The 139,496-nt window shown below is 42.0% G+C and overlaps 6 protein-coding genes, 1 long non-coding RNA gene and 1 pseudogene across 12 annotated transcripts; 2 read left to right on the plus strand and 6 right to left on the minus strand.

Annotated features, from left to right (window-relative positions):
• Positions 1 to 2,562: 2,562 nt before the first annotated feature.
• LOC131313625 (protease Do-like 9) lies at positions 2,563 to 15,563 on the minus strand. The gene is made up of 10 exons (XM_058342031.1): positions 15,169 to 15,563; positions 14,797 to 15,031; positions 11,324 to 11,523; positions 9,818 to 9,983; positions 7,790 to 7,981; positions 7,462 to 7,694; positions 7,237 to 7,320; positions 3,324 to 3,380; positions 3,110 to 3,217; positions 2,563 to 2,853 (listed from the first exon to the last, which is right to left on the minus strand). The coding sequence occupies exons 1-10, from the start codon at positions 15,484 to 15,486 to the stop codon at positions 2,731 to 2,733; spliced, it is 1,716 nt and encodes a 571-aa protein (XP_058198014.1). The 5' UTR covers positions 15,487 to 15,563; the 3' UTR covers positions 2,563 to 2,730.
• A 2,396-nt stretch (positions 15,564 to 17,959) lies between these two features.
• On the minus strand, positions 17,960 to 19,528 carry LOC131313632 (protease Do-like 9). Of its 2 annotated transcripts, XR_009196251.1 has the most exons (6): positions 19,394 to 19,528; positions 19,176 to 19,262; positions 18,915 to 18,971; positions 18,699 to 18,806; positions 18,327 to 18,472; positions 17,960 to 18,209 (listed from the first exon to the last, which is right to left on the minus strand). XR_009196251.1 is itself a non-coding variant. In XM_058342047.1 (5 exons), exons 1-5 carry the CDS (start codon positions 19,463 to 19,465, stop codon positions 18,383 to 18,385), a joined length of 414 nt encoding a protein of 137 aa, XP_058198030.1. In that variant the 5' UTR covers positions 19,466 to 19,528; the 3' UTR covers positions 17,960 to 18,382. The 2 variants fall into 2 exon arrangements, 1 of the variants encoding a protein (XP_058198030.1); XM_058342047.1 differs by having other exon boundaries at positions 17,960 to 18,472.
• Positions 19,489 to 30,858, minus strand: LOC131313629 (protease Do-like 9). Of its 2 annotated transcripts, none has more exons than XM_058342040.1 (6): positions 30,418 to 30,858; positions 29,294 to 29,528; positions 24,523 to 24,722; positions 23,135 to 23,300; positions 19,850 to 20,041; positions 19,489 to 19,633 (listed from the first exon to the last, which is right to left on the minus strand). In XM_058342040.1, the coding sequence occupies exons 1-6, from the start codon at positions 30,724 to 30,726 to the stop codon at positions 19,548 to 19,550; spliced, it is 1,188 nt and encodes a 395-aa protein (XP_058198023.1). In that variant the 5' UTR covers positions 30,727 to 30,858; the 3' UTR covers positions 19,489 to 19,547. The 2 variants fall into 2 exon arrangements, with proteins under 2 accessions (XP_058198023.1, XP_058198024.1); XM_058342041.1 differs by having other exon boundaries at positions 29,294 to 29,518; positions 30,418 to 30,552.
• A 2,989-nt stretch (positions 30,859 to 33,847) lies between these two features.
• On the plus strand, positions 33,848 to 39,271 carry LOC131313419 (protein NPGR2). Its single transcript, XM_058341710.1, has 6 exons — positions 33,848 to 34,246; positions 34,941 to 35,222; positions 35,331 to 35,583; positions 36,123 to 37,339; positions 38,135 to 38,288; positions 38,838 to 39,271. Exons 2-6 carry the CDS (start codon positions 34,965 to 34,967, stop codon positions 39,152 to 39,154), a joined length of 2,199 nt encoding a protein of 732 aa, XP_058197693.1. The 5' UTR covers positions 33,848 to 34,246; positions 34,941 to 34,964; the 3' UTR covers positions 39,155 to 39,271.
• A 484-nt stretch (positions 39,272 to 39,755) lies between these two features.
• Positions 39,756 to 54,796, minus strand: LOC131313709 (phospholipid--sterol O-acyltransferase). Of its 3 annotated transcripts, XM_058342162.1 has the most exons (17): positions 54,366 to 54,796; positions 51,528 to 51,663; positions 50,351 to 50,495; positions 49,607 to 49,776; positions 49,437 to 49,513; positions 48,413 to 48,626; positions 48,157 to 48,331; positions 47,512 to 47,611; positions 44,993 to 45,087; positions 44,059 to 44,110; positions 43,872 to 43,943; positions 42,537 to 42,705; positions 41,086 to 41,190; positions 40,933 to 41,017; positions 40,764 to 40,853; positions 40,142 to 40,226; positions 39,756 to 40,007 (listed from the first exon to the last, which is right to left on the minus strand). In XM_058342162.1, the coding sequence occupies exons 1-15, from the start codon at positions 54,591 to 54,593 to the stop codon at positions 40,772 to 40,774; spliced, it is 1,905 nt and encodes a 634-aa protein (XP_058198145.1). In that variant the 5' UTR covers positions 54,594 to 54,796; the 3' UTR covers positions 39,756 to 40,007; positions 40,142 to 40,226; positions 40,764 to 40,771. The 3 variants fall into 3 exon arrangements, with proteins under 3 accessions (XP_058198145.1, XP_058198144.1, XP_058198143.1); XM_058342161.1 differs by having other exon boundaries at positions 40,769 to 40,853; positions 48,157 to 48,626; XM_058342160.1 differs by having other exon boundaries at positions 48,157 to 48,626.
• A 442-nt stretch (positions 54,797 to 55,238) lies between these two features.
• LOC131313706 (beta-galactosidase 8-like) lies at positions 55,239 to 62,497 on the plus strand (annotated as a pseudogene).
• Positions 62,498 to 72,449: 9,952 nt separating this feature from the next.
• LOC131314462 (uncharacterized) lies at positions 72,450 to 78,324 on the minus strand. 2 transcript variants are annotated; one of them, XR_009196406.1, is made up of 4 exons: positions 77,482 to 78,324; positions 75,528 to 77,357; positions 74,437 to 75,220; positions 72,450 to 73,229 (listed from the first exon to the last, which is right to left on the minus strand). It is a non-coding gene; the product is annotated as an uncharacterized LOC131314462 (long non-coding RNA). The 2 variants fall into 2 exon arrangements; XR_009196407.1 differs by lacking the exon at positions 72,450 to 73,229 and having other exon boundaries at positions 74,401 to 75,220; positions 77,774 to 78,324.
• Positions 78,325 to 128,997: 50,673 nt separating this feature from the next.
• LOC131313200 (uncharacterized) lies at positions 128,998 to 133,119 on the minus strand. Its single transcript, XM_058341376.1, has 6 exons — positions 131,983 to 133,119; positions 130,686 to 131,327; positions 130,407 to 130,574; positions 129,778 to 130,317; positions 129,546 to 129,680; positions 128,998 to 129,431 (listed from the first exon to the last, which is right to left on the minus strand). The coding sequence occupies exons 1-6, from the start codon at positions 133,117 to 133,119 to the stop codon at positions 129,057 to 129,059; spliced, it is 2,997 nt and encodes a 998-aa protein (XP_058197359.1). The 3' UTR covers positions 128,998 to 129,056.
• Positions 133,120 to 139,496: the final 6,377 nt, after the last annotated feature.

Here is a 139,496-nt window from a genome sequence, read left to right on the forward strand (position 1 = left end):
CAGGCCTGAATTTAACAGATCTGTTTCGGTGAAAGAGAGAGAAATGAAGTAATTTTCACTACTCCAACTAAAAATTTATCCCTACCAAACTTTTTTCTTTTTGGGTTAGCATAGAAAGATTATTGACCCAGTATCATACTCTCTCCATCCCCGGTTATTATACTAATTTATACTAATATTTTATATGATTTCAAAAATATTATCTTATAGAAATAATTTGGATTTATATTAAATACTATAAACTTAATTAGGCCCATTTGATTGATGTCCCTATAGAACAAAGATGATTAAACCGAAAATCCAAAAAAGCTAGCAAAAGAGTAAAGCTATATAAAGTCAACGAAGAGTGAAGATAAGGAGTGAAGGATTGATTACCTTTCGGATGTCTAACCCAAAAAGTGATGGTCAGCATGTAATGTGATTTGTTTCGGCCCGATATTGGGCCTGAGCAACACTGGTTTTTTTTTTCTTTTTCCAGCAGATAATGTAATGTAAATCAAGTTGGGTTTAAAACAGGGGGGATTCAGTTTCAGTGGGGCTTTGGGGTAAATTATTCCCAAGTCATGGAGTGGTTTTTTGGAATTCATCCAAACATGAAACGGAGGGAGAATAATTCCGAATACATGGGAAGGGCCATGTTAAATGACTATTACGCCCCTTAGCCAACCCTCCTCACCTCTCCCTCTATCTTTACTCTCTCTCTCTCTCTGCTAGTCTGTTTCTCAACCCCCAACCCATCACTGTCGCCCACCACATCCACCATTGCCGTTGCCACCCATCACCACCACATTGCCCAGCTCAACAACCTCATTATTCCCAAAACAAATGGCTCAATCTTCATCGATCACCACTTCATTTGTCCCCAACACCCTCCTGATGGACGCTATTTTCACCTCTTCACCAACGTGGCAAACCTGCACATCTCTGGCGACAACCTCTGCGATCGAGAAGAAACCCACATCCCCCATATTAGGGTTTCTCTCTCCACAAATCACCATTCTCCTGACCAGATCGATCTTCATTTGGGTTTTCCCACCAATTACGCCCTAATAATGTCGACAACTGTGGTTGGGTTTCAATTTTGAATTTCAAGTTTATTGGATGTGGGCCTGGAGGAATTCATTCAGTGACTGAGTTGCCCCCTAAGTTGCCCCGTGTATAACTTAAGTTGTCCCGTATATGAACATAAATTGTCCCGTGTATGAACCTAAGTTACCCTCTAAGTTCAAGACAAGAGGGGTATTTTTGTCTTCAACACTATTACTTGGGAATTATTGTTTTCCTTCCCATGAAGGGATAATTCCGAAAAACCACTCCATGACTTAGGAATAATTTGGCCCAAGGGCCACTGAAACCGAATTCCCCCTTTTAAATATAGCCCTTAATGTTGTTACACAAAATTTTCTTTTGAGCTCATATGCTGGGTACATAAAATAGTTGGAGCCCTTTTTCTATTCTCTCTTTTCTTTCTTTCCATTTTTTTGGTGGTCTTAAAGGCGGCCCGTCTCCTGATTCTACGCTCAGGGCTGGCCCTAACTCCACTGTATGTCAATCTATACTCCTAAAAATATTTGTCTATTGGGAAGGGTAGGATAGCATTCCTCGATGCTGACTATGCAAACTAGAAAGAAAAAGACCCGTCTTTGTCTACCCACCGTAGCCAAGGACCATCCTTGAATCAGCTCTACCATTAAACCTAAGAAAACCCACAACATGTCCCACCATATATACAAGCACCGCAAAGCTCCCTCACGACAATGAGCCACTAATTCTTCCTCAGTTAAGCACATGCACCATCGATCAACAATAACCTTTCTAATTCGAATAAGATTGTTCACGGTAAGAATCTTCTTTTTAGCCGCACATCATACAAAGAGAGCAATATTGGTTGGAGCACGAGTACACCAAATGACTTTCCATCACGTGTCGGTACCACCGACCAAGTACTCTATTTGCTTAAATGAGAAAAATAAACATGGATACGGCTTGTTTGGAGTTGGGAAAAGAGAACATAAGGGTGGGGTGGTATGGTGGTTTGGCATAAGGTTAATTGAGGTAGGCTCTTAGCTGATTTACTAACCATTCGTCTAACCACGTGGCTCAAAAAGATAATCTCAAATAATATAGTAGCTGGTCGGAACCCTTTATATTCCATTTTATCTTTCCATAATTCCTCGATGTGGGACTGTTGTCCAATTCTTGGGCTCTCACACTCTTATCCGGTGTTTGATTGCTCCGTACTACTCGGATTGCTTATCTCATCCCAACCCCCATTATTAGCTTATCCAAGTGTGAATAATTACTCGTGTGCCCCAAAAAAACCTCCAAATCCTTTTTAGATCCTTTTTGTATTCGGTAAGAATGCTCTCAGGGAATAGATGCTCTCGTATCTGAGAGAATGTACAATGATATTCCAATGAACAAAGGGGGTGAAGAAGATATTTTAGAAGTTTATAGGGGATGTTATTGTAAGTGGACAAAGTTGAAGTTTTCTACTCTACTGTTTACTCCCTAGGAAAATTCCGAGGATCCAACTCAAACCAAGGATCAACACAAACCACATTAAGCAGTGCAACGGTTAGTACCTAAAAAACTCTATTCCTTTTCGACTTAAAAAGGGGAAAAGACTTGAACAATATTTAACAAAAAATCTGACTAACACAAAAACAATAAAAACCAAAAATCTGACTAACACAAAAACAATGTAAACCCAAGTAAATATATAGAACTTTATTTGCCTCGAGGTAGCTTCACTAATTCTTTCAGATCATCAGACATAGCACAACTTACGGAATGTGCTTTAAGGATATTCGGATTTCTTGATTTTGCAATATTTGTCGGCAACACCAGAGTCTGCACAAAAAATGACCAATATAAACTTGCAAACATTAACAGGATGGTTAGATCAAGATCAATAGCTAGTCATGGATATAGTAATTTTAGGGTTGTCACAGGAACACCAAAATTGTAAGGAGAACGACACATAAAACAATCCCTCTGGTTTCTTGATCCCACCAAAAGAACAAAAAACTCCAAAAGATGTAAAATTGAGAATACAATTAGGAGGCCTTCGCTGAAAACTCAGAACCAAAATGGAAAGGCATCTCACCTTGTGGTTTCCAAAAGAGAACTTCAGGAATTCCTCATTACAAATCTTTACCATACTGACCAAGCTCTTTAGCCCCTCAACAGGCTTATTATTAAAAGTGACAAGAACCTACATTGCGATGAGCAAAAGTGGTCTTTGTAAGCAAATTAGGCATCAGAGGATCTATTCATACATAATAGGACATTTGTATTGAAAGTGGCACAAATTTCCAAACCTGATTCTGCACTAAGCGCTCTGTGTCACACCCAGCATTAATGTCATCTTTAAGAACCTAACAAACACATTCACACCCCAAAATAAACACAACTCAAGAGACCAACATATTCATATTCATGCTTGCTTACCTGAAGACATAGATTTTTGCCAAAAATTAAGGATGAGCAAATATACAGCTTAGCACCACTGTGCCACTATGGCCACCAAATAAAATATCAATAATTAGCTAAAGAAGCATGGACACTTCAAAGAAGGCGACGTGTCCATGTCCGACACGTCTCAAATATCGACACTTCTCAGACACTCTACCACGTGATGTGCCCATTTAATTTAACTAATGTTTCGAGGGGAGAAGGTGGAGACATGGGAAGGACACGACATAGGTTAAATATGTTGAGTTTGGACACCGCAAACTAATTCTCTTCTAATGAACTCTCACTTGTACACAATACATGTAACGACCCGCGCCAGCTTATATGCTAACCATTCGCCTAACCACGTGGCTCAAAAGGTTAACCTTAAGTTAATAGTAGCTGATGGGCGAATCCTTATATTTCACAACAATTTCTCCCATTTCCCCAATGTGGGACAATGGGTTCTCACAATCTCCCCATCTTGGCTGCAACGTCTCCATTGCACCACATGGTCCATCACTTCCACTCACCAAGCGTTGTGTGACAAGTCCCGCCCAAGTACGACAAGCACCTCAAGCTCCTCACTTGTTGGGCCCACCCAAGCATGTTTTCTCGCGGGACCTGCCTCACACTTCCGGTTGATGCAAGCTTTGATACCAACTGTAACGCCCGCACCAGCTGACCTGTTAACCATTGACCTAACCACGTGGCTCAAAAGGTTAACCTCAAGTTAATAGTAGCTAGTGGGCAAATCCTTATATTTCACAACAATTTCTCCCATTTCCCCAATGTGGTACAATGGGTTCTCACAGTACAAGGTTACACGAGCACACACTCATGCACAAAACACCTCTCACTTGCAGCATTCACACATACTTACACTCACTCACACCTTGAGTGTTTCTCGCTTGCATTCTAACCAAATGAGCTCTCATCTCTTAGTTATTGGGAGTGTAGGAAGTTTTAAGACAAGAACATCTCTAGACTAGTTTTAGAAGTTTTCAGAGAAATCCGGAAGACTCAAGCACAATTTATAGGGTTCTAAGAAGATTAGGGAAGGTTCCAGCATGCCCTGGAACACTCCGGAGAAGTCCGGAAGGTTTTGGAAGAGTTTGAAATATTCCGGTGGATTGTAGAGAAACCCGGAATATTACAGAGACTTCCAGAGAGTTGGCGCTGACTCTCAAACACAATATGCAATTTTTTAATTTTTAATTTTTTGGTTAGATGTGTATTACTTCAAATATTATGGATTAAAAGTGTAACATGATGTGTATATGAAGTATATATGATGCTTGTTCATACTTCATGCTTCTACATATAATTATGTTTCCACGGGTATAAATAATTATTGTTTATTTATTTATTTTCTTCGTGTCCCCTGCTGTGTTTGTATCACCATTTTTTTAGAAATCCCGTGTCCCATGTAAGTGTCCATGTCCATATCCCTGCTACATAGGTTAGCAATATCTACTTCAACGTGTATGTGTCCTACGTTTTAGAGTAAGAACGTATCCACATGTCCATGTCTGTATCCATGCTTTTTAGATAATTAGAGTCCCAAATATCATATTTCATAGTTCTAACTACTGCTTGATTCCGTGACAATATTATCTTTTTGACCATTTACAAACGATTGTTGATTATGTAGGAAAAGATGATAATTGCAAATATATCATCCAAATTATGAACAAAGTTGTCAGCACATAACCCATATGGTTTGCATGATGGGTTAGTAAGAAATTGGTAGCTACAAACCATTGGGCTGGACTTTACAATCTCATGGCCAAAGGGAATGTCGAAACTGAGGGATATTCATAATCGGCTGGAACCAAACCATGAAATTTCCTTTAGAAACTAAAAGATGGCAACTTATAATATGGGGCAATAGAGTTTGTGCAAAAATTTGTACCAGATCTAACAAAAACGAAGAAGCAAGAGGGGAAAAAAGTTCCTAAGAAACTTTGTAAGCATTTGGTTTTGTAACATCTAGTCATTATATGGTACGTATCTACCCATGGGAAGCTAAACTTTCTGACGGGATGTTGGATGAAACATCATGTTTCGTAGTAACTAATTTTGAACTTTTTATATAATTCTTGAATGCATGGTTCAATCCATTAAACCATGCATTCTTGCCCCATTTTACATGGTCCAATAATTTTTTTATATGAATCCAATCAATTTTTTACATGATTTTAAATTACTGATCAAATGTTTTGCCATACCATGCAACTTTAATTTCTAAGTACTAAGTATCTTTTGTGATTTAGTTCTCTAAGACTAAAGATGTATATAATTTTTGGGTCTTGAACATTAAGATGAGAAAGAGAGAATATTGATTTATTAAATAGAATCAATAAAGATATCTTCCATGGTAATAAAGATTGATTTTCACACTAATGTGAGGAGTCAGAAAAACTAAAGATAAGTAATATCGAAGCATGATTTTGAATTCTGAAACTTCAATCACTTTAATTTGATCAGGTTCGTTCCTTCACTCAACCTATTTAACTTAAACAAAAGATCGCACTTTTGTTATCTCTATATCTTCATTTTAGAGGACCGAAATAATGTATTTTATTAAACAGTGTTTTTGGAGCATTAGATATTCAACCTAGGGCTACAAATGAGCCGAGCCGAGCCGAGCTTTATTGTGTTCAAGCTTGTTTATTAAGTTTTTAACGAACACGAGCTCGAGCTCAGTGAAAACTTAACGAGTCGAGCTCGAGCCGAGCGGGCCTTGGCTTGACTCGAGCTCGAGCTTGTTCACGAGCCTAAACGGACCAACCAAAAATGTATATATATCCTCGCATAGGCCTAATACAACCAAAAATATTTTGATTGTGAAGGTATATATCTTTCATTTTCCTATGAAGCAGGGGTATACTTGTGTGCGTGTGCTCTCGCCTCTCTTGGTTGCCTGGAAACTGAAAACGAAAAGAACAAATTATGAAATAACAATAAAAATTCTAAACTTATGTGTATATACCCCGGCTCGCGAGCCGACTCGAGCCGAGCTTATCCTAGCTCGAGCTCGGCTCGTTTACAAAACGAGCTGAAAAATCAACACGAGCTTGTTCGTCTAACTTCCGAGCCGAGCTTGAACGAGCCACTAACGAGCCGAGCTGCTAGCTGCTCGAGAGCGGCTAGGTTCGTTTGCAGCCCTAATTCAACCCAACTCCAACCCACTACTTTCAAAAAACATACTTCTTATCTCAACCATTCAATACTTTTCCTCCCGAATTCAAATTAAATTTTTTTAACACTATAATTAAACATATCCAATATTGAGCTTATATAAAAGGTATTGCAATTTTCTTTTGAATGATACTAATTTTATGAAGCATAAATATGCATATACATATTTGATGAGCCATTTTTTCCTATACTCCATATCGCCTCCTCCAAAATGAAGGAAAAAATAGAGGGTGGGTTGGAGTTCAAAATGGAGTAATAGAGGGAAACTTGAAGGCATAGAGTATGGGGTGGAACTGCTTTTAGAATCTAATCACTTTAGAATTACCATGTTTTACTACAAAACGGAAGTCCTTGTGGGTTCTGCCTATCTTTGGCGCAACGGTAAAGTTAGACCTGGAGGTCACGGGTTCGAGTGGCGGAAACAGCCTCTCTGCTTGTAGAGGTAAGGCTGCATACATCAACCCTTCCACAGACTCCGCAATGGCGGGAGCCTCGTGCACTGGATTTGCCCTTTTTTATTAAAATTTCACAACACTAACCCATGAGAATAATATTATGAACTGAACGGAAGGTCACCTGACATAGCACAACACGATCTTCGTACAAAGCTTGGGAGAAAAGCTCATCTTCGTCTGGTGTCTTATAATCGTACCTACCATCCTAGGGTAAGAAGTTTAATAGATACAAGAAAAGAAAGCACAATGGTTAGGAACATACCATACAAAAAAACCAAAAGAAAATAATACAACAATTTGTCTCAATTTCATCAAAAGAGCTACCATGAAATATTGAACTACTCACCATAAATTGAATATATGGAATAGAAAGAGTTGTGAAAACAAATCCTCCAATAATGTAATACCGAAGAGGCCTCCCATTTATGTTGGCTCGGATAAATTGTTTGTGTGTTGCGAATTCTGTGATGAATTCATGTATATCTGACCCTCGGCGCACTTTAATAACAATCTTATCGCCATTATATTTTTTACCAATAAGATAACTGAATTCTATTCGCCGTCCTCTTAAAAATGGAACTGAAAATTAATTGCCAAGTAGAGCATAAATTTAGAGATGTTTGAGGATTAAATGCTGCATATAGTAAAAGGAGAAAAAAGAACTAAAGATTTACCCGTTCCATCATTATTAATGTTAATCCCATCAATACTGAGAATAACATCGTATGGTTTTACAATCACAGATGCTGGGTAGTTAGGCTTGACTTCTGTAACAAGGACACCTTGTTGATCATGTTCCATCTTCATCAACTCACGTAAATAAGGACTTTCCATCTTTTGCCACTTGATGCCGAGTAGTGGCAATCCTGTCATTTGAAGATACGAATAGGATGCTTAGATTGTCAAGAATTCAAAAACCTAAACACGTAATTTCAGTGAATTAAATAAAAATAAGGTGTGGCAGGCGCTGATGTTAGGTACAATTAGAAAGATGGGATCAATAAATTCTTAGTATTAGTATATAAAAGGTAGACATTAGCATGGAGGCCGCACCCGCAAGACCAGAAGCAGCTATATCAGCCCCGGTAAAGCCGCTTATCGAGAGAGTCAAGCCAGACATGGGAGCTATCTTGACACCATCCTCCCAGTAAGCTCAAGAGAAAGCAAATCCAATCCATCACATTCTAATTGATAAGGTGCCTGGGATGAGCCCTAATGGAATTTATCATTCTAGATATATGAATCGTTCACAATATAAAATATCATTGATGAAAAATGAAAGGGTTTATAAAGACAATAAACCCATTGTTACCTTTCCACGTCATAATGAAGTACATAATTTGCATTTATCATGTAATAGAACACCATAATTCATTATAGAATAAATTGAAAATGCAAAGGGGGAAGCAGAGTTGAAAGTCAAATGCTAATCAGAGAGATGGAGTGACTCGACTTTTAAGGCGAGGAGAGAAGCTTGTGAAGGCAAGGAGAGCGGATAGGGAGATAGGAAAGAAAAGGATTTTTGTTTAAAGAAGAAACTAAATCGGCTTCCAGATGGGGTTGGTCCATGGATTTTCAATCCTGTTGCCGCATTTCACTCAAAGTGGTTTCTCAAAAAGCAAGGGCCATCTTGATGATCTTCCCTAGGGATCCCAGATGAGGGACCTTCAAAGAGCCACTGACTCCAACTACCATCCGTGTAAACGCCATACAAACAATAGACCTGTTCAATTGAAGAGAATTTTTTCAATGATCAATCCAAATCATGTTGTACATGAGTAGTCTCCCTAAGATCCAGTACTATAAGTGAAATAGATAAAGGTGTATCTATTACACTTATTTAATTTAAGCTTTAACAATATTTCCTGAACCCAATCTAATATGAATTCAAAAATTCATATGTTTATTCAAAAATTCATATGTTTCTTACATTTTTTAGCTTCCATGTCGCCAAGAATTCATTTTTGTCGAACCGGCTGGTCTCGTTTGTTTACTCTGCAGCACGGTCTCGTTTTAAGATTCAGCGCCAAAACACTTTCGGTTGAAAACCAAGAAAGAGAGTATCGCAACCTGTCTGAGAGTGAGCAGGAACAAAAAATGCTTTTGCCGCATTTATACTTAACTGCATTAGTGGTTCCTCCAGTTTATTCAATTGAAGTTTTATTCAACCCTCTAGATTTAAGAGCTTTTTTGTTTTGATTGAAGAGTTCTTTAAAGGTTAAACTATATATCTCAAAATTACTATATGGCTAATAAATTTCCAATTATCTACATTTAATTACGTACAACTTATCAAGGCCATACAGACTCGAACCATAGACCTGTCTTTTCTGGGTGAAAACACTCCGCATCTTCATATGCATAACTATTTCACCGAGCCAATCTCCGAGACAAGTGCCCAAAAATGTATACAAGAATACATGAGTTACATGGTTCGGTGATGTGGGATGGTCCCTGCAATTATTTGACTACGATGACAGAGAGAATACATTGGGGTCTCCCTATCCTACATTCTATAACTAGGATAAGAAGTTTGTGAAAAATACAAAAAGCACCAATATGCAGGGCTTACAATGAAGCTTTAGGCTCCCTAAAGTAGATCTTACTATTTAAGAGGCTTATGTAAAAACATTAATTAGAACAATCGACAAAAACAGTAGGAGCATTAAGATATTACGAGAAATTGCAAAATCAAAGCATACCAGTATATGCTCCATTCTTGTCATAGTCTTGAATGAAGTGCTTAATAACTTCCACAGGCATAACATCACTTCTGTTGCCTTCGGACTGAAATTCCATTCCTACGCATTTGCCTATTTCATCAAAAACTGGTCCATCACAAATTGCTCCATTCCTGGCTACCTTGACCTGTTAAAGGTGAACCAAAAAAAGACCGGTACATCATTACAAATACCAGGGCAGTCACTTTGGGCTCAAAAAATTTTGACCAAAAAATGTGGGTCCCACTTAGGCATAACCCTTATCCATGACAAAATAGTAACATATCATTTCTCTGGGCCCTATCAAGTTTACAAAAACCTACTTACTGTTTACAGTAGATAGTATTTAACCATCAACCAGTGGCTAGAAATTCATTCCTCAATTTGAAGTAATTCATTCCTCAATTTGAAGTCAATGATCCTTATCATAGCTTATCATAACAAAGATCCTTTATTTTCCGCTTGACCGAAAAAAAAAAAAATTAACAAAGATCCTTTGATTTTATGGCTTTCAATTTTTGTGTAGCCCAAAAAGTTTAGGGTCATCCCGATAGAATAGGTAAATTTGGTTTGACATGTTTGATATGAGTCCTAGCTAATACCAGAATATGTATAATTGAGTATCAATCAAACGTGTTGCCAATTAAATATACTTGAACTCAATTTTTTTGAACAGCAAATATACTTGAACATAACTCCTCAATGTATTGACAATGATCGATAACATAAATGTATATTGATATTTATAAAGGTGCTTGTCGCAAGCTGAACTTATGGTAAAGTTGCTGAATGAAAAGCAGAATTTTCGTTTAAAATCAGCCTTTCCATCTTTTTTAAAAGATATTTTTGACACAAAAGCATAAAGAGACCTTTCAACCAGAATTGAATTGTGACATCGTAATTCTGTCACAAATGTATTAAATATAACTACAACAGACATTAAGATGCAGTTATACAAATTACTTATCTTGCTTGTTGTTTATAATTTGTTATTGAAAGACATTCTTTAAATGCAGTTGTTCAGTTCCCAACCTAGAATTCCCAAGTTTTTGGTGGGTTGGGATGACGATCGTTTGGAGGACTTGGAGGATGAGTTAATTGAGTACGATTAGCGAAGCTCTCAAATACTATTTTTTTAAATGATCAAAAAATACCTAACAAAGACTCTAGACATGAATTCCTTTTGGTACTCTCTAGACACATATTCATAGACTCAAGGACCCTACTAAAACTAGAAAATGCTAAAATAGCAAAATAGAGGCTCTAAATTTACTACATTAAAATTCCACATCAAATAAGCACCTAACAAGCGAGGCTTTCTTGTTCTATGATAGCCAATCCTATAACTAACAAACTATTGCAAATTCTCTTATGTAATCGACCCGGTGGAAAAAGGAGATTTCTAAAATTGAACTCCTGAAAACGGGACTTGCCCAGATGATAAATAGTACTACGAAGAAAATTGCGGACACTTTTACTTTAATGTACCTGAAAAGCCAGAAGTTTGTTGCCCCAAAACGAATTGCGTGTCATGCCCAATCTCGACACACGAGCAGTCATCAGAGACAAATCATAGCTATCATTTCGATAGCCAGTAATAATCACTTTCTCCCCGGGAGATGGCATATCCCCAAATTCCACTGGCTTTACTCCTTTCCAGAATTCATCATCATGGACTGCTAGCATTGCTGCAAGCAAAGTCACCCCATATAATATCACCCAATTGTTTTAATAGAAAAATTGGTCAAAAGTCCATGAATAGGGAATATTATCCAGCCTATCTTTATTATTTGTTAGCAAAGAATGCTTGTGGTTTAAAAGTCCCTTTGCTTTTCAAAGAGCTGCTTCCTCTTTTTTGAAGAACTTGCCCTTGTTTGCTGCAAACATGGAGATATAATATCTAGTATTGTGCAAGATTCTAGCAGTCCAAACAAAATCATCAAACAGTAACAACCACAAGACCATATAGATTATTTGACAGTTTACTTTTTCTGAATGGGTAAATTCTACAACCTTTTTTTCCCCTCATTTGGGTAGAGACTGTATACAAGAATCATGATAACCAACATAATAAACTTGAGAATCAAATATGTAAGAATTAAGAAAGTATATAACCACAAATCAAACACATATAACAAACAAACCACTCGAGAAAGTCCATACCTGGAGATGCGTAATCAAATCCCTGCCTTAGAAAAATTTGACCCTCTAACCTCCTACTCGCTAATACACAAAGCAGAATTAACCAAGTTGTTCACATTACCTATCCAATAGGGATTTTTAAAACACAGGGGTATAAGTGCAAAGTAGATGGATATAGAAGAGGCAGAGGATCTAATCAAGGGCTAGAAGAGTCAAATTGATTTAAATACCTATTGGCATGAGTATTTTTTGGAAATGAAACTATCTTTTAATCAGTTCAAAATGCTCCGGTTAAATTCTTATTAGGTGGACTATTTAAACCAAACAAAAACAAACCGTGCCCTAATTTCCAATCAATTAGGGTCGCCTGCGTGAATATGTTTTTTTTTGGGAAAAAAACCGAAATGGTCCCTGTAGTTAAATGTTTGTGTCAACTTGGTCCCTGTAGTTGTAATTGACTCGATTTATACTCTGTACTTTCCATTTTGTTCCAATTTGGTCCAATTGTTAACTGCCGTTAGTTCGCCGTTAGTCCCTTTAAATAAAGAAGACAAAAATAAGCCAATAAAGACAAAAATAAGCCAATAAGCCAATTTTTTCTTCTTTATTCAAAAAAAATTGAATTTCGATGGTAATTTTTTACTTTTTAGGTTCCTCTCGTCATGACGAAGCAATAATCTCCGAAAAATTAACAAAAAACTAACAAATGCGAAGAAAAAAAATTTGAATAACGACAACAACAAAAAAAAAAGCCACTTTTGCTTACCCGTTCGGCTAAAAAAGCCATTTTGGCTTATTTTTTGTCCTTATTCAAATTTTTTTCGTATCACTTGGCTTATCATCAATTTTTTGGGGATTATTGCTTCGTCATGACGAGAGGAATCTAAAAAGTAAAAAATTCCGATCAAAACCTAATTTTTTTGAATAAAGACAAAAAATAAGCCAATAAGCCAATTTTTTCGTCTTTATTCAAAAAAAATTAGATTTCGGTCAATTTTTTTTACTTTTTAGATTCCTCCTGTCGTGAGGATGTAATAATCCCCAAAAAATTGACAATAAGCCAAGTGATACGAAAAAAAATTGAATAAGGACAAAAAATAAGCCACTTTGGCTTATTTGTCCGAACACCCTTAGCCGAACAACTCTTGAGTTTATGTAATATTTTGACTTTTAGACATGGTTCTTTCTCATGTTGTGACTTTTGGATCTATATCATGTTGTGACTTTTGGACATGGTTCAATATGCATTTTCAGCATTATGCAGAAAAATAAGGCATCTCAGTATTTGTCCATAAGTTGAACAGGTAGACAATACCTGTGGTTATGTTGCCTCATGGCTGATCATGAAAATGCCGAATTGGAGGGCAACTTTTTGCAGAAAACTATAACCAAATTTCTTCTCAGGTGCTTCAATATCAATGAAGAATGGAAGAATGAGCTGTATTTTGGTTCAGATGTATATTAGGTAGGCTTGTGCAAAAAGTCCGCCCACCCGCGGACCCGACCCGAAGGGTCTTGGGGGGTCGAACATGTGGTTCGGACGGGTACGGGTTCATTTTCTGTTAAAAATCAAATTTCGGTTCCGAGTTGGTGTGTTTCTTACCCGACCCGACTCAATCAATTCATAAAGATTAATTTAGTTTTTTGGTCGGACCCAACCCGACGTAAAGAATCGGGCTCGCGGACAGTTCTTATTCCTTTTCGGTTCGGTTTGCGGGCCTAAAATATTTGTTACCTGACATGTCAGGCCGGGTTCGGGGGTCAAACCTGACCCGTGCACACCCCTAATATTAGGGCAAGAGGGGAATGAGAGAATTACTGTTTTAACCCCAAAAAAGGGGGCCATTTGATTTTGCTGTTAAAAGGATTAACGGTGGACTAACGGCGGTTAGTAATTGGACCAAGTTGGAACAAAATGGAAAGTACAGAGTGTAAATCGAGCCAATTACAACTACATGGACCAAATTGACACAAACACTTAACTATAGGGACCATTTCAGTTTTTTTCCCTTTTTTTTTTTTCCTTTGACATCTGTCAAGGGCATCACGGTCCATTATATCCAACAAACTTAGAACCTTAGATCTACCACCTCTAAGGTCCATTTTGGGCTTAGCGCCCCCAATTACCGTAACCATATCTCTCCTAACTACTGCATTAACCAGTAATCGGTCAACTGTAAACATGTCCAAACTACCTCAATCTATCTTCTCCCAACTTATCTTTTATGGATGTTATGTACTACTGTACCATTCAACGGAGGTTTTAGTTTCTAATTTTATCTCGCAAGAGCTCTCCACACATCCATCTTAACATTGTCATTTGACTCATTTCAGCTACACTCATCTTACTCCCATGTTTTATAGTAGTCAATGTTTGTATAAGTTGGTTCATCTAATAGTAGTACGGTAAAATTTCCCCTCAACTTTAGGGTATCCTTCAATCACACAACACTCCGTAGCAGTCCGTCCATTATTCCATTTACGCCATCTACACTCTCTCCATCCTTACTAGTTACTACCAAATCAGCCAAGGTGCTTAATACACTCATTTCTTGGTAATTCTTGATTTTGTAGCGTCACTCTGTCAACACTAGAACTTTTACTACCACTAAAATTACACTCTTTGCATTCCGATCCAATGTCCTTTTCAAATCAGGTGGACTACTTGTTATGAAAAACATAAATCAAGGACTTTCAATGTCTCCTTGTTTACCTTAACACTTATAGGTTTAAAAAAAAAAAAACTAATCTTTGCCTAAACCTCATACTTTATCAATACAAAAAGTAGTGCATTAAAGAGAGAGAAAAATAAACCATACCAAGGTCACACTCAGGTGCTATAGCAAGCATTGTAGCATTATACCGTGTATCACAGTTGCGTTTCTTGAGTGTCACTAGTGTGTGGTGATCGACTGAACGAGCTGTAGTTAACACTCTTCTCCCACTCACAATTAACCCAGTACCATAAGACACTTGTTGTTCCCTTTCCCATGGGGATGAGAAATCTGGTTCCGGCTTAATGCAAAGTACCTCGACGACTGCATATAATTGTAGCTGCAAAAAGAATCCAATACTTAGCATACCCTTACAAACTAGACAAAAATAAAATATTCCATCTCTTTTTCATCTCCTTTATTTATTTATTTATTTTTGTCACCATTCAAAAAGGGCAATAAAATAATCATGCTTACGATATTCTCTCGCTCGTGTTCACCATCATCATCAGCTTCAAGGTCTTCAGCCCAATCCAACAATCTCTCTCCCAGCGAAGAGATCGCGTCCCTGACAGAGGCGCGAGAGGAGAAATACCTAATACTTGCAGAAGTATTCTGGAGTAGCGTACAATGGTTATCACATGATGATGAAATTGAGAGGAACGCTTGAAAACTTTTATTGGTCACTGGGAAGTTGGAGGCAGAAGAAGAAGAAGAAACAAGGGACGACGGCCAACGGATGGATTTACAAAAGAGATGATTAGCGATCGGAGAAGAAGGAGTAGTAGCCAACATCTCGTTGGGATGAAGAAAAGACGGACGGCCAAACTGAGTGACAAACTGTACTTGTTACTAGAAGGGAGAGAGAGAAGCGAAACACGCACGTTTTATATGCTCTTTTTTAAAGTCGTATGTAGCCCTAAAAGTAATGACGTTGTTGGTTTGGTAACTTAGGCTTTGGTCGAGTTTTGATAATGGGTAGAGGAGGAAATATGATAATAATTAATGAGAGGTGTAATGATTGGAGAGAGATAGATAGAGATGAAAAAGTAATAATTGAAAAAATAAAATAATAATTTGAGTAAAAATAAGGTAATGATTGAAAAATTAAATTAAAATATAAACCGAACACAGCATGTGTATTTTAATTTTGATAGTGGATAGAGAGAGAAATAGGATAATGATTCGAGCGATGGGCAATGACCGGAGAGATATAGAGAGAAAAATGAAATTAATAATTGAATAAATAAGGTAATGATTGAAAAAAAAAATATAGGGTAATGATTGAAAAACAAAGTTAAAACAAAGTAAATTTGGAAATGAACAAGACCAATATTGTGTCTGATTGCGAGAGCGTGAAAGCGTCTTTCTAAACTCAACCAAACAATTAGAATTTGCGAGTATGAAAATTAAGAGCGCGAACGCAAAACGAAAATGAGTACGAGAGCGGATGTCATTTCGAAAAATTACCATGTGACTAAGTGTAGCCCTAATCATTTGGGCAAGCGAACTAGTTGGTTCCGAACCGAACTACTTCTTGTTTACTAGTCTGCTGTTTGATGAACTAGTTCCAGTTCAAAAAGAAAAGGAAAGGGAAGGAAAATTTCATTGACACTCCATGAGGTTTGCCTTAATGACAAATACCTCCGACACATATGATAAACAACAATGAACAGCTTGTGATTTCTATGTGTGCTTCACACCTTCACCATTACTTCCAATGGATAGTTATCTGTCCAAACAAGTGATGGAATGAAACAAAAGTGACCTATATCTAAAACTCACTTTTTTAAGTAAAATAAAATCAACTCACACTTATTTCGTAGTCCAAGGTGGTTTGGCATCTGTGCTGCTCCGCGAAGTAACAGGGGCTAGTTTCCCAGGAGACGGCGGTGGCAGGGACGCAACTTCTTTCTGACAACAGGGGATGTTAGGGTTGTTGGGAGCTGTTAGGGCTGTTTTGTTTGGACTGATTGTAATATCTAAGTTTTTTAGGCCCATTGGGGTTTGGGGTCTGGCCCTTTTAGGCGGGTTTCGACCCAAAGGATGTCCTTGATTGGCTTCTTGTCAATCGTAGGTTTTGGGTTTCGGATTAGACAAATTATTATTTTTTGAGCATGATGTTATTTTATTTCTCCTATTAGTTTTGTAACAATTTCAAGATTAATAAAAAAAATTGTTGTTGAAAAAATGATTTTTTATTCATTAGAGAATCTGTTTGGATAAAAAGTATAAATTTTTTTTAATAAATATTTACCTTTTACTACACAAAAGAACCCCTTTTTTTGTTCAGAAGCACAAATTTATCAGTTTTGGGCTACAAATTTAGAATTCAGAGATTTTTATTATTATTCTACTATTAAATAGGGTAAATTTGTCAATCTAAGATAATTTTGTCTAATTCAATCACTTGTTTGGTCGAACACAGGTTAGTATGATGTCAGTGAAATTAACATTGAAGTTACAGGGGTTAATAGTCATTTTTTTACTTGAGGGGTATATATATCATTAAGGCAAACCTCACAGGGTGACGATGAAATTTTCCCAACAAAAATAAGAAGAACTAGTTTGGGTGCCCACTGCCCATAGGGTCTGTTTGTTTTAAGGGATTGGTAAGCATGTATAAGCTCCCATGCATGAGATTAGATAAAGAAGCACCAAGTTATTTCTACCATTTTAACGAAAAACATAACTCTGTTAGGAATTTCTATTATGAATTTGACTGATTTAGACAATAGAAATCTATTTGGATAACAGAAGAGAAGTTTAGGTGAAAATTTGAGAGTCTATTAGACATTGAGGTAAAAATTTGGAGGATATTTTGAATTTTTTCCTATTGGGCGTTGGATCGAAATGGTAGTAAGATAATCTGAAAGTTAGCTTAGTCCTGTGATTATTAATACTAGTAGGAGATGGGATATAATAATGAGTCATATCATATGAAGGATTATTGGCCCCAATTAGTCCCAACCAAATCCCTTTTGGCCCCAATTAGTCCCGACTATAACCAAACCAAATCCCACCCTGCTTGTTTGTTTAATGTTTACCCATGGGATCAGGGGACAATCCCTTGCAAAGTGGTTCCAATGTATTTTCTCCTAATCCAATCTCATCCTCAATCCTCCCAAACAAACAAGCATGTATGCAAATGTGATACTCTTAGCCAATGACAAAATATTTAAAAAATAAATTCTAACAAAAATTCAAAACAGAAGTACTGGAAAAATAAAAACAAATTAACCCCGAATGAATGTGTAGCAAAGGAGGGTTTGGAACAAAATAAGTTCCCTTTAATCATGGTAAAAATCACGAAGATCCCATCATCTATTTACTGAAATCACTTGTAATCCCTTATCTGTCTACCCCTTTTTCCTACCTGCCTTAAAACATTTGCCTTTGTCAGTTACATCCTTTATGTTAGGAATCCATAGCGGAGTAAGATTTTAGCAATTGTGGCATCCAGCAGGCGTAGTAGAGGCACTAAACCAAGTAGCGATATGTACACTATGAACAAAAACCTGAAACAACATTAAACGTTGCAGCAGCTATTAACTGAAAAAACTCTATTCCTTTTCTTCCATACAATTTGGGAAGAGAAAGTTTAAAACACGAAATAGAAATTCTGGCTCACTCACATCCATTCAGAATTTCACATGACCTATGAGACTTTCTTTCCCTCGAGTCAACTTCATTAGTCCAAAGACATAGCACAAGGTATGCAGTGTGCTTTAAGAATATACGGAGTTCTTGCTCTGGCAATATTCGTCCGCAGTACCAAAATCTGTACCAACATGACAAAGAATCTATTAATCGGAGGATTTCTGAATATGAACATTCGCGCGTGATAATAAAATAAAATTGTAAGAAGAATGATGCCGGAAATACCCTCCTGTTTTCTTGACCTACCAGAAGAATACAATAACTTCCGGGAGAGGGGGAGGGGGGGGGGGGGGGAGGGGAGAGACTTGCAAAAAACCCCAAAAAAAAAAAAATGGAGAGGGACTCACATTGTTGTTTTCAAGAGTGAATTTCAAGAATTCCTCATCACAACTGTCTACCATACTAACCAAGCTCTTTAACCCCTTAACAGGTTTATCATTAAAAGTCACAATAACCTACATCACAATAAGCAAACAAATAAGGAGTTATTGTAAGCAAATTACCCAGTGAGGTCTATTTTATTTATACCTTATAACGTTATGAGTGTAACATATTGAACAGACCTGATTTTGCACTGAGTCCACCCCGTCGTACCCAATTGTAATGTCAGCTTTAAGCACCTGACCAACATATTCGAAGGGAAATAAACAGAGACCAACATATTCATGCTCGCATAATCAAAAAGTTAATTCACTCCAAAACCGTAGAAACAATTTACGATTTGAAAATATTCTAGCACCTATGTACCACAAAGACTACCACAACAGAGAAATGTCATGAAATGGAAGGAAAAACATTGGGAAATTCCTTTATCACAAGGTCACCTGACAAAGCACAACACGCTCTTCGTAAAATGCCTGGGAGAAAACCTTGTCTTCATCTGGAATTTTATATCCGTCATACCTTCCATCCTAGGATTAGGAATTTGATAATAAATGAAATGAAAACACGAGGGTTAGGTGGATAACACAGATAATACTTACCAATATACATTGTTATCATAACGAATAAAGACCTAACCTATCTAAGTGAATTTACTCACCACAGCTAGCAAATATGGGATGGAAAGAGTTGTGAAAACAAATCCTCCGATAATGTAATACCGAGGAGGCATCCCAGTAACGTTGGCTGGAACAAATTGTTTGTGTGTTGGGAGTTGAGTGGTCAATTCATGTATCTTTGAATCACGGAGAACTCTAATAAGTAATAACAATCTTATCGCCTTTGTATTTTTGAGCAATAAGGTAACTGAACTCTATTCGTTGCCCTTCTTGAAATGGAACTGGAATTAATTGCAACATAGAGCATAAATTCAAGGAACAACATTTACTTGATCATAGAAAACTGAGAAAAATAATGGGACATTTCAAGCTACTGCAAATTATGTAATAGAATTTACTTTCTCGCTCATACAGTAAATGAAGAGACGACAGAAGAAGAAAGTTGGCTTGAGGAATAGAACTTGCATGAAAAAAGAGGACAAACAAAAAAGATTTACCTGTTCCATCGTTGTTAATGCTAATCCCATCAATGCTGAGAATAATATCGTATGGTTTCAGAATCTCAAATTCTGGGTAGTTGGGCATAACTTCTGTTATAAGAACACCTTGTTGATAATGTCCCATCTTCATGAACAATTGGAAACTAGAACTTTCCATCTTCTGCCACTTGATGCCGAGTATTGGGAGTCCTGTTGTTTCAATATATGTAGCATATGGTTAGATTCTTAGTTATTTACGGATCCCGACCACATGATCTAAGGGAGACGAAAGTAGAAAATCACAAAAATTATTCCTCTTTAACAGAGAAAATCATAAAAAGTCAAAAGACAAATACATAAGAATACTAGAGTTGCATGGTTCACCTAGCATGTCAACGAAAACAGCTGTGGAAGCTGTTTCACTATGACAAAGAAGAATGCAAAACTAATTGGGGTTTCCCTTTAGCCACAATATAGACCTAGGATAACAGTTTTCTAAAAATACTATAAGTAACTTTGTTCATGGCTTAGAGCATCTTTACCAGATACCTTGAGATTTAGCATCAAAACTGTACTTTGCTAACATCCTTCAAAATTTAAAGGGTGAGTTTATGTTCCAACGAACCCTTCTCCATCCTATAGAGACTGTCATTTTTACTATTCACACATTTAAAAAAAAAAAAAAACCTACTCCCTCCATCCCAAAACAATAGTTCCCTACGAAAAGACGTGCAATTTTTGAATAAAGAAAAGAACTTTCGTGCATGATTTTTTGAGTTTCTTAGCACCAAATTAAAGATCCCGATAAAATCTTTAATTTGGTGAAAAGAAATTCAAAAAATATGAACGAAAGTACTTTAATTTGTTTATCTCTTTTCGTAGGGGACTATCAAAATGGGACGGAGGGGGTATATTATATTGTTTGTAAAGTTATTAATGACTTTAAAAACGTTGTTGAGTAAAACTAAGTGATAATAACAAATAAGATCTACATTGCATAAAAAAAAATTATGAAGTAAAAATATAGGCAATTTTATGAAAGGCATGAATAGTGAAAATGAACATTCTTTATGGGAAAGGATGGAGTGTAATATTTTACTCCCGCCATCCTACAAAAATTGTCCATTTTGACTATTCAAATCTCTTAGAAAAAAGTCCATATTTTGTTTTCCCTACTGTAATTGGGAATTCACTTGTTTTCCCTACTATAATTGGGAATTCACTTGTTTCCCCTACTGGTGAACTAATAGTAGTGACGTCACCTTCACACACATCTCTAACCACATATCGATTTTTGTCACTACCTTTCGTTCCAAAACCCATGGTATGATATCCTTTGGCACCCGATCATAGGCTTTTGTTAAGTCCATAAAAATCAGATGAAAATCCCTCTTCTTTTTCCTATATTTTTCTACCAACCTACTTAACAAATAAATTGCTTCCATGCTCGATCTCCCCGGCAAATACAAATTGCTTGTCTGACACCGTTGTCACCATTCTCAAGCGATGCTCAATAACTATTTCCCATAAGTCCATTGTATGGCTCACCAACTTAATGCCTCTATAGTTGTTGCAATGCCTCTATAGTTGTTACAACTTTGAATATCTCCTTAATTCTTAAATACAATCTTATTGAATAACTTTGTGAACCAAGACACCCCCATTGCAACTAGGCTTTTCTACACTTCAATAGAAATACCACCTAGCCCTAAGGCCTTACCCAGTCTCATCCTCTTCAAAGCATTGGCCACTTCAAGCTTTTGTATCCAATGATAGAACTCATATTCTAGACTCTCACCAGGGCCACCAAATTCCTCATCACCGAGGCCATCCAAGAGTTTCTTATTCAACAGCTTCTTGAAATACATCTTTTATTTATCCCTAATCTCCTCATCTTTCACCAACCACCTTGAATCATCACTTTTTATACACTTAACTTGAGAGAAGTCTCTAGTTTTTTTCCTCTCACCTTGGTGAGTTTATAAATGTTATTCTCTCCATCTTTACTATCTAATCTAGCATAAAAGTCATCATAAGCTCCTAGCTTAGCATCCCTAACGACTCTCTCAGCTTCCTTGTAGGCTTGTTTATAGCTCCTATAAGTATCCTCGTTCCAATCCTTTTGCCACTTTTTAAAGCATTCCTTCTTTGTTTTTACTATAGTTTGAACATTGTCATTCCACCACTAGGTTTCTCTAGATATAGGAGGTTTCCCCTTTGACTCTCCAAGAACCTCTTTCGATACCCTTTTAATAGTGCCAACCATTGTATTCTACATTTTTTTTTTTTTTTGATAGCCAAGGAACAGCCCTACAGCCGAGCCACAATTGGACCCGACTGCGCAACCCAAACCTCAGGGGGGAACTAGCGCGACCACAAGGTACTCACCCGGTGGGGAATCGAACCCCTGACCAAAAGGAATACTCCCAAAATCAGTCATTCGCCCTTAACACTGGGGCAACTCCTGGGTGTGTATTGTATTCTACATATTATTACCATCATCAATCAAAGCCCACCCTCCTTGTTGAAACATCTACCCTTGAACATCTCTAGTTTCTCTCCTCTTAGAAACAACCATCTAGTTCGTAGGCTTTTAGCCTCCTTCCTTGTTCTATGTTGCCATTTCATGCCAATATTTAACACCATAAGTCTACGTTGTGACGCTAGACACTCTCCAGGAATAATCTTCCATCTTTACATAACAAGCATTCAATGCCTCTAACAAAAAAGTAGTCTATTTGACTTCTATTGGTCCCGCTTATAAAAGTAATTAGGTGTTGCCCTTGCTTCTTGAAGAAAGTGTTCACAAGTATAAAATCAAAAGCCACTACAAAATCCAAGAAACTTCTACCAGCTTCATTTTGGTTGCCAAACCCAAAACCACCATGGACTTTCTCATTCCATTGCCTATTAACTCCTACATGACTGTTGAAAAAAATAAACAATAAAATACGTTTGTTTATATATTGTTTTGGGCAACATGGTAAAATTGTACAAGTTTGGTATTTGAGGAGTGAGGGGTATTCTCTAAATTTGAAGAAAGACAAAGGAAATTTGAAGGATGACTTCATTATTTAGTTGATCACGTTTTAAAAAATATTTCATGCTTGATCCCTCAAATTTTCTGACATTTGATGTTTGAGTGATCTGCTGGAGATGCTCTTAGTACTATCAAGCCTTACACCCCATAATATAGAATTCTACTATTTAAAAAGAATAGCCAAAAACAAGGATTGCATAAATCAAAAGTAACTAAAATAGTAAGATTCGGTTACTCCCTCAGATTGAGAAATCCAAACACACCAGTGTATGCTCCATTCTTGTCAAAATCTTGAATGAAGTGCTTAATACTCTCTGCAGGCACAACACCAACTTTGTCATCTTGATGTTGGAGTATCATTCCCACACATTTGCCTCTTCCATTAAAAACGGGACCACCAACTTTCCCTAGGTTCCAAGGCACCTTTACCTGATAAAAGATAAAATAAACTGGACTTCTAATATGGTAAACAAAAAACAGACTGACTTAACATTGCAGCGCAGGGCGTAAAGGCAAGCAAGCACTATAGTCACTATGGGCTCCCACATTTTAACCAAAAAAATAGTGAGCCTATTTTAGCTCCAATTGGATTTAACTTGGCCACAATCTACTCATGGTTTCAAGCAAAAATAAGTTAACAACTTGGGGTATGAAGCCGGACGATCAAAGAAAAAGATAAACCCTTAGAAATCTACACTAAAAAAAGCCTAAAACCACATCTAGGGATTGTAATGGCATCCACATCAATATTGAAAAGAAATCAATTCTGTTTCATAAACTAAATCAAATGATATTAGAGACAAAGTCTCTTTTAGCTAAACAAAAATATGTTGACAGCTAAAACAAACAACAATATGGAGTAATTTGCTCGCAGACCAAAATAGGACCTTATGAGTCCACAGAAAAGAAACCCTAGAAATACACATGGGGGGGGGGGGGGGGGGGGGGGGTGTGTATGTGTGAGTCCTTTGAATAGCCTCCATCAAATCATAACAATACTTTACAGCCCCTTTGGATTGAGTTTATTTGGTGAGAAAAGAAAAGAAAGAATTAGAGTCTCTATCCAAATCACTCATTTGGATTGAATAATTTGGTGGGAAATGGAAAGAAAAGTACCAAAACAAATTTTTTTGAATGGCCCCTTCCCTTCTTTTTGGTGAGATTTGGAAAATGGTAAGTTTTGGTGAGAAAAGGCTCGCCTTTCTTATATCATTGTTTCTGACAATCCAAAGGGGTCCTTAAGGATGAGGACTAAACTAATAATCTTCCAAAACTTTCAATCTTCGATACGAGGTTGAGAATTCGATTCCCCCTTCCACCAAAGTTCAGTAACGGGGGATGAAAAACCAGTTGAAGTGATCATTTATTCAAAAATAAACAGCAATAATGGTGGTTTACCAAATATGGTAATTACAGTCTTTTTTGGAGTATGCCAAGAATATTCCCTCCCCCCTCTGGAAGAACTTTTTCCCCACAGAAGCATAGGAGATACTGTTTGTAATCGACGCATATGAACATGCTGCTCTTATGCAGTCGACAGGAATGAAAAAGGAGATTTTAATCATATTAAGGACCTTAAAAATAAAAGGACTCGATAAGATAATAAACAATACTAGGAAAGAAAAAATGATTGAGACTTTCTTGGGACTACCTCAAAAGCCGGAAGATTGGCCTCTGAAATCGCATAACGTTTCATGCCCACTCCTGAAACACATCCCTTAATCACAGATACATAGTCTGCCCCGTGTGGATAGCCAGTAACAGTTATCTTCTCTCCAGGTGCTGGCATGTCCCCAAACTCCAGTGGCTTAACTCCTTTCCAAAACTTGTCATCGTTCACTGTCAAAATTGCTGCATGCAACATCATTCCACGAAATATCATCAAAACTACCAAAGAACAGCAAGTTAACCAAATAGTATCACTCAAAAATTTGGTCAAAAGTCTATTACTAGAAAACTTCCTGAAATGAGTCTATCTTAATAAATTGCAATCCATATATCCCGCATTTTAAAGGTTCTCTAAGTACGCGTCCTATCTTCTTGAATTATTTTTCTATTGATGAAATATATCATAATGCAACACTGCTAGAGATCAGCAATCTCCAACATCACAAGACAGTTCACTTTGAACACAAGTTGCATCAAATTGGAAAATCAACTACATAAGATAGTCCAGTATATGATCACAAGTAAATAAGAAGAAGCCCTGTAATGAGACAGAAACCAACCATTTGAAAGCCCAAAAAGGGATATAATTTTTAAATAAGTGACCTTGAAAGGATCACCCATCTGACTTCCCCATACGGCCAATTGATTTATATAACCTTTTCCAATTCAAACTTTTATATGTAAGGTCAAACAAATACAAAATCAATGAGGAAAATCCCTTAAGACACTTGGGTCAACCTCTTATCAAGTATCAAGTTGGTAATGGGGAGAGTACCTTTTTATGGTTGGCCAATTGGCACCCACTTTGGCCTTTGTATGTTAGATTTGGAGAAAGGGTCGTGAATAATGTAAGCAGATCTCTAAGGGCCAGGGTTGACTCAATAATTGCACAAGGTGCTTGGAAATGGCCCAGATTAAGGAATCCTTTCATTCAGGCTATCATTGCTCAAACTCCTCCAAGTCTGAGACCAAATCCTGATGTGGAAGATTCTGTTCTTTGGTTGCCGCACCCAAGTGGTACTTTCACTGCAAAGTCCGCTTGGGAAGCCATAAGGGAGAGGCACCAAACCCAACCCAGGCACAAGATCATTTAGAGGGGACAACATGTGCCTAGATGGTCATTTTTCCTATGGCTGGCTGCTTTTCAAAGACTTAGTACTAACAACAAAGGATAGGTTGAAGAGTTGGGATGTGCAACTTGATTGTGTTTGTTGTCAATGCAGTTCTGCAGAAGAATGACATCGGCAACATCTTTTTTGAATGCTCCTATTCTGCAGTTGTTTGGAGGCTTTGGTGATCAAGAACAGGGTGCAGTGGATGCCTAGCAAGTTGGGGGAGGTGCTTGATTGGTTCTGCACTAATGTGACTGGACAAGCTTTCAGATGCACTGGTCTTAAATGTACTTTGGCTGCTACTGTGTATGGTTTGTAGCAGGAGAGAAATAGTCAAATTTTAAGGGAGTAACAGGCATGACCAGGTGGCTGCAGGGAGAGTAACTGGCACAAGGGACTTTCTTAGCTCAAGGAGAAATGTGAAACACTCTTTACACAATAAAGCCCTCTGTGAGAATTGGGGGTGTCTGAAAGGTATAGATAGGATTTTGCAATTTGTTGCTGTATCATTTTCCTGTTGTATTGTTGTTTCTTGTAAGGGGTTTTCATCACTGAACCTTGTTTCCTTGGTTGAGCTTAATAATATCTTGCACTTATCAAAAATAATAAAAAATTTATGTCCATAAGGAAACTAGAAAATCCACCAAGGTCTAAAAATCCCCAGTTGCTTTTATTCCAAAATGGTGGAGAATTCATGGAAATGAAAGTCTCTTTTACTTAGTTTGGACTTCTCTTCTTAAATTCTTAGGAGGACTAACTGTAACAGAGTATTTAATTGATGACTTTCGGCTAAAAGGGTAATTTTCAAAAAAATCCCTCCATCTACCACGAAAAATCAACAACCCCCTCCATCTACCAATTGAAACAAGGACCCTCCTCCATCTTTTTCACTTTGCAATGTCCCACATTTTAACAGATTTGGTTAATGGAAAACGTAAAAGGTGCATATTACCCTCATTAACCCTAAAAGGTCATAAAAGGTCCAAAAATCCTTGGGCGGGAAAACTCCCCCCTCTGGCCTCTGCCATTTTTGCAGCTCCCACACCCCTCTTGACTCTTGTCAGCCAGCCATGTGCCTCCATTATATTACTTCCTCTCCAATTCACCTCCACTCTCCTAATACAACCCCCTCTTCAATCCGAAAATTTCTACACACCAACACCCCCACCCCCACTGAAAAATCAGTGGGAAAGAAAGAAAAAGGAGAGAAGCTCCAAGGTCCTCCAATGGAGTTTTAGAGAGAGTGAAAACGGGTTTCTCACCTACACTACCTCACCATCCGAATTGAAGCTTCCAACCTTCTAGCACGACCTTGAGCATCTCATAACCGTTCCCCACTCACCCCGAGCCATCCCCGAAGTCTCCCGTTCCGGTCGTCTTCTCCGATTGCCGAAAATTTACCTAAACCGTTCACCGTAATTTCTGATTGAATTCAAGGTAGAATAATCCTTATCCTACCATTCCCGAAGTATATTTAGTCCCTAGCATGTTGTTTAATGTTTAGAATAGTAAAAAATCAAACCCCATGCATCAAGAACCAAACTACCGTAGCTAACCCCTGTTTTTCGGTTTTGGTCGTGACTGGACATGAAAACAGTTGCATGTAGAGTGTTTTATTATAGTTTAGTTGCATGTAGAGTGCTTTTTCGGTTTTGGACTTATGCATCAAAATCCATCCAACCAAACCCATACTCTATTTTCGGTTTACCTGGTTCGGACCGGAGTTGGCGTGGCCCAGACGAGTGTGTTTGGAAATGAAACAGATTGCAATAGAAGACGTGGGGGAGGGGGAGAGACGTGGAGGAAGAAGATGGGGAGGAAGAAGACTGTGATATGTAGATATATGAGAATAGATATATTTCATTTGCCCAAAAAAGAATAATGGGGGAGAGGGGCATTTAAGGGAGTTAAAATGTGAAATATTCTTTTCCCGTTAATTTTGTTAACAGAATTGTTAAAATGTGGGACATTGCAAATTGAAAAAAGATGGAGGAGGGTCCTTGTTTCAATTGGTAGATGGAGCAGGGTCCTTGTTTCAATTGGTAGATGGAGGAGGGTCGTTGTTTCAATTGGTAGATGGAGGGGGGTCCTTGATTTTTGATTTTTGGTGGTAGATGGAGGGGGGTTTTTGAAAATTACCCCGGCTAAAATCCCCTAGTTCAAATAACAAATCCACTATTGTGAAAGATGTCTATAGGTCTTACAGGCCTCTTTTACGCTAAAATACTCATACTAAAGAGTAACTGCTCTCTTGATCTTTCACAAACAAGTTGAACAAATTACACCCCAAGGCACCCAAAAATTTAAATCCTCACATCAGCCTAAACCTCAAGATTAAAGTAACCTACAATATGAAAAATGGTAAAACAGAGTTGTCATGCAATACTCTTCATACCGTCATTGCTAATATTATTATAATCATATTATACAACATCAATTTCACTTGCAATGTGAGGGCATTTCTAACTCAACTTGTTTCTTCATACCCAAAAAAAAAAAAAAAATTCAAATAAAATTAGACCTTGCTTTATATCTAGGACCTAGGTATACCTCGACACCCACAACTTGTTGCTAAGTTGCTTTTTCTTTCACTCAAACTTTTCAAGGACGAGATCAACAAATTAGATACAAAAGAACAAAACTTTTTGTTGGATGGGAAGAATGATTTTTGCTTTTATTAGCGAGGTTTGTGGTAATATTGCCTTGACTCCAACAGGAGGTACACCATATGTCCTCAATTTTGTCCGATCTTCTATTTCTACAGGTCCCATAATACATTTTCATGTTGTTGACAAATCAAAGAGAAGCTTCTGAAAGAGTTATTTTTTCCCTTTAATCTTTAGAAGCCAAGCAATAGCTCCCCACCATAAATCAAAAGGACACAATTTGGCAATTTGGACTATTACAATATAACGATGGTGTCTTCCTAAGTAATTGGATTTCCAGAATCCAATTTTAGTATTCTACTTTTCGAGCTATTCAATTTTGGTCCTACTACCTTGAGTTTTTCAATAGAATTCCTCGTTGCATTTCTTCTGTGGAGGAAAACATTGCTTAGCTACACACGAACTGAAACTTTTTTGCTGAAATTTGACATTTTCTAGGCTTCTAATGCAAAATTTTGCCACAGATAAAGGGTTTTCACTTAGTAATATCCTGATGATATACTAATTTGTCAGTAAACTTAGTTCAACAAAGTCATGTTTTCATATCTCACACAGATGTTGTAGTAACTGGATTTGAGGTTATTGTGTGAAAAATGAATCTGGGTAAAATATCCCGGGCAGCGAGCTGCCCAAGAAGCAAGCTACTACATCGAGCAGCTGGAGCAGTAGGATAGAAGATTTATTTTGGGTCAAATTCTAGTTAATCAATACCACAATAGAACACCCCATTATAAGATTCCCTCAAATCATAAGCAATGTGTTATGTGCATAAGCAATCATATGTGCGGTTGTTACTGTTAGAAACCCTATCTTCAAGTTACCTTGCATGACATTCTGATTTTCCGTTAGTTTACAAGGTATTAGCGATATATATAAAAAACAAAAGGAGAACAAATATCTGCCTAATATCATAGATTGTAACCAAATTAAATTTCATAAAAAGTACTATGCATGGAGATGGCAAAGTATTTTGTACCTAGATCAGTATCAAATGCCACAGAAAGCACTGTAGCAGTGTACCACACATCGCAGTTGCCTTTTTTAAGCTTCACTTCCTGGTGGAGATCAACAGCGCCAGCACTAGTGAGCACTTTTCTCCCACTGACAATAAAACCACTCCGGCAGCCCTCTTCTTGTTCCATTTTCCATGGGAAAGCGAAATTTGGTTCTACTCTACCACAAATTACCTTGACAATTGCGTCTACAAATGACTGACAAAAAATTAATATCATTAACATTTTTTCATTTTGTGGTATACATATTCCACACGCGTGATTACCTCAAAAGAGTAAACATTTACAGTATAATGTACCCAAACAAAAAGCTTCCAATGAAACAGAAACAGCAAAAAATAGTGATCTCCCTTGACAACTTTACTTTATGTGAAACTTTTATCATACTTCTTTTTTTTTTGGTCAAACAGAAACGATAGCTTTTATCGTACTTCAGTTGGTACTTTTCTTTTGATTTTCTTTCCATTAAGTTTTCTATGTTTAACTTTTTAAGAACTTAAACTGTGAGTATCAGACATCATGGAGATAACTATCACCAGCTAAGAAAAACACATGAAAAAAAGGGAAACACCAAGTTGAAGTTGTGCTCCCCTTAATATACTATAGAGTATATAGATATTGAGGAATATATGAAACATGTTTCTCCTAGCTTCTCTGTTTGGTTACGGGACAGCAACCATTGAGCGTAATGTGTAACCCCAAAGGGTATTTAACCCCGAGGGGTTGGCTTGGTCGTCTTGGCCTGGGACCTAGAGTTTGCTCCCATATAAGGTCTCAGGTTCAATTCTCCTCGCCAGCAGCAACTCTTGGGGCCACCCCACCCCATGCGTTAGGGTGTGAAGAGGCTGTGGGAGGAGTTGTAGGGATTAGTCTAACGTGCATGTTACGTGCGGGAAAAGGCTGTGGGAGGGTCTGTAGGATTAACACCCGCCTTAAAAAAAACCACCACCCCAAAGGGTATTTCAATTTTCTTTTTCTTGAGTAAATTCATAAAATGATTAGGAAAATAATCGCACTCAGAAGAGAAACCAAACAGACACCGTGCACTTGTCAAATTTCAAAATGCAAACGCAAATAGTAGACTTACAGTCATGGAAGCCTCTTCTTCCTCCTCCTCCTCATCATTCCCATGAGAGTCGCAGTCTTTAGCCCAATCTACAATTGTATGACCTAGCGAAGAAACCAAATCTCGGACAGAGCTCGACTTAGATAAAGTTATCGGTGAAGATCGAGACAATGAGCACAAGACCATACGATTGGGGAATTTCGCGGCGGAAGGTTTGGGTTTGTTGGTATCATTAATAAATTCATCAATGATCGACAACTTGTTAGACTTGCAGAGGAAGGAGGGAATAATATCACTACTACTACTCTTGATGATCAGGGAAGAAGACATGGTTCCGACGCTCGGATGGAAACCTAGCGGCCCCAGCCCCCCATTTTTGTACTACTTTATTGAGTTTTGTTGGGGCATTCATTAGGAATTTGGGATGGGAGCTGCTCTGTTAAGCAACAACAATTTGGGCCCAAAATGTCAAGATCCCCCGTAGGTGAGTTGAGTTTTGTTCATCCTCCACTTAAGAGGGTGAATATTACCCTCCTTTCTATTGGTTGAAATGATGTGGACCCTACCTCAAAGTGATGTCATGCTTACCAAAAAGTGCATTGCATGGTAAGCATGACATCACTTTGTAGTGGGATCCATACTATAGTGGGATCCATACTATTTCAACCAATGAGAGAGAGGGTAATGTTCACCCTCTATTAAGGAGGGTGAACAAAATTGCACTCCCCGTAGGTGTATTTATTTCGGTTTGGTTCGGCCCGGTTACGATTCATAAGTATTTTTAGGTACTCAAGATCGAACAGAAATTAAAATTTCGAACTCTTCAATAAAACGAAACTGACCGGGACCAAACCTAGACCGACCGAACCTATATTTTTGGGTCCATTCTGTTTTCTTGGTTATATTTTCTAAAGGATCATTTAAAGGAGACAAGTAAGTTCGAAAGTATGTAACCAGTAATCTGGGCCCAAAGACAATGCAACTTGATCATGGGAAAAGAGACTAGCCTGTACACAAATAAATCACATATAATTAAATACAAGACATTTTTCCCTTCGACTCTCGAATAACTTCTTTCGATATTCTTCCAATACTGCTGGCCATTGAATTGAACAAACTATCACTATCGCCTTCCATTCTCCTTCGTACTTCTCGAAACATACTAGTCCTGAGCACCTCTAATTTCTCTCCTCTTAGTAACCACCAAGGACAGAGCCAGAATTTTATCCCTAGCATTGCGCGAAATGCTAAAGATTAGGAGATGCTGTTGGCAAACGGGGGTGTTTGGCAGCAGTGCTGAGCGCCCGATCTGACCATTCATCTCGGCACAAACGGCTCAAATCTAATCCGAGCGCAAAAATGGCCGGATTGGCCTCTTGACACCGTTGCTAAGCACCCCCGGTTGGCAATATCTCCGGATCCCTGAAATTTATACTAAAAAAATAAAAAGATACATTGCAAAAAGAATAGTCATCGACTATAGAAAAAATTAAAATAACATAATAAAAACTATAGAAAATGATGTTGGTCATTTGCATATGTAATACGAAAGAGACTAATTTAGTTTTGGAATAATATTTTGGGTCTCCGTTCTTCAAAAAAAATAGAGGATTTAGGACTACTATATAACAAAAAATAAGGAAAAAAATCTAGCAGTGACGAGTCTATATAAGTTGGCGATAAATTTTTTTTTTTACATACAATAATTGTATTTTCTAAAATTTTTGCCGTGACGGCCGCTCCTGCTAGACCCCGGGCTCCATCCTTGGACTAACCACCATATAGTATGTGGACTTCTAGATTCCTTTCTCATTTTAAGTTTCCCCTCAGACAAGTATCTATCTAACACCAAAAAAATTATGTTGTGCCACTTGGCACTCACCGGAGATGAATAAACATATATATATTCTCGGCAAAATGAACTTAAAGTCCACTGCCATTTCTGTTTAAGTATGGACATGGATATGAGAGGAAAAACCAGAAGAGATAAATTTTACAGGAGGGAAGTGCAATTCAATACTTGACCCAATAAAAATAAAATTGCAATTCAATAAACTACTTAGACCAAGGCCCCGTTCCACAAAAGGAAATGAGTACTTTTTTTTTGAATTGAAAGTGATTATTATGATAGAGTAACTTATCTCGTAAAGTGAGAATATGTACTTAAAAAATAAATCTTAGGAGAACGGTGCTCAAAGTGTTTTCTATTGTCTAATTCTTGTTTATAGTACCTCGTTTTACTTTTGATGTGGCAAAAATAAAAACAGAGAGAGAAGAGAGGAAGAATTACAGAAATTTATCAAAGAAAACAAAATGAAAATGTAAGGGAAAATAACGGTTCGTGATGTATTTTGATAATTAATACCCGTCAAGGACATACTGAGAACATTTGTTAATGCTGAAAATGTCATTAGCGAGTATTAATTATCAAACACGTCCTTGGTCATTATTTTCCCAAAATGTAATAACTGGATCCACTCCGATCCTTTAGAATGGACTGCACCATATAGGCCGAAACCATTTTTAGATACAATAATTCTAAAACCAGTGTATTTGGGCGTGTAAAGTGAGGGTGGTTGTAGCATTGTTGTTTTAGAAACTTCTCGGTCCCATTTCAATAATAGCAACCATTGACTTGTTTCGACCTTCAATAACATGAGTCGCGCTAATCATATTTATATAAAATATCGTTTAGCACGTGGATGTAAAACATGTATTTTTAGAAAAACACGAAATTCAAAAACAAAGCGATACTAGATCGAAGCATAAATTTTCAGCATAAATATATTCTTCTTATAAATACATATCAAACTCAACATAATTTTTGACATGTCCAATATTCATCACATTGTCGTAGATCCTCAAAATAATGAGTTCTAAAAGAATCCCACAATAGGTCATACTGGACCGCATGTAGAGGATCCAGTCTCTTTAGAATAATGTCTGTTTTAAAAGCCAGCAAATTGTCCCGAAACGCAAATCCATCCAAGTGGCAGGAAATTTGTTGATTGAGACCCAGATGTACACCTGGTGTACACCAAATGTATATCAGATTATAAGAATTCATTTTAGAGTACCATACAAAAATTTGAATCCGTTTAATTTGTTTAAAACGTTTATTATTTTGAGGGTCTCTATGTAAAATCAGTTCATTCAAATGTCGATAAGTTCTTAACAAATTCATTCAATATTTTCCCTGTGATTTCAAGAACAAAAGTCGATCGGGCTTTTATGGAATCTTTTCGAAATTCGAATGAGCTAATTTGATAAACAAACTCTTAAAAGCATGTTTTTAAGTAAATTGAACGGTTCCGATTATTTGTATGAGATTTTGAAGTGAGTTTCACAGAACCTGGTATATATTTCGGTATACACCAAATCGTGTACCCATAATTTTTTTGGTTTATTATTTAATGACCCAGATGAATAGTACTAAATTCCAAACGGCCCCCCCAAACGGAATTCTCCTTTTTTTCCAAATCCCACACAATTCTTTGCTAAATTTAACAATAAAATCTGCAAATGATAATTTGATTATGCGCTTCTTTATGTGATTCCCAAGCTTCTCTCCCACGATTCAAGTCAACTTCCATCCACACAAACACAACAAAAATCAGAGTATTCCATAAACCCTTTATTGGGCCAACAAATAAGAAAAAGAGAAAGGGTTGAAAAAAAAAGAGAGGGAAAGAACATGGAGAAGTTATGTTGAAGGTTGGTTGGATTCTTAATTGATGAAAAGGGTTTTCTAATGAAGCTTTGATTAGAGAGAAATAATAGGAGATGGGTATTGCTTGGGTTGGCGTTTTGTGGATTCTTTACCTCTCTCGTCCCTGTCGTAACTGTAAAAGGTGAGGAACCTTCTTTTCTTTTCCAATTGAATTGATTGGTGTAATGCGTCTCCTTTCCCTATCAGTTTCTAGGGTTTACGTGTGTCATGTTTTTGTTTCGTTCATGAGTTTTCTGGGTTGTCTGGTGTAGTTTTGGGTTTTGGCTGGTGGAGGTGATATTTTTTTTGTAAATTTTGTTTCCTAATGTTTGAGGGTGGAATTCTGGTGAAAAATATTTATTCCTGAAATGGGTTTATGAATACTGATTGAGTTATCCATTTGTACCAATTGTTTGGAATTCCGACTGGCTACATCATTGTTGATGGGTTCCCAACTGCTTTTAATGTTTTTGTTTATTTTATGCGATCATTTCGTGTGGTTTTTGTCAAAGTTGCAGTGTGGTGTTCTTAGTCTATCACCACGTTGCTAGAGATTTTGGATTGCTATAGATTAAGTGGCACTTTTACAGTTTTATATAGATGGTACAAAATACAAATGCTGTAATATGTTGGGCTAGAGTTTTCCATTGACTTTGAGGGCTGACGTTGTCGGGCTATGTGTTGAGTAAGATCACTATTCACTAGAACTTTCCTTTTGGTAGTTTATATTTATATGATTCCAGTCCAGTGCCTGTCATATTTTGTCTTGTAAAGATCCGCATTCTGTTATTGTTGTTCATGAACATTGTTGTCATTTTACTTTTTGGTGGTTGACGCAAGGAGAGTGAGGTGAAGCAATATGAAGACTAAGAATTGGATCAAAGAGCAAAGGAGGGCTCGGGTAAAACGGAGGTTAGGAAAGATCATGAAGTGCCTCAGCTCGGGAGAGCAATTAATAGTTGATGAAATTGTTCCTTCGCCTGCGTCCCTTGCAACAAAAGATTATGCAGTTGGTGCGTATTCACCTCATGCTGGCGAAATTGACCAGAAGCCAGATATTGGCAATATTGAAGAAGCTGAGTCCTCTCTGCGGGAGAGTGGTTATTTGAATTACGAGGTTAGTTTTTTCATCTCATAAGTTCTCATGCGGTTTAGATTGGTTTACTTAATTAAAGGCTGAAACAATGTTTTTTCATCTTGTATAATGGGTTTTGCGTATTTGCAGGAAGCAAGAGCACTGCTGGGAAGATATGAATATCAAAAGGGAAACACAGAAGCGGCGTTGCATGTATTTGAAGGCATAGATATTGCTGCAGTGACTCCAAAGATGAGACTCACTCTTTCACGAAGAGTAGAACGTCCTAAGAGATTTTCACAAAGTGATGCTGCCCCACCGATGTCTATACATGCCGTTAGTTTACTCCTGGAAGCTGTTTATCTCAAAGCAAAGTCATTACAGGCTCTAGGGAGGTATAAAGGTACTCTCTTACCACTTGATGTTAGTTTTTCTTTTCTTTGTTAGTATATACACGCGTTGTTTTTAGTCCCTTTTTCCTTCATTCAGTGTTGTGCTTATGCAGTTTTCCAGTTTTGAATTCCTTCACCCAGTTTAAGGTTTGAAAGTCGTGTCCTCGAAGTTCCTGTGTAGTACCACCTTCCTTTCTTTAAATGGTTAGGTGGTACGCTAAACTAACTTGATTCTTAAAAGCTGCGGTAGGTCGTGTTTGTTACTTGGAGGCAAGCAACAACGTTTTATCTCAGCACATGTTGGTTGAAAATAAATACGTTGTGTCCTTTCGTTTTGTTATTGCACATCTTATGAGGACTAATTATGTTAGGATCATGTTTCCAAAACAATGAACCAAGAGCAAACTTGGGGTAGAAATTTGGCAAATTTCTCCCGACAGATAATTATTTGTATGTGTATATGGATATAGAGCTAGACCAATATGTATCTAAGCGCATACTTGTTGAAGCTAGTGTTTTGGCTAATATGTGTTTGGATTTATGTTTGCAGAAGCTGCTCAATCATGCAAAGTTATTCTGGACATTGTTGAATCTTCATTACCAGAGGGCTTGCCTGAAAACTTTGGTGCTGAATGTAAATTGCAGGAGACTCTAAACAAGGCGGTTGAGCTGCTTCCTGAATTATGGAAATTAGCTGATTCTCCTCATGAAGCAATCTTATCATACCGGCAGGCCCTTCTCTATCATTGGAACCTTGAAGAAGAAACCACAGCGAAGATTCAAAAAGAGTTTGCCATTTTTCTTTTGTACAGTGGAAGTGAAGCAAGCCCCCCAAACCTCCGTTCCCAAATGGACAGTTCATTTGTACCCAGAAATAACATAGAAGAAGCTATTATCCTTTTGATGATTCTAACAAGAAAAGTGTCCCTCAAAAGAATTGACTGGGACCCATCAGTTATGGATCACCTTTCATATGCTTTATCTGTCTCGGGGGAACTAAGGGCATTAGCTAATCAAGTGGAGGGATTGCTTCCCGGACTTATAGATAGGAAAGAAACTTATCTCACTCTAGCTAACTGTTATTACGGAGAGACTGAAGACTTAACTGCTTTGAATTTGCTGAGGAAATTGCTACATAATAAGGAGGATCCACATTGTATTCCGGGTTTACTAATGGCTTCAAAGATTTGTGGTGAAAACCCTGAGTACTCAGAAGAAGGGATAAATTTTGCCCAAAGAGCCCTTGAAGACTTGGTGGGAAGATGCGATGAGATGGTCGGTGTTGCTCATTGTTTATTAGGAATCTCACTCTCAGCCCATTCGAGATTTGTTATTGTTGATGATGAGAAGGTCAAGAGACAATCAGAGGCACTTCAATCCCTAGAAAATGCTGGGAAAATGACGAGAATGAGGGACCCCAACATCGTTTACCATCTTAGCCTAGAAAATGCCGTGCAGAGGAAATTGGATGCTGCACTTCATTATGCTAAGTGCTTACTGAAATTGGAAGGTGGGTCGAATCTAAAAGGATGGATACTGTTGGCTAGGGTTTTTTCTGCCCAAAAACGGTTTTTGGACGCCGAAAATATTGTAGATGCTGCTCTAGATCAGACTGGGAAATGGGATCAGGGCGAATTGTTGAGACTTAAAGCTAAAATCCAAATTGCTCAGGGCCAGTTAAAGAATGCCATTGAAACTTATGCTCAGATTCTTGCTGTTCTTCAAGTCCAGAATAAAAGCTTTGGATCTGGGAAGAAGCATTTGAAGGTATATCAATTGGGAGGTTTTCGCTTCATTTTCTGAGTTACAGTTAGTTCTACTATGAAATTGCTCAATTATTTTTTACATTATCAAGGTTTTGTTTTTTTCCAAATGGAATTTCTAGCATTTAAAACACTTTGTCTGCAATTTCAGCTCTAGTGAACTAGACTGACTGAAATTTATCTTGGTGAGTTATGATGTGGGAAGATCTTGCAATCATGAGAAGATAAGGCTTCTATATCGTATAACTCGCTCCATATGAGTATGTGGTCTACTTTTTGTAGATCCAAAAGCAGCCTAGCAAAATATGTTCTCTCTTAGACCTATTACTCTCCATGAGAAACCAACAGGAAAGATATGAGCCCTTGCTTTTGAATTTGTCTCTGTTACTTTATCTCTCCAGAGCAGCCGTGCTGTTGTCAAGTGTGGGTGTCACCATCAATCTGTAGTATTGGTAGGATCGGTCTGGAGATAGCACACACCAACCTTTGGCTTAACTTTGCAAAGTAGATGCCCTCTGACTCGAATGCATTTCTTGCATTTAACCTCAGCTTTCATTATTCTGTAAGAAAATGGGCCGATGTGTGGAGCTACCACTGTCTCCAGAAAATGTAGATTTATATAGAAGCAATTGCATCATATAAGAGACAGGATTAGTATCGAAACATACGTGCACATCACAAAGGTGGTTTTATTTCCTAGAACCCAGCTGTTTCTTTATCAGTTTTTCCCATTAAAACGTTGTCTTTAATCTGGAAAGTTGTTTGGCCTGTTTACCCTTGCTTTTGTAAATTTTGACAGCACAATGGGAACCATGGTAGAACTTTGGAATTGGAAACGTGGCATGATCTGGCTTCTGTCTACATAAGCTTGTCGCAATGGGACGATGCTGAGATTTGTCTTTCCAAATCAGAGGCCATCAGTCATCACTCTGCTTCTAGATGGCATGTCCGCGGTACAAATGAACATACCTCTCCTCAGATAACATGTCACTTCCATCTGCAATTTTCGTTGGTGTGAGTTGTGATTATTTCATCCTATAATATTGCTTCCAACCACCCGCCCAAAAGAAGAAGGAACACGACGCCAGGAGATCATGTGCAGTTGAATTGCTGAATAAGAGAATTTACCAAAACATATTGGCTTGTTTATGACAGCATTGCAATTTGTTCTTCTTCTCTTTCTTAAATGAATTCTAATGCAAGAGGCGTCTAATGAGAAGAGTGTGGAATAATGATGATGATGCTCAAGTACGTTGATTGGCCGAGGGTACATCACACCAAGAGCTGTTTGAAGAGTAATCATAAAACTTTGTTCTAAGGGCTGCCCTTTTTTTTTTTTTTGGAGGAAACTAGGAAGCAAGGAAACTTCTCTTAAAATGTTGTGCTGGGTCGGAAACAGACAACACATGTTATAGGGATACATACATTGTGTGACTTGTGTCCTTGAATATCTTAGTAGTCTTAATTCGATTTAAAACTTCCTTTTCTTCTCTGTTTTGCAGGTTTGCTTCATCAAGCAAAGGGCCTCAACAAAGAAGCTCTTAAAGCCTTTAGGCAAGCTTTAGATGTTGAACCCACCCATGTTCCGAGTCTGGTCTCCATTGCAGTGGTTCTCAGAAATCTAGGAAGCCGCTCTCCGGCTGTTGTCAGAAGCTTTCTGACAGAAGCGATACGGCTTGACAGAATGAATGCTTCTGCTTGGTATAATCTGGGTCTGCTTTACAAAGACGAAGGTGTTGCATTGGCAGTGGAGGCTGCAGAGTGTTTTGAGGCTGCTGCAATTCTTGAAGAGACTTCTCCTCTTGAACCCTTAAGATGACTGGTTCAGTTCACCCATCAAGCTTGTACTTGAATTCCCTCTAATGTATTTTGATCACATATATATATTGGTTCAATGGAAAAGCAATGGAATAAAAGTTATAGCTGTTGTTGTCGACTTTGGTTTTCGAGCCTATGTTTTAATTTCCGGTTGTTGGTATAAAGGGAAAAAGGACAGAGACTAACACTTTATTTGGTTTACATCTTAGAAAGTTATTTTTATGTAATGAGTGGTAATAAGGAAGGAGAGAGAGAGAGAGAGAGAGAGAGAGAGAGAGAGAGAGAGAGAAATTTATTGAAAATTGTGCAGAGATTAAAAAGGTACTCCCAAAAATGGGAACCAAGCGGAGTGCTACAATAATCGGATAATTGTTATGTACAGAATTATTCCACACATGATGCTTTTCCTGAAGATTTGTAATCACGGTAACAACTAAGCAATGGTGAAGTTAGGGGGGTGTCAAGTGATGGCAGCGGTCAACGCAACAATTTATAGTACAACTGTATATATTTACTACCAAACTCCAGATTTATACTTCTAAATTATGAGGTGAAGTATCGAAAGACAGAGAATTTAAAAAATTGAGAAAAGAGAACTATAGTAGCTGCAACGAATAAATAAAGCTTGAAATCCGACATTCAATATACAACATTATACTCTTTGTTCAAAATGCTCACAAGAATATACTGCTGGATTATTTTTCACGGGAATAGTGGAATACTATACTTCTCTACTTCATACTAAAAATAGAGTTACAATTTTCGTTCATCGCCATTTTCACAATGTAAACTCTACCTACAGGTTGGGGGATTACTTCCGAGTCCTTCATAGCCATTTGCTCCCAGTCTTTTCACTGCAATACCAGCCAAAGATTGCCATTAAACAGCCTCTAATACGTTATACTTGTGCAAAAGAACCAGTAGAGAAGAAAACAAGGGAGTCTATGCCAAAATATATATCAAAATCTGGATTAGTGAGAGGCTTTACTTGTAAATTCGTGGTACATGGAGGCACCGATGGAAATACTGCACAGTGAGATGCCTGACTCTTGAAGAAACACATCAAAAGAGTCCTGACAAAGAAGAAACAAAGGAAGGATCAATATCCAATCAAATACATTTTCTACTTTTAGGAATCACAAATCAAACATTACTGGAACTAACTTACAAGTTTTGAGGGAGGTTCCTTAAAGGGTCTTCAAAAGATACGGAAAAAAACTCCATACAGTACACTCAAAAGTCACAGTTGAGGATCCCAACTCTTAGACAACAATACACAACTCATGACCTCATTGACTAACTTACTGGGTCTGCTAAGCACATAAAGCATTCTAGACACATGATAGCATATTTTACCCATGCTCAGTCCTTCGAACTCTTTCCCTTAAAATATTAGGTTGTTTCAAAATTTCATAGATTGATCACATTCAACTATCGTTTTCATACACCTCACAAACACGATCCAAGGACAACTATCCTCTACTACATGTAAAATTCTTCTTAACATTCAAGCTTGTGCGGACTTTTCTTCTCTTTCACTCCTTTTTTGGGCTTTGACCACTCAAAATTCTTATAAAAATCCATCAGGGAAGCAACAGAAGGAAAGTTACCTCACATATTACAAATAATGCAAGAGGAGATCAGCTGAAGAATTCTTTAGCCTACAGCTCTGCCCGAGGTGAACATCTCCAAAGACATATCTGTACATTATGCAGCAAGTGAAACAGATAGCCATAGAATCCCAAGGAACACAGAAGTTCAAAAAGGAAGAATAAGTACCTATATTCGCAATGCTCTGGCCATGCACAACGAGCTTTACCATAGTCCCAGTAACAGTCCTCATACCTCAGAGGACCACGCTTAGCTGTTCTATGTAAAGCTTAAGAGGTGTACTAAAATTTAATAAACACGAAGAATAAGGACTAGATCTACCTTTCATAACAAATTTTGATTTTGCATCAGGATGGATGTCGTGCCACATCTCAAGCCATAATTCCCGCATTAGTACTGGAGCTTTAACAATGTTCCTGTGATTTGCTACAAGAAAGCAGACAATGAAGTTAGATATAAAAAATACAAGAGAGAGAGAGAGAGAGAGAGAGAGAGAGAGAACAAAACTGGGTCCATCTCCTTAGGTTCTTTCCTAAGTCTCCAAGTTGCAAGGCTGTATGGACTGTGTTTTTTTTATTTATCATAGGCTGTATGGACTGTGTTGATCTTCCATTCTGTTGCTTAGAAGGAACTGCTATGGAGCACGGGTACCGGTACGCGGTACGGGTACGGGTACGGGAAACGGCAAAACCCCAAAAAAGTAGGGTACGGGTACGGCGGGGGTACGGCGAATAGATATATAATTTTTTTCTATTTTTTATTGCTTTAAATGAAATGTAAACCCATTTTACCAACAAAAAGTAACATAGATAAAAGTTCGAAGTTCATACATCAAGTTCAACGTGCCTAGATCAAAGCTAGACGAGTTCCTTGTTCCTTACATACCAACAGTACTTACAAACATTGACATGTGTATATAAAAGAGAGAGAACTTACGTCTTCTGTTCCGATTTGGAGCCCTAGACTCAGTGTATGTGTATGTAAAAGACAAAAAAATTACACAATAAGCCCATATTTTATAATTATTTACAAAAAAATCCCTGAAATTTTGAAAAAAAAATCATTTTGGGCTAAAACGTACCCATGCCGTACCCATGCCGTACCCAAGCCGTACCCTTGCCGTACCCATGCCGTACCCAAAATTATCAAAAGTACCCGATCAAATTTTGCCGTACCCGGTACGTTTTTGCCGTACCGGCGCCGTACCCGTACCCGTACCCGGTACGGGTACAGCGACATTTCTGAAGTACCCGTGCTTCATAGGAAGGAAGGTAGAGAAGCTTTCATAACATCTTTCTATGACGCTAAGGGAACATGAGCATTAATAATGCCTCATGGTCTAGTGGGCTTTAGCTGCAAGAACGCATATATGGCACTTTGGGATGCATCATTTCCATCTCTTATTAAACTTTGACGTTAAATGCAAGTGTTGTGCTTAGAAGTTGACAAAGTGAATCCACGAGAAAGATGAATATTGGGAACCAAAGTTTTGCGATTACCTTTGCTCGCCGACGAGCAAAAAAATAACTAGTTGGTGTAGACTTATTTTCATCCAAGGCTTTTGGCAGCATCAGCAACATGTATATCATGACAGCGTTTTAACTTTAAAGCATATCATCAAGAATCATCATGACTCGTGCTCAGCCAAAATAGTTCCATGTTAAGCATTTTTTTTCATGCCAAGTATATACAGAGCCTTGAATCCTTGAGGCCATAGGTCCCCCAAAATTGCATACAACTGTTTCATGTGCATGATAAGACATGTCACGTACCCTTGTCAAGTTCCCAAACAGCTGTCCTTCTCCCAGGAAGACTCTCAGAATCTTCATAATAGGTTATGTACTTCACCCTAGGTGACCTTGTCATGCTGGGAACTATATCCTCTTCATGATGATGTTCTACATTAAGGTGCACTTGTACGTCTGACCCATCATGCTCTGACTGAAATCATTAACAACCATAAGGTCATTTCTCAATAAGAAATGCTAGAACTCTCAGATAGTTTGGTAGTGAAGGTGAAAATGAGGCCTCAGTTCCCAATACATCAGTGCATATTTCGTGGCTCCTTATTTCCACAAATAGGACAGATTAGAGGAGAGAATATGCAAAGTGAGATTATGGAAAAGAAATTAATTTAAAAAGCCATCAAATTTGAAGTGCTAAATGATGCCGTGAGATATTATCAATTTCCGAGTCTTTGCTCATCTAGTCAATGGAGAAAATAGTGGGACAGAATAGATTGCATTATTTCTTCCCTAGGATTAGAAGCCATCAAGAACTGCTGTCATGGGGTTTTTTTTTCCTCCAAATTTTAGCAGTAATTGAGGGTGTTAAATGATTTTCGACTCTCACAGTATTTGAGAATTTTAGAGACGGATGACGGGTAAATGCTGCTGCCATAAACTTTTTCTGCGTTATTAACATCTCCTTGCCCACGTAAGTCCCAAGTTAAAGCATAATGTGGTATATGGTGTTAAAAATAAAAATGATTACAAACATTCATATGAAGCATTTCTATTTTGAGGCATCAAGCCACACAAATGCTTTCTGTTCTATCCATTCAGTCCCATGTGATTGGAGAATCTTTAGCCTATGTGAAAGATGAGCCATTAAAGCATATGTTGTTGTCACATGTTGAAAACATACAAGTTAAAAAAACTTTCCTCAAAGGGTACCTGCCCTGACAGTAGAGTTCCAATCATGCCCCAACTAAGTATCCTTAGGGATGGGGATGGGGTCGTCCTCAATCTGTGCTAACTGCCAACTGCCAAGACCAAGAAAGGGGTTCCCTGTGACTCTCCGAAACTCACCTATTCTCATTTGGCCACCATCTTATTTTCTTGTTTGAAGCAAACAAAATGGTTTGGCAAAGCAACATGCTTTTTTTTATTATTTTTTACCATCAGTCCATCACCCATAACAGTAAGTAAATAAGCTAGTGCGGTAACCAACCAACCTAGCTTATTTTGTGTTTCGTCTATTTGTTTACTTCAGGTTACCAAACGAGCCATTCCTAAGTATGATATTGGAAGAAACTTGTTTTAATGTGAGATCTAATTTTGGGAGCAAGTAATAGTTCGTTATGTGCACTTGAAGGAATATGGTACCTGAGGTGCCCTTGTGATGTTCACTTTCGGTCCCAGCCAATTCTTGCACCAAGAAAGGGAATGGTACGGTACCTGTTCACGAATCTCCCTTTATCATCTAAGCTAAACAACAGACTACTTCAAAGTGGAGATATTGAAAGCCGCGACTTATCAAACATCCTATACTAGAATTTTGATTCATATTTACCGTCTCATCCCCACTAGCAACTCCTGGGTTCCCTTCAACCAGATTACCTGACCTACAAGAATGGGAACAGAAGTTGAATGGGAACAGAAGTTGAATGGGAACTTTTAATGTGAACTTTGAAACATTTAAAGGATAGTAGCCTGCTACCAGCATAAACTGCTATGAACACAAGACATTGAGTGTTTCACTTGCTGCTGTTATTATATCCATACTTTTTAATGTGTTGAAGGTGGCCAGAATGAGGGAGGAGGAGCTTGAAGAACACTATTGAAACGATCCTCAGATAGTACGATCCACAATCTCTTATTCACTAAATATGCCAACATTCTAAAGTTAAACTGAAGGAAGAGGATTCCTAGTGCCGATGAGATGAAGAAGACGATAAGGCCCTGTAGATAGAATGATCGATATTTTGTCAATCAGTTTCGACACGGTTATCCTATGGAGAGAGAGAGAGAGAGAGAGAGAGAGAGAGAGAGAGAGAGAGAGAGAGAGAGAGAGAGAGAGATATCTGCCTTTTTGGTTCTTGACATCTTGTTATGCAGGATTTACCCATGAAATACATCATAAATGGAGTCAATACCGCTTGCCAAGAGGAAGTACTTACAGCTAAAGCATCTTACCTGCTGTCTCAACCAGGTTTCCATGTAAATTAAATGCCGAAGAGTGAAAATATACAGGAACTAGTAAGTACAGCGTGGTCGACAGAACATCAATAAAACTGAGGTGGACTGCAGTTGGTATTTGGTAGCATTTCTTCTTGCTGATCTCACTAGTAACTTGTTTCTATTCAGAAATTTTACCATGTCACAATATTTAACATAAGCAAAACTCAACTTCTTAGAAGTCCAATACAAGTACATACCAGTTAAAAAGTTAAAAAATAACATGTTAAATGTCCAGTATGATCACTGATCAGGGAAATGACAGCTACCTGGAGTACAAAGATCCTTCAAACTCATATATGACATCAGTAATGATCCAGTTATCAGGATAAGGCTTGCCGCTTGGTGCAAAATAGTAACCGACCTGTTTTGCCATTTAAAGACACCCAATCGATCATCCATGGCAACATGGTTAAACGGTAAACATAGAACAGCCTGTACAAAACAGTTGTGTGTGTGGGATTGAAGAGAAGGTAATCTTCTATAGACCCGTCCGTACTTGAGACTTCATAGAGCACTTTAAAACTTATGGCTGTGTATGCCCTTTAGAGTTTGGACAAGTCGCCAGGGAGACAAGTGTAAATTGGCAAAGGGTGAAAGTCAGATAGTGTTTATCTTTGTCAGGGCGTTATTTTTCTCCAACTTGCAAGAGGCAAACCCAATTATTTTCCCAGCAACCACTGATCACAATGACTATGTACCCTACATGGGAGATTCCACACTTACTGATAAATCACCAGCACTTTCACTAGTGCAAATGATTGGGGCATTTATACCTAATTACCAACCACGTCATCTTTCTTCACTAGCTAGCGGTTGGACCGTTGGGACAGAATTAGATAACCCCTGCTCATATTGATGTCAGGACACCAAGGTTCTGAATACCGTATCGGTTAGGGTACCGGTTTTCTTATTGGAACGGTATGTACCGGTACCGGACAAATACCAGGTACCGTTTTGGATTTAGCGCTATTGCTATTACATATAGTCATAAATCGATTTTTTTTCCCATGCCTTGCAATTCATCATAAAATAAACTTTTATTAGACAACAAAAACTACACTCTCATTATATAAACCTCTTCTAATTAAAAAAAGAAAAAGATAAAAGCTCACAATTTTAAGTTCACAAAATAAATAAATAAAAATCATTCTCCAGTCAACTCCTCTCCCAAATAAGGCCCAGGCCAGTCTTTTTCCTTTTTTTCTTTTGAACAAATACGTACTATCTAGAGACACATCACACATGTAATAACCCTTTAAAAAAAAGAATGAAAGGGTAATTGGGCCTTGTCTCATTTAGGGTTTCCAAATTTTTATCCCTCCACCAGCAGCTTTCGTTCTACTCGGGCGTGACCTGCCATTGAGCCTCTCTCTCTCTCCAACCAGCCATGGCAAAACAGCACGGTATAGCTCTCTCTCTCTCTCTGTGATCGCGATCTGATTCTGACCGGGATGCGTCTCTCTCTCTCCTCCTCTCTTTGATCGCGATCTGATTCTGACCAGGATGCATTTGATCGCGATCTGATCTGGTTCTGAACGGTACCGGCAGAAATTTCTGGTACCTGCTTCTTGGCTGGAATTTCCCGAAATTGCCGGTATTCTCTGGTGAGCACCAGTTTTGAGAGCGGAACAAAATATGGGGTTCAAGGTACCGGATTCTGTCTAAAACGGTACATACCGGCCGGTATGGAATGGTATTGATAACCTTGCAGGACACACAAAACACCAACAGTTTTCTAACAACCGTCAACATTAGTTCTCATCGAAACAAAGAAAGGACAAGAATGTTTTCAATGTCAAGACTGCTTGGCATGCCATTAGGGTGAAATACCCAAGTAAACCACGGTTCAAGATAATCAGGGGAAGACATAATGTGCCTAGATGGTCGTTCATTCTATGGCTATCTGCTCTCCAAAGATTGAGCACTAAAGATAGGTTGCGAAGTTGGGGCATGCAAGTGGATGGGATTTGCTGCCTGTGTACTCTTGAAGAATCACCCACACATTCTTTGAATGTTCATTTTCTTCAGCAGTATTGCAGCATTTGATAACCAAGAATAGAGTGCAGGGGACACCTATGAAGTTAGGGGAAGTTCTTGACTGGTTCCATTCAAATGGAGGTGGTAATAGCAATGGTCTTAAGTTCATCAGTCTTTAAAGCACCGTGGCTGCTACTGTATATGGGTTATGGCAGGAATGAAACTCTCGAATTTTTCGAGTGGCGAAGGGACATGCACAGGTGCTTGATGGAATTGCAAATGCAATAAGGGACTTCCATAGCTCAAGAAGGAATGTGAAGCTCTCCACACAAAATAAAGACATTTGTGCGATCTGGGGTTTGTCTGAAAGAATTTTGCAAGCTGTATAGATAGGTTTTCTGTTTAAAAGTTTCATTTGAGTTGTTTTGCTGATTTATTGTTGCTTCTTGTAAAGGGATTTCATCCCTAGAAAATTGTTTCCTGGTTTGAGCTTAATAATATTCTGCACTCATCAAAAGAAAAAAAAAAGAAAAAAAAGAAATGACAAGAAGTCAAGCGAAACAAAAGTACTGTAAAATCGAACGGATACCAATGTGTTATTATTTCCAAGTGGCAGAAAACTGATGCACCAGCTCATAAAGTATGCGAATTTCTGGCTAAAATTAGTTTCTGTTAGAATTTAGTACCATAATGTTCCAAATAGTTACAAACCAAAAAGATGGAAGGCAGTTTGAGGTGAAGGATTCACTGGTATTGATACAAAGAACCAAAATTTTACGGCCATGAAGCAAGGAAAACATGAATATACCTCAGTTTTCGCATCTATTCCATATATACAGAATATGTTCTTTAAAGGTGGTCTATCCCAAGGCGCCAATGGATTCAGAACCGGATCACCATGATATGTCCTGAAACATAGTTGAAAGCAAAGTCCGAAAGTTTTTCTATCACTGATGCCAATCAATTCAAGAACATAATCAAGGAAAAAAGCACAAGTTTTTCTTTCCTAATATCAGTACAAAAAAACAAGCCTGCATCCAAGGACAAGCCCATTCACAAAAGAAAATTATGGGAGGCAAAAAAGATGCAGGAAACTTCAACAAAGATGACAATAATACAGATAATAGCTATAGCAGTATATACGGGCAGATCTCATATTGTGCTTCCCTCAATGTTACCATTAGAGAAATAGCCGACCCCAAGTAATTGCCACAAATGCTTATTGCAACATCACAAGAGATTTGAGTAGAGTTGTGATCGGGAGACGTGATAATCCAGGAAGTTCATGATGATACATAGATTCATGCCTCAAGCAAAAGAAGCAGGAGTTTCAGACAGTTAACGAGTAGTTTCAACAGTAAGTTGGCATGCTTGCACCGAACTGTTAATGCATTTTGTAGTATTAGGAAGCTTCCAAATGAAAGTGTTAATTGAACATACGAAGCACACTCACTTGTATAACTGGTATAAGAGTCTTTTGCTTTCAGGATCATAATCTTCTATAGCTTTGAAAAAGGTCCCATCTGATACTTCACGAGCCGAAAAGGACAACTGAGTTGGTAATCCACATTCCATAATAGACATGTTTGCCTGAGCTACTTCGAATATGGATGGATAAGTATCAACTCCTGACAATGTAAAACAACAAAAAGAACCATCTAAGCATGGTAAAACCAATGTGGCCAAAACGCACCTCATGGAAGTTTTACCTTGTATTGATGGGATTTCAATATTGACTACATTTGTGGGCCATCCAGAAAAGTTCAACTGGTATTCATGTGCATCACACTGATAAGTGTGATGATTTTTTCTGCTCCCGCTATTGAAATGCTTCCAGTATATGTTATCGGTCCTACAATACTTTGAGAATGGCATCATCCACATAGAAGAGCCAAATGAATTGTACAACAACCGAGCTGTTCCCTGGATGGAAAACCGAAGGTAAACATACTAACAAAGGCATCTATAGAAAAATGGTACCAGTATCACATCATGAAGCACTCCAACAACCCTACTCAAATTTGGAAGATGAAAATGCAAGTTCACTCCCTCACATCCAGATTTCAGAGTTGCATAAGCATTCATCTGTTCCTCTGGAAATGTAACAAGGTAGTAAACACATTTTATTGCCTAATTGGAGGTCTAAACATACTATATTTGGTTCTCAAGAAACTCAGAGCAATTGTAGGCTTCTCGGTCATTCGCTGTTCTTAATAAGAGGGATTAAAAGTTGAATCAGCATTTTCTTACAATGTAATCACTGAAAATAGTGGAGAAAGTTGTATCATGTATGTGTCATATGTGTTAACACATCCAACTCAAAAGTCAAAACCAATTGGCTATAAGTGGAGAGGCCGTCCAGACTTATATATTGGTTTTGGAGGTTATATTTAACAAATGTGGGACAAGCTCCAACACTCCAACACTCCCCGCACATGTGACCCTTGACTCGCACTTGGTGAGGTAAAACACATGGTTCAACGCATAAGACAACAATCAACTATTAACAATAGACAAAGGGGGAAACGCCTCTGAAAATCTAGCTCTGATACCATGTTAAAGCATCCAACTCAAACCAATTGGTTATGAGTGAAGAGGCTGCCCAGACTCGTATACTGGTTTTGGATGTTATATTTAACTAATATGGGACAAGCTCCAACAATATGAACGTTTTCTACCAAAAATGAGTACAAACGAGAACTATAATCAAGTTACATAGAGAAATAATGGAACCTCAGGTACAGGAAGACCAAATGTGCTTCCGGAAAGTGTTGCTTTTATGGTCTCAACTGAACCAAGATTAGGGGATCCTGATATCAAATAAAATAACAAGTTCAATAGAATGCATGCCTAGATTTGTCTGTACTGAAAAGTAACAAGAGTTCTAAAGTAGTGCGCCATACCAACAGCAAAATATGCATGAATGTGATCATCTAGCCACTGGACATATTTTTTGGGTGCTATTTCCAGCTTCAACCACTCCAAAAAGTAGCGGAAAACATTGTTGCCCAATGAATGGGCAAAAACAATTGAGGGGCCACCACGAAGTTTAAGGGCAGTTTCAAATGTAAGCCTGCAATGATAACCGAAGTAAGAAAAGGCTCAAGTGAAGAGCAATACTCTCTGAGGAAACTCATCAGATCCCCAAGTGAAGGTAAGCAGAGAAAAAAAAAAGCAGACAGAAAGTCCTCTACAGATAAGAAAACAAACCATATAATGTCTGTGATTGCCGATCAATTTTAATTTCATCATTTTTCCAAGTCCAAAGAGGGATAGGAGGTAATTTATAATTCACGATGTAACTAGTGCAGATGACAGTCTACATTACAAGTCTCGGTTAAATATTTATGAGATATCAATGATCAGGCCTCCTGATCCAACTCTTCAAATTGTTAGAAAAAGAATACGAAAACAGTTGTGGAACCTAACTGTAGTGCAAACAGATCACATTTGATTAGGCTATCAAACTTTTTGGTAGTAAAGGTACAATGCAAAGCACAGAGCAGTATGCATGTAAACTATATCTTGCAGCCTTACTACAGAGTGGCTCTGAAAAAGTTCAAGTACTAAAAAAACTATATATTAAAAAATGTGCATCAGAGCCAGTAAAACAAGAGTGCAAGAAATAATGTAAGATATATACAAACTTTAGTTTGTGAAAGTAGATATCTCGCTCCTCAAGCTTTGATGGCGACAATCTCCAGTCGTAGGGAACAGCAATGATTGCATTAGCCTCAATACCAAATTCAATGCACCATTTGACCCAGTCTTTCCACACTGACGAAAGAGGACCTGAAGACCATGTATTACTTTTCAGGGGAAGAAGAAATCAAGTTATTTATAGCATCCAGTATAGGCAGATAGACATCTTATATATTTTATGGAACTTGTTGTGGTGGAGATAAACATTTGCCTATACTTGTTGCAGTATAGGCAGACAGACATCTCGCATATCTTAAGGAACTTGTTGCAGTGGAGATCAACATTTTGTGTTTTTTAAAAATGAGAAGAAGGATATAATTCTGAGGAAAATAATGTAACAGAATTATCGTAAGTATGCATGACTGGAACTTCCAAATACATCTTCTTTACAGGGTCAGATACATGACCAGATGAAAGAAGTTCTGGTCACTGGAGACAGATGTTCATTTAATTCACTAGTGTTACAGCAGGCCATCTGTAGTAAAAAATTTCTGCCTTCTACAACAAAGGAAAATAAATTGGTACAGGGTAAAGTTTGGGTGATGAGTTCAGTATGAGTGATAAGTTGACAGTTTATGCCAATAAGTGTATAATTTTATATCATGAATTCAATTTAGAGTTTGAGTGAACATATGGCCCTTGACAGAGCTCAATGGAGAAAAATGATTCATGTAGCCGACCCAATTGATTGGGACATAAGGCTCGGTTTGCTTTGGAACTTAATTTAGAGTATTTACATGCAATGCAACCTATTCATCACCAGTACTGCAATTCAGTATTTACATGAAGTGATGAAACCTACAATTCAGTTTGTAAGACTTCAACGCTGAATTTTCCTCACCAGGGATTATTGTCTTCTGCGTAAACTTCAGTCATTTAAAAGAGTAAATTAGAAGGTGACAGATGACGAAAAACCCAACTGATTAGTTCTGATAAGGCATTTGTAGTAACTATTTTTCCAAATATTCTGCAACCATAGTACAAACTTTCACGCAGTCTTAAGCATTAGTATAAATGAACTGACCTCAATCAAGTATCATACATCAGGAAACTACAAAACTGAGGGTCATAACCAAGCAAAAATGCTGAAGAGAGATAAAGCAAGAACGTAATGTAGAATACCTGTTATGTAACCTGGGTCAAGTTCTGTGATTGCAGAAAGACCACTATCAGGGCGAGACTTGCATTCTGGATGATCTGTTTCATTGTAAGGATCAAGAATAATGCACTTTATCCAGCAGTTGACAGCAGAAAGAAGCTGCATGACAGGCACAATATTCTTTGATCATCCACGATAGTAGGTATCGACAAAACAGAAGTTGTAACAATGCCCTATTTCCATAAAAACAAGTTTTGAAATGCGTCAATACAACAATTTTTCCTGCAAATTACTGTGAAATACTAATTCTTATTAGGGAACATAAAATAGTTATGCACGTCAATGATCACTTGCTGGGAGCCTGGCAAGTGGCAACATATGAAGTAGTGAAATTATATTTGGATGAAAAGGTTGAAATGAAACCACTGCCCAGTGTCATTTTCTTTCTAGCTTGTCAACCCAACAATACAAAATTTAAATATATCACAGAAATAACATCGGCAGGAAACCTCACAAGGCACGAGGAAAAATCACACATCACAAGGGGTCATAAACTAGCCAAACGAGCCAAGAAAGTGGTTGATCAACCTTGATTTGAAAATTTAACGAACTTCAAAATATGTTCAAGCTCAACTTGTTTATAATACAATCCGATCTCAAACAAACTTTAATTGAGCCGAGCACAAGTAGCTTGCATTTCTTATGCCCCATAAGCCGAACGAATAGCTTGTTCAAGTTAGAAATTTTATGCTTTGTTTGGAACTTGTGGAAAGGAAGGGAAAAGAAAAGAAAGTTTAAAATTTTTCCCTTCCTTTGTTTGATTTGAGAGAGAAGAGGAAAGAAAATGGCAAAATAGTGTCAGAATAGTAAAATTTTCCCCTTTCTTATCTCCCATTTTCCTTCTTAATTATTTTCCCTTCTCTTCCCTCACTTTCCACAAGTTCCAAATAGAGCATTAATAAGCTACAAAAAATATTCGGCTTATTTACGGAACCAACTTATCTTGAACAAGCTTTTGTTGAGTGAACATGAGCTTAAACGCTGTTAGCAGCCCTAAAAGTTACTCGGCAGTCGGCAAAGGTAGGTCTCCAAATTACAAAATCCAACGTCATTTAGAGAAGCACTATGATCCGATCTCAAACGAACTTTAATTGAGCCGAACACAAGTAGCTTGCATTTCTTATGCACCATAAGCCGAACAAATAGCTTGTCAACCTAGAGACTTTAACGAGCTACAAAAATATTCGGCTTATCAACGGAACAAACTTATGACGAATGAGCTTTTATGGGGGTGTTTGGGAGCCAACTTTTTGACTTTTCATTTTCCACTTTTTGCCTTTTTGACTTTTGGGATTATGATCAGAATGTATTTTGTATTTGATAGAGTGTTTGGATGATATGTGCAGAATGCATTTTGCAATAGGAGTACTGTTTGGAAGATATGGAATGAAAATGAATTATGGATTGAATTTTTACTATATTGCCCCCGGTTATTAATAATAGTGTATAATGTATATAAATAATGTTTTAATCAATTTTTTTAAAATGTACTTCCGAAATTGGTTATGTACATGAACTGAAAAGTGTCCCCCCTTTATTTTACTTATATTTTTATTATTTCAATTATTGTTTGTTGTTACTTTTCCATAAAAATGTTTTTGAATTATAAATTAAATTAATGATGAAGTTTAAACCAAAGTAATGAGAAAACCAAACAATACAAGAAGCGATGAAATTTATAATCTAAACATTAAGAAAGTACAACACAAAATATTACTTAAATCCGGATTAAACCAAATTACAGAAATTATACAGGCATACTAGAAAATACATTACAACAGCAAATATTACAGAAAATCGGATTAAAAAAAATTACTCCAATTGAACAAACATACTACAACAGCGAAGAACTCATCTAACGGATACGATTAGCGACAATCCAATCTCGAATTGAAGCCCTTACATTGATCATCGTCAACAAACACGTTTCCATGTTTTTGAAAGGGCTTATACCTAAAAAGATAGATCCACTAGATTTCAAACCTATACAGGCATAATGTAAACACAAGTTGAATGGTGGAAACACTAAAACACAGATGGTTTTGGAGCACCTACTTTTGTTATCATTAGAAGGAAAATAGTTACTCCGAAAAAAAAAAAAAACTGTCAGTTCCAACTATAAAATATGCATTGTCAATTTCAAGTTTTCTGTGAGAGCTCAGTTTCCCCAAACCATGCAAGTGCTTCCAGACCTAAACGAGGGCAAATTGGAGATTATTCCAAAAGGGGAGGGTAGGGTAGACTTTTTGGCAAGCCAGGATTCCAAAATGGGAAAATGACAATTGAAAAAGCTCCTCTCACCTCATTCTCCATTTTATTTTAGAAACCTGAAAACCCAAAACCCATTTTCCTCAAAACCCATTTTCCCTCTTCCTGCCAAACACCCAAAACCCAAAAATTAGAATTGGAAAATGTAAAAATGGCCCATCCAAACACCGAGTCTCAAAAACTCATTTTCTGAAACTTTAACGAGCCACAACGATTCTTCGGAACAAACTAATCTTAAATGACCATTTATCATCAAGCAGACATGAGCTCAAATTCGGATAGCTTGGTTTGTTTACCAGCCCTAAAACAAGTTACTCAGCAGTTGGCAAAGGTAGCAATTAATATTTATGTTTACATAAGCAGACAAATATAAATGAATGCAAACAAAGAACGAGACAAACGGAAAAAGAAAAGAAAAGAAAAAAACTGAGTACATCGAGTCGTGGACCAATAATTGATATTGGACGATCAGATACTAATAAATCCAACAAGTCAAAGAATGAATGTTGGAGAGAGAGAGAGAGTAATAGTACTTTGGTAGTGTCGAGCCAGACCAAATCGAGGGGATTGAAATTGAGAGGGGAGTAGGGGCAGTCCAATATCGACCAGGCTCTGAGCTGAGTGGAGGCGAAGCCAGGGATGATGATGCCGGAGAGCTTGGAGTAGTCGCCGGAGAACTCGCCGCCATCGACGGGGTTTATACGCAGAGCTCCGATGACAAGTATCGACACAATCAGGGAGTATGTGCTTGGCCCTCTCATTCATTCACTCGCAGAGAGGAAGAGGGAGAGTATCCTGGCGGATTGACTGGTCGTTGGGAGTTGGAAAGGACACGGAAACTAGGGGCATAGTGCCCGCACTCTCAACGTTAGGGTTGTAGACGTGTGTAATGCGACATTGAAGCCGTCTCAGACCCGGTTCCTTTCTTCCAAAACCTATTTCAAATTCAAATATAACGAAAATAAAAAAATAATTTTTTAATTTTTTTTACACCGTTTAAAATATTTCAATGAGATTTATCAAATAAAATTTATAATGATAGAAAAATTATTTGTATCAATACATGATTTTTGACCTTGAAATTACCTTCTCTTTTCCCAAAATCTTGTTTTTCTAAAAATAGAACGCCACCTCAAAGTATTGTCAATGATTCAAAGCTCAAACAAAATCCTACACATAAAAAAGGGAAATTTTTTCATAAATTTACTATAGTACTTTTTAAATCTATTTAGTCCACTTTTAAATTTTATATAACTGATACTAATAATTTTAATAACAAAAATATTTCATCTAAAAAACAAGGGCCTCCCGGCACATGCATCCACTAGCTTATCCTACCTTATCTAAAGCTTTGAAACTAAAAGAAAGCAATTGGAACGTTTGCCATATTTTGTCCGATTTTTCCAATTGTGCCCCTCAATTGGGGAGCCACTGGTTTGGGCACCGAGGATGTTTTCGTCTATTCACCTCTTGTGAAGAACGTGGGCTAGATGAAGCCACGTTTCCGCTTTTGCCTTTACCTTTCCTTCGTCTGGTTTGGAGCAGATGGAAGAGAGAGAGAGAGAGAGGAGACAGTGTTGGACGTAAGAAGGAGAAGCCTAGGCAACGAATGGTGAGGAGACAGTGCTTAGATCGACGGCTCCTGCATGTGCTTCTAAGGTTTGACTTGATTTTTGTGATTTTTTCGATTTATTTTCTTCACTGTGATTTGGGGGTTTTTTTGTTCCACCATTGCAGTTGCCAAATGGTGTTTCCTGCGGTTTATTGGTGAACAATCAAAGGTTTCGGTGGTGAAATTAGTGGTTGTTGGTCGTTCCGTCAGGTTCGGTTCTTGTTTCTTGGATTTCTCTGTTCTGTGTCGATTTATGGACGTGTTGTGCGTTTCAGTTTGCTTCATTTCGTTGCTTTGTTGTTTGCTTAGATCGACAGCTCCTGCATGTTCTTCTAAGGTTTGGCTTGATTTTTTTGATTTTTTCAATTTATTTTCTTCACTGTGATTGAGGGTTTTTTCGTTTCACCATTGCACTTGCCAAATGGTGTTTCCTGTGGTTTATTGGTGAACAATCAAAGGTTTCGGTGGTTATGGGTTAATTATTTGAGTCATGAGCATAACTTTTTGGGTGGTTGTTTTTGTGTTTGAGGAAAGTTACGGTGTGCTAGCTTCCTTTTATTGGTTACGTCAGTGTGGCTGGACTTGTGATGCGCGTGTAATTTTTTTTTTTTGGACAGAATTTGCCAAATTCTACCCACGTACTGTGTGATCGAATTTTTACAAATTTTTGTCAAAATTCGACTTGCACGCGCAACACAAACAACACAAACAATTTTTGCCTAAATCTCTCCCTACTTTTTCTAATATTTGCTATGAGAAAAAGTGAAAAAAATCTTTGAGAGTGACTTTAGGAGTACATGAATTTTTTTTACCTTAAATGCACTGTTTTCATACATTGCTCAGCTTATCTAAGATTAGTTAGACTATTTATTTCTTCACTCACCACAACATGTCCGTGTTTTGTCACCAAATGTTCTTTTTTCAATTCCTGCTTTATAGCTTATGAATTATGGTGGAGTATTGCATGTCTTAAAACATGTGTCCTATTTCAGGCAAGTGTATATAAAACAGGCTCGGGATTGTGTGCTGCTTTTCTGGCCAATATTGGTACCCAATCAGATGCAACTATGAATTTCAATGACAATTCTTATCAGTTACCCCCATGGTCTGTGAGCATCTTACCTGACTGCAAAAATGTAGTGCTTAACACCGCAAAGGTTGGCCTCGTCTTCTTTGATTTAGAGCTTATACTTACAGCGCAAGAACTCTGTTACAACTACATTTTGTGAGTGGGGCTCGTTCATACCTTCTGAAGCAGTCCAATTAAGTATTTTTGCTCCATTTCATTTGAGATCACCTCAATTTGGATGTTATTGTGTCTCATGAAGGCGGGGCCCCAAAATATGAAGAACTCTTTTTTCCAATATCAATGTGTTAGATTTCTTGGAGGGTTCCAACCTAAAACCAATTGGCAATAGGTGGAGTAACCTCTAGAATATATTAACCAAGTTTGGATGGCTTAAATGAGCGATGTGGGATTAAGTCTAACACTCCCCCTCACGTGCAGCCCGGATGCACGTAGAGGTACGAATTGAAGAAATAAGATATTTGACTCGGGCGACCCCTCATGTGCAGCCCGGATGCACGTGGAGGTATGAATTAATGAGATAAGGTGATTGACTTGGGCGATAGAGACTTGACCATGCGAGGTGAGGCCACCCAAGACCTAGCTTTGATACCATGTTAAATTTCTTGGAGGGTTCCAACCTAAAACCAATTGGCAATAGGTGGAGTAACCTCTAGTATATATTAACCAAGTTTGGATGGCTTAAATAAGCGATGTGGGATTAAGTCTAACACAATGCAAGCCACTTTTGATATTTTTCCATGACAGATTAATTCTCCAACTACAATTCCAAAATTTGTGTGTCAATCTTCGAGCGATGCAGTTGATGCTTCAGGAGGATTTCTGTCTAGCTGGAGTTGGTTTAACAAACCAGTTCGTGTCTTGAGTAGCAATTCAATGCAATCATGAAACCAGGGTTATAAGAGCAAATAAATACTACAGCTGACGAAAGTGACTATCTGTGGTAGTTGTTAAGGTAACAGTATGATCTTAGCTGTGATCTGAAGCCAGTGGCTGTGGTATGTTTGCTTTTTCAATAATGCTTCTTGGATACTTTTGCAGCACTAACGTTCAAGTTGATGAGCCTTTTCTTAAAGACGGATCTCAAACTGTTCTTCATGTGGAATCTCTTGGCCATGCCCTTCATGCTTATATTAATGGGAAACTTGCAGGTGATGTGAACTAAAAGATTGCAAGTACACGTATTTCTTGGGAGGAGATTTTTTCTTCATATGTTTGTTTATTTGCTGTTTGTACCTCTTTTGGAGGTCGATGTGCTCTTTCTTCCTTCTAATCTGTTAGTTTACCTGCAAAAGATACTAATGTATTGGCATCTTATCTTGATTAATCATTATGTGCCATAGTTGAATGGGATTTTAGTGCTTTTGAGTAACGCTTGTGTGTGGATCATTAATTTGCGATGGATTCTATGGAAGAAAAGAAAAGGAGAAGAAGATAATGAAATGGAAGAAGCTAAATTTATTCTGGGTTTCCTAATTGCTATCCCTTCGCTGGGTGAATCCCTCTGCAAATTCCTGATCTAAACAATGCCTTAAGGTATCCTGGCGTTGTCCAAAACTGTATCCTTTGCTTCATCAAGGATGCCCTTTCTTGTGACCATTTGACATGCCTAAATAATTTCGTAAGGCCACCAAATGCATAGAAGTTTGGGTAAAATCTTATAATCTTGGTTGCTTTTTCCATAGTGCGTTAGTCATTTAAGGAAATTGAACTTAAAGAAAGAGAAACTGTCATATGGTTCATTGTAGGGAGCAGGAAAGGAAACAGTAACAATGCTAAGGTTTCTATTGACGTTCCCATCACTCTCATACCCAGAAAGAATAAAATTGATCTCTGGAGTTCGATAGTTGGACTTCAGGTTTGACATTTCTGATTAAACTTAAGTTAGCATTCACAGAGTTATCTGTCTTTTATCAAGTGCATATGGTCAAAATGCTACTCATGAGTCATGACCATGATATAATGGAACCATATCAACACTGGCCTAGAACTATGGAGCATTCTTTGATGAAAAGGGTGCAGGGATTACTGGTCCGGTGAAGCTGGTAGGTGTAAATAATGGATCTACTGTTGATCTCTCATCACAGCAATGGACATATCAGGTCTTTAAGTTCGCTTTGATTTCAGAATTTTGGCTATAATTATTTGCTTAAAGATTCTCATTCAATAGGAACTGGGCATTGAACTGGCACACAAATCTCATATTATAGTCTAAGTTTGATTTACTGAAGTATCAAACGAAGGAATTGTCAGATTTACACTTACTTTTGTCACTTTTGGTGCAGACTGGTCTAAAAGGCGAAGAGTTAGGCCTCTCCAATGGAGGTTCTTTAGCTTGGGTATCAGGAGCTACCTTACCCAAGGAGCAACCCTTGATTTGCTACAAGGTAACATCGCGTATTTCTTTTCCGCTCACATATCAGGCAAATTAAGGGATCGAAGGCCCCAAGAGAAAACTTGTAAGACCAACTTCATGAGGAGGCATATTATAGCATGGTTCACTAAATCTTACTCCATTTGTGAAGAAAATTACCCGGCAACAGCTAAATGTTTGACAAGATTATTGTTTAGGAATTTGGCTCAATCCTTAAGATTCTAATACAGTGAACAATACTTGTGGATTCAGACAACTTGTGACGCCCCTTCTGGCACCATCCCAGTTGCACTGGACTTCACGGGGACGGGAAAAGGTGAGGCGTTTGTGAATGGGCAGAGCATAGGGCGTTATTGCCCAACTTATATTGCTCCATCTAGCGGTTGTACAGACTGCAATAACAAAGGCTCTTATTCTTCTAACAAATGCCTCAAAAATTGTGGGAAACCCTCTCAGCAACTGTAAGCATTCAACTTTTTGCTTAAATGCTTGCCTCTAACATATTCCCCTAAACGTTGTCTATTTTCGAGAGTAGTATAGTTGCTCTCGAACTATAGGGAGCAACTATAGACACCCAAGAATGTTCTTCCAGTTGGTTGATTTTATATAATTGAGACAGAACAGAGAGCATTGTTGGGCTGCTTGGGCAAGCCAGCGCAAAATGCATATCTACAGAATCAAAAATTCAGTATTCCAGCCAAAACTTGGAGAAAAAGCAACCATGTTATTGGATTTGCTCTAACTCTTGTTTCTCATCTCACGGCAGGTACCATGTGCCTCGATCGTGGCTGCAACTGAGCGGAACACCCTGGTGTTGTTCGAGGAAACAAGCAGGGATTCAACGCAACTGTATTTTGCCACAAGAGAGATTGGGAGCCTGTGCTCTCACATCTCGGAATCTCACCCCCAGCATGTGGAGACGTGGAGATCAAGCCGGAAGAGAGGGAGCAGACCAGGGCCTGTACTATCATTGGAATGTCCTTTAACTAATCAGGTCATTTCCTCGATAGAATTCGCAAGCTTCAGAATGCCTAGAGGGAGTTGTGGAAGTTTCAGCCAAGGCAGTTGCAGCAACACCCAGGCTCTTTCCATTGTACAGAAGGTGATCTCTCTTTTGGACAATCGCTTATGGAGTTTCGTTCATCTTTCTGCATCATTTCCTATTTGATTCAACAGTACTTAGGTAGACTTCCACAAAGCTTTGCTTTTCTTTTCTTTTTTTTATTTTTTATTTTTTGGGGTTTTTTTTGAGTTTTGTCCTTATTCAAATTTTAATGGCACTTTTTTTTTTTGGTTTTAAAAGTGGATATTTTCTAAAATATTTGGGTAAAAGTAATTTTTTTTTTAACTTTTCTGAGACGAATCAATAATATACAAAATTTTGGCGCAAAATTAACGAACGCGAAAAAATCTGAATAGAATCCTTATTCAATTTTTTTTTTGTGCATTTATTAGTTTTGCGCCTCACTTTTTTGATTTTTCGATTCGTCTGGTTAAGATGAATAAAAAAAGTAAAAAATTATGAATTTTACCCAAATATTTTTGAAAATATTCAAGATAAAGCCTAAAAAACCCAAAAGCTGGCTTTGTCTTAGATATTTCAAAAAATATTCGGGTAAAAGTCATCATTTTTTAGACTAATTGGAAAACCAAAAAAGTGAAGCGCAAAACTAACAATGTGAAAAAAAATTTGAATAAGGACAAAACAAGAAAAAAAATCAAAAATTTGAATAAGAACAAAACAAGAAAAAAGTCCAAAAAATTGGAGGTTGTTTGCATTTCCAAATACATAATCATATTGGTTGTCAAGATTCTCTTTATATTATCAGTGGTGAAGGTTGTTTGCATTCCCAAATACAAAGTCTCATATTGGCCACCAAGATTTTCTTTATATCACTCGTGAAGGTTGTTTGCATTCCAAAATACATAGTCTCTTTATATCACTTGCGTCGTTTCCCCCTGTTCAGTTTGTGTTCTCCTTTTGTGTTGTGCAGATGGCGTACGTAGATTTCGGTGCCGGCAAGGAGTTGAGGAGGGAGGTCAGGGAGACGGAGGAGATGCTGAATTTTGTGACGAGGCAGCTGGAGTTCGAGGAGGGAGGGCTTGGTTTTGCAGGCGGCGGTGGAGGCGGTGGATACGGGGTTTGGGGAGTTTAGGGTTTCGGAGGGGGTGGCAGGTGAGGTGGGGGAGGAGGGATTTTTGGAGAGAGAGGGGTATGGTGGTGTGGAGGAAATGGGTGCTGCTGTGTATGGAGATAATGATGGGTTTAGTTCTGAGTTGGCGAATTCTGCTTCCAAGTTTTGGGCTGAAAGAGCGAGTATTTGGCAGGTTTGATGATCATTTGTTCATCCTTTATTCTTGTTCTTCGATTGCTTTAGTTATTGGTTGAATCTACATGTGGATGCATATTAGATACAAAGGGTCAACCTCTGCTTCCTAACTGTATCCAGCTCCTTCCTGATAACCCCCCTTTTTTCTCCTTTTCTCGATCATACCCATGTGAGTTATTATCATAAGTTTGAAAGGTTTTTGCTTTAGTAGATGATGACCTTTGTGTACCTTACGTGAAAAAAAGATAATCACGGACTAGCCACAATTACCAGTAGCAGAAATTGGAAAGCACTTTGTAACCTGTCCATTTTATTTCTGCTCGATACTTAAGTGGAAAAAAACTTATTGATGAATGACTAGACTAAACTAATGCTTTACCGACACCTTGACCACTACAAGAACAACCATCGCTGCTGCTAACATCTATACATGCTATTCAATTCATGCTCATGTTTAGAGTTTTAGCGCAAACAACCTCTCATTAAATGTAAACTATCTGCAGGCTCAAATTCAATGTGGAGATAGCACATCAAACTGGATCCATCCCTGCCACTGTATTTGCAGAAAAGGCAGAACAACTTTACGACATCACTGCAGCAGAAATGGTCAACAATACAACTAATGTACGTTATATAACACTTTCTCCTCACTACATTAACCTGCTTACATTAAACACAGCACAACCGACATAAAACACTACATAGGGTAATCTGTCAGTTGAAATGATTCAGAAGCTATCCACTCCCAAAAAATGGGTCCTTATCCTAAAGGCATCCATGTACACGTATGAAGCAATTACCCAATGTGTCTTCAATGTCCACTCTGTCTGCGACACAATTCCTGATTAGCAAGCACCTGAGCAAGCATCAAGCCAGAATCTAGGCCCAAACACCTCGAAGAAGCGTGAAACGAAAGCACTCTCAACAGTAGAATCACCAACAAATGAGGACGCCATGAAACAAGATAGCCCCCTATGGAGCCTTTCAAGAACAAGCAGAAAAAGGAATAGCCCTATGAAGCAAACCTTTTGTTCTACCTCTTAAAATAGTAGACATTGCAGCAAATCTTTTGGTGTCCATAATTTGCAGCCATGTCTACTATTCTAGCTAGAAGCCTTTCTAAAAACACAAGACAAATCTTTTGGTTCATGTTGTTTGTCATGAAGATGTATGAAACTCCCTTTTGTGTAATTAGCTTTGCCATGACTTCAAAGTATTGCATATGAAGTTAATCAGCTGGAAGCTTTATCAATTTCTTCAAAGGCCTTGCATATGAGCATGTGAATTTCATTTTTTCTGATCCATTGCATGTGCAAGTACTTACATCTAGAATTTCTATACTTTGATACAATCAAATTGAGTTTGGAGATTTGTGATGGCTTTGATCAGCAATTGTTCTATTGGTTTGGGGTTGCTTTGTGAGCAATGTAAAACGACATACCTATTACATGTCTTTACAAAGTAATGCGTGTATTTGTAGACACCCCATTCCGGACTGTTCAGATAACGTTATTTATCGATCTTTTACTTCCCCAATGATGATTATAGTCGAAAACAGATCGAGGACAAAGGTGTGTTTGAACCTTGAGCGTCCCAAACCCTTTTGAAACCCATTTCAAGCCTTTCAAACCAGAGCCAAACAGCCCCAGCAAAACCCAACTGGCCTGCGCCAGTGTTTTGGAGGCGTACGCCAGTTATCTGTCACGTGTCAGTCATCGACCATTGGCCCAGTTTCTACTGGCGTATGCCAGTCAAACCCAGTCAAATCAACTTTATTCAGCCACTTGGGCGGGACTTTTGTGCCACCCTGACGTCGGCCACAGTGTCCCTGATGATTACTCTCGGCAGAGACGTTCCCTCTCTCTCCTACACCCCCCATCAAGCCAAGTTCCATGCATTTAATGCATGGAAGGCTCCAACCTTGCCCCAACCAGCCAAACATGGCCTTAGATCAAAAGTGATCTCAGTCTCTCTCCTCTATAAATACCTCCCTTGCATTCATTTGCAAGGGGTTAGCCACATTAAGAGGAAAAAGATTTTCCCTTCTCCTCCCCTCTTGCTCTTCTTCTCTTGTCTTCCATTGAAAGAGGAAGAAGGCCATACACTTCCATACACCCCACTGCCATCCAGTCATCATCTCAGCCTCCATCTCCAACCTCCAAAGTCCAAAACCACCTCCAAACCTTCATACAAAAGGTATACCACCTTTATGTTCTTTTCTGTTTTCAGCTCCTGAGGGGGGTCAGTAAGGCCCAGGCTAGTAGATAATACTAGTCCTGGTCTTAAACTGATAAAATATAGCAGTTGTTTGAGGTGACACATGGCGCACGCCAGTAACGGTATGCCGTACGCCAGTTATAGTAGTACGTGCAATACTGGCGTGGAGATCATGGATCGTCCCTTTTACTTAGTTTTCATTCCTGTCAATCACCCTCGCATGCCAAAAACCAGCTTATTGTTTTCTGTATTTAGAACTGTTTAGTGGTAGCTTCCCGTACTTGTTCATACCTGTTTTAGAAAGGCCTCTGGGATCCTTCTGGTCGTGTTTCAGAGCTCAGATGATGCAAAGCCAAGCACAGAAATCAAGAGTAAAGTGGCGTACGGCTGTCATTGACTGGCGTACGGCAGTATGCCTTTGGGGTTCAGTGGCTGGCCCTTGTATCTTAGTTGATCTAGGCCTATTTTCTGTCCCCACACTGTTTTGGGGTATTCTGCTTTCTTTTATGGCCTAAAGCCATTTTCTTCTGCCTGTATCTATGTCTATTCTGTTATATTGAACTGCGTGGTTTGTTCTGGGTGTGCGCTGGTCCTTCTCCAGAGCCCAGAGGGTTGCGAACAAGGACTGAGAAACCAAACAAGTGCAGTGCGCCAGTTGTTGTGTGGCGTGCGCAGGTCTGATCAACATGCAGTGGCTCGACCAGTGCATGCTGGCAGAATCTGCTCACGTCACTTTGCGATAGCGTACTGCAGTTTGTTCGGGTTGCTCAGTGCTTGTTCTCAATCTATATTTAGCATTGCAAACAAGTCATTCATGAACATTTTGTCACATAAACTGCAAGTTGTTACCGCTTTCATCCCCATTAAATGTTCCCCCGCCCTAACTGGCTAAAAAATGATAAAATGAGAGAAAAATGCAAATGTTTTTATAAAATGCCCGAGTAGAGACCGATCTCCGGATTGGGCGAGAGGGGGTGCCATAAAATCCTTCCCCTCTCGTAACCTGGCTCCCGAACCTCAGATATTCGAAGGTGACGACGGACCGGTCCATGCCTTTTCAAAATCAAACAAACGTGGCAAACGTTTTCGAGTTCGGTTCCTTGGGTATTCCACCGCTAAAACCCGAGTGGCGACTCTGAATCGAGGCGTTTCGCCACGCATTTTCAAAAGAGGGTCGCGCCCAGTCTTTAAGAGGGAAACCAAGATCATTGCAATTTTCGGGGCGCGTGCCCACAGTATTTGACTATTATTTGCGGCATTTTCTTTTTCTGTTGTACTTGTTTCCAAAATTTTGGATGTAAGATAGAATTCTATTGTATGAATATTATACGCAAAATCACTGAATATTTACTTGATCCTATTTGTGCAAGCATGAGACACCTCCTACCAATAACAGGCATGAGACACCTCGTGCTAGGATGAGCCGGTCGCCTAGTATAATGAGGAGTCTTTCAGTTGCCAATTTTCAATTGAGGACGATTTTACCCTTTAATTTCACCCATTTTACCAATTGTCTAGGGCATGCCAGATTCTCCTTTACAATTTTGCCCCTCGATTTCGGACAATTTACGGTTTAGCTGGGTTTTAATAAAGGGCCAGATTTTTTCTCTCCTCTGCCGCTTCACTCCAAGCCGTAATTCCTTCCACAGACCTAGCCATGGACGACAACAACAGTGGCCAACAACCCGACCTCCTCGCCGCCGCCCCCTAACTCACCCTCGATGACGCCCGCTCTCTCCTCTCCTCCTTCACCACGACCAGCTCCTCTCCATCGTCCAATCCGCCGTCCTACGCCACCCTGACGTCCTCTTCGCCTTCCGCATGAACGGCCATCCGAGACCAAATCGCGTCTCTCCTCTGCTCTCTCTCTCTCTCTCTCTCTCTCTCTCTCTCTCTCTCTCTCCCTCCGTAGATCTCTCGAAGCTGCAGGTAAGAAGCCCTAATTTCGACCCAAACCCTTGTTCTTGGTTATGTACCGAGTTAATTCATACAAAGATCTAATTGTTATTTGTGATTTTTTTTATTTGGTATATATAGATTGTTGAACTCTGTATCTCAAAGTTGCGAAGGAGATGAAGATCGATCTTTGAGCCTCTGCTTGTAGCAACAGATTTCATCTGTTTTTGGGTCTTTTTCACGATCACTGAATGTGCAAGTAAGAAGCCCTAATTTTGACCCAAACCCTTGACTTTGGTTACGTACTGAGTTAATTCATGTAAAGATCTAATCTTTATTTGTGATTTTTTTACTTTGTGTATATGGATTGTTGTACTCTTTTATATAGTTCCTAGGTGATCGGCCGGTGCTAGCACGAGGTGTTTCATGCCTGTTGTCTTTTTAGGATAGTAGAATTTGTAAATTTAAGCAGCTTATAGTGGGATATGGTTTGAAAGCAGTCTGCATATATTTCCATACACTTACAAGTCATAGTGGAGTTAGTTACATAAGGGTAGGAGTTCCAAAGCAAATCATGCTAACCAAAAGATTTGCTTTAATAGTTAAAAGAGCTTGAAGTGAGAACAATAGACACTGTTGCAAATCATGCACACCAAAAGATTTTGTTACGATGTCTATTCTTTTGGGATTAGACAACAGGATTGATTGATAGATCTATGCTTTCCTGTGCTTGTTCTTCATCTTCTTCCATGTCACTCTCAATTGTTGCTGAGGTTGTTGCAAAAATTGTTTTGGTCATGCTTCTTTTGGGTGTTTGGTCCTAGAATCTGTAGTGGTGCTTGCTTGGGTGCTTGTACACATTGGTTGATTCCCCCATAACTGTACATGTAGGTTTTCAAGATGACAACACATGTTTTTGGAGAGGATAGCTTTTGAATCAAATCCATTGATAGATTACCCTGCATAGTATTTTATAGTAGCTGTGTTTATTTTATTTACTTAATGTAATGAACTAAAGCTATTGTAACCTACATCATTTGTATTGTCAACCGATTTTGCTACAGTAATTTTGTAAAGCTCCTCTGCCTTTTCTTCAAATAGTGTTGCAACAATGGATCCTGTAGCATTTTTGATTTCTACATTAAATTTGATCTTACATTGAGAAAGATAATGTGAAATTTTATATGTTGGAGAAAACTGGATATGACCACAGAAAAATAACAATAATAAAAGTGAGGAGTTTGTAAATAATTTAACCTTATGTATGGATGGAATAGAAGGGAAGTTGAAACCAGTAGCATTTATAGACTATTCTTTAGACATTGGACTGAAAACAGTATAAAAAAAGGAAATATATGAAAGACATCAGAGATAGAATTTTGTTGATAAGGCATGAAGGTGAGTGTTTTGTATTCTTACTTTACACAATCAGTCGTATTTATCATACCTCGGAGGGAGAGCTCTTATTTGACAGAGTAATACGGCTTCCTAGGGGCACAAAAGGATTTTTAAAAAACTCTTATTTGACCTCTTCTTGTGGTTACTTTGTGTTTCTTTACGAAGAGAGCTAATTTAATCATGTTGGTAAGTTAATTATAGTGTGCAAAATGGAAAATATTCTCTGTCATGCTAAGTGGGAAATCAGTTGATGGCAGCTGGAAATGATAGTTTTTGCCTGGGCAGTGGTGAGACCTTTTTATCACAAAAGTTACACCAAAAATCGCCATTTCCATATTATTGGTCGCTCTATTGCAGTTTGAACAAGCCAGATATATGAAATTCTGATTGAAATCAATGACTTTGATAAGGCTCTGTACACTTGGATATTCAGCCTGAGATGGGTAATTTATTAAGGATCAGCATGAGGTTATAATTTTATTTTATTTAAAAATGTGTATATGAGCAGATTTTAGTAAATGTGCATTATGTTATTATTAAGGCTAAATAACCTGATCAACTGAGATAGCTAAGTTGATAATCTTGACTATTTCATCAGCATTTGGTTCTTTCTGAATGGCCCTTTGTAGATTTGCAGGTGTAATCCATGGGAGCTCGTTGATTTTGTTGGTGTTTGCCACACACCTTAAGGGGTTGGAATTAATACTGAAAATTAGGACTGATATAATTGAATTGAATTAATTATGTATGGAGTGCCGCTGCTTCTGGAATAGGTGGATTGAAAATGAAAGCAGATGGACCACGTATTGCAAGACGTCCACCTGTGTTTTTGATTTCAGGATGTAATTGTTAGAAGTAAATATGAGATATGATTTAGGTATAAAGTTTATAATTACCGTAGTATAATGATAGCTTCAGCCACAAACCAATTGCAATAGGAAAAACACCTGGTAATTTGACAAAATCAGAAGCCTCATACTCACTGAACTGATCCCATAGGGAAATTGTAGTAGGTATTCGTATCATGCTGTTTAGTATTGATCAGAGTCGATATTAGATAAATTTTGGTGATAACTACATAAAATAAATGGTTTATGTTTGGATTTTACCCTGTATCTATGATATTCGTAGATCACCCACATATGATGTTTTTGGCTTTCTGCGTGGGCCCACATTAAGGACGGCAAATAGAACATCTGCATAGAGATTGTGGTGATTATAAAATATTCTATAGATAGGATAAGATCAACGTCAATGAACCAAAAGCTAGCCAAATTCGTAAGCCCACATTCTTCGAGTGAACTGTTTCATAACAAGGCACCATAATAGCATTCATTGGTCCTCTCTCAATGGGGCAACTGTTTTTGCAGCCATGGTGGGAAACACCTTTTCTTGCGCTATATCTGAGCCGCAACCTCTTTGTTGTTGAGAAAATGGGACCATTGTATGTTTGCTTTTGTTGCTTTCTTCTTAAATTCTAGAGCTATTTTTTGGAAGTCAAAAGTTACTAGTAGTATAGACTTTTGGGTTTGCATATTCAACTACTATTAGGCATTATTCTTCAATGATCACTGTTGCTGATTAGGATTTCTTAAAAGTAAGCATTCTACATGTTACACAAAATGAGGAAGACACACACGTGCGCGTATGGATAACCCATCTTACCAAATGATTTTGTGCAATCTATAAAGCCTTAAATGCCTCATTACACACTGTATTTGTGAAATACTAATTGCTTTTATTTTCATCTTGTCATAATGCTTGCTCTTTGTTTTGTCCCTTTCTCTCTCTCGCTCTCTCTTGGCAGCTTCGAAACGCCATTCAAAGTCTGAGATTTGCCTTCCCTATGCCGCACCCGTTTTCCTGGCGAGATTTGGTAAGCATACAACTTTTATAGAATCTTCATGTTTCAAAAAAAGAGTGGTTGTTTTATAGTCTAAAATAACTTCCTCAAGATTTAGGTAGTTATAATCATAAATAGGGCTTTTGGCTTTTTCATAGTTCTATTACTTTGTTGCGAAAGCAAAAGAGGCTTTGTTTTAGAGCGGGAAGAAGATATTGGGGTATGTAAGATTCTACGTCCCTTTTTTCCTCACCTGATCCTGCAATCCAGTGGGCTCTTTGACAAATGACATATATTGTTGAGCTCTTAAATTTCTTACAAGTTTTCTTCTTACATTTCCCATATTCTATTCATTGTGTTCTTTTTAAACTGCCGCTTCCATTATTGTGTTCTTATCCTCTGCAATTTGCATATGCTTACAACCCGCAGGTCTTATTCAATCAGGTTCAATCCTAATTTATGCTAACTTAGTCATATTTGTTAGTTAATTTGCTACATTACCAAATGAGAATTATATCGCAGGTTTTCACACATCATTTCAAGAGTTTCTTCCATGATCAGACCATTGCTGAAATTATTTTCTGCATGAATAATTTTGAGTGGAAAGTACCGCAACAAAAGGGCCGTCTCTAGCCTATTCGCATGGAAATTTTACAGAATAGATTGAGGTTACAGGACTCTGACATGGTCTTCGTTGCTGATAAAGACTATTACTGTAGATCTCAGTTCTAAGAATCATGTCTTGTGTATATATTTCTAGGCTGATCTTGCTACACAGGCAGTGCACTAGATTTCTTTCTTAAGGTCGTCTTCAGTTACTGAACTCTATAGTTTGGAGAACATTGCTCGAAGATTTTATTAAGCTATTTTGCAGTACCAACATGCTCCGTGCTTCAGATTAAAAAAAAGGGGGTGCTCTGTGCTGTCCATTTTGTCTTTATTGCTCACTGTATCATGAGTTTACGCATGGTTCGTACATAATGGGAGTAGTACTGTGCACACTTGCATGAGTGTCTTCCTACTTTGGTTAGCTATTGTGTGTCTTCCTGTTTAGTGTCTCCCTGTTATGGAGACAAGATGTGCTGAATTTATCATCTTCGCACGCCTATATTAATATCTATTTTCCAACTATTTTCCTCTTCCAGCGCCCTTCAAACCAGCATGGAAAAAGAATCTAAAGTCTAGAGTTATTGCCAATAAAACCTTTACCAGAAAGCCCCCAAAACAGTTGCCTTAACTTTTAGGCCATCTGCTCACATAATGCCTGATCGTTTTGTGTCAATACTTAACCTAGCAAATCTTTTAGTGTCAATACTTTGCTTTCCTTCCAAACAGTCATCTTGCAATACTTTCCAATGGCTAAGAAATCTGGTTGCGTGTCTTCTCCAACAATTTCAAGCCTTCAGTTACTACCATTTTCTACCGCTGTTCTTCCCTTGGTTAATACTACCATTTACCAACATCTAATGCCAAACCTGATGTACAACTCCTGCCAAATAAGATGCCATTTCCAATCATTTTCTAAACCCAATGTGATCTTCAACATGCTAACAAAGAAAAACAACATTCATTTCAGCCACAAACCGCCAAAAAACATCATCTTCAACGGGCATGATTCTCGTGCTTTGCACGAGGCCGGACCTAGTATTATAAAACAAAGCAATTTTTGTCTATACATATAAACAAAAGCACCTCTCCAGCTGTTGAATCCAATAGGTTATAGTCGCCCAATCAACTCTTTTAATAAATTTATCCTTACCCTCCCTCTTTCCTTACTTCTTTGGCAATGTTGCCATTTCTAGCTAGGGACATTATTTTTTTCTTTATTTAATAGCTTGCCTTTTATTATCAAAATGTTTTCTTCTCCCTGTCATCAATCTTTAACTCTATCATTGAGTTGTTGTGCATTATCCACTCATCCATTAGAGAACTCTATTCCATTTCTGTATTCCATCAACTGATGTAACAATAGAAAAATATTTAGAAACTTAATCATAAAAAGAATAAACGTTGTTTTTTTCTCCGGTAACAAGTTGTTTCACCTATTTCTTGAATGCATGATTCACATTAGTAGTGCTTGATGATTTGTCTCAATTGTAGGCCTGTAGCATTCCTTTGATTTGAATGGGAAAAAAAACTAAAGTTCAAGCATTTGCAGAACAATAAGTCTGTTGACACAGACTTGCTGTACACAGATCCTGCACAAATCTTTATGTGGAATCCACTACGGATCTCGTACAAACAATCCGAATCGTTTATTAAATGTAAAATATTTTTTCAAGTGACCCCATGAAAAATTAGCTCAATCCGATACTTATAGGTACTTGATCCAATAATTTAACATTTACTATTCTGAAAATTGAATGAAAAGTTTGATGATTGGATCAAGCATCTATAGGTATCAGATTGCGTTGATTTTTCACAAGAGCCCTTGGAAAAATGTATTACATTTAATGGACGGGTTGAATTATTTGTGTGAGACCCGTAGTGGATCCCACATAAAAATCTGTGCAAGATCTTTTACCTATTTATCTGTGTGTATAGCACAGTTCTTTGCAGAATATGGCCAATTTCAAATGGTCACGCTGTGCCTTTAGACTGTGTTTAGAACGCGTTGCGCCACGGGCATTCACTAGTGTTTAAAAAATCAAATAAGATGATATTTCAGACAAATAAGACAGTTGTTTGATACGTTAAACCCCTTTAATGAACTTTTTTTTGCTTTTAGTCATAATTTTGTACTTTTTAAAATGCTCTCATCGATACGGATGATTTTTCCAAAAAAGATCACTCAAATCTAACAAAAATTCAAAAAAAGAAAATAAAACACACAAAATGAAGAAAATAATTAAATTTACAAAAACTTAGAGATGAAAGGCTAGGATGTCACACTAGAACCTTGCACTATAGACCCCGGGTCCTAGCCAGATGGGCCACATCTTTAACAATTGTTAATGATGACTCCTGATTTTGTTGCCGGTATGTTTTTTCCTTTAGAGCATCTCTAACCTTGGCTTCAAATGTGGGGACATCAATTTTTTTTTAAGGCTTTGAGCTAATTTGACGTGTTAGAACATATTTTCAATGTCTATTCAATCAATATGCTTAATTTATTATTTAAGGACATTTAGGAAATATTTGGCCAAATAAATAAGTTAGCCTTATTTTTTGTCCTTATTTGAATATTTTTGTACTTGTTCAAATAAATAAGCCATTTGCCTTATTAAATGAAAAGATGCCTTAATAAGTTTTGGGGAGTTAAGTAACAAAAATTTAAAAAATTGACATGAGAGATGAGATGTCAAATGACACATAAGAAGTTGACATTTGGTTGAAATTGCTTCATATGCTAATTCTTTCAGCATGTCATTTCAAATTTGACATTCTTAGTTGAAGATGCTCTTAGAGAATCAAAACACGATAAGAATAATTTAATACAAGTTTGTAAGGTTCTATTGGCTTGTTTGATTGAGAGGATTGGTTGTTTGGCCTAATAAGCTAAATGACTTTTTTTTTGTCCTTATTAAAAAAAACACATTTGTTAATTTTTTTGTCATTTTTTTGTGAATTATTGTTTTGTCATGACGAGAGAAATTTAACAAGTAAAAAGTTAAGAGTGAAACCTTTTTTTAATAAAGACAAAAATAAACTAATTTTTTCGTCTTTATTAAAAAAAATGGACTTCAAACGTAAAGTATTACATACATAAGTTCTCAGGGGTAGTTTTCTCAAAATTAATTAAAAGTAATAAAAATGTTTTTTATTTTATTTTATTACGGATTGAGCTTTTTTCCCTAACAAAACACACCTACAAACAAAACTTTTAGAACTTCTAGGACTTTAAGTATTTACTAGTGGTTGGGCACCTGAATACATATAACCTACACCAGACAATTGAAGGTTTTGGTAATTCACAGAGTCATTGGTTCAGTCCGTTGATTTGATCATGATAGAACCTCAATTCCTGGGTTTGTAAGTAATGGTTTGGAACTTCAATTTCTACAAAACTGGATCGATACAAACCAGGTAGAAGAATGGTATGGAGTAATTGCGTCCTTTCATTCTTGAGTGATTGTAAGCTGAAAATTGAGAATTCGAAGATCTTTTGCCGGTGTTGAATTTCAGGTTTTGGCTATGTATCCATTATTTTAATGCAATACCACGTTGCAAAATTAGTATCCAAATAATACTCAAAATGTAATCAAAGAACACGCAAGATTCTAAAAGAAACTTTCCAAACTTCTTTGAAGCTTGTATGTACAATCTAGCATTATGAAACTTACCCAAGTATAAATATGCTTACATGTTAGAAACAGAGTCATTATACAAGGGATACAAGGCCCATGTACACATTGCCATCTTTGTTGACCCATCCATTGATTGGAGGAAAAAAATTTAAGTCAAACACATTTGTAACCGCCAAAAAGAGCAAGGGAAAAAACTCCACTTGTGATTAATTTGCCAAGCTGCTGCTTGTCTTTTTACTTCTGAATGAGTCTAAGAGTGATCCAGCTCCATCGGATTCAGGCATAAATTTGTACTACATTGTTCTGGTGTACCTGAACTTTTTTTCTTCTCCTCTTCGTCTCCCCACTCTTGGGCTTGAGAAGCATATCAATCTTTGCAAATTCCTCAATTACCTGCATTTTCAGTAAAAGACAGGCTCAAATGTCACAATATAGTCTATTTATTAGTTCCAACAAACATATCCAATCTCAAATTGTTTGCATGTGTTTCTTTCTTCATATCATTTTAGTAGCTTTTGAATGTGCACAAGCTTTTAGTAGGTAAATCACGTATGAGGGCTTTATTCGTAAGTATGCATGAGGGATATCAGTCGCCTCAAGCAGAAAACAGTTGGGAAACATATAAATAAAGTAATGGTACATATGAAGCAAGACTCACTGTCTCCACACACACACACACACACACAGAGACTCACCATCTACCCCATAGTTGTCAATCCCGTTACCGGTACGTACCGGAATTGAAGAAAACCGGTACCCTAACACCCCAATACCGTTCCGGGCCGGAAAACGAATACCGGCAATTTCGGCCGGAATGTTGCAGATTTTTCTGTGTTTTCTGGAACGTTAAAAAGGGAAAAAAAAATTGGTTTTGTTTTTTTTTTTTTCTGGAACGTGAATTAAAAAAAAAATAGTTTTGTTTAGAACGTCAATTTAAAAAGAAATTTTAGGCAAAACGTGGGCTTATCTATAGTACGTGCGCGAGGCTCAAAATCCCGGATTTGCACCCCCCCTGCGCGCGAATAACCCGTGACGCGCACCCTGTTAATTGATTTCCGAATCAGTTTTTCCAAATTGCATTTGGCCATGGTCTGTTTTCCCGAGCGCGCGAGACCTCTCCTTAGGATTTTCCTTCACAAGCTCACTAGTGTGCAAAGTCTTTTAAGGTGGAAAAGAGTTTTGTAACTAAGCAATGTGGGACAAAAAGGCAAACACAATATTTTATGACTTCACACCAAAATTCCAACAACAACAATTTATTTATTATGATTGTGAATCAGTAACAACGTCTTATGACAAGTATTATTGTTAATAGAATTTTTCTGCGCGATTTATATACTTGCAATGTTTGATTTTGGACTCCAAATGGTGAATTTTGTTGTCTTAATATAGATATTTTATGATGAATTTCATGGTATGGGGGATTTTTTTGAATTATAATTATATATAATTATTATATATATTGTAGTTGCGGTAAATCCGAAACGGTACCCGGTACCTGACAGGTACCGGTACGTACCATACCAGTAGGAAAACCGGTACCCTGTCCGAAACGGTATTCAGAACTATGATCTACCCACACACACATAGCATCTCCAACCTTGGCAATTTGATCCTACTTCAGCCTTCTAGATCAGTCGCCACCTGATAACTTGATTCCGTAGTGGATCCTTCAGTTCTTGTATAGTGCCATGAGAAACCAATGCTTAACCTAACCAACAAAAGCAATAAAGAAAAGAACAGATGAATATAGTTGTCAAATCTTGAGCTAGTGGATGACAGACTTGATATTTAGCATGACCATGACCAGGAGTATTGATTTTTTAATTTCAATTTCTTACCAAACAAGATTGTTGCCTTCAGTAAATGCTACAAATAGAGACAATTACAAAATAGTTTGTGGCAACTACCAACCCTATTTCATAGAAGAAAAGAACAGAAACTAAAAGAACAGCCACCTACCTTTGAAAAATAAATCCATGACACAAGGCTTTATGGGAATACTGGACATTTCGAAGATGAATTAATTGATAACGAACTACACATGTTGAAGAATAATGGTCACCCCGTACCCATAGGGTTATACGTCTTGCCATCAAACTCTAGGTATAAAGTAAGTGAAGAGCAATATCAAAAAAGGAAAAAAGTGAAGTGGAACATTAAACTCACGACTTATGATTATGCTCTCTTAGTTTTTACCATAACACACTCAGACACACAAACAGACAGATAGACCAACGAAAAGTTGATTCTTGAAAACACTCAAATTAAGTACCCCATACATCTCTGTATACATACTATCTCTTGAAGTTCACAAGGGAACAATAAGTTAGACCTTTGCCGGATGGAATTGACACAAATTCTAAAAGGCGGCACCTGCAAGCCTGCATTAGAAGGCAGAAAAAACACAAGGCTGCTTACCAAACCACAAGCCAGAACATGATACTAATATTTAGGGCATCTGCGTTACCAAGTGTTGATAATTCATGCATTCCCAACAAGCCATGTAACATAGTTGAGTATTCTGTCATTCTAGTGAGAGACATAAATTTTGCAGCATGTTGAGGTTAGCCACAATTAATAGGAATTATCCTTTTTGTTGACCTTTTCTCTCTAGCAAAGAATATCAATACAACTCACATAGATGACAAGGGGATAATTAGGAAGCCAGCGTTAGAGCAAGTATGATACATGTGGGATATGTATTTGAGACAATCCCAAATGGGATAATCTCATTGAGCTTCAAATGGTCACGTATATGCCTCGTAGATTGTACTTAGGAAGTCGAAATTTTTAACACACACAAATAAAGCACGACAATACTTAGCTGAATCCAAGAAAATTTGCACTGTTGCTCGACCTTTTCTGGTATAGGTTGCGATGCTTTTGGGTCATCATATCTGCTAATTGATCTTGGATTGTGTTGTTATTAGATTTCTCTTCCGATAGTCTTTGTATAACTACACCTGCATCCACGTGCTGTTTTTTTAGGTAATTAAGGCATTTTTTTGGGTCCTAAGGGGGGATGAAGTTCTTAAATCTATGCATCAACTGGTTTCAGTCATAAAGCTTGATAAATAGAAAGGATAATAGGACATTTAAATGTGTGAACAAATAATAGGGTGTTTTTATGTTTGGACATCTTTTGAGATTGGTAAGTAGGGGAAAAAAACTTCATGCAAAATGCTAATGTGTTTGCTAATGCTGAATGCTGAGAATAAGTCTCCACTTTCTTTATGTCTTCTCATAAAATGGCCAGGCCCCTTTGGATGGATGCCCAGTAAAAAGAAAATTGAAAATGAAAGATCACAGTCAATCGAGAAAATGGCTTGAAATGGGTAAAAGATCACAGTTAATTGAGTCAAAGAAATGATATTGTAGCTGTGGGGACTGATGACGTAAGCCTCAATGTTCTTGATGTAAGCAACAAAGCAACCTATACATAAAAGTTGCTAAATAAATCATGTTCTTCATCTGGAGGGATAGCTCTCTCAAGGCAGTGGGTATGTGGCATATGCAGAAACCAAAAGTAGTTAGTAAGTAGTAACACACATTTACATTGGTAGATACAAAGAAGAAATTAATTGACGTAGGAAGCAGCAAGAACAACCTATTAGAGAGTAAAGACACCCATATTCACCGAGTACTGAGTTCTGCAAGATATTATGCAAAACTATGCCCAGGTATTATTTTTGGAAATGAAGGCAGTTTCGGGCGATGGAGTTCTCAATGCAAACACACAAACAAATAAAGCGACTCCTTTTCACGCATGTTAGAGGGATCCTCTAACTCCCTCCACTATGAATTTTCACTCCCTTCAAAATCCCAATCTTCTATTTAGACATTTTCGTGGGGTTGTAACCCACCATTGAACTCATCGATGAGCATCTTTTTGGGCCTAATATGATATCTAAGGCTTCTTGTTACTTAAAATGGAAAAAAGACCAGACATTTTGTCGAATAGTTTAGGCACATATGATATGATGAAACGGTAAAATTAGTGGTCCATTCGCACCACGGGAAAATAAACCCATGAAATCCAACACCCAACAATGAAACTGTCGGAACTCATGAAAACAATGTAATGATGAAATGAGTTGTCATTGGATCATCAGATCAAACAACAGGCAAAGCACATGGAAGGACCGAAGGACTATGATCATTAAGTTTACATGAGCAACATGGTCTCTTAATCAGAAAACAGCCAGAAAATAGAAAATAAAGTAATGGTGAAATGGAAGCAACACTCACCATATACAATCAAAGTTTTGTTGCAATGAAGTTTTGAAGCAACACTCACCGTATGCAATCAAAGTTTTGTTGCAATGAAGTTACCTGTTACTCCAAACTGAATCAAAATTCACCCCGACTCGCTCCTCCAAACCGAAGTTGTGCACACGCCTCACACCAATGACCATCAAATCCACCGGTTTCTCCTCACCCACTCCTCGCCATGGCAAAAAGGTTCTTTGTCCACCATTCCTACCACCCAAAATTCAAAAGGCATAGAAACTGGGAGGGCTGCAAAAAACATCGCCCAACGGGTAAAAGAAAGCCCTCAAATGAAACAGCCAACAATTTTTAGGGATTTTGTTGAACAGTTGGTGGGCATAACATCCCAACAATGGAAGTTTATTGAACTTACTATGCGAATACTCTTGGGCGGCGAAATTTGGGCAGCCCAAAAACCAATTTCAAATTTTCCATTTCCAAGAATCATGAAGTTGAAGTCCACAAGGTTAGGTACAACCACAAATTGAATGAAACCAGGGAGATAAAAGATGGGCAATGCAATATTGGAGTAACTACACTCAATTTCAACTTTCAAAGTAAAAACCGGATCGCCATGGAGTGGTAAATGAAATGGATTTGGCAGATGCTTACCGATACATTTTGGCAAAAAACAAAAACGTAAAAAAATAACAAAAAGTTCTCACCAATTTGAGTTATTCTGATCATGAAAGGTCATTAATCAACCATTTCTTCAAAGGATTGTCCTAATGGTTGAACAATAAATCCCAAACAAGCCATGTCCACGCGTTTTCAATGTCCTAATTCGCGGAATAAGGATGTTGTGTGTTGTGTTCGCATTCGACGGCACACGACTCGTGACAAGATGGGTAAATTACAGTCCCAAAATTCATTTGAAAGGTGAGATGTGAAGATGGTGAGAGTTTGTTCGTCGAGGAAGAGCTTCAATTCGAATCAGATGTAAAATTTCCTTTGAATGCCGCTAGCGAACAACGTCGTCCTCGAATTTACACAACGCAATTTCTTCAAGGTTCTCCTCTCTCTCTCTCTCTCTCTCTCTCTCTCTCTCAGTATGGAGTTTCCGGGGGACAACTACCAAAACCATGTTTGAGTGCCGAGCCTGCCGATGGTTTCGTAACAGATCGTTGTCTCTGGGAGGAGTGGTGTGGAAGGTCACAACTGTTTACTCTATAAACATGTACGCACAGTTGTTTTAGTTGTCAGACCGAGTCGTCGAAGGGGCAGCTCCAGAAGGAATTAAAAGGGATAGGGATATTTTTGGAATTAAAAAGTAGACAAACAGCCGAGACATTTACAAGGAGTTATACATAGATTATAGATAGATAGATAGTCAATTTGGGAAACTACCCCTCATTATACGTGATGATTAAGGTTGTAAACGAACCGAGCAATTCGCGAGTTTTTGGTCTGTTTAGTAAATGAGCCAAGTCAAGCTCGACTCGTTTGACAAAAGCTTGATTTGTCAAGGGCTTGGCTTGGCGATCATGAGCTCAAATTTTTGGTTGGTTTAGTAAATGAGCCAACAAAGCTTAGCTCGGATCGTTTATAGCCCTAGTGATAATGGACCAACATCTTTGGGAAGAGTAATTTTTTTTTTTTGGGGGCGAAAAGGATGACTGAAATCCGTTTGTCTGGAGAAGGAAAAAAAAAATGACATGGCAAATTTATCTTGGATGACCGAGGACACCGAAGTTATTTCCACATTTATCTAAGGGCAAAATTTGTGCCAAATATAGCACCAAGAATACCCGTAACTAAGTTGTATCATTTTATATACCTCACCATTGGAGTCGTGATTTCATACATGACTGCTATATGTTGTAGCAATAACATATGAAAAATAACACGGCATTGTAAACGGTCATAGAGAATCTCCGGCCCTTCCGAAAATAGTTGCATAAAATTGAGTAAAAACTTCATTTAATATAAAACAACTCAAATGGGCAAACCAAAACCTAAGCTAGAATTTGAGTAAAGGATATGCTACGGTGTTCATTAATCGCATGATTGCAAACAGAGAATGGCTATGGTACACACCCTGTATAACTAAATATGTTACATCTCTCAATGGTTAAGTTATGCCTCTCATTTACCAAAAAAAAAAAAGGTTATGCCTCGTAATGGTCTCAATGGTTAAGGTTATGCCTGGGTGCATAAGGTATGCACTTATTTGGTAAATGTTACGCGTCTCAATGATTTTGGTTATGCCTATGTTATGCTTATGATACGCCTCTCTAGTGGTTTAATTATAAGAATGCACATTGCACGTATTTGTGTACCGTAGTATTTCCCTTGTAAATGTGGAAGGGGAGAGAATAGGCCTGAAATTTTTGATGAAAAATTCCCCTTAATTTGATAGAAAGGTTTGAGTCAACGAATGGAGTGCACGTTGGCGATTTTTTTCTCTCAAATTCGAGTTTGAGTACATAAAAGGAAAATATTCTTACACTCTTCTTTTAGTCGTTCACACTATTTTTTTTTATCCACTTGAATTTATGATATTTGTAGAGACCCGTAAATTTTCTTATTTAATTTTAATGTTTGTAATTGAGGAAAAGGGTAAAAATGACTTGAAAGTAAATGCGGTGGTTAAATGTGCAAGGATTAAAAAGTGGGGGTGTTTGTGTCTAAATGTCTCACATGCCAACAAGTGAAAGCGGAACATCAATGACCCGCGGGAGAGCTACAACCATTACCAGTGGCCGAGTGGAAGTGGGAAAATGTGACCATGGATTTCGTTACGGGTTTGCCGTGATCGCCGAGGGGGCATGATGTTATATGGGTGATTGTGGATCGTTTGACCAAAATCGCTCATTTCTTGCCTAATCAGGTCATCGATTCTGTGGATGCGCTTAGCCGTTTGTATATTGAAAGATCATTCGACTTCATGGGATTCTCGTATCCATCGTGTCCGATCGTGATCCGAGGTTTACCGCGCGTTTTTGGTAGAGTTTGCAAGCCACTTTGGGCACTAATCTCTTATTTAGTACCGCGTATCATCCTCAAACTGATGGGCAATCCGAGAGAACGATTCAGATTTTGGAAGATATGCTTCGGGCTTGCGTTATGGATTTCCGGGGTAGTTGGGAGGATCATTTGCCATTAGTCAAGTTCGCGTACAACAATAGCTATCAATCTAGTATCGAAATGGCACCGTATGAGGCTTTGTATGGAAGACCGTGCCGATCGCCTGTGTGTTGGACCGAACTGGGAGAGGCTACGCTTATAGGATCGGATATGGTTAAGGAGACTTCTGATAGCTTGAAAGCAATTCGTCAACGCCTTAAGGAAGCTCAAGAGAGAATGACCGAACAAGTAAAGGTGATTCTCCAAAAATTATTAACCTCGCAAAGCAGACAAAAGAGTTATGCCGATCGTCGTCGTCGCTCGTTGTCATTTGAAGAGGGGGACCACGTATTCCTTAAAGTATCACCGCGTAGAGGTTTGTCTCATTTTGGGAACAAGGGAAAGCTCTCACCGTGTTATATTGGGCCGTTTGACATCATTGAGAAGGTTGGGGAGGTTGCATATCGTTTGGCTTTGCCATCGAGTTTATCGGGTGTTCATGACGTATTTTCACGTGTCTATGTTGAGGAAATATGAACCGGATCCGTTGCATGTGTTAGAGTGGTCCGAACTCGAATTAGAGGCCGATACGTCTTATGGGGAAGAACTGATATGTATTCTAGGTACGCGCGATCAAGTATTGAGGGGTAAGACAATACCATTGGTGTGAGTCTTGTGGAGAAGCTAGGGTAGCAAGGAGTTGACGTGGAAAAGGGAATATGAGGTTAGATAGAAGTATCCGCACTTGTTTCCGGCATAAATACCCATGTAAGTACTCGAGATTGAAGTGTTTTGATGTTTAACTTGTTGCATGATATTGATGGTTACACTTGTTGCATATCTATGAGATGCATGACTTGGTGAGCTTGGTTATTTAAATTTCGGGGACGAAATTTCTTTAAAGAGGGTAGAATGTAGAGACCTTTAATTTTTTTATTTAATTTTAATGTTTGTAATTGAGGAAAAGGGTAAAAATGACGTGAAAGTGAATGTGGTGGTTAAACATGCAAGGATTAAAAAGTGGGGGTGTTAGTGCAATATAGTGTATATAAGTGTGTGCTAGGGAATTTTTTTTTTCCATTTTTCATCTCATCCCTCTCGACGCTCTCTCCTCTCTCGGCTCACTCACTCTCTCTCACTCACCATTTCACAAAAAATCCATCTCCAAACTCAAACCCACAACAATCAACCTCAACTCCATCTCCTACTTGCGTATTGGGGCTCGTATCCCGTTGGATAGAGCTCGATTGGGTGTATTTTCGCTTGGTTTGGGATGACAGAAGCTAGGGTTTGCTTAACCTCTTCGATTTTGATTTGGATATTAAAGGTAGGAAATTCTACCCCTTTTTATATGTTATTTGAGTGTTTCTATGCTTTGTTCGAACTTGTATTGGTTGTTAGTGGGTTTGAATCAAAATCTGTCATGTGGTGAAAAATCGCCAGAATTCTGGATTCCTACCGGTAAGACGTTTTCTCTACCGGTAGAACTTTGTTGCCGTGATAATGTGTACTCATTGCTTTGTGTTTGTACCGGTAGGATTTATTCCCTATCGGTAGGATTACTAATTTTTCCAAGACACCTACCAGTACCATTTCTCCTCTACCGATAGAATTCTTGTGGACCAAAGTTTTGTTTCTTCTGTTTCCGGTTTGTACCCGTAGATTCCAAATTCCTACCAATAGGTCACTAGTCAAAACTTCAAATCCTTCTAAGTCATTACAGTTTCACTTTTCTAAAACCTTAGCCCCATTCCGGAATTCAATATGAAGAGTACTTATTTTTTAAGAAGATAATTTCAAACTCAAAAATAATGTGTTTACGCAAATAATTTTGTTAGGACCGTGAGGGATACCACACACACAAACCCACGCAGTGATTTCAGAGAAAAACTCCCTTTGATTATATATTCACACAATATACAATAAAGATGAAAAAACTCTCCGGAAACCACACACCGGTTCCTCTCCGGGAGGCCACAGACCGGCCCCCCATGCTCACCTCACCCTCTCCTTCACATTTATGTCCCACGCTAATCCTAATAGGGTTTACAACTATATATAAGAAACTCTAAGGGTAAATACGCTCAACACCCAACACTAAGGATGTTACACAAAATAACCCCACCACTATGGGTGGACCCCAACAATCACCCCCTCCACCTAGGGTGGGTAATCGTTGCATCTGTCCAGCCTCTCTAGCAAAGTGCTTGTGTCACTCCAAGTCTAGCTGCCAGCACCCCCTTGACCAAAGTGCTCGCATCCTCACAGGACACGACCCGTGACTCCATCTGTCCTTATGCGGCCCCACATCCTGAGGAGAATCCAGTCATAATATCCACAAAGGAAGAGATCCTAGTGATGCATCGTCTGGTCTCCATCTCAATCCCTCTGTCCAGAGCTCCCGTGAACATCTTCCAAACAACCAGTTGCCCGCCATCTGCAGACTATTCCACACACAATCTGATTCGATAACCGACACTCTTGTACATCTCAGGTCATGACTCCTCGTACTCTAGTGCCCTTCCTGTGTGTCTTCACAACTGTTGTTTCTCCTGTTCACCGTCACAAAAAACTCATACTGCTTGTCTTGTACCAAACATCAGCTCCGTCTCCACAAGCATGTATCGGTTGCCCATCATCATCCTCATGCAGCCCAAATCACAATTGCAACTCCCGATGATAGGTCTTCAAACCCGATTGAACCAGACTGCCTTCGATCATTGTCAATCATCTCCGCAAACCATCACTCAAGTGAGCGCCTGTGTCACTACCAACCCGAGTGTATCCTTGCTCATTAGCTCTGCGCATGTTTGCCCTGATCTGTAGGGAGGTATTCCCGAACAGGCCCAAGGAGGGCCCGAACACGTTGTAAGGGGGAGTCATCGTGCTATACAGTGTTCGGCAATATGGACCAGTGACATGAGAAGTCATTGGTCCAGGAAGGTTGTACGGGGTCTAGGTCTGGTTAATATGAGAAGTTATTGGTCCAGGAGACTAATGAAAAGAATAGTGACATGAGAAGTCACTAGTCCAAGTAGCTTGTTCGGCAATGAGAAGGCCGAACAGGAGGAGAGCTCCTAAGAAGGCAATGGTCCAAATAATTGATAAAGGACCAGTTACATGTGAAGTGACTGGTCTAGGCAGTCTGTTCGGCGATGAGACAGCCGAACAAGGAAAGAAATCCAATCAGATGTTGGAGTAAAGGGAACACTCTGGAAATGTCCAGAAACAGTGGTATTCCGTTAAGGAATGAGATCCCGAGAATGTAGGATCTGGAAAAGATACCCAACGGGAATGGGATGTTTGACTTGTTATGGAAAAGAGTCCTACAAGGATTAAGGTAATGAACTGATAAGGGAACGAGAATCCAAGATATCCTGGGTTTCCTATACGAGGTAGGAAACCTAGGGCAACACGGATACTTGGGCCGCAAGCATCCATGAATCTATAAATATAAGGTAAACCTAGAGGTAAAGGGTACACAATACGTTATATACACACGTTCTACCTACTGATAACTAGGGTTCATCTGATAGTACGTGATACTAACTTAGGGATCAAAGGGCCTTTGCCACGAGAGGCAAAGGTGCGCTCACCCCTTGTCAATTTTGCAAATTAGGGTTCAGGCATAAAACGAGGGTTCCCAGCAAGAGGCACGAGAAGCCGTTTTGCAATCAAATTGCTACCTTAAACATCAGTTCAAGGTATCAATTATTTTCATCCCCCTACAATTGGCGCCGTCTATGGGAAGCGAAAGAGTTCCCTTTGAAATATGACTGTGGGCAGCATGCCCTTGGAATTTTCGGATTCCAATACACAAAGAGGGCCCAGATCGAGGGAGCACGAGCGGGGAAGCAAGCGCTCGCCAAATACAGAGTCGCCACTCGGGTTTGAAGGTCCGACACCCAAAGAACCGTATTTCGAAGCACTTGCCGCGCTTTTTGATTTGAAAAAGTTAAGGAACCAGTCCGTCATAACCATATCTGGGTTCGGGAGCCGGGTTACGAGAGGGGAAGGGTTTTATGGAACCCCTCTCGCCCGATCCGAAAATCGGTCTCTACTTAGGCATTTGCGAGAATGTTGTTTGCGATTCTATTTGATTTAATCAATTCTTAGCCAATTAGGGCGGGGAAACAGTTAATCGGGGATTAAAAACTGTAACAATTTGCAGGATGTGATGAAAATACGGCATGGGTTGATGAAATAACAAGTAGTAAATAGAATAAAATTCAAAACATCAATCACACATCAACACAGTGCCGTGTATGATTTTGGTGCGAACAAATAGCCAGCTCGCATGCATGAGTTCATCTGCATGCAAGCAAACCATCGCGCAACAAAACCATACACTCGTGCGAGTGTTGATGCCTTATCTATGTTTTGAATTTTATCCCCTTCTGGGCTCTGGAGGGACCAGTGCTCACCCAGGTGCAAACCAAGCAGTTTTATGGGTACTTGAAAGTAAACAATATTACAGTAGGTAAATGGAAATATTGAGAAAACACGACCCCTAAACAGTGGGGGTGTCTAAACAGAGGCCAAAGCCAAGCTGCTCATGCAAGGGCAATTCCTGGTAAAGCACAGAACCATCGCGCGATGCTATGGTACAGGCGCGCGATTGTTCAGACTGGACTTCCAGGAATTGCTTTGCACGCTTAGGGCTCTGAGACATATTCAAGAGCATCCCAAGAGCATTCCAAACCTAGAGGGGCTGTAAACTAACCTAAATAATGATTTTTAACATGCAAAACAGTGAACTAATACCTTTTAAAAAGACTTAAAAGTGGCTATAAACATAACAATAAACTTAAAGACCAGCATCCCTTCCCCACGTGGTCCAATCTCACACTGACCCAAGGGTCGCGCGAGTGTTCAGGACCATCGCGCGAGGGTATGCCTGGTAACGGCTCTTGAAACCTTGCTAGCTTTAGGGCCAGAACTGGTATTGATTACCAGCCTTGACCCTGCCAGCCCCCCTCAGGGGTTCGAACAGTGAGCAGAAAGGTATTATACCTTTGCTTGAGAGTCTTGGATGTGGCTTGAATGAGGTGGTGAGGCTTGAAGGGTGATTATGTGGGAGTGAGTGTGGGATGGAGTGTTTGTGTTTGAGCTTTGCCTTCTTCTTTCTTGGATGGAATTTTTACAACCCTTTCTTGGATAGAAACTTGGTAACCCTTTGCAATGAAGCATGGGGGGGGGGGGGGGGGGGGGGGGTGGGGGGGGGGGGGGGCTTTATAGGAGAATGGGCTGGTTGGTGGCTAGCTAAAGCCATGTAACCAGCCAACAAGGCTGGCCACAAATGCTTGGTGGAGAAGTGGGGTGGCAAAGGTGATGGGAGAATGGGGGGTGAGGTGTTGCAAGGGGAGCCCCCCCAGAACGCTGTTCAGCCAACGAAAATGGGGTCACATAGGCCTGTAGCCCCCTGACCACCACGCAATCTGGGTGAAAACGACAGGTGTTGACCATCGCGCGAGATAGTGAGACCATCGCGCGAGGGTCAGAGCAACCCCGTGTGGGTCAACAGTCAAAGATTTGACTTTGACCTCCACCTGGCCACATACCATCGCGCGAGGGTACCAGAGTGTCGCGCGCGTGTCAAACCCAAGGTCCAGGTTCTGATTCAAGGGTTTTAAGTTTAAGGATGGGTTCCACATACACCAAACTCAAGCCATTCCAAGTTCTCGAGACTGTTTTCAACCTGACTCATCATCGGGGAAACAAGAAATCGAGAAACAAAGTAAAACGATTGGGAAGTCAGATTGGGGTGTCTACAATGACCATGGTGGAAGTAGATCCAACAACACCACACGATTCGAAGAACCTGCCAGGTGGAAGAAGGGATAAATCTCCACCGGGTGCTCCGAAAAAGCCCGAAGGTGGACACATGAGGACCACAAGTAAGGGCCGCCCCCTTACTGTCCATGAAAACTCTAAGAGCAGAGAGGAAAGGACAGCCTCAAGATCCACGAGAAGTAGTAAATCCCATCAAAGGGATGAATCAGTTGCACACTCCAAAAGTGTGCACTACCGCGAAGATGTCCTCGATAAGAAAAGGCAGGAAATCGAGGAGTATGCTCGTTTGATCAAAAAATGAGAGCATGAGATCCGGGAGCTAGAAAGGATCCGAGAACATCTGGAGGACTCTGGACTCTCACGGTAAAATTCCAGAGGAGATACGTATACTATGGTGAAATACCAAAAGGCTCCTTCACGAGGAAGAAGGAGCATAAGCAGAAGTCCCACCCAAGGCGACATAAAGTTTCTCCACGAAAAGAAAGAAGCAGAAGTAGGTGCCGAACACCAGGAAAGCGAAAGGCTTCCTCAAAAAGACGGAGGAGCTGGGGCCGAAGTTCTACCCTTGAGGATGAAAGGACTAGAAAACATCAAAAGGACAGGTACGAGAGACCTGATTCCGGTTGGGAAAGGACTAGACCCAACAAAGGTAAAGAAATAGAGGATGAAACCATAACTGCACGAGAAGCAGCACGGAAAGCACTTAAGAATATTGCATCCTCCCCTTTCGCAAGAAAGCTGCAGGAGGCTAGGTTGCCGAGCATAGTGAAACACGGAACGTTCATCCTTTATGAGACGGATGCTGATTCCGTGGCACACATATAGCATTACCAGCAGGCAATGTTTATGCATGAAGGAGACGATGCAATTATGTGCAAGATGTTCCCATCAAGTTTGGGGAAGGTAGCCTTGTCCTGGTTTCATAAGTTGGGTTCACGCTCTATCCGAACATGGGTGCAGTTGGCCGAGGAATTCACTGCACGGTTCTTAACAAGCAGAAGAGCCCCAAAGACTTTTGAGAGCCTCTCCTTTATGAAACAAGGCAAGGACGAGCCAATCAGGAACTATGCAAAAAAGTACTGGAAAACCTTTAACAAGATTGAAGATTGCAGCAATGAGTACGCAATAGCCACGTTCAAGACAGGTTTACCTGTTCGGGAGGAGCTGCGTAAGTCCCTGAACATGAGTCCAGTGCAAACACTGGCAAAGTTAATGGAGCGGATAGAGCAGCACACCAGAAACGAGGATGACATATTTCGGGAGGATGGTAAGGTGGCGACCGAGTAGGTAAAGGGGCCTGTGAAGAAAGCAGATAAGCTAGAACCCAAAACCTACCGAGAGAGGAAAGACTATGGGCAGGCAAAGAAAGAGCCGTATAAGGATAAACAAGCTCCGGATCCCAAGTCTTTCTTCTCAATAAACACAGTCTGGAAGGAACCCATCTACAGGATTCTTTATCGAATAAAGAATCCACCTTACTTCAAATGGCGTCCAAGTCTGGGTGGGAATAAAGATACAAAGCGTGCTACGAATCAGCACTGCAGCTACCATAAGGATTGGGGCCATATGACTAAGGATTGTGAGATGTTTAAAAGGCACCTTGATGATTTGGTCTCGCGAGGTCATCCCAAGGAACTTATCCAGGAAGATCCCAAGGATAAAGAAAAAGCAATGGAATTGGATTACGAGCAGAATCCAAAGGGTATAATCCATATGATACATGGATTGGCCCAGCCTTATACGAGGAATGAGGTGAGATTACTCCAGAGACAGATCAAACATGACCAACATGTGATACGGTTGGGAAAGAAAAGAGGGCGTGATGAAGAAACATGCAACGAGGGCATAGTTTTCACAAATGAGGATCTGGGAGGAGTCCAGGTACCTTACAATGATGCTTTAGTCATAACCCTATGAGTTGGGGAATATGACATGGAAAGAATCCTAGTGGATTCAGGGAGTTGCACCGAGGTGCTATATTACGATGCATTCAAGAAGTTGGGACTGACTCAAGCAGATTTAGTACAGTTAGTAACCCCCTTGGTTGGATTCGGGGAAGGTGCAGTTTGGCCATTAGGAAAGGTAACTTTGCCTGTTCAGGCTGGGACAGTGGTACTACGAACTAACTTCCTGGTGGCGGATGTGCCATCCTCCTACAACGTGATTATAGGGAGAACATGGTTACACAAGATGAGGGCAGTCTCTTCCACCTTCCATCAGATGGTAAAATTCCTGGGATCCAATGGGATTGAAAAGATCAAGGGTAACCAGAAGGTAGCTCAATAGTGCTTGGTGTCCATCGTAAGAGAATCCAAAATGCCCACCATGTCCATACGGTGGAAGTCCCGGATCAACCAACTATCGAGCATATCGGAAAGGACCCAACTAAGAGGGTAATTGAGGGTTTGAAGAAAATACAGATCAACGAGACTGATCGTGATAGGTATTTTTTAATTGGGGAATCATGCCAGTAGAGAAAGAGGCTGAATTGATAAGTTTCCTTAAGACTTACGTTGACGTATTCGCCTAGACACCAGAGGAAATACCTGGGGTGGATGCAGATGTTATCTGCCATCACTTGAATGTAGATCCACAACACAAGCCAGTCATTCAAAAGAAAATAAGGGCAGCCGTACAACATGTTGACGCTGTAATTAAAGATGTAGATCATTTGTTGGAAGCCAAAGCAATAAGGGAAGTTTACTATCCAGAGTGGCTATCCAATACTGTTGTTGTTAAGAAGAAGAATGGAAAATGGCGTGTCTGTGTGGACTTCACAGACTTAAACAAGTCGTGCCCGAAGGATAGCTTCCCTCTTCCGAGGATAGACCAGTTGGTTAGTGCAACTGCTGGATACGAACGAATGAGTTTTCTCGATGCATATCGACGATATCATCAAATTGCCATGTTTGGGCCTGATTAAGAAAAGACTTCTTTTATTACATCATGAGGGTTGTACTGTGATAGTGTCATGCCCTTTGGATTGAAGAATGCAGGGGCAACATATCAAAGATTGACAACCATCATGTTCAGAAAACTGCTCGGCAAAACTATGGAGGTTTACATAGACGATATGGTGGTAAAAAGTAAAACTGGACAAGGCCATATAGCAGATTTGAAAGAGGCTTATGAAATCTTGAGGAAGTACAAACTGAAGCTCAATGCCTCGAAGTGTGCATTTGGAGTCGGTTCTAAAAAGTTCTTGGGCCACCTTGCAACCATAAGGGGGATTAAGGCAAACCCTGATCAGATAAAGGCCCTACAAAATCTACAGAGTCCTAGGACAACAAAAGAAGTCCAACGGTTGACTGGGATGGCAGCGGCCCTAAATCGATTTATTAGCCAGTCAAGTGACAAGTGCAGACTCTTCTTTCAGCTGTTAAAGAAAAGGGAAGGATTCAAATGGGGAGCAGAGTGCGAACAAGCCTTCCAAGATCTGAAGGGATATTTGGCTTCTGCCCCCCTTCTTTTGACTCCAGAGCCAGATGAGTCCTTAGTTTTGTACTTAGCTATTTCTTAGCATGCTGTGAGTGCAGTCCTGTTAAGAAATAAGGGATCCGAGCAAATCTCTGTCTATTATGTGAGCAAAACGTTACTAGATGTAGAAATGAGATATCTGCCCCTCGAGAAATTAGTCCTGGCATTAGGAACAGCAACTAGAAAATTGCCATATTATTTTCAGAGCCATATAGTTGTAGTCCATACTGAGTTCCTATTGAAGTCGCTGCTACGAAAAGCAGACTTCTCGGGAAGGATCTCAACTTGGTCCGTTGAGTTGAGCCAATATGATATCGATTATCAGCTGCGCACGACAATCAAAGGCCAAGTGTTGGCTGATTTTGTGGCAGAATTCTCACCCACAGTAGCACCTATGCCTCCTATGAGAAAGGAGCAGGAAACAGAACCACCAGCAAAGAAGAAACAGGCCCCAGTCAAACAAGATCCCCTGGAATGGAAGCTGTTTGTTGACGGGTTAGCTTGTAACACTGGATCAGGAATCGAGGTTGTGCTTTTACCCCTTGAAGGGTCAATGTTGGAACTATCTGTTCCGCTAGGGTTCAATGCATCAAATAACGTGGCGGAGTACGAGGCACTCTTAGCTGGCTTGAGAAGTGCAAAAACCTTAAAAGCAGAACGGGTTAGGATATATTGTGATTCACAGCTTGTAGTCCATCAACTGTCCGGGCAATATGGAACCCGGAGTGAGAAGATGGCGGCCTATGTACAGGCAGCTAGAGATCTGCTTAATACCTTCGAAAGGGTGTATATTGAGCAGATAAGTTCTGGAAAGAATGCTCACACAGATTCGTTAGCATAGTTAGTTGCAGCCGTACCAACTGAGTTTAAAAGAAAGTTAGCAGTAGAGTATCTGACTGAGCCGAGCATTGGGAGAAGTATGGAGATGGTCTTGGACGTGAACCAGGGACCAAGTTGGATGGACCCAATTGTGGAGTTTTTACGAGACGAAATACTCCCTTCAAACAAAAAGGAGGCTCACAAGATAAGGACCAAATCTGCTAGGTTTTGTTTGTCCCCAGAAGGAAAATTGTATAGAAAGTCTTTTACAGGTCCCTATTTGCTTTGCGTGTACCCCGAAATGGTGCAGAAGTTTCTCCACGAGATTCACGAGGGAACATGTGGAAGCCATGCTGGGGGCAGGTCCATTGCCCATCGAGCAATCACCCAAGGTTATTGGTGGCCGTACATACAAGAAGATGCTAAGGTTTTCGTAAAAATCTGTGAGAAGTGTCAAAAGTTCTCACCAATGATACGAATGCCAGCAGAAGATTTGGTGCCACTAACGAGTGTGGGCACGCACCCCGAAAATGCTCAATTTTTGTCCTTTTTAAAAGATCGGGTGCGGCCCTTTTACGGAAAAGCGCGGCAAAACGCCTCGATTCAAAGTCGCCACTCGGGTTTTAGCGGTGAAACACCCAAGGAACCGAACTCAAAAACGTTTGCCATGTTTGTTTGATTTTGAAAAAGGCATAGACTGGTCCGTCGTCACCTTCGATATCTGAGGTTCAGGAGCCAGGTTACGAGAGGGGAAGGTTTTTATGGCACCCCTCTCGCCCAATCCGGAGATCGGTCTCTACTCAGGCATTTTGTTGTAAAACGTTTGCATTTTTCTCTCATTTGATCATTTTCAGCCAGTTAGGGCGGGGGAACAGTTAATGGGAATTAAAACTGTAACAAGTTGCATTTATGTGATAAAATGTTTATGGATGACTTGCTTGCAATGATAAATATAGATTGAGAACAAGAACTGAGCAACCTGAATGAGTTGGAGTACGCTGTCCTGGAGGGACGTGAGTAGGCTCAGCACCAGCATGCACTGGCCGAACGAGTACATACTGATAAGACCTGCGCACGCCATAACCCAACTGGCGTACTCCACTTGTCTAGTTTCTCAGTCTTTGTTTGTAATCTTTTGAGCTCTGAAAAGGGACCAGCGCACACCCAGGACAAACCATGCAGTTAATAGAGCAGAATACATATAGTTACAGAAGGATGAGATGGCTTTAAGCCACGAAAGACAACAGAATGCCCCAAAAACAGTGTGGGGACATAAAAGAGGCCAAGACTAAGCTAAGATGCAAGGGCCAGCCACTGGATCTTGGGAAACACTGCCGTACGCCAGTCATAAAAGACCGTACTCTAGTTGGACCTTAATCCAGTGCTTGGCTTTGCATCATCTGGGCTCTGGAACATGACCAGAAGGATCCGAGAGGCCTTCTAAACAAGAAAGGAGTAAGTATTAACTACTACAACTAAGATGCTCTAAATATACAGAAAGTAGTAAACTGGTTATTAGCATGCTAAGGTGATTGACAGAAATGTAAGTTAACAAAAATGATGATCAATGATCCCCACGCCAGTAGTGCACATACTGCCATGACTGGCGTACGACATGATTGTACTGGCGTGCGCCATGTCTCATCTCACATGATTGTTGTATTTCACCAGTTTAAGGCCAGGACTAGTATTGCTTACTAGCCTGGGCCTTACTGGCTCCCCTCAGGAGTTGAAAACAAAAAGGAACACAAAGGTGGTATACCTTTGCTTGGGCTGAAAGGATAACTTAAGCTTTAATTTGGGGAGATAGAGAGTGGCAATGTAAGGATGTATCAGTGGAGTGTGTGACTGAAAGGCCCCTTTTACTTCCTCTTTCAATGGAGGAGTAGAGAGAGAGAGAGAAGAAAAAGGGCTTTGGGCTCTTTATGTGGTTAACCCCTTGCAAATGAATGCAAGGGGGGTATTTATAGAGGAGAGAGAGACTTAGGAAGAGCTCTGATCAGTTGGGTTAAGGCTTTGTTAGGTTAGGAGAGAGCCTCCCATGCATTAAATGCATGGGACTTGGCTTGATGAAGGGTGTAGGAGAGAGAGGGAATGGGCCAGCCGAATGTAATCATCAGGGACTGTAGCCCACGTCAAGGTGGCACAAAAGTCTCGTCCATGTGGCTGAATAAAGTTGATTTGAATGGGCTTGACTGACGTGCGCTATATATTGACCTGTGTGCGCCAGTGATAACTGAGTCAACGGTCGATGACTGACACATGGCAGTTCACTGGCGTATGTCACCATAGTACTGGCGTAAGCCAGTTTAGGTTTTGTTGAGGTTGTTTGGCTCTGGTTTGAAGGGTTTGAAATGGGTTTGGAGGTTCTGGATGGTCAAAGCTCAGACACACCATCGTCCTTAGACTGCTTTTGACCTTAATCATCATTGGGGAAATAATAGATCAGCAAGTTGGAGTTATCTGGACAGTCCAGAATGGGGTGTCTACAGTAGCCCCCCTTTGACGGCACTTGGGGTACCATTGACTGGAAACAAGTAACGTCAAAGGTTTTCTAGACACCCTCTTCGAGACAATCCAGAATGCAAGAGTTTTTAATGAACCTGTTCGATTTGAAGTTGGGATAGATAGATCGTCGTTGATTTGAAATTGGACGAGTGGATCGTCGTTGATTTGAAATTGGATGGATAGATCGTCGTCAATTTGAAATTGGACGGATGGATCGTCGTTGATTTGAACTTGGATGAATGGATCGTCGTTGATTTGAAATTGGATGGATAGATCGTCGTCAATTTGAAATTGGACGGATGGATCGTCGTTGATTTGAACTTGGATGAATGGATCGTCGTTGATTTGAAATTGGACGAGTGGATCGTCGTTGATTTAAAATTGGACGGATAGATCGTCGTTGATTTGAAATTGGACGAGTGGATCATCGTTGATTTGAAATTAGACGGATAGATCATCGTTGATTTGAACTTGGACGAATGGATCGTCGTTGATTTGAAATTGGACGAATGGATCGTCGTTGATTTGAAATTGGATGAGTGGATCGTCTTTGATTTTAAATTGGATGAGTGGATCGTCGTTGATTTGAAATTGGACGGATAGATCGTCGTTGATTTGAAATTGGACGAGTGGATCATCGTTGATTTGAAATTGGACGGATAGATCGTCGTTGATTTGAAATTGGACGAGTGGATCGTCGCTGATTTGAAATTGGACGGACCTCTGCTTGGGGATGGGTCCACATGAGCCAATGTGAAGTTGGGCCACCCTGGGCCTTGTCTTGGAAATAAATTTGGATTTTATAAAAGAGCTGGGCTTGAAGCCCAAACCATAGTGGCGTACGACATATAGATACTGGCGTACGCCAGAAATCTCGGTCAACCCGGCCCAGATTCAGCCCAGACTCGGCCCAGCACGGCCCCCACGTCGTATAAACTTCTGTATGAGTGCAGAAAACTGCCATTCCTTCAGTTTTTCGAACTCCAAAAACTCCCAACTCTTTCATCTTCTCAATTCTCACTCAATCTACCAAACCACATCCACCCATACTCGTCTATGGCGGAGTCCGGCGGTGGCAGCGGCAATGGGGGTGCCGGAGATAAGGAAGACCAACCAAGGGTTGAAATCGAGACTTTAGGGTCTCAAATCGACGATCAACCAGTAGGGGAGGCTGCTTCTGGCGCCGGTGCAGTGGTTTCAGGTGGGGAAAGCAGCGGCGATGGCCATGTAGCAGAGGCGGGTGACGGTGATGAGGGGCATACGCCAGGAGAGATGGGGCATACGCTAGGTGTCGCTGAACTAGGGGGCCCACGGGTTCGTCGTCTGGACTTCCAAAGTGGTGTAGAAGGGTTAGTGATCACCGGCTTGGGTTTGGTTAAGGCCGGCGGCAGTGGCAGTGGTGATGGTGATGATCGACCGGGGACACCACCGAGGGATCTGGCGAGGGGCAAGGATCCCGTGGTTGAGGAGGGGGTGTCCGGGGAGGTGCCCATGGAGGAGGTTGAGTTTAGGCCTGCAGTAGGGTCTTCGGCGCACGTTCCTATTACGCGCGGGGACTTTGCTGAGTTTGTGACGGAGGAGGAGCTTGGCCGTTTGCTCCGAGAGAACCCGGGGGTGGTGGCTGCGGTCCTGGCAGCGCGAGAGGATCGGCTCCGGCAGGTCGAGAGGGCTCAGGAGGAGGAGCGCTTGAAAGAGGAGGCCGAGAGAGCAAGGGCCTAGGAGGAGGCTTTTGTGCGCGAGACCGGGGTGGCCGAGTAGGCTCAGGGGGAGGTGTGGTCCTTTGAGCGCGCAGTGACACTTGCGTAGTCCTTACGGCTGGCACCCCGTGCTAGGTTTGATGCGGCTGCGTATGTGTTGCCTGAGCCACACTTGTTCATACCGTCCGGGGTTGAGAGCCTCGCACCTCTGCGGGAGAGCTATGACGCGGAGCTCATACTGAGAGAGCCACAGAGACACCTATCCGTGGATTGGGCACAGGTATACTTCTGAACTTACTTTGATATTCATGCTTTGTCATTCGTAACCATGGGTAGCTTGAATCGGCGTAGTATAGCTTGTAACGTACGTAGGCCAAAACCTTGAACTGTAGCTTGACTGAGAAAATAGAATTTGGATAGTATGCCTCGACTTTGAAACTTGACTTGGCTGATAGAACACTCAATGTAGCTGCATCGACTCGCAGAACACCCACAATTTCGATAAAAACTGTTAGTGCCAAGCTTGAATCAATCCTAAGCTGCCTCAACTAATAAGATAGTCCTTTGAAGTTGAATTCGACTAGGTAGATCGCCATGACATGTTGAACGCTCGAATGGTGTGTCCAATAGTTTGAATCGACCAGTTTGACAAATAGAACACTTGTGAAATCGACTGAGAGGTGTACCTCGAGAGAAATAAGGCCCTGTGGCTCGAAACTTGATTGAGAAATGCCTTTGAATTGATTCGACTGATAGCAGAATTGGATAGAGTAACACGAGTGCCCGGTAGCTTTGTTCGACCCTTATGATGCTTGGTTCGACCGTAGAGTTATTTTTGAAATTCTAAATTTGACTGACTATTTGAATTGCAACTGCTGATGAACCTCTATTTATTGTCTGTCTTTGTATGCAGAGAGGAGCAGCCAGCACTCGGGGCCATGGAGGTCCAGTGAGCTCGCTTGAGTTGTACCGAGGGCTACCAGAGCGAGTCAGGGTTTTGGTCGATGCTGCAGGGTTTCGGCCGTTCATCCTCACGTTGACGGCGGTGAAGAGTGACCATGCCCTGCTTACTGCACTGGTTGAGAGGTGGTGGGATTCCTCGAACACCTTCCACTTTCCGATCGGGGAGATGACGGTGACTTCGTCTGACTTTGCAGCTCTTACCGGCTTGAGGGTAGGAGGAGAGCCTGTCCCGTTTGACTTGGAGATTCATAGGGACCCCAGAGCTTTGGAGTGGTTCTTAGGGCAGGCGCCAGCGGGCGAAGCAAAGACCATCCATTATGACCAGTTCAAACGGTATTTGCACGGGAGGGAGCCAGACTTAGAGCGGGAGGCGGAGCAGATGGCGAGGGCCTACTTGTTGTACTTGTTCGGGGCTACGTTGTACCCGAACAAGCGATCCACGGTGCACCTGTCTTACTTGTCGGCCCTCTATGACTTATGCACAGCTTCGCGGTTTGACTGGGGAGGAGCAGCTCTTGGCACATGCTACAGTTTCATGGGGGAGTTCTCTCGGGGGAAGAAGGCGACTGCTGGCTACTGGAGAGTGTGGGAGGTAAGAAACAAAGCTTGCAATTCATTTCCTATTTTCCCTTTCTTGCACTTGTCTTTGATTTGCATGTGAACTGTATTCTGATGCTTTGATTGTCTGAACATTTGCAGCTGTGGGCTTATGAAGTGCTGAAGATGTACCCATCGGAGAATAAGTGTCCAAACTTAAGGATGCTTCCGCGTGCTATGATCTGGGGGCCTATGTACAGTGGCAAGAAGAAGTCGAGAGGGAGCCTCCTAGCCTTCAGGTCGTACTTTGACGAGCTGTCAGGTACTCAAGTAAGCAACACGTCATATTGATTATTCTGCCCTTAGAATTGCTTTAATGCTGTCGCTGATGACTTTGAATTTTTGCAATTGTCTTGCAGGTAGAGTGGGATCCATGGAGCAATGCTGAGCCTGAGCCTGAGTATTTAGCACGGAGCAGGGTGGTGACGGCGAGTCGGGTGATGCTGGAGTCAGCCTTTGGTACCAGGTTCCTGGGCCACTTCCTCCTCACGCCTCTCATACAGACAAGTACACTTTGGCTGAGTTGCGGCGCTTCATTGTTCCGGCTGGCCTTGCAGCTTTCCTGAGGCCTGAGCCTGACTATGCTATCTACCGGAGGCAACGCTTGGCGAGGCCGTTTGGAGTTCTGGAGCACATCGCCGTACAGGGCGAGGCGCTGGAGGCTGGCGAGGAGAGGAGGAGCCAGGAGAGCAGGGCAACTCGGCCGAGAGAGAGGAGAGACTATGCCACAGCGACCGGGCTGCCACAGCTTTCTTGGACTCTAGCAGTGCGAGACGCGCAAGGAGAGGAGGCCACAGTTCGGTTTGAGCCTGCCAGGACAGAGCCAACAGAGATCACAGGGCCGGTACGATACTTTTCATCCCTTGTAGTTCCCTTACTTTACTTTCGGCATGTATATCTGGCTTGCATTCTGATTTTGCCCAAAATTGTATCACAGGCTCCGATGGAGTGGGTGCGGGAGGCGGCTCGCTTGATGAAGGCCATGGAGAAGGAGTTTCACAAGATAGACGGCGGAGCCTCTTTGCAGCTACACTACCCACCACCAGCTCTAGCTCCTGCAGTGCAGCCTCAGGTATAATTTTCCATTCTGCTTTTGGATAGGATTGCTTTCAAAGTTTCCTGCACTTAGCATTTCAATATATACAATATGCACAATGTATGCTAAATGACTCGAATGACAATGTAGGGACATGCTAGGGCGGCTCCTAGGAGGAAGAGCGTGCGGCCTTTTCCACAAAAGAAGATAGCACCGAGCTCTTCTCGGCCAACGGCGCGCATACAGAGAGGAGTGCAGATCACTCCAGCTAGCAAGGAGCTCCAGTTCCGTCGAGAACTGAGGAAGAGGCTTGCAGAGAAGAGGCCTGCCGAGGGACCCTCACAGAAAAGGAGGAGAGAGGAGGAAGAAGAAGAAGAAGAAGAGCAAACGTCCCTTAGCAGCGGCTCTAACTCCGCGGACGATCCTAGGTTCCGGATGGACCCGTGAGAGATAGAGGAGAGTGAGGAGGATGACGACGACGAGGACCTTTTTAACGACTGAGGGCTATCACCGAGCCTCGGTTTATTTTGCTGCTACTTGACATTTTGAGTAGATACTTGACTTTTTGGATAGGGCCTGCGTGCTTTTTTGACTTTTGGGTGAGTGTGCCTTGATACTTTTAGTTCTGCCGAGGCTGTTGTGCCGCTTTGATACATTCCTACCTTTACTTTTGACACAGTAGTATATAATTCCTGCATTTTCTGTTTATCGTTTTCCTTTGCTTTGATGAGATTTGATAAAGGAAAATAACGAACCATCCACTAATATCTAACATGCATTGATGAATGCTCTGAATCGACAAAAGACACTTGCATATGTACACAATTAACTTAGTTCGAAGAAAAGAGGGATAGAGAAGTCCTAGGATACGACACATATCCCAGACACGCGGAGGATACGGGAAATTTGGGCATTTGTAGGCCAAACTCCGAAATTCTCCCTGGGGAAAGAAACTGACCCTTTTAAAAGGTAACACAGGTGCATAACGACTTGTATGAACTGCCAAAACTGGTACCATTGTCCCGGTACGAGGAAAATATCGAAAAAAGGTAAAAATGCCACAAAAACAGACATAAGACACAAAAGATGACTCTATATGGTCCCGAACTGAAAGCGACACCCCCATACAGTCACATAAGTCCTATGTAACATATACGGTATGACCAAACTTGGCGAAAGCCCTTGGAACGAGATTTGATCTCCCGTATTCTTGATTTTGGCTTGAAACGGGCCACCGAGGGTCCGAAATCTTCATCGGGCGTGGCTTTTGGAATCCGACGCCTTGCCATAGTCCCAAATGACATTTGTGACCTGTAGGAACCAACAAATGGCCAAAGCCAGCCCCGGAATTGAAAACGACCATGCGGAGGCAGTAGCTGCTGCAAACTGATTTCTGGTGAACCTTACTGGCGTACGCCAGAAAGTAGGCTCCGTACGCCAGTAAGTGGGGGACACGCATATGCCAGTTATAAACTGGCGTACGCCAGGTTCCTGAGAGTCAGATCCATTTGACTGACCAACTGTCCTTTTTCAGGAGGCACTTTGTTTTTATCCTCACACGGTTTGCACACGATTGTGCTCCCAGAAGGCAGTGTCCTTTGCAGTGGTGTAGTTTGGAAGCTAGCATGATGTTTGAATGGATCATTGGTAATGGAAAGAAATGGCCAAGGCCTATAAAGCTGGGACATATGTATTGTGGCCTTCACGGCTGCACTGTTTCGCCTTTTCTTCAGTATATTTCGGCATTTTCCATGGACAACCCCCTCCCAACTTTACTTAGGCCTTGGTTGGCGCAATTTCTAAGCGTTGACTGGCTCAATTTCCAATACCACGGCCTTGCTTCATTCAGTTTTCTCCCACACGTGCCGCTCCACCCAGCGCTTCTACGGGCTGCCGTCCGATTTTGGGACCCTGACGTCCATGTCTTTCGCTTTGGCGATGACGAGATGTGCCCGACTGTTGAGGAATTCTAGGCGTACCTCCGAACCTACTCGTCCCCTACACTTGTTGTTCCACCTTATCAGGCGAGCATGCCTAAACTGCTAGCCAGCTCGCTCAACATCTCCTGGGGTCTGGCGAACACTATCCTTGAGGGTGGTCAAATGAACATCATGCGGTTGATTGAGATGTACAGTCCAGATGGCGATTTGGATAGCGACGAAGCTCAAGCGCGCCGTTGCTTTGCCTTAGTAATTTGCTTGCTTGCCCCCTATCTACTCATTCCTGCCGATGGGCAGGTCAGCCCCTCGCTCGTGAGCGTTGTTGCCCAGATGGGGGCACAAAGAAACGTGATCCCTTTGGTCCTGGCCGAGACACTCTTGGGTTTGGATTTGGTATACACGGGCCAGTCGGCCGTCTTCAGTGGGAGCTCGCTTTTACTTCAGGTAACCTCATTCAGCTCACGTTTTTCCTGGCTTTTCACACGTTCTCGTTTTACCTCGACGCTCGGCTTAGGCTGCTTCCTAACTCCTTACTTGTCTTTTCGCTTAGGCTTTATCTGACTTCTTACTTGTCTTTTCACTCATGCAGCTGTGGTTGTCGGACAAATTGAGTCTACTGCACCCACCAGTGGCGGGTTGGAATCTCTTTCCGAAGAGGATTCATCAAAGGGAGATGCGGTATCCTGACATGGACATAGAAGGCTGGTACAAGTTCATGCAGCAAATGCAGCCTGACGAGATCGCCTGGAGGTGCCCCTGGCTGGACCTCCCGAACATGGCTATTCGCTCCGATGGATTCGATAGGATGGTGATTGCAGGACTGTCGAGCTTTACTTTCTACATTCCCGGCCGTATCTTTCGCCAACTGGGCGCTTCTCAAGAGAATCACTGCATCAGCATTGGGGACTTCCGTGTTCCGAATTTCAACGCCCAAACACTCAACGGTTACCAAAGGCGCTGGGGCCTCGGAGCCCTTCAGGCTGAGATGCCAGAATTTACCACAGGGTTAAGGAATCGCTACAGACAGTGGCTGAGAGCGGGATGTGAACGCAAGGGAAAACATTAACTGACTTCGGGCCACGTTGCTATGCTTAGAATAAACTGCGAGCCGTTAGGCTTCCTAAGCATTTTGTTCTGTTTTTCATGCTTTAACTGTTTTAAGGCTTTTATGCTCAGCTTATGTATTAGTTATAGTAATTTGCAATAAAGTTGAAAGACGATGGGTTTCCCCTTTTCTGATTTTCTTCAATGCGGCTTTGACTTGTGCTCGACCTTCTCAAACTGCGACGTGTACCCAAAAATGTCAACCCTGGATCAAAATTTTGATGGAATGTGACCGAATCTCAAGGTGAGATTGCCTACGTATCCCTTTTCAAGGAATCAGGTCAGAATGTAGTTCAAGCCAAGGTTCACTCGTGTATTTTACCTTTCCTTTTACGCTCTAACTTTTGCCTAGAACCGCCCTTTTCAGGTTTTCAGCCTAGCGAGCTTTGATTTTTGCCTATTTATTTTTGCCTAGAACTGCCCACCCTTGTGGTTTTCGACCCAATGAGCATCTCTCAAGGATAGTAACGCTTGAGTTGAACTAGGTTGACCAGAGTGTTGAATTCGTTACCGTCGAGGTCGATGAGCTTAGCAGCGCCCTCGGATAGGATGGTCTTGATGATGTAAGGCCCGGATCGCTTCGGCCTGAATTTCTACAAGGATCAAACACTGGCGCCCGGATTTCCTTTGTGACCATGTCTCCTTCGACTAAGCCCCTGGACTTCACCTTCTTGTTGATCGCGCGAGCAATTCGACGCTGATACCCTCGAACATGATATAAGGCTCAGAGCCTTCTTTCATCAAACAACATCAGCTTGACAAACCTCTCGCTTAACCATTCAGATTCCTCGAGACCACTTTCGACCATAATTCTCAGCGACGGGACCTCAAGCTCAATAGGAAGGACTGCCTCCATCTCATAGACCAAAGAGAACGGAGTCGCACCAGTCGAAGTGCGGATAGATGTTCGATACCCCCAAAGGGCGAGAGGCAGCTGCTCGTGCCAATCCCTTTCGGACTCGGCAGTTTTCTTGATGATCATCTTGACATTCTTGTTCGCAGCCTCAACCGCTCCATTTGTCTGCGGTCGATAGGTCATTGAATGGTGGATCTCGATGCCGAATTCCTCAAAGAGCTCTAGAACCCTTCCTTTGAAATGACTTCTGTTATCCGACACAAACGCCTGAGGAACTCCGTACTGATAGATGATGTTCTTTCGAACGAATTGAGCAACCTGAACCGTTGTCAGTGTCTTGTAGGATTCGGCTTCGACCCACTTGGTGAAGTAGTCTATTGCCACCAGTATGAACTTATGGCCATTCGAAGCAGACGGCCTGATCATCCCAATAACATCGATGCCCCAAACAGAGAAAGGCCACAGTGAAGTCATGCCATACAATTTAGAAGAGGGACATGCTGCAGGTTCGTGTGGATTTGACATTTGTAACAGCACCGTACGTAGTCGATGCATTGCGTTTCCATCGTAGACCAGTAGTAACCCTGCCTGAGGATCTTCCTAGTGAGCATGACGCCGCTCATATGAGGCCCACAGACTCCCTCGTGAACCTCTTCCATTATCCTTGTTGCTTCGACACTATTGACACAGAGCTTGTGCATCCCATAGTGAGACCTTCGATACAATTTCCCTCCGCAGATGATGTACTGAGATGCCAATCTCTGTAAAGCAATCCAATCCTTTTTCGTGGCCTCGGCAGGAAATTCCCCGCTCTCCACAAAGTTCCAAATGTCATGGTACCATGGTAGGCCATTATCGACATCATCAATGGCGTTGACATACTCATAAGCAGGCAAGTCCCTCTATTCAATCACAATCGGCCGCAGTTTAACGCCTATTGGAAGTTCAATCATTGAAGCCAAAGTCGCCAAAGCATCGGCGAACTGATTCTTCAAGCGTGGGACATGGGTGAAAGTCACCTTATTGAAGCGAGGAATCAGTTCCTCCAAATCTTGGGGATAAGGCTTCAGCTTTTCCTCACGAACCTTCCAATCTCCATTGGCTTGGGAGACCACCAAGTTTGAATCTCCAATTACTTTGAGTTTCTCGACCCCTAAAGCCATAGCATCTTCCATTCCGACAATGCAGGCCTCGTATTCAGCTTGATTATTGGTAACATCGAAATTCAGCTTGAAAGCGAGCGGAACGTGTGCACCGGCGGGCGTGATCAACAACACTCCGATCCCAAACCCCTTCTGGTTAGTGGCTCCATCAAAATAGAGCGTCCATACTTCCTCGACGGGGAAAGAGAAATCTATGTCTTCTGGGCCGTTGATCGCGTGATCGGCCAAAAATTCGGCCACAATAGGCCCCTTTACAGACTTTCTCGTGACGTGTTGGAGTTCGAACTCAGCCAGCAGAAGCAACCAACGTGCTAGCTTATGGGTGAGCGCGGGCTTCTCGAACAAATACTTGATAGGATCCATCCGAGAAATCAGTCTCACCGAATAGGCTAGCATGTAGTGTCTAAGCTTTTTGGTAGCCCAAACCAGCGCCCAACATGTTTTCTCTAGAGGGGTATAGAGTTCCTCGGACCCCACCATTTTCTTGCTCAGATAGTAAACAGCTTTCTCGACCCCGTTGCTCCCTTCCTGTGGTAGTAGACATCCCATGGCTGTTGGAGAGACGGACAGATAAAGAATCAATGGTCGGCCTGGCGAAGGCGGCATTAGTACAGGCGGGTTCTATAAATACCTCCAAATAGACTCGAAAGCAGGCTGGCATTTTTCTGTCCATTCGAACGGGACCCCCTTTTTGAGCAAACGGAATAACGGCTCGCAGGTTAGGGTTAGCTTGGAGATGAACCTGCTGATGAATTGGACCTTCCCTAGAAAGCTTCGTACGCCCTTCTCAGATTTTGGCAGCTCCATTTCAAGAATCGCCTTGATTTTGGAAGGATCCACTTCGATTCCTCTTGCGGTGATCAGAAACCCTAACATCTTGCCTGACGTGACTCCAAATGTGCACTTTTGTGGATTCAAACGTACGTTGTACTTGCGAAGTCTTTCAAAAAACTACCTGAGTGAAGGCAGATAGTCCTTTTCCTCCTTTGCCTTCACAATCATGTCGTCGACATAGATCTCAACGGTCTTATGGATAAAATCATGAAACAAGGTCGTCTGGGCCCTTTGGAAAGTACATCCGGCTTTCTTCAGCCCAAACGGCATCTTCACATAGCAATAATTGCCCCACTCCGTGACAAATGTCATTTTCTCCTGGTCTTCGGGCGCCACAGAGATCTGGTTGTATCCGGAGAATCCGTCGACAAAAGAGAGCAAGGCATGCTATAGACACCCCAATCTGGGCTTCCAGATTAGTTTACTTACGGTTTTTGATTCCCCGATGATGAAATGGATCAAGAACACCCCGGGAATGATAGCGTGTTTGAGCTTTGAGTGTTTGCAAAACCCTTGAACCTAACCTAGCCTAAGCCACTTCAAAAACCAAAAACCCTACTGATGCGCGCCAGGGCGCAAGCATCCCGCGCTGGGGCGCACCATCGCACGCCCGACTCACTCCATCGCGCAACAGAGCGCCAGGGCGCACCATCGCGCGCCTGACTCACTCCATCGGGCAACAAAGCGCCAGGGCGCACCATCGCACGACAGACTGACTTCGTCGCACGACAGTCCAACCTACCACCAATCTTTCTGAATGAGGACAGTTGGCCACCAATGCAACTCTCAACCAGCCTTGTGGACTGATTGAACTCCTTTCCTGGCACCAACCAGATCCACCATCTCCCCCCTATATATACCCCCCATGGTTATTCTTTCAAAGGGTTCCAAGTTTTGAGGTCCAAAGGAGAATTACACACACCATCCGCCATACAAACCCAAATACCAAGCAACAAGCTATCTTGTTCCTTGCTTCTACCACTCAAAAAGCTTCCAACAATCAAACCTCAAAGTTCAAACACTCTTTCAACCTCAACCAAAGGTATAGCTTACCTTTGTTCTGCTTTCTGTTTTGATCCCTGAGGAGGGCTGGCAGGGCCAAGGCTAGTAATCAATACCAGTTCTGGTCCTAAAGCTGGCAAGGTTTCAAAAACCGTCATGGTAGGAACCAGCGCGCGATGGTCCCACTCTCTCGCGCGACACTCTGGTGCTGCATGCGATGGACCATGTGGGGATTGGTGTCCTACTGTTTCATGCTTTATTTTGTATATAGATCACTGTTAAGCATGTTAAAAACCAGTTTACTGCTTTCCTTTGTTAGAAATTGCTAGCCGTAGTTCAATTTGCATGTCTTCTGTTTTGGAGTACCCTTGGGATCATTCTGGACCTGTCCCAGAACCTAGAAATGTGTAAACCAAACACTGGTCCGCGCCAGGCGCACCATCGCGCGCCAGACTGGCTCCATCGCGCGACAATGCGCCAGGGCGCACCATCGCGCGCCAGACTCACTCCGTCGCGCGATAGAGCGCCAGGGCGCACCCTCGCGCGCCAGACTGACGCCGTCGTGCGATAGTTTGCCTCTGACCAGTGAGTGGCCTTGCACGGGTAACTTGGATTGAGGTTTTTATTCTATCCCCACATTGTTTATGGGGTGCTTTATTTATTTGCAGGGCTTTTTAGCCTTTAACATTACTTAGGGCTGTATATTATGCTGTTATATGAACTGCGTGGTTTGTCCTGGGTGTGCACTTGTAACGCCCCGAATTTTGGGTACGTTAAAAGGACATTTTATTCATAAAATCAAATGGAGTCTGGCTCTCATTACAACAAAACTCCCACAAGAGTCAATAATTACACAAATGAAAAGGGGTCTAGGGTTCCTAACTACAGCTTCTCCCGCTCCTTCATCCTAGCCAGCTCCTCAGCTCCAAAAGCCTCCAAGGTGTATATCATACCCTGTTCATCTAAGAAGTCTGACACATTATACCGGCGTCGCCACCCATATAATATGTCAGGGTCACCAAAAAGGCAACACCATGAGCTACAACGCTCAATAGGGAAATCCTTACCCTCTAACCCATAACTTACAAACAACATGTTATACTAAACATCAATTTCCACATGATACGTATATACACAGTTAACAATGACACATCCACATTCGTTAATCAACTATCGTTGGTGTCCAAAATTTCCTTTGTTTCTCCTACGCGACTCATTGTAGACCGTGTCAACATTTTCCTTTACAAATCAACCTTTTTCAAAAACGTTTGCATTGGCTCCGTACCACGGATAACCAAGCTACACACTTTTAAAATCATTTGCATTGGCTCCGTACCGCGGATAACCAAGCCACACATTTTCAAAATCATTTGCATTGGCTCCGTACCGCGGATAACCAAGCTACACACCCAACCTCAGTTCCGCCGCGCCGGGTTCCTGAGTATCCTCACAATGGTTCCGCCGCGCCGGGTTCCCATTGGCACACAATTGCATTGGCTCCGTACCGCAGATAACCAAGCACACACACCCAACCTCGGTTCCGCCGCGCCAGGTTCCCAAGTATCCTCACAATGGTTCCGCCGCGCCGGGTTCCCATCGGCACACAATTGCATTGGCTCCGTACCGCGGATAACCAAGCACACACACACACCCAACCTCGGTTCCGCCGCGCCGGGTTCCCGAGTATCCTCACAATGGTTCCGCCGCGCCGGGTTCCCATTGGCACACACACAAAACACACACCACACAATGGGCAAGTCCGGCCACATTGCGGTTTTCCAAATCATTTCACCCTTTTCAAAATACGCACACACAACTCACATAATGCCACCCAAAACCGGTCATTATGTAGTTTCAAAAATATTTTCTTCCTCGAAAACATTTCCTTTCATTAACCACACCCTAGGTGTCATGTTTCTACTTTCTCGGTTCTCGTGTCTCGTTTACATGCAAAGACTCCGTGGTAGAACAAAAGTAGGTACGAAACATTCTAACAAGATCATCCAATTCTATACTACTTATCACGCTTAATCATCACTTATAGCATAACGCCACATGTACGGACGCCTTTGGAGTGTATCACTTATGCTTTATTTAAGCACAACGCCACATGTACGGACGTCTTTGGAGTGAAATCACTTATTCTTTATCACACCACAAGTAATACAAGCAATTCATAAATACATACTCATAATTATCTCAAAGATCGAAATACGAATACTTAAAGTAAATAGGTAACCGTTTAGCAATTCTAACAATAACGTTATACTTGAATACGTAAGTACATAGGAAGTAATTAATCTACGTATTCATCGAGTAAGTACGTAAATACGAAGTAAGTAAGGTATTCCTTACAGTCCTTCTAGGCGGTAGTCGGCTACGGAAGGTAAGTCGGCGGTCGGAAAGTACGTCGGTGGTCGGACGGAGTAACGTCCTATGGTGGTCTCCGGTAGCTTCGAAAGAGAAAGGTTTCTCTCGAAACTTCTACTTGACTAACACTACTCTACTTTATGGATCGAAGGGTGGTCGAGTGGCGGTTTAGTGGCGGCCTAGGTTGAGTTTCTTGAAGAACTCAAGAACACTCAAGAACAAAGAAAGAACTAAGCAAGAACAAAGAATTCTAGAGAGAAGGAAGAGCAAAGCTTGAAGGTGTGAGTTCAATGCTTGGAATGACTTGCTATTTATAGGCAAAACCTTGGGCTCTCCCTCTCCTCTCAAGGCCGGCCCCCCTCTCTCTCTCTCTTCCTCAAATTTTGACAAATGGCAAGCACTCATGGAAGATCAAAGTCTAAAACCTTAGGCTTGCATGGCTAGATTGTCCTTGGATTTGATCTTTGGAGGATTTGTTGGAAGATTTGGAGACAAGGGTACAAGATTTAGTCTTTGAACAAATCCTAGAAGTACAAATGGGAGTTATGTTTGGTTAGGAGAAATATTCACCCAAGGATTTGAAAGATGTAGGAAAGATCATGGAAGGTCAAGGAAAAGTACAACCAATCTTCCTCCTCTCTCTCTCTCTCTCTCTCTCTCTCTCTCTCTCTCTCTCCCTCTCGGGTTCTCTCTCTCTCTCTCTCTCTCTCTCTCTCTCAAGTACACACACACACACACACACACACACACATATATATATATATATATGCAAGAAAGAATAAGAAAGGTACAAAGTAGAAGATTTTCCAAAATCAAATCCTTTTAAAGAAATACAATTAGGCACATGTTGATTAAATAAATAAACTAGGGTACTTTGTAATCTAGGGAGATCAACTCCCCAATAAATTAATCCAATTGGGTACAAAACCCCAATACAAAATAATATTAAGGTACCTAGAAAATCTTAGGCTTTAAAGGCTACTAAATACTTTTTTTTAAAAAAAATCATATGTACTTTATCACATGGGTTTTTAAGAAAAGACTAGATTAATAAGCCCATGTACTTGGTTGAAAGAATAAGGCTATTACCCAATGGATAATAAATCCCCTAACATTTATTGTCCAATGGACAAAGAATAAATCCAAAACAATAAAAGAAAATAAATAAGTAATTTCTAGGGTTGAAAAAGTTTGACTAGTCAAATCAACTTTATTGAAAGGTTCCCTAGTCACATCGGTACTTTATTTGGTCAAAAGAGCTATTACCCAAGGGTCACTAACTTCCCTAATGGTTATTACCCAATGGATAATAATTCTCCTTGCCTTTAATAACCAATGGACAAAAGGAGTACAAGTACCTTTTATTAAAATAATATTTTAAAAAAGACTACATGTACTTTTATAATAAAAAGTTTATTATCCAATGGACAAAAATTACCCTTGTGGTTATTAACCAATAGATAATGGAGGGGTGGAAGAATACCCAATAAACAAAGAATAATTGTACTAACACATGTGTTTATAAACCCATTAAAATATTATATCTAGTACTTACCAAAATATAATAAAGGAAAGACTATTGTCCAATGGGTAAAGATTACCCTAACCATCTTTGTCCAATGGGTAAAAGCAAAAGTTCAAAAGGTTCATCTAGTAACTAGGTTAGTCGGTTGCTCGGTTCCTCCAACTAGTCGGTGGGAAATTAACTAAATTGGTCACGTAGGATTTCTAATCGAGACCAAAATCTAACTTCGACGAAATAAATGAGAAATCATATAGTCACTCAAGAGAAAATAAGTAATTCAAATAAAATTCAAATATTTAACGAAATTTTTATTGACCGAAATTCAGGGGCGTTACAGCACTGGTCCTTCCAGAGCCCAAAGAGTTTGAGAATAAGACTTGTGGGTTTGAACTCACTGGCGCGCGCAGGAATAAACAGCATGCAGTGACTTGTTCAGTGCATACTGGTTTCTTCCTATGCACGTCACTCCAAAACAGGGGCATCCCAGTTTGTTTAAATTCCCATAGCAGTCTGTTCTCATCCTATACTAAACTGCTCATCCATGCTATCATTCACATCTTGCAAACATGTTATAGTTTTAAATCCCCGATTAACTGTTCCCCCGTCCTAATTGGCTAAAAATCGATTAATCAAACAGAATCGCAAATAAACATCTTACGCAAATGCCTAAGTAGAGACCGATTTCCGGATTGGGCGAGAGGGGTGCCATAAAACCCTTCCTCTCTTGTAACCTGGCTCCCGAACCTAGATATGGTTATGACGGATTGGTTCTTTCACCTTTTTCAAAATCAAAACAGTGCAACAAGTGCTTCAAAATACGGTTTCTTGGGTGTCGGACCTACAAACCCGAGTGGCGACTCTGTATTTTTGCGAGCGCTTGTCGTCCAGCAAAAAAGCGCTCCCGCGAACCGGCATTTTTCTCTCCTTGGGAAAGGAACGGAATCCTTCTCCCAAAAAAGAAGAAAAGGGCACGCATGCCCACAGTGGCGACTCTGCTGGGGATCGAATCAATATTAGTCTATTCTTAGATTTTAATACGCTTGAGATCAATCCCACAAAAGTCTGTCAAAATAGTGAGCTTCGCGCTGCTAAAGAAAGGATTGGTGATTTAACAGGACCTCGTGTCCGGCCATCCTACCTGGGGCTTTTTTGATTGTTCTCTTGTGTAGTTTCTTCTAAGTATTGACTAAATAAAGAGAGCCAAATTTGAAAAGGCATTTGCGAATTTGCGATTCTGTTCCATTAATCAAATACTTTAGCATTTTTCATATGCATCGATGTGGGGTAAAGCCGCATTGGATCGTTTTGGCAATCCGGCACGGTTTACCGGAGCCTGGGGACCCCGAATGACCAATAACCTTCGACGATGATGAGTCATTCTACCGTTTGACTGTTGCTCTGTGATTACGCGGGCGGCGGGAGGTATATCTTGGCTCTAGTCCGAGGAACCTGTTACAAGCCAAAACCAGCCTTCGCATATACAAAGCACTAGCACTTTCTAAACTAGGACAGGTACCTGCAGGGTAAGATCTACTTGCATCTAACCCTCATATACCGTCTACATGTTACTGCTTTCCCTATCGCATGCACTGTACATACATACCGTTTTGCGTAGGAGCATGTTTAGGGCGGCTTCTAGGTTGTCTCTCTTTCGAGTCTGTCTCATGCCTATTAGGACGTTGCAAGACCCGATGAAGAGTCATGCATCTTGATGGTGCATGTTGTCAATTTTCAAAATCCTTGGATCGACAAGACTTTAGGAAATCAAACCTTTTTAAGTTCTTGGCTCATGCCTGATTAAAGTTTCAATCGAAAACAAAGAACCACAAAGTATGGATGTCGTGTCACTGGCACTACCCAGGTTGAAGTGCGAAGTCACTATACACCGCGACTTTCAAAGTTAAGGTGCCATGTCATCAATACCGAGTTGTTCCGAATTCTAAGTTGAAACTTCAAGAACGAAATAGACAAAGGCTTAGTTTGTTTTGATATCTCTTAGTGTTAGTCGATCTGTTCAAAGGATACTTCTCGAAAAGAAATTCGAGGATTTTGGCAGCGTCCGAGCATCATAAGACAGGCTCATCTTTAGTTGTAGAGTCTAGGAGGACATCGACGATGGCAACACGTGCATTGCATTCTAATTGCTGCAGGAACCCCACTGAGTTCTCGTTTACTTTGTTGTCCGAAGCTCTAGGCCATTTCACTACAGGGAATAGCCAAACCTACTTGAGAACGTGTGCTGGGACTATTTCACTGTCACTTTCGAATCCAGAATGGCAGCACAAACAGAGCTGGCTGAGCTAAAGAAGGCTGTAAAGGAAATAAGCCATAAGATGGACAAACAAATGGTTATGGTCCAGGGACTGGTTGGCCTCTTTACCTCCACAGCCCACAGCCAGATACGGGGCTAGTCAAAGAACCTCCTCAAGCCTACCACTCTCCAACGATCGGAATCAAACTATGCTCAGGAGACATGTTCAACGACCTGGTTGAATTCCATGAGGCTAAGACTCACTCGAAGGAGGATGTTGATCCCTTTGTCGAAGCCATTGCCAAAGGGGAGGACATGCTTAGTGATGAATTCAGCCCCGAGGGCAAAAGAATGCATCCTGTTAATGAGGCAATGTGTTGCAACTGCAAAGCAAACAAGGGTCCTGCTTTGAACTCTCAATTCACTCGCCGGAACCCACCGAGGGTTTTCTCATATTTCGATGCACCTTTAGCCTCGGTCTATGAGAGGCTCCTCGATGCTGGTTCCATCAAGCCCCTCAATCCAACTTCATTGCCCAAGAATCCCTCTGCCAATTTCAAATATAACCTCTTTTGCACCTACCATCAAATACCTGGCCATTCAAACCAATGCCTGTTTTCGGCTTCGACATGCCATTCAAGATCTCATCTATTGTGGCATCATCCTAGCCCCATCTCCATCAAAAGTTACCACATCCAAACTTATCCCCAATATCATCCTAGAAAATCAACCCAAGTCGACTATACCCATCCCGTCCGAGCCTGAGGACAGCTTCCTGGCACCAGTTTGTACAATTGGGACATTCTCTGCCAACATTTGGACTGATAGTGATGAGGGGCTTGCAAAGGGGAGGACTGACCGGCTGAGGTCCATTGATCAAAGGAGCACCGAGTAGGTTTGGTCAAAGAAGCTGAGGAAGCCAAAGTGCTGTTGCTTGGGGCTGACACCCGCTGGATCCTACCTCTTTTTGTGGAAGCTATGGGTAGCTTTTTAAATATTGCATTTTCAAACCGCATCTAGTTTGCATTGGCGTTTTGTCTGAGTCTGTCACAGAGTCTTTTGAGTCATCTATAGTCTAGCTCTGAGTCGGAGGTTGTGCCTCTTGGCCCTCCACGTCGTAGGTTTTGTTTCAAGTTTTGAGTCTGTTATACTTGGCAACCCCGAGGGGCTTTCTTTATGATATGCATTATCTTGCTTCTAAGTACTTTGCTGGCTTGTGAATAAACTGTGTCGACCCAGACGACAAAGGGATAGATTTCGATGGGATCATTCCCAAGGAAATGTGTTCCCTCGCCGAAAGGGAAGACGAAAGGCATGCTCAGCCTATAAATTGAAATAATAGTTTTCAAATAAACTTGAAAGATGAAGTAGACCTCTAAATGGTTCAAACTGGTTCAACACTGTCCCCAGAGGAGCATTGCGCCCGGTCAGACAAGCTCGAAGAGTTCATTAACATCCTGGTGTGGTCTCACAGAAGACACGTCTGGTGTTGATCCTGAGATAAAAGAAGTATCAAATTCCCCTGCTACCAGATGCTAAGCCAAAAAGCAAAAGCTCAGAAGGTCCAGCGCCACATACCATGTTCAAGTTTGTAGGAACAGCCTTTCGCCAAGCACAAGTTAGAAAGTTCAAAATTGACCTGGAGCGAGGCATGTCAACTGAAACACTCTGGACTCTATGCTATCAAAAGCCATCTTATCTGGGGCTACAGCCAAACGTCACCGACTTCGGCAACAAATCAATACCTTGGTCAACATGGATCAATTCAAAAGCCTTTTCCCTGAGAGAAACTCGTTGGGCTGAAAACCCCAAGGGTGGGCGGTTCCAAGCAAAAGTTAGAGCAGCCTACTAGACCAAGAACCTATGAAGGAGGTCTAGGCAAAAGTAAAGGCAACATTTGAAAGCTCGCTAGACCGAAAACCCGAATGGGCGGTTCTAGGCAAAAGTTAAAGCGTAAAAGGTGAGGTAAAATACACGAGTGAACCTTAGCTTGAACTACGTTTTGACCTGATTCCCTAGCTTGGGATACGTAGGCAGTTTCTCATTGAGACTCGGTCACAATCTATCAAATTGGATCCATGGTTGACGTTTGGTACACATCAAAGGTCAAAGAGGATCGAAGATCAAGCTGCATGGGAGGCATCTGAAAGGGGGAAAACCTTTTGTCTTTCAGTTTTATTGCAAACTACTAATTCAATTTCAAAGCTGAGCATAAAGCCTTAAAAGATTTTAAGCATCAAAAACAGAATAAAATGCTTGCGAGGCCTAACGGCTCACAATTTATTCTAAGTTCAACGAAGTCTGGTGTGAGCAGTTGCAGTAGCTTTGCAGTCATGTGCGCTAGTTTGAGGTTCACGCGCACTTATTCGTAGTTATGTGCGTTGGTCTCAACCCTGCGCGCGCTTTTTCAATTCACGCAGCAATCGACAGCAGTCAGCTAATGCATTTGAGTCCTATTCAAGGGGCTTTTGCCAAGTTTGGTAATACCGTGTAGACCTAATGTTACTGCACAGGGGTGTCGGTTTCAGTCCGGGCCTATATGTGTCGTCATTTACGTCTTATGTCCGTCTTTGTGACATTTTTCTAAGTTTTTAATTCATACTCGTTTCGGGTGTGTCTAAGAATCCGCATTGTATCCTTGAGATTTTTCTCTCTTTTCAGTCGAGCTAGGCGAGTTTGTGCATGTGCGCATGTCTGTGTGTCGACTCAATTTACTTGTCAATGCAAATTAGATATTAGCGGATGGTTTATTGTGTAACACCCCTGAATTTTGGTCAATAAAAATTTCGTTAAATATTTGAATTTTATTTGAATTACTTATTTTCTCTTAAGTGGCTATATGATTCTTGTTAATTTTCGTCGTAGTTAGATTTTGGTCGTTGGTTAACTCTCGACTAGAAACCCTACTTGACCAATTTAGTTAGAAACTAACTAACTAGTTGGAGGAACCGAGCAACCAACTCACCTAGTTACTAGATGAACCTTTTGGACCTTTTGAAACTTTTGAACCTTTTGTCTTTACCCATTGGTCAATAGATGCTAGGGTAATCTTTGTCCATTGGACAATAGGTCTCTCATTTAAATATTTTGGTAAGTACAAAGATATAGTATTTTAATGGGGTATATCCACATGTGCAAGTACATTTATTCTTTGTTTATTGGGTATTCTTCCACCCCTCCATTATCCGTTGGTTAATAACCACAAGGGCAATTTTTGTCCATTGGACAATAAGCTATTCATTATAATATTTGACTAAAAGTACATTTAGTCTTTTCAAAGGCTTATTTTAAAGATAAAAAGTACTTGTACTTCTTTTATCCTTTGGTCTTTACCCGCTAAGGAAATTATTACCCATTGGTTAAAACCATTAGTCATTCTTTAGTTGACTTGTACTTGAAAGACTTGAGATTTGACTTGTACTTTATTATTATTTTAATGAGGAGAATCCTAGCCTTTTTATTTAATTGGGGTACTTGGTACCACACCTATAATATAGGGCTTTTGTCACATGCTTTAAAGGACTTTGATTATTTTAGTATAAAAGTTTCCTTTTAACTTTTGTCCATTGGACAATAAAAGTTAGGAGAATTATTATCCATTGGATAATAGAAACCGAATTCTTTATATTAAAAAGATTCAATGAAAGATTTGAGGGAAGTACTTGAATAGACTTTTATAATTTACTTTAAAGTACTTTTTGATTATTTTACCATAAAAGTTTCCTAGTAGCTATTGTCCATTGGACAGTAAATGTTAGGGGATTTATTATCCATTGGGTAATAGAGTTATTCTTTTAACCAAGTACATGAGTTTAATAAACTAGTCTTTTTCAAAAACCCCATGGGATGATGTACCAATATTTTATTATGAAAGTACTTATTAGCCTTAGTAGCCTTTAAGGCCTAAGATTCTTAAATTACCCGTAATATTATTTTATATTGGGGTTTTGTACCCAATTGGATTAATTTATTAGGGAGTTGATCTTCCTAGAGTACATTAGTACACTAGTCTATTTGTTTATTAGAAACATGTGCCTTATTGGATTTCTTTAATCTAGTACTTTGTACCTTTATATTATATGTGCATATATATATATATATATATATAAGTGTACTTGAGAGAGACAGAGAGACCCGAGAGACAGAGAGAGAGAGAGGAAGGAAGAAAGAAGGAGATTTGGTTGTACCTTCCATGATCTTTCTTCATCTTTTCAAATCCATAGGTAAATCTTCTTCCTAACTAAACATAACTCTGCATTGTACTTCTAGGATTTGTTCTAGACCAAATCTTGTACCATTGTCTCCTTTCTTCCAACAAATCTTCCATAAATCCCATCCAAGGACAAATCCTAGCCATGCAAACCTAGGGTTTAGACTTTGACCTTCCATGAGTGCTTGACAAGTGTCAAAATTTGAGGAATCAAAGAGAGGGGGGGTCGGCCTTAGAGAGGGAGAGAGAGCCAAGGTTTTTCCTATAAATAGGACCCCATTCCAAGCATTTCAACTCACACCTTCACCTAGCAATTTCTCTCTAGAGAAAAATTTGTGTTCTTTCTTATTCTTGTTAGTTCTTCCTTTGTGCTTGAGTTCTTCTTGAGTTCTTCAAGAAACTCAACCTAAGCCGCCACTAAACCGCCACTCGACCACCCTTCGATCCATAAAGTAGAGTAGCGTTAGTCAAGAAGAAGTTTCAAGAGAAACCATTCTCTTTCGAAGCTCCCGAAGGCATATCGTAGGAAGTTACTCCGTCCGACTGCCGACTAACCTTCCGTAGCCGTTACTACCGCCAAAAAGTAAGGTAGGATTCCCTTATCGTCCACCCCAAGTATAAAGTAGATTCTCCCTATCTACTACTCCTAATTATATGTAGTGCATCTTTACTTACTTATCGTTTGTTTAGAAGTATTTGTATTTTGATCTTTAAGATGGTTATGAGTATGCATATATGAGTTGCTTGTATTACTTGTGGTGTGGTAAAGCATAAGTGATTTTGTAGACACCCCATTCTGGACTGTCCAGATAGCGTTATCTGTCGATCTTTTACTTCCCCAATGATGATTATAGTCGAAAACAGGTCGAGGGCAAAGGTGTGTTCGAACCTTGAGCGTCCCAGAACACCTTTTAAACCCAATTCAAACCCTTCAAACCAGAGCCAAACGGCCCCAGCAAAACCCAACTGGCATACGCCAGTGTATTAATGACGTACGCCAGTAAGCTGCCACGTGTCAGTCATCGACCATGGGCCCAGCTTTCACTGGCGCACGCCAGTTATAAGTGGCGCACGCCAGTCAAACCCAGTCAAATCAACTTTATTCAGCCACTTGGGCGGGACTTTTGTGCCACCCTGACGTCGGCCACAGTATCCCTGATGATTGCTTTCGGCAGGGGCGTCCCCTCTCTCTCCTACACTCCCCATCACCTAGTCCCATGCATTTAATGCATGGAAGGCCTCCTTAGCTCCCAAGGCCAGCCAAACAAGGCCTGGCCTTAGCTGATCTCAGTCCATTCCCCCCTATAAATACCCCCCTTGCATTCATTTGCAAGGGGTTAGCAACATTAAGAGGTGCCATCTCTCTCCTTCTTCATCCTCCAAGGCTTCCTTTTCTTTTATCCATTGAAAGACAAGAGAAGGTCATACACTCCCATACCTCCTGCTGGAACCCAGTCACCATACAAGCCACCATCTTCAACCCTCAAGTTCAAAAACAACCTCAAAACCACAATATCAAGAGGTATACCACCTTTGTGCTCTCTTCTGTTTTCATCTCCTGAGGGGGGTCAGTAAGGCCCAGGCTAGTAGATAATACTAGTCCTGGCCTTAAACTGACAAAATACAGTAATCGTGTGTAGCGATATATGGCGCGCGCCAGTGTATAGAAGCCGTACGCCAGTCATGGCAGGACGAGCACAACTGGCGTGGGGATCATGGATCGTCGTTCCTTTTGTTTTATCTTTCAGTCAGTCACCTTTGCATGCTAAATAACCCGTTTATTGCTTTCCATATTTAGAACTGTTTAGTGGTGGCATCCTATCGTGTTCATTTATGTCATGTAAAGGCCTCCGGGATCCTTCTGGTCATGTTCCAGAACCCAGATGATGCAAAGCCAAACACTGGAATCAAAAGAAAAGTGGCGTACGACAGCCAACAACTGGCGTACGGCAGTATTCCTCTGGATCCAGTGGCTGGCCCTCGTATCTTAGTCTAATCTAGGCCTATCTTTTGTCCCCACACTGTTTTGGGGTATTCTGTTTTCTTTCATGGCCTAAAGCCATTTCTGCTGCCTGTAACTATGTATATTCTGATATATTGAACTGCGTGGTTTGCCCTGGGTGTGCGCTGGTCCTTTTCCAGAGCCCAAAGGGTTGCAAACAAGGACTGAGGAATCAAGGAAGTGGAGTACGCCAGTGTATATGTGGCGTGCGCAGGTTGTCTCACCATGCAGTGGCTTGACCAGTGCATGCTGGCTGAATCTGCTCACGTCGCCTTGTGGCAGCGTACTGCAGTTTGCTTGGGATGATCAGTGCTTGTTCTCAATCTATACTTAGCATTGCAGTCAAATCGTCCATAAACATTTTGTCACATAAACTGCAAGCTGTTACTGCTTTCGTCCCCATTAAACTGCTCCCCCGCCCTAACTGGCTAAAAAAATGATAAAATGAGAGAAAAATGCAGAAAGGTTTTCATAAAATGCCCGAGTAGAGACCGATCTCCGGATTGGGCGAGAGGGGTGCCATAAAACCCTTCCCCTCTCGTAACCTGGCTCCCGAACCTCAGATATCGAAGGTGACGACGGACCGGTCCACGCCTTTTTCAAAATCAAACAAACGTGGCCAAAACGTTTTTCGAGTTCGGTTCCTTGGGTGCTCTCACCGCTAAAACCCGAGTGGCGACTCTGAATCGAGGCGTTTCGCCGCGCATTTTCAAAAGAGGGCCGCGCCCAATCTTTAAAAGGGAACCCGAGGCCGAGCGATTTTCGGGGCGCGTGCCCACAGTGGCGACTCTGCTGGGGATGTCATTGCGTTAGTTGATATTTGGCGATTAATGCATAATTGAACAAATTTCAAAAAGCTTGTCAAAACGATACGCTCCGCGCTGCTAAAGAACGGAATGGTAACGTAACAGGATCTCAGCATCCGACCACTCCGAACTGGGGCTTTTACTCTTGTTCACTTATGAAGTCTTCTCCAAGTATTGATTAACAAAAGTGAGCCAAGCTTCAAAAGGCATTTTGTTTCAAAACCTTTGCGTTTCTCTCTCGTCAAACCATTTTTCGGCAATTCTCCGTTCGCATTCGATGGTTGGTCAGCCCCGTTGAGGTGTTTTGGGTAACCGGCACAATTTATTGGAGCCCGGGGTCCTCAAACGCCCAACAACCTTGGACGATGATGAGTCATACTACCGTTCGACCATTGCTTTGCTCCACGCATCGCAGTGGGAGGTATATCGCGGCTCTAGTCAGAGGAACCCCCTTTTAGCCAAAACCGGCCTCTGCAGCGCTTACAAAGCACTAGAACCTTTCAACCTAAGACAGGAACCCGCAGGGTAGGATTACTTGTTCCTAACCCCATATACTGTCTATGTGTTACAGCTTTCCATATCGCATGCTTGTACATACATTCATAACCGTTATTGCGTAGGAGCATGCTAGGGCGGCTTTTAGGTGGTCTTTCGTCGAGTCTGCCCCCCCGATTGTTCGGCCTTGCCTTGGACCGATGACGAGTCGTGCATCTCGATGTTGCACGTTATCAAAAAAAAATTTTCAAGTCCTTAAACCGATGAGACTTCGGGAAATCAATGCTTTCTAAGTCTTTACCTAACGCCCGATCGAGGTTTCAAACCGAAAAACTAGGAACAACGGAGAGAATGTCGTGATGCTCACACCACTCAGGTTAAAAGTGCTAATCACTTACACCGCTCAGGCTCCGGCACAGTGCTGCTTACGCCACTCCGGTTATGGTATCACGCCATCTACACCGAGTTGTGCCGAAATCAAAACTTTGAAACATCGATATGGGTGAAAGTCAAAGGCTTAGACTGTTTTGGCATCCCTTAGTAACATTCGATTCGATCAAGGATACACCGTCGAAAAGAAAATCCGAGGATTCTATGGCGATTGTCCGAACATCGTAGGGCAGACTCCCTCTAGTTTTAGAGTCTAGGAGGACACCGACGACGTTGGCATGCGCATTTTTCATTCTTGTCGATTCTTTCAAATAAAATGCCTGCAGGCTATCATTGAGCTATTATACTTTGCTGTCTAGTCATGCCGGTATCAAAGCAGTTCTCCGCAATCAAGAGCCAAACCTACTTGGGGCCATCCGTCGAGTCCGTTTGAGGGTTTGATTTGGGGATTGTCTCTCGGTCGACCGCAACGGAAGCTCTGGCCTGCACTGTGTCACGGGAGGATTCGCCGCCAACTACTCCGCACGAGTCCCCTCCGTCTTCTCCATCTCCACCGGCATCTCCGAAGTGTGTCAAGATAGAAGTACTAGCCATGGCAGAGATCCCGCCTCCCAATCTTGCAACTCTGTTGGCCGATCTGCAGCACAACCTGGCTGTCATGCAACAAAGGGCCGACCAGGCCGACGCCTCTGTGGCTAATCTCCGAACCCTCATCGAGGAGCGACTTCCCATTGTAGTAGGAGGGGAAGGTGATGGAAGGCGTGAACAAGGAGCCGCTGCCGAAGAAGAGCCGCTAATTGAGAATCCCGCTCCAAGCCCAGAAATGGCAGCTTTGGTCGCCAAGATGGCCAAGCTGGAGGAAGCTGTTGCCAAATCCGAAAGGAAAGGGTCGGGAGTGCTAGACATGGACCGCCTCTGCCCGTTCCCAAACGCCAGGCTCCCCGATCGGTTCAAGATGCCCGACTTTGCAAAGTTTGACGGCACCGGAGATCCGAAAACCCACTTGTTGGCCTATCATGGTGCAATGAAACTGCATGGTGTTGGGGAGGATGCCATGGCTCAGCTGTTTCCACAAACTCTTGCCGGCCCCGCCTTCCAGTGGTTCCTATCACTTGACATCTCCAAGAGACGGACATGGGAGGACATCAGCACGGCTTTCAATGCTCAGTACAGCTACAATGCCCAGCTCAAAATGACCACTCGGGAATTGGAATCCACCAAGATGACAGCAAAGGAGTCCTTTGCGGACTTTATCCAGCGATGGAGAGCCAAGGCCGCTCTCATGCCCGATCGCCCGAGTGAGAAGGATCAGATCCGTATCATCTCCCGCAATCTGCAGCCGGACTTCGCCAAAAACCTCGTCTTGGTTCAAGGGGCAAACTTCGAAACGTTCTACGACTCCGGGCTGGCTATCGAAGAAGCCCTCCAAACTGGTGTTCTGCCCAGGAGTGACGTCTCCGCCTCTGCCTCAGCCTCAAAATCCAAGCCCCGTGCATACACCGGAAACAGCACTGCTCTATTCGGTGGCAACAGCTATGCCAATGCCAACTCTGCAAACAACCCCTCAGCCCAAAGCTCTAACCACATTGCCGACATAAATCAAGTTCAAACCCCTCAAAGACCCCGAAACCGCAACCAACCCCGTAACTTTGCCAACTTCGAGGCGCCACTTTCCTCGGTGTTGGAGAAGTTAGTCAAAACCGGGCATCTCAGGCCCTTAGCCCCAACTCCACTTCCTCAAAATCCACCCCCTAGCCATAACCCCAACGCTTTCTGTGCGTATCACCAAATGCCCGGCCATCACACCGACTCCTGCTATCGCCTCCGCCATGCGATACAAGATTTGGTGGACAATGGCACTCTTCCAACTCCACCTACCAAACCCAATGTCATCTCCAATTCCCTTCCTAAACACGACCCTAACCCTCAAGTGAACCAGATAAACCTCAGCTCCGCTATATTCAACCCCACCGACCATATTGCCTCAACCGACAACCCTAAACCGATCGTACCTTTCCCTTCTGAACCAAGCATTAACATGATGGCAGCCGGCTGGGCTATGGAGGACAAAGCCAAGGAATGGGAAGAACTTTGCAATGACTGGATCGAACAGTATAACACGGGGTTTCCTGCTCACCCCCAAGTCAATCAGATGCGGCTAGCTCAATGGGACGAAGAATGAAATGCGGCACAGGCCGACCCTTTGGACGGGCTCTCTTTGTTCGCACTCTTTTACCAGCCCGAACTAAACCAAGTTGAACAAGAAGTCGAGGATTATGAGTGGGATCCGCAGCCCGATGGATGGCAAATAGGCCAGGGTCTCAAGGCTGATTTGGACCAGGACGACGTCAATGAAGAGTATAGGGACCAATTTCAAGAAGGGGAACTTGTGCCCAATATCCGCCGCCCGCTTGGCGCCATGCAGCCGTTGGTGGATTCAATTGACGGCGCCATCAGCCGCTGCGCACATGAGTTTGACCCTACGCAGAACATCGTTTCTGCCAAGCAGCCTCGCCCTGTTGTTTCATTTCCCGGAGATGATTGCTCTATCATGGTTTTGGATGCACCTCCCGCCGACCTTTGGGACGCAGGGGAAACCGTCAAGACTCCGCCACCCGCGGATATTTGGGATGTGGATAACATTGTTGACTTGGACATGGGAAGTGAGGTGTGGACTGTTAACACTGCTTTGGTCGATGGAGGATTCTGGGATGTCCCGTTTGTCACTAACCCGGGGGCACCCTTTGAAGAAGAAGCCGCACAGGACCCAACTTTCTGGGAAGGGCTAGTAATGGAGGACTTGGACTGGGACAATGCTCTGGCAACTGACTCGTCTGCAATGGTGGCAACAACCGACAAAGGAAAGCGCAAGCTAGAAAAAGTGCCCGCCGACCTATGGGATTCCATCGACTCATCGTCTTGGTGGGATGTGGCCAATGTTACAAGGAGTGGCCGAGTGTTTCAGCCAGCCAATCTTCAGGCTGGAAGCTCGTCCAATCCGCCCGCTCAGAAAGCCACCGCTCCCGCTGCTCAAAGGACTGACCCGCTCTTTCCGAATGGGGTTCCCGAAGAAGACGCCATTCTGAAGCAGCTTGAAAGGATTCCGGCCGCTGTGTCCATTTGGGGCCTGATATCGTCATCGAAGGAGCACCGTGAGAAGCTGTCCTCTGCTTTGGCCCGGCTCACAGTACCAATTGACATCACCCCCGAGGCCATGATTGCCTTGGTGCTGCCACTCCTCTCTAAGCACTCTGTCACGTTCACCGAGAAAGATCTACCTGTCGAGGGAACCGCTCACAACCGCCCGCTCCATATCACCGTCAAGTGCCGAGGACATTGGGTGCCTACCGTGCTAATCGACAATGGCTCTGCTATCAATGTCTGCCCGATGAGGGTTGCCTACCGCTTGGGGCTCGCCAAGAGTGACCTAACACCTTCCAATCTGGCCGTCAAGGCATACGATAGTACTCGCCGTACAGTAGAGGGAACTTTAACGCTGAAGCTGGATGCTGAGGGCTTTGAGATGGACGTTGAGTTTCATGTGGTCGATGTCCCTGCTACTTTCAACCTGCTGCTGGGCAGGCCGTGGCTTCATAGGGCCGACATTATGGCTGTACCTTCAACTCTTCATCAAAAGGTCATGCTGGGGCTGCCTACCGGTACTTTGACGATTTGCGGGGATTCTGGAATCCGCCCGCTCACAGATGATGGAACGCCTGTCTTGGGCATCATGCACGGGGAAGAAGACTCGGACTTTGGAGGATTCTCTTTCGACACATCTGGCTCAGTCCTCGCCATTGCCATGGATGACGATTTCACCATAAGCTCAACCGTCCTCGAAATGATGAGGAAAATGTCATTCATGCCTGGCCTAGGACTCGGGATCAACCAACAGGGGATTGCTGAATTCCCTGTCTTTCCTTCCACCGAAGGCCGCTTTGGCCTAGGATACGCTCCGCCGGCCAAAGATGCCAAAAAGAGGAAAGACACGGGAAAGCCTCGAACCCTTTTTGGTAACTCCGATAGCTACTTTGTGCGAGAAGGAGGAGGCTCTGCTTACTCGGGACAGATAGAGCCGTTTTGGGATCCGGAGACTTCTACCTGGCTGCCGGGATTCGAAATCTTTGCTGCGGACACCTGGTCCAACGGTGAAGAGGAGACAGCTGAAGAGAAGCTTGCTCGGAAAGAGTTCGAGAAACAGCTTGGTCGAACCAAGGAAGAGTTTGACTGGCTGAGGACTTTTGATCAAGGGGGTTTGGAGATGCTGTTCTCCCAAGTAGGTTTGGTTGGCAAGGGCGAGGAAGCTGAAGTGCTGATGCTTGGGCCCGACTCATCAAATGCTCCCGAGGATCCCACCTCTCTTATCGTCAAGGCGCAGGGAAGTATCAATAACTGCATTTTCACTCCGCGTCTAACATGCATTGACGACGAGTCTGAATCTGACACAGAGTCTGTCAAGTCTAAGTTTAGCTCAGAGTCGGAGTTTGTGCCTCTCGGCCCTCCACGTCGTAGCTTCTACTTCGAGTTCGAGTCTGTTGTACTTGGCAACCCTGTTGGGTTTTATGAAATGCATGATCCTACTTCTGACTACTTTGCTAGCTTCTATATAAACTGTGTCGATCCTGACGATGAAGGAACAAACTTCGACGGGGACATCCCGGCCGAGTTGCGTTCCCTCATCGAAAAGGAAGACGAAAGGCGTGCTCAGCCTCTAAAAGAAGAAGTAATTTCTGTAAATCTGAAAGACGAGGATGACCCCCGTATGATGCAAATCGGTACAAACCTGTCTCCGGAAAACCACGCTGGGACCATTGAGCTTCTCAAAGAGTTTCCCGAGGTCTTTGCATGGTCTCACAAGGATATGCCCGGCATCGATCCTGAAATAGTGCAGCACCGAATCCCGTTGGAGCCTGGGGCTATCCCCGTCAAGCAGAAACTCCGCAGGATGAGGCCGGATTGGGTTCAGAAGATCAAGGAGGAGGTTACAAAGCAGATTGACGCAGGATTCATCAGGGTTGCAGAATATCCCAAATGGGTGGCCAACATCGTGCCTGTTCCCAAGAAGGATGGAAAAATCCGAGTGTGCGTCGACTTCAGGGACTTAAACAAAGCAAGCCCCAAAGACAGTTTTCCCTTGCCTCACATTGATGTGCTTGTGGACAACACGGCGGGGCATGCCTTGCTCTCTTTTGTCGACGGATTCTCCGGATACAACCAGATCTCTGTGGCGCCCAAGGACCAAGAGAAGACGACGTTTGTCACGGAATGGGGTACTTATTGCTACGTGAAGATGCCATTTGGGTTGAAGAACGCCGGATGCACTTTCCAACGGGCTCAAACGACCTTGTTTCATGACTTCATCCACCAAACCGTTGAGATCTACGTCGATGACATGATTGTGAAGGCAAAGGAGGAAAAGGACTATCTCCCCTCGCTCAGGCAGTTCTTTGAAAGGCTTCGCAAGTACAACGTGCGCCTGAATCCGCAGAAGTGCACGTTCGGAGTCACGTCCGGCAAGATGTTGGGATTTCTGATCACCGCAAGGGGAATCGAAGTGGATCCTTCCAAAATCAAGGCAATCCTCGAAATGGAATCGCCTAAGTCTGAAAAAAGCGTGCGAAGTTTTCTAGGAAAGGTCCAGTTTATCAGTAGATTCATCGCCAAGCTAACCCTAACCTGCGAACCTTTGTTCCGTCTACTCAAAAAGGGTGTCCCGTTCGAATGGACAGATAAATGCCAAGCCGCCTTCGAGTCTATTCAGGGGTACTTGCAGAACCCGCCGGTACTAATGCCGCCTACGCAGGGTCGACCTTTGATTCTCTATCTGTCCGTTTCTTCAACAGCCATGGGATGCTTGCTAGCACAGGAAGGAAGCAATGGGGTCGAGAAAGCCGTTTACTATCTGAGCAAGAAGATGGTGGGGTCCGAGGAGCGTTACACCCCTCTCGAGAAGACATGTTGGGCGCTAGTTTGGGCTACCAGAAAGCTTAGACACTACATGCTAGCCTATTCGGTAAGACTGATTTCTCGGATGGATCCTATCAAGTACCTATTCGAGAAGCCTGCGCTCACCCATAAGCTAGCACGTTGGTTACTTCTGCTGGCTGAGTTCGAACTCCAGCATGTCACGAGGAAGTCTGTAAAGGGACGAGCCGTAGCCGAATTCCTAGCCGATCACCCGATTGACGGCCCGGAAGACGTGGATTTCACTTTCCCCGACGAGGAGGTTCTAACAGTGGTCGAGGAAGTATGGACGCTCTATTTTGATGGGGCTGCTAACCAGAAGGGATTTGGGATTGGAGTGTTGCTAATCACGCCCGCCGGCGCTCATATTCCGCTCGCTTTCAAGCTGAATTTCGATGTCACCAACAATCAAGCTGAGTACGAAGCCTGCATCGTCGGAATGGAAGCTGCTATTGCCTTAGGCGTCGAGAAGTTAGAAGTAATTGGGGATTCGAACTTGGTGGTTTCCCAGGCCAATGGAGATTGGAAGGTTCGTGAGGAAAAGCTGAAGCCTTATCACCAAGATTTGGAAGAACTGATTCCTCGCTTCAATAAGGTGACTTTCACCCATGTTCCACGTTTGAAGAATCAGTTCGCCGATGCTTTGGCGACTTTGGCTTCAATGATCGAACTTCCAATAGGTGTCAAGATGCGGCCGATTGTGATTGAACAGAGGGACTTGCCCGCCTATGAGTATATCAACGCCATCGATGATGTCGATGATGGCCTACCATGGTACCATGACATTTGGAACTTTGTGGAGCGCGGGGAATTTCCTACGGAGGCCACGAAGAAGGATCGGATTGCTTTGCAAAGGATAGCTTCTCAGTACATCATCTGTGGAGGGAAGCTGTATCGAAGGTCTCACTGCGGGACGCACAAGCTCTGTGTCAGCGGCGTCGAGGCAACAAGGATCATGGAGGAAATTCACGAAGGAGTCTGTGGGCCTCACATGAGCGGTGTTATGCTTGCTAGAAAGATCCTCAGGCAGGGTTACTTCTGGTCTACAATGGAATCACAATGCATCGACTACGTGCGGCGCTGCTACAAGTGTCAAATCCACGCGAACCTACAGCATGTTCCTCCATCTAAGCTATATGGCATGACCTCGCCATGGCCTTTCTCTGTCTGGGGCATCGATGTTATCGGGATGATTAGGCCGTCTGCTTCAAATGGTCACAAGTTCATACTGGTGGCGATAGACTACTTCACTAAGTGGGTCGAAGCCGAATCTTACAAGACACTGACAACGGTCCAGGTTGCTCAGTTCATTCGAAAGAACATCATCTACCGGTATGGGGTTCCTCAGGCATTTGTGTCAGATAACGGAAGCCATTTCAAGGGAAGGGTTCTGGAGCTCTTCGAGGAGTTCGGCATCGAGATCCATCATTCAACGACCTATCGCCCGCAAACGAATGGAGCGGTCGAAGCTGCGAACAAGAACGTCGAGATGATTATCAAGAAGACTACCGAGTCTGCAAGGGATTGGCATGAGCAGCTGCCTCTCGCCCTTTGGGGGTACCGAACGTCAATTCGCACTTCAACGGGTGCAACTCCTTTCTCCTTAGTCTACGGGATGGAGGCGATACTTCCCATCGAGCTTGAGGTACCGTCGCTGAGGATCATGGTCGAAAGCGGTCTCGAAGAGTCTGAATGGCTGAGTGGAAGGTTTGTCGAGCTGATGTTGTTTGATGAAAGACGGCTCCGGGCGTTGTATCATGTTCGGGGGTACCAGCGTCGAATTGCCCGGGCGTTCAACAAGAAAGTGAAGTCCAGGGGCTTGGTCGAAGGAGACATGGTTACAAAAGAGATCCGGGCTCCAGTGTTTGATCCTCGCGGGAAATTCAGGCCGAAGCGATCCGGGCCATACATCATCAAGACTATCCTATCCGGGGGCGCTGCTAAGCTCATTGACCTCGATGGCAACGAATTCAGCACCTTGGTCAACCTGGATCAACTTAAGCGTTACTATCCCTGAGAGATGCTCGTTGGGTCGAAAACCACAAGGGTGGGCGATCCCAAGCAAAAGTTAGAGCAGCCTGCTAGACCGAAAACCCAAGGGGGCGGTTCTAGGCAAAAATAAATAGGCACAAGTCGAAAGCTCGCTAGGCCGAAAACCTGAAAAGGCGGCGCTAGGCAAAAGTTAGAGCGTAAAAGGAGAGGTAAAATACACGAGTGAACCTTAGCCTGAACTACGTTCTGACATGATTCCTTGAAAAGGGATACGTAGGCAATCTCACCTCGAGATTCGGTCACATTCCATCAAAAGTTCGATCCAGGTTTGGCATTTTGGGCACACGTCACAGTTTGGGAAGGTCGAGCTCGAGTCAAGGATGCATTGAAATGAATCAGAAAGGGGAAACCCACCGTCTTTCAACTTTATTGCAAATTACTACTTCTAATACATAAGCTGAGCATAAAAACCTTAAAAACAGTTGAAGCATGAAAAACAGAACAAAATGCTTAGGAAGCCTAACGGCTCACAGTTTATTCTAAGCATAGCAAAGTGGCCCGGAGTCAGTTAATATTTTCTCTTGCATTCACATCTGCTCTCAGCCACTGTCTGTAGCGGCTCCTTAGCCCTGTGGTAAACTCTGGCGTCTCAGCCTGAAGGGCCCTAAGGCCCCAGCGCCTCTGATAACCGTTGAGTGTTTGAGCGTTGAAATTCGGGACACGGAAATCCCCAATACTGATACGGTGATTTTCTTGAGAGGCACCCAGCTGTCGAAGGATGCGGCCGGGAATGTAGAAAGTAAAGCTCGACAGCCCAGCAATCACCATCCTGTTGAATCCATCGGAGGAAACAGCCATATCCGGAAGGTCCAGCCAAGGGCACCTCCAAGCAATCTCATCAGGCTGCGTTTGCTGCATGAACTCATACCAGCCTTCTATGTCCATGTCAGGGTACCGCATCTCTCTTTGATGGATCCTCTTCGGAAAAAGATTCCAGCCCGCTACCGGAGGGTGCAAGAGATTCAGCTTGTCCGACAGCCACAACTGCATGAGTGAAAAGACAAGTAAGAAACCAGATAAAGCTTGAGTGAAAAGACAAGGGAGGAGCTAGGAAGCAGCCTAAGCCGAGTGTCGAGGTAAAATGGGAACGTGTGAAAAGCCAGAAAAAGGTGAGCTGAGTGAGATTACCTGAAGTAAAAGCGGGCTGCCGCTGAAAACGGCCGACTGGCCCGTATACACCAAGTCCAAGCCCAGGAGTGTCTCCGCCAAGACCAAAGGGATCACATTCCTTCGTGCCCCCATCTGGGCAGCAACGCTCACGAGTGAAGGGCTAACCTGCCCGTAAGCCGGCACGAGCAGATAAGCAGCAAGCAGACAGATTACCAAGGCAAAGCGGCGACGCGCCTGCACTTCGTTGTTGTCCAGATCACCGTCCGGGCTGTACATTTCAATCAGGCGCATGACGTTCAGTTGGCCGCCCTCAAGGATAGCGCTCGCCAAACCCCGAGAGATGTCGAGCGAGCTGGCCAGCAATTTGGGCATGCTCGCCTGGTAGGGCGGGACAACGAGTGTGGAGGACGAGTAGGTTCGGAGGTACGCCTGGAATTCCTCAACCGTCGGACACAACTCATCATCGCCGAAACGGAAGACATGAACGTCAGGATCCCAGAACCTGAGAGCAGCCCGCAAGAGTGCCGGACGGAGTGGCACATGTCGAAGGAAGCGGAACGAGGCAAGGCCGTGGTATTGAAAATTGAGCCAGTCGACACTTAGAAATTGCGCCAACCATGGCCTGAGCAAAGTTGGGAGGGGGTTATCCATGGAAGGTATGGCAGTATACTGGAGCAAAGGGGAAGCAGTGTGCCTGGAGAGCCATTGCAAGGCCTCTGCTTTATAGGCCTTTGCCCTTTGAAAGATTTTCCACCAATGAGGCATCCAAAACCTCATGCTAAACTCCAAATCATGCTCCTGCAAAGGACACTGCCCCCTGGGAGCCCAGAAACCGTGTGCAAACCGTGTGGGAGTAAAAACAAAGTGGCCCCCGAAAAAGGACAGTTGGTCAGTCAAGTGGATCTGGGACTCAGGAACCTGGCGTACGCCAGTTATCTACTGGCGTGTCCGTGTCCCCACCTAACTGGCGTACTGCCCTCAACTTCTGGCGTACGCCAGTAGGCTTCACCAGAAACCAGTTTACAGCAGCTACTGCCCTCGTGTGGTCGTTTTCGATTCCGGAGCTGGCTTTGGCCGTTTGTTGGTTCCTACAAGTCACAAATGACATTTGAGGCTATGGCCAAGCGTCGGATTCCAAAAGCCACGCCCGATAAAGATTTTGGACCCTCGGTGGCCCGTGTCGAGCTAAAATCAAGGATACGAGGGGTCAAATCTCGTTTCAAGGGCATTTGTCAAGTTTTGTCATGCCACACAAGTCACATAGGACTTATGGGACCGTGTGGAGGTGTCGGTTTCAGTCCGGGACTATATCGAGTCCATCTTGGCGTCTTATGCCCGTTTTTATGGCATTTTTAGCATTTTCTTGGTATTTCCCCTCACCGGGACGTTTCTACCGGTTTTGATGGTTCGTACAAGTCGTTGTGCATCTATGTCACCTGTCAAAAGGGTCAGTTTCCTTCCTCGGGGTAAATGGCGGATTTTGGCCTGCCAACGCTTAAAATTCCCGTATCCCCCGCGTGTCTGGGATACGTGTCGTATCCTAGGACGTTTCTATCTATCTTTTCTTCGAGCTAAGTTGATTTTGTAAATATCTAAGCGTCTGTTGTCGATTCAGAGCGTTTGTCAATGCATATTAGATATTAGTGGAGGATTTATCCTTTTCTTTTGTCAAAACTCATCAAAGCAAAAGCAAAGCGATAAACAGAAAATGCATATATTATATACTACTATGTCAAAAGCCTAACGGTGGGAATGTATCGAATATCAAGAGGCACAACGGCCCAGGCAGAGCTAAATGTAGCAGGGCACACTCGCCCAAAGGTCAAAGAGGCACGCAGGCCCCATCCAAAACGTCAAAGTACCAAAGTATCAAAAGTATCAAATACTAGCAAAGTAGACTAAGGCTCGGTGATAGCCCTCAGTCGTCAAAAAGGTCCTCCTCGTCGCCGTCCTCCTCGCTGTCCTCCACCTCTCGAGGGTCGATACGGAACCTAGGGTCGCTCGCCGAGTCGGAGCCGCTGCTGAGGGACGTACTCTCCTCTTCTTCTTCTTCCTCTTCTTCTTCCTCTGCTTCTTCCTCCTCTTCTCTCCTCTTCTTCTGCGTGGGCCCCTCGGCAGGCTTCTTCTCGGCAGGCCTCTTCCTCAGCTCTCGACGGAACTGGAGCCCCTCGCTGGCCGGAGTGGTCTGTGCTACCCGCTCCACCCTGGCTGCCGGCTGCGAGGAGCTTGAAGCTGCCTTCTTTGTTGGAGGAGGCCGCACGCTCTTCCTCCTAGGAGCCGCCCTAGCATGTTCCTGCATGGTCATTCAAATCTTTTAGCATACATTGTGCATATTGTATATATTGCAATGAAAAGTGCAGGAGAGTTCAAAAGCAGCCATATTCAAAAGCAAAAAGAAGAGTTATACCTGAGGCTGCACGGCAGGAGCCGGAGCTGGAGGTGGGTACTGCAGCTGCAAAGAGGCACCGCCAGCTATCTTATGGAACTCTTTCTCCATGGCCTTTATCAACCGAGCTGCCTCCCGCACCCATTCCATCGGGGCCTGCAATTCAATTATCGGGCAAAGTCAGAATCAAATGCCAAGTATACATGCTGAAAGTAAAGTACAGAAACTGCAAAAGGGATAGGGGTTGTCTTACCGGTCCTACTGTCTCTGCCGGATCTGTCCTGGCAGGCTCGAACTGAACAATGGCCTCCTCTCCTTGGGCATCCCGCACTGCTAGGGTCCAAGAAAGCCGAGGCAGCCCGGTCGCTGTGGCGTAGTCACTCCTCTCTCGCGGCTGAGCTGCCCTGCTCTCCCGGCTCCGCCTCTCCTCGCCAGCCTCAAGCGCCTCGCTCTGCACGGCGACATGCTCCAGCACGCCGAGCGGCCTCGCCAAGTGCTGCCTCCGATAGACAGCATAGTCACGCTCGGGCCTCAGAAAAGCAGCCAGCCCGGTCGGAACGGTGAAGCGCCTCAGCTCAGCCAGGGTGTACCTGTCCGTATGGGAGGCGTGGCGAGGCAGTGGCCCGGGCACCTGAAAGTCAAGGGCACCTAGTGACTGCCGTGTCACCCGGTCACCCAGGTACCACCGCCACCCGAAGGCCGACTCCAACAGCACCCGGCTCGCAGTCACCACCCTGCTCTCTGCCAGGTACTCCGGCTCAGGCTCAGCGCCGCTCCAGGGGTTCCAATCCACCTGCAAGGCATTGGTACAGTTTGTAAAGCATCGGCGACAGCATTAAAGCAATTCTAAGGGCAGAATACTCAGTCAAACATGTCGCATACCTGAGTGCCAGACAGCTCGTCGAGGTAGGTCCGGAAAGCTAGGAGGCTCCCTCTTGACTTCTTCTTCCCGCTATACATAGGCCCCCAGATCATGGCACGGGGAAGCATCCTCAGGTTCGGGCACTTGTTCTCCGGAGGGTACATCTTCAACACCTCGTAGGCCCATAGCTGCAAGTGGTAAAACAATCAAAGCGTCAAAATACAGTTCATATGCAAATCAAAGTACAAGTGCAACAAATGGTCAAAAGCGGTAAGTAAATGACAGGCTTTGTTTCTTACCTCCCACACCCTCCAGTAACCGGCAGCCGCCTTCTTCCCGCGCGAGAAAGCCCCCATGAAACCATAGCAGGTACCCAGCGCTGCTCCTCCCCAGTCAAAGCTCGAGGCTGTGCTCAAGTCGTAAAGGGCTGGCAAGTAGGACAAGTGCACCGTGGACCGCTTGTTCGGGTACAACGTAGCCCCGAACAAGTACAACAAGTAGGCCCTCGCCATCTGCTCCGCCTCCAAGTCCGACTCAGGCTCCCTCCCGTGCAGATACCGCTTGAACTGGTCATAGTGGACAGTCTCCGCCTCGCCTGCCGGCGCCCGCCCCAAAAACCACGCCAGAGCCTCAGAGTCCCTGTACATCTCCGAGTCGAACGGAATGGGCTCCCCTCCTACCCTCAGGCCGGTGAGCGCTGCGAAGTCTGACGGAGTCACCGTCATCTCTCCAATCGGCAGGTGGAAGGTGCTCGAAGAATCCCACCACCTTTCGGCCAGTGCCGTCAACAGAGCGTGGTCGCTTCTCACGGGCGTTAGCGTAAGGATAAAGGGCCGGAATCCTGCCGCGTCAACCAAAGCCCTGACTTGCTCGGGCAAACTCCTGTACAGCTCGAGCGAACTCGCCGGACCACCATGGCCACGGGTGCTGGCTGCTCCCCTCTGCACAACAAAGACAGACAACAGAAAGAACTTCATCAGTAATGGCAATCCAAGCCGTTAGTCGAATTCAGAATCTCAAAAGGTAACTCTACAGTCAAAATGAGTATCATAGAGGTCGAGCAAAGCTACCGGGCACTCATACTATACTACTCAGTTCAGTTGTCAGTCGAGTCAATTCAAGGGTATTTTTCAGTCAAGTTCCGAGCTACAGGGCCTCTTTTCTCTCAGGGCACATCTCTCAGTCGATTGCACAAGTGTTCAGCTTATCCGTATGGTCGATACAAATTACGGGGCGCACCATCCGGGCGTTCTACGTGTCATGGCAATTTACCTAGTCGAGTATCACGTCCTAGTCGAGTTCTAGTTCTAAAGACAGCCCTACCAAGTCAAGGCTGCTTAAAACGTCGACTCAAGTTTGGCACTAACCGCTTTTCAGAGTCATGGGCATTCTACAAGTCGGTCTAACTGCTTCAAGTGCTCTATCATTCAAGTTAAGTTCCTGCGTCAAGGCATACTATTCAAGGTTCCATTTTCACAGTCAAGTTACAATCGAGGTTCTAATTTACGTGCATTACGAGCTAAGCTACAACAGCTCAAAATTGCATATCATAAAAGCAACAAAGCATGAAATACTAAAGCTAGTTCAAAGGAATACCTGTGCCCAGTCCACTGACAGGTGCCTCTGAGGGTCCCTCAGTATCAGCTCGGCGTCATAGCTCTCCCTCAAAGGCGCGAGGCTCTCAACCCCGGAGGGTATAAACAGGTGTGACTCGGGCGGGGCATACGTGGCCGCGTCAAACTGGCCACGGGGTGCAAGCCGTATGGACTCCGCAAGCGTCACCGCCCGCTCAAAAGACCACACCTCACCCTGCGCCTCCTCTGCTGCCCCGGCCTCGCTCTCAAAGGCCTCCTCATCGGCCCTGGCCCTCTCGGCCTCCTCTCTCAGGCGCTCCTCCTCCTGCGCCCGCTCAACCTGCCGGGCCCGGTCCTCCCGTGCAGCCAATACTGCAGCAACCACCCCCGGGTTCTCCCGGAGCAACCGGCCGAGTTCCTCCTCGGACACGAACTCTGCAAAGTCCCCCCGAGTGATGGGGACGTGAACCGAGGAGCCCACCGCTGGCCGGAACTCCACTTCCTCCACGGGTACCTCTCCGGATGCACCCTCCTCAACTGCAGGAGCCTTGCCCCTTGCCGGATCCCTCGGTGGAGTCCCCGGTCGACCACCATCTCCACCATCATCACCAACATCACCACTGCCACTACCGCCGGCCACAACCGGGCCTAACCCCGTGATCACGACGCCCTCTACTCCACTTCGTGGGTCCAAGCGACGAACCCGTGGGCCCCCTGTGCTAATAACACCTGGCGTACGCCCCTCTGGCCCTGGCGTACGCCGCTCGTCGCCGCCAACCGCCCCCACTGCATGGCCACCGCGATCACCGTCGCCGCCTGCACTGCCTGCACTGATACTCGACGAAGCCCCCGCTGTCGATTGATCGTCGATTTGTGCCCCCGGGGTCTCAATTTCACCCCTTGCTTGGATCCTCCCTTCGCCGGCACCACCATTGCCGCCACTTTCACCGGTTTCGGCCATGGATGGAGTGGGTTGAGTGAATAATAGAGGAGATGGGAGTTTGGGTAAGAGATGGAGGATTTGGGAGAAGTTTCGGAGTGTTAGAAGTTCGAAAGTCGAAGTATGGCGGTTTCCTGAACCTCTGTGGAAGCTATACGACGTATGGAGCAAATGGGCCGGATCTGGGCTCGGATCTGGGCTCGGATCTCTTGCAACCATGGCGTACGCCAGTTTTGGTGTGCCGTACGCCATTAAAGCATGGGCCTCAGGCCCAATTCGTGGCCCATGTCACAATTTACCCTCCAAGAGAAAGCCCGACTATTTTGAGAAGTTTTGGGCCCATCCCCAAGCAGAGGCTCGTCCAATTTCAAATCAACGACGATCTATCCGTCCAATTTCAAATCAACGACGATCTATCCGTCCAGTTTCAAATCAACGACGATCTATCCGTCCAGTTTCAAATCAACGACGATCTATCCGTCCAGTTTCAAATCAAGGACGATCTATCCGTCCAGTTTCAAATCAACGACGATCTATCCGTCCAGTTTCAAATCAACGACGATCTATCCGTCCAGTTTCAAATCAACGACGATCTATCCGTCCAATTTCAAATCAACGACGATCTATCCGTCCAATTTCAAATCAACGACGATCTATCCGTCCAATTTCAAATCAACGACGATCTATCCGTCCAATTTCAATTCAACGACGATCTATTCGTCCAATTTCAAATCAAGGACGATCTATCCGTCCAATTTCAACTCAACGACGATCTATCCGTCCAATTTCAATTCAACGACGATCTATCCGTCCAATTTCGAATCAACGACGATCTGTCCGTCCAATTTCGAATCAACGACGATCTGTCCGTCCAATTTCAAATCAACGACGATCTATCCGTCCGATCTCAAAATCTACAGGTTCTTCAAAATTTCATGCATTCTGGATAGCCTTGAAAAGGGTGTCTAGAAAACCTTTGACGTTACTTGTCTCCAGTCGATGGTGCTTCAAGTGCCGTCAAAGGGGGGCTTCTGTAGACACCCCATTCTGGACTGTCCAGATAGCGTTATCTGTCGATCTTTTACTTCCCCAATGATGATTATAGTCGAAAACAGGTCGAGGGCAAAGGTGTGTTCGAACCTTGAGCGTCCCAGAACACCTTTCAAACCCAATTCAAACCCTTCAAACCAGAGCCAAACGGCCCCAGCAAAACCCAACTGGCATACGCCAGTGTATTAATGACGTACGCCAGTAAGCTGCCACGTGTCAGTCATCGACCATGGGCCCAGCTTTCACTGGCGCACGTCAGTTATAAGTGGCGCACGCCAGTCAAACCCAGTCAAATCAACTTTATTCAGCCACTTGGGCGGGACTTTTGTGCCACCCTGACGTCGGCCACAGTATCCCTGATGATTGCTTTCGGCAGGGGCGTCCCCTCTCTCTCCTACACTCCCCATCACCTAGTCCCATGCATTTAATGCATGGAAGGCCTCCTTAGCTCCCAAGGCCAGCCAAACAAGGCCTGGCCTTAGCTGATCTCAGTCCATTCCCCCCTATAAATACCCCCCTTGCATTCATTTGCAAGGGGTTAGCAACATTAAGAGGTGCCATCTCTCTCCTTCTTCATCCTCCAAGGCTTCCTTTTCTTTTATCCATTGAAAGACAAGAGAAGGTCATACACTCCCATACCTCCTGCTGGAACCCAGTCACCATACAAGCCACCATCTTCAACCCTCAAGTTCAAAAACAACCTCAAAACCACAATATCAAGAGGTATACCACCTTTGTGCTCTCTTCTGTTTTCATCTCCTGAGGGGGGTCAGTAAGGCCCAGGCTAGTAGATAATACTAGTCCTGGCCTTAAACTGACAAAATACAGTAATCGTGTGTAGCGATATATGGCGCACGCCAGTGTATAGAAGCCGTACGCCAGTCATGGCAGGACGAGCACAACTGACGTGGGGATCATGGATCGTCGTTCCTTTTGTTTTATCTTTCAGTCAGTCACCTTTGCATGCTAAATAACCCGTTTATTGCTTTCCATATTTAGAACTGTTTAGTGGTGGCATCCTATCGTGTTCATTTATGTCATGTAAAGGCCTCCGGGATCCTTCTGGTCATGTTCCAGAACCCAGATGATGCAAAGCCAAACACTGGAATCAAAAGAAAAGTGGCGTACGACAGCCAACAACTGGCGTACGGCAGTATTCCTCTGGATCCAGTGGCTGGCCCTCGTATCTTAGTCTAATCTAGGCCTATCTTTTGTCCCCACACTGTTTTGGGGTATTCTGTTTTCTTTCATGGCCTAAAGCCATTTCTGCTGCCTGTAACTATGTATATTCTGATATATTGAACTGCGTGGTTTGCCCTGGGTGTGCGCTGGTCCTTTTCCAGAGCCCAAAGGGTTGCAAACAAGGACTGAGGAATCAAGGAAGTGGAGTACGCCAGTGTATATGTGGCGTGCGCAGGTTGTCTCACCATGCAGTGGCTTGACCAGTGCATGCTGGCTGAATCTGCTCACGTCGCCTTGTGGCAGCGTACTGCAGTTTGCTTGGGATGATCAGTGCTTGTTCTCAATCTATACTTAGCATTGCAGTCAAATCGTCCATAAACATTTTGTCACATAAACTGCAAGCTGTTACTGCTTTCGTCCCCATTAAACTGCTCCCCCGCCCTAACTGGCTAAAAAAATGATAAAATGAGAGAAAAATGCAGAAAGGTTTTCATAAAATGCCCGAGTAGAGACCGATCTCCGGATTGGGCGAGAGGGGTGCCATAAAACCCTTCCCCTCTCGTAACCTGGCTCCCGAACCTCAGATATCGAAGGTGACGACGGACCGGTCCACGCCTTTTTCAAAATCAAACAAACGTGGCCAAAACGTTTTTCGAGTTCGGTTCCTTGGGTGCTCTCACCGCTAAAACCCGAGTGGCGACTCTGAATCGAGGCGTTTCGCCGCGCATTTTCAAAAGAGGGCCGCGCCCAATCTTTAAAAGGGAACCCGAGGCCGAGCGATTTTCGGGGCGCGTGCCCACAGATTTCACTCCAAAGGCATCCGTACATGTGGTGTTGTGCTTTGAATAAAGCATAAGTGATACACTCCAATAGTGTCCGTACATGTGGCGTTATGCTATAAGTGGTGATTTAGCATGATGAGTAGTATAGAGTTGGATGATCTTGTTAGTATGTTTCATGCTTACTTTTGTCCTACCGCGGAGTCTATGCATGTAGCGAGACACAAGAATCGAGAAAGTAGAAACATGACACCTAGGGTGTGGTTAATGAAAGGAAATGTTTTTCGAGGAAGGAAATATTTTAAAACTACATAATGACCAGTTTTGGGTGGCATTATGTGTGTGTTTTGTGTGCCAATGGAAACCTGGGACGGCAGAACCATTGTGAGGATACTCGGGAGACCGGAACGGCGGAACCGAGGTTGGGTGTGTGCTTGGTTATCCGCGGTACGGAGCCAATGCAATGTGTGCCAATGGGAACCCGGGACGGCGGAACCATTGTGAGGATACTTGGGAGACCAGATCGGCGGAACCGAGGTTGGGTGAGTTAAATGAACAATTTTTGAAATATTTTGAAAACCGCAATGTGGCCGGACTTGCCCATTGTGTGGTGTGTGTTTTGTGTGCCAATGGGAACCCGGGACGGTGGAACCATTGTGAGGATACTCGGGAACTCGGAACGGCGGAACCGAGGTTGGGTGAGTTAAACGAACAATTTTTGAAATGTTTTGAAAATCGTGATATGGCCGGACTTGCCCATTGTGTGGTGTGTGTATTGTGTGCCAATGGGAACCCGGGACGGCAGAACCATTGTGAGGATACTCGCGAACCCGGAACGGCGGAACCGAGGTTGGGTGTGTTAAACAAATGATTTTGAAAGATGGATTGGTATGTGAAAATGTTGACACGGTCTACGATGAGTCGCGTAGGAGAAACAAAGAGAATCATGGACACCTACGATAGTTCGAATAACGATTGCGGATGTGTTATTGATATTGTCTTTTGTAGCTGTATATATACGTATCATGTGGAAATTGATGTTTTATTATAACCTATTGTCGTAAGGTAAGATAGGTGGGTAAGGATTTTTCTATTGAGCTTTTGTAGCTCATGGTGTTACCTTTGGTGACCCTGACATATTATATCGGTGGCGACGCTGGTATAATGTGTTAGACTTTGTAAATGATCAAGGTGAGCAGTACACCTTAGAGGCCTTTGGAGCTGAAGAGCTGGCTTAGATGGAGGAGCAGGCGGAGCTGTAGTTAGGAACCTTAGTTCCATTCCCTTGTGTAATAAAAGTACTCTTATGAGAGTTATGATGTAAGAATGAGCCAGACTCACTTTGTTTTTGTAATAAAATGTCTTCTTTAACATACTCAAAATTCGAGGCGTTACAACTTGGTATCAAAGCTTTAGGTTCAAAACCTCGGCCATGGGTAGAATGGGTAGAACCACGAGATAAGTTTGACCGTTGCACAACGTAAATTGAGTTTAAGTTTACCGTCCCAAATTGGGTGGAATTCTATCAAAACAATCTTCGGATTGAAGCAAGGCGCAAAAATTGGCAGTACCACCGAGCTGGGAATTCCCGAACAATTGGATGATGACTTAAATCAAGAATCGAATGTGGGACTTAGAAACTCAAGTGTTTTCTTTAGAGTTAATGAAACTTTGTTACTAATTGAGGTTGAAACCTTTCCTTGTAGATGAACCACCTAGTTAACCTATTGGATGGAACTCGCCAACTCAAGAACGCCATATAAGCTATGACAACTCAACTAGTGGAGAATCCCGACTTCATTGCTGCTATACTCGCAGCAAAATGAGATTTCATGAGGGTGCAGCAGTATATCCCTATTCCCATGGAGGAGGACCCCTGGTTTTCGGAAATGTTTCCGATCCTGTCTGCTTTCCATGAGTATTTCGGTGTTTTACCCCCGATGGAGAACTTTGAGGTCGGAGTTAAGGAGGAAGAAGTCAATGGTGATAAGGACGCCAATGAGGTGACTAAAGGAAGAAAACCTTGCGAATAAAATCTCAAGGAGGACGAGGCCCTAGAAGGTCCGTGAAGGCCAAGGAGACTGCTTAGGCGTGCATAGAATAAAACTAGTAACCGTTGTAATCTTTCCAGACGTAGGATGTTAAGGATTAGGTAGTAGTTGGACCTTTTGTTGTAACTAGAGACAGTAAGATTAGGCTAGTAAGCGATCTACGTAGTACTCATTTTATTTGGTAATAAGAGACTTATGTTTTCTGTAGTATATGATCACTGTTTATGTGTGGACTTGCATCTTACTCTTTATGGCGTGAAAACTACCCCTTACCCCGTTAAGTCTAAATTATAACCTTCCTTATTGTTTTAGATGTCAAGTATACCACCAGGAGGACGCCCACCTTTCGCCCTGCGTGTTTTGGCCAATTATCGCTCATTACTAGCACCTGAGTACTTAAGACCAACACCCCCACCAGAGGATGACATGGAGCTCTATGAGGTCCCAATCACTTGGGAGATGCCCCCACCAGTTGCAGTTCTCGAGAACTCTCCGCCTACCTTAGTCCCCGCGTCGCTTGTGCAAAACTTTGAGCAACCCAACGATTATCTCATGTTTGACCCATAGCTATAAAGCTGCGATACTAAACCTCTCTCAATACTACTCGAAACCAGTGGAGGAGCCAAACATCCCGACTATGGAAGAACTGCTTGCACAAGAACGTGAGCGTCTTCTTAGGGAAGAGACCGCAGCTGAAAGGAGCTACAAGATATGGATAAGGGAAGTCTTCAGAGACAAACTACCCTAGAATACTACACCAGCAGTATGGAATAAGGCTTGCCCAACTGTAGGACTATGTAGGACCGTCTCAGCTTGTAGTAGGAAATCGTGTTCTAGTCTATTTGTTTGTAGTAGAACTCTATGTTTAAGTTTGTAATTCTATGCTTATGTTATATGATGTTCTTATCTAGCCCAAACCATGCAAGCGTTCATAGCTGCTTTGAACGCTAACCACCAAAACCAAAACCACGACGATGGATCCATGACCCGAACCCAAGCGATGAACGAATTCTGCAAACGCCGACCTCCGACCTTTTATGGGGACACCAACCTTGTTGTAGTCGAGACGTGGCTGAATGAGGTCAAGATGATCCTCAGAACCCTCGGAATTACCCAGGACTGAGATCGTGTGGCCTTGGCCACTTACCAGTTGAATGGAGTATAGCTATTAAGTCTAGTGCGTAAAGGGTGCGAACTAGTGATAGCCAACCTACGTTTGACCTGTGACCTCAGAGTAATCGACATCGACGTAATCCTGGGAATGGATTGGCTATCAGCTCATCGAACAGTCATAGATTGTCGTCAAAGGATGGTGACAGCTTATACCTTAGAAGGGACTCGATTCCTTTTAAGGGAGATAGACGGACAGCGAGTTCGGCGACGAAAAGATCAAGGTGGCAGAATCCACTACTTGGATGGCCGTTAGTTTCTAGTAGGAAGAAGCCGATAGAATGGAAGTGGGATTACCACACATCGGGTGCGAATATGCCAATATTTTCCCTGAAGAATTTCCTGGCTTATCGCCTTAAGGAAA

This window comes from Rhododendron vialii, chromosome 13a, assembly GCF_030253575.1.
Source record: "Rhododendron vialii isolate Sample 1 chromosome 13a, ASM3025357v1".
NCBI classification, from domain to species: domain Eukaryota; kingdom Viridiplantae; phylum Streptophyta; class Magnoliopsida; order Ericales; family Ericaceae; genus Rhododendron; species Rhododendron vialii.

Bases quoted from the DNA above. Each gene is read 5' to 3' on its own strand.
- LOC131313625 (XM_058342031.1), bottom strand. From the start codon at position 15,486: ATGTTGGCTACTACTCCTTCTTCTCCGATCGCTAATCATCTCTTTTGT. The intron at 7,982-9,817 runs GTATGCTTTGAT...TTCAAATGACAG, and splicing joins CAAGAATGGAGCATATACTG to GATTGCCACTACTCGGCATC. The intron at 3,381-7,236 runs GTGACCTTCCGT...TGTGTTTGTTAG, and splicing joins ATCGTGTTGTGCTATGTCAG to GTTCTTAAAGATGACATTAA.
- LOC131313632 (XM_058342047.1), bottom strand. From the start codon at position 19,465: ATGCCTCCTCGGTATTACATTATCGGAGGATTTGTTTTCACAACTCTT. The intron at 19,263-19,393 runs GTGAGTAAATTC...TCCTAATCCTAG, and splicing joins TCCCATATTTGCTAGCTGTG to GATGGAAGGTATGACGGATA. The intron at 18,807-18,914 runs GTCTGTTCAATA...ATTGTGATGTAG, and splicing joins TGGACTCAGTGCAAAATCAG to GTTATTGTGACTTTTAATGA.
- LOC131313629 (XM_058342040.1), bottom strand. From the start codon at position 30,726: ATGTCTTCTTCCCTGATCATCAAGAGTAGTAGTAGTGATATTATTCCC. The intron at 24,723-29,293 runs GTACAAAATACT...TGTTGCATGCAG, and splicing joins GGCATTTGATACTGATCTAG to CAATTTTGACAGTGAACGAT. The intron at 23,301-24,522 runs GTAGTCCCAAGA...ATCTTTTATCAG, and splicing joins CCAATCTTCCGGCTTTTGAG to GTAAAGGTGCCTTGGAACCT.
- LOC131313419 (XM_058341710.1), top strand. From the start codon at position 34,965: ATGAAGACTAAGAATTGGATCAAAGAGCAAAGGAGGGCTCGGGTAAAA. The intron at 35,223-35,330 runs GTTAGTTTTTTC...GCGTATTTGCAG, and splicing joins GTGGTTATTTGAATTACGAG to GAAGCAAGAGCACTGCTGGG. The intron at 37,340-38,134 runs GTATATCAATTG...AAATTTTGACAG, and splicing joins CTGGGAAGAAGCATTTGAAG to CACAATGGGAACCATGGTAG.
- LOC131313709 (XM_058342161.1), bottom strand. From the start codon at position 54,593: ATGAGAGGGCCAAGCACATACTCCCTGATTGTGTCGATACTTGTCATC. The intron at 48,627-49,436 runs GTTCCATTATTT...TTTTCCATCCAG, and splicing joins TTGGTCTTCCTGTACCTGAG to GGAACAGCTCGGTTGTTGTA. The intron at 41,191-42,536 runs GTACGTGACATG...GCTTTCTTGTAG, and splicing joins TGTTTGGGAACTTGACAAGG to CAAATCACAGGAACATTGTT.
- LOC131313200 (XM_058341376.1), bottom strand. From the start codon at position 133,119: ATGGTTGCAAGAGATCCGAGCCCAGATCCGAGCCCAGATCCGGCCCAT. The intron at 131,328-131,982 runs GTATTCCTTTGA...TTTGTTGTGCAG, and splicing joins TGTCAGTGGACTGGGCACAG to AGGGGAGCAGCCAGCACCCG. The intron at 130,575-130,685 runs GTAAGAAACAAA...TACCACTTGCAG, and splicing joins GTTACTGGAGGGTGTGGGAG to CTATGGGCCTACGAGGTGTT.